General features: G+C 38.5%; 13 protein-coding genes and 1 long non-coding RNA gene across 34 annotated transcripts in view; 7 read left to right on the top strand and 7 right to left on the bottom strand.

The window, feature by feature from the left end:
• Nucleotides 1-866: 866 nt before the first annotated feature.
• On the top strand, nucleotides 867-4,350 carry LOC116248129 (uncharacterized). The gene is made up of 2 exons (XM_031620747.2): nucleotides 867-1,583; nucleotides 3,853-4,350. Exons 1-2 carry the CDS (start codon nucleotides 1,046-1,048, stop codon nucleotides 4,077-4,079), a joined length of 765 nt encoding a protein of 254 aa, XP_031476607.1. The 5' UTR covers nucleotides 867-1,045; the 3' UTR covers nucleotides 4,080-4,350.
• A 3,105-nt stretch (nucleotides 4,351-7,455) lies between these two features.
• LOC116245774 (transcription factor TGA2.3-like) lies at nucleotides 7,456-18,215 on the bottom strand. 3 transcript variants are annotated; one of them, XM_031617327.2, is made up of 12 exons: nucleotides 17,825-18,215; nucleotides 17,483-17,583; nucleotides 17,037-17,110; nucleotides 16,700-16,930; nucleotides 15,773-15,829; nucleotides 15,507-15,566; nucleotides 15,171-15,248; nucleotides 15,022-15,064; nucleotides 13,354-13,625; nucleotides 11,578-11,817; nucleotides 9,165-9,307; nucleotides 7,456-7,881 (listed from the first exon to the last, which is right to left on the bottom strand). In XM_031617327.2, exons 1-12 carry the CDS (start codon nucleotides 17,935-17,937, stop codon nucleotides 7,791-7,793), a joined length of 1,503 nt encoding a protein of 500 aa, XP_031473187.1. In that variant the 5' UTR covers nucleotides 17,938-18,215; the 3' UTR covers nucleotides 7,456-7,790. The 3 variants fall into 3 exon arrangements, with proteins under 3 accessions (XP_031473187.1, XP_031473188.1, XP_031473189.2); XM_031617328.2 differs by having other exon boundaries at nucleotides 15,773-15,826; XM_031617329.2 differs by lacking the exons at nucleotides 17,483-17,583; nucleotides 17,825-18,215 and adding an exon at nucleotides 17,198-17,373.
• A 9,599-nt stretch (nucleotides 18,216-27,814) lies between these two features.
• On the bottom strand, nucleotides 27,815-30,007 carry LOC116248159 (F-box/LRR-repeat protein At1g67190). The gene has a single exon (XM_031620798.2). The coding sequence runs from the start codon at nucleotides 29,534-29,536 to the stop codon at nucleotides 28,274-28,276; it is 1,263 nt and encodes a 420-aa protein (XP_031476658.1). The 5' UTR covers nucleotides 29,537-30,007; the 3' UTR covers nucleotides 27,815-28,273.
• A 1,263-nt stretch (nucleotides 30,008-31,270) lies between these two features.
• On the top strand, nucleotides 31,271-37,761 carry LOC116245742 (cell division protein FtsZ homolog 2-1, chloroplastic). Of its 2 annotated transcripts, none has more exons than XM_031617263.2 (8): nucleotides 31,271-31,566; nucleotides 31,887-32,693; nucleotides 33,633-33,932; nucleotides 34,134-34,224; nucleotides 36,483-36,607; nucleotides 37,091-37,183; nucleotides 37,337-37,414; nucleotides 37,486-37,761. In XM_031617263.2, exons 2-8 carry the CDS (start codon nucleotides 32,019-32,021, stop codon nucleotides 37,621-37,623), a joined length of 1,500 nt encoding a protein of 499 aa, XP_031473123.1. In that variant the 5' UTR covers nucleotides 31,271-31,566; nucleotides 31,887-32,018; the 3' UTR covers nucleotides 37,624-37,761. The 2 variants fall into 2 exon arrangements, with proteins under 2 accessions (XP_031473123.1, XP_031473124.1); XM_031617264.2 differs by having other exon boundaries at nucleotides 31,281-31,566; nucleotides 37,349-37,414.
• A 1,895-nt stretch (nucleotides 37,762-39,656) lies between these two features.
• LOC116265317 (uncharacterized) lies at nucleotides 39,657-40,415 on the bottom strand. Its single transcript, XR_004175022.2, has 2 exons — nucleotides 40,016-40,415; nucleotides 39,657-39,911 (listed from the first exon to the last, which is right to left on the bottom strand). It is a non-coding gene; the product is annotated as an uncharacterized LOC116265317 (long non-coding RNA).
• A 5,836-nt stretch (nucleotides 40,416-46,251) lies between these two features.
• LOC116246200 (syntaxin-132-like) lies at nucleotides 46,252-51,699 on the top strand. Its single transcript, XM_031617940.2, has 13 exons — nucleotides 46,252-46,481; nucleotides 47,744-47,854; nucleotides 47,966-48,022; nucleotides 48,238-48,286; nucleotides 48,431-48,519; nucleotides 48,645-48,718; nucleotides 48,824-48,866; nucleotides 48,998-49,058; nucleotides 49,151-49,176; nucleotides 49,259-49,336; nucleotides 50,441-50,521; nucleotides 50,602-50,667; nucleotides 51,389-51,699. Exons 1-13 carry the CDS (start codon nucleotides 46,464-46,466, stop codon nucleotides 51,557-51,559), a joined length of 924 nt encoding a protein of 307 aa, XP_031473800.1. The 5' UTR covers nucleotides 46,252-46,463; the 3' UTR covers nucleotides 51,560-51,699.
• A 1,899-nt stretch (nucleotides 51,700-53,598) lies between these two features.
• Nucleotides 53,599-60,321, top strand: LOC116262654 (uncharacterized). 4 transcript variants are annotated; one of them, XM_031642141.2, is made up of 5 exons: nucleotides 53,599-54,241; nucleotides 54,664-54,799; nucleotides 54,886-55,776; nucleotides 57,187-57,325; nucleotides 60,054-60,321. In XM_031642141.2, the coding sequence occupies exons 1-5, from the start codon at nucleotides 54,165-54,167 to the stop codon at nucleotides 60,077-60,079; spliced, it is 1,269 nt and encodes a 422-aa protein (XP_031498001.1). In that variant the 5' UTR covers nucleotides 53,599-54,164; the 3' UTR covers nucleotides 60,080-60,321. The 4 variants fall into 4 exon arrangements, with proteins under 4 accessions (XP_031498001.1, XP_049937074.1, XP_031498014.1 ...); XM_050081117.1 differs by lacking the exon at nucleotides 60,054-60,321 and adding an exon at nucleotides 56,526-56,610 and having other exon boundaries at nucleotides 53,600-54,241; nucleotides 54,886-55,686; nucleotides 57,187-57,324; XM_031642145.2 differs by having other exon boundaries at nucleotides 53,603-54,241; nucleotides 54,886-55,686; nucleotides 60,054-60,320.
• Nucleotides 60,322-62,530: 2,209 nt separating this feature from the next.
• Nucleotides 62,531-70,380, bottom strand: LOC116258544 (glucan endo-1,3-beta-glucosidase 14-like). Its single transcript, XM_050079432.1, has 4 exons — nucleotides 70,224-70,380; nucleotides 65,839-66,878; nucleotides 64,490-64,663; nucleotides 62,531-63,067 (listed from the first exon to the last, which is right to left on the bottom strand). Exons 1-3 carry the CDS (start codon nucleotides 70,273-70,275, stop codon nucleotides 64,613-64,615), a joined length of 1,143 nt encoding a protein of 380 aa, XP_049935389.1. The 5' UTR covers nucleotides 70,276-70,380; the 3' UTR covers nucleotides 62,531-63,067; nucleotides 64,490-64,612.
• Nucleotides 70,381-78,734: 8,354 nt separating this feature from the next.
• On the top strand, nucleotides 78,735-83,267 carry LOC116247746 (1-(5-phosphoribosyl)-5-[(5-phosphoribosylamino)methylideneamino] imidazole-4-carboxamide isomerase, chloroplastic). The gene is made up of 8 exons (XM_031620048.2): nucleotides 78,735-78,914; nucleotides 79,291-79,349; nucleotides 79,557-79,767; nucleotides 80,065-80,150; nucleotides 81,187-81,288; nucleotides 81,593-81,726; nucleotides 82,020-82,068; nucleotides 82,712-83,267. The coding sequence occupies exons 1-8, from the start codon at nucleotides 78,830-78,832 to the stop codon at nucleotides 82,886-82,888; spliced, it is 903 nt and encodes a 300-aa protein (XP_031475908.1). The 5' UTR covers nucleotides 78,735-78,829; the 3' UTR covers nucleotides 82,889-83,267.
• Nucleotides 83,268-84,111: 844 nt separating this feature from the next.
• Nucleotides 84,112-87,911, bottom strand: LOC116258224 (transcription factor bHLH95). Its single transcript, XM_031635368.1, has 4 exons — nucleotides 87,555-87,911; nucleotides 85,989-86,108; nucleotides 84,513-84,767; nucleotides 84,112-84,207 (listed from the first exon to the last, which is right to left on the bottom strand). Exons 1-4 carry the CDS (start codon nucleotides 87,909-87,911, stop codon nucleotides 84,112-84,114), a joined length of 828 nt encoding a protein of 275 aa, XP_031491228.1.
• A 4,160-nt stretch (nucleotides 87,912-92,071) lies between these two features.
• Nucleotides 92,072-94,581, bottom strand: LOC116246036 (uncharacterized). Of its 2 annotated transcripts, XM_050075585.1 has the most exons (8): nucleotides 94,460-94,581; nucleotides 94,135-94,379; nucleotides 93,964-94,035; nucleotides 93,765-93,835; nucleotides 93,522-93,624; nucleotides 92,674-92,754; nucleotides 92,449-92,538; nucleotides 92,072-92,364 (listed from the first exon to the last, which is right to left on the bottom strand). In XM_050075585.1, the coding sequence occupies exons 2-8, from the start codon at nucleotides 94,297-94,299 to the stop codon at nucleotides 92,251-92,253; spliced, it is 696 nt and encodes a 231-aa protein (XP_049931542.1). In that variant the 5' UTR covers nucleotides 94,300-94,379; nucleotides 94,460-94,581; the 3' UTR covers nucleotides 92,072-92,250. The 2 variants fall into 2 exon arrangements, with proteins under 2 accessions (XP_049931542.1, XP_031473579.1); XM_031617719.2 differs by having other exon boundaries at nucleotides 94,135-94,513.
• Nucleotides 94,582-97,545: 2,964 nt separating this feature from the next.
• Nucleotides 97,546-103,639, top strand: LOC116246363 (ubiquitin carboxyl-terminal hydrolase 27). 3 transcript variants are annotated; one of them, XM_031618219.2, is made up of 11 exons: nucleotides 97,546-97,988; nucleotides 98,227-98,350; nucleotides 99,534-99,634; nucleotides 99,729-99,962; nucleotides 100,295-100,363; nucleotides 100,468-100,599; nucleotides 100,751-100,888; nucleotides 100,987-101,049; nucleotides 101,139-101,316; nucleotides 101,396-101,517; nucleotides 102,581-102,749. In XM_031618219.2, the coding sequence occupies exons 1-11, from the start codon at nucleotides 97,707-97,709 to the stop codon at nucleotides 102,614-102,616; spliced, it is 1,479 nt and encodes a 492-aa protein (XP_031474079.1). In that variant the 5' UTR covers nucleotides 97,546-97,706; the 3' UTR covers nucleotides 102,617-102,749. The 3 variants fall into 3 exon arrangements, with proteins under 3 accessions (XP_031474079.1, XP_031474077.1, XP_031474078.1); XM_031618217.2 differs by having other exon boundaries at nucleotides 97,548-97,988; nucleotides 102,573-103,639; XM_031618218.2 differs by lacking the exons at nucleotides 100,295-100,363; nucleotides 100,468-100,599 and having other exon boundaries at nucleotides 97,548-97,988; nucleotides 102,573-103,639.
• A 1,473-nt stretch (nucleotides 103,640-105,112) lies between these two features.
• LOC116247776 (phytosulfokine receptor 2-like) lies at nucleotides 105,113-108,125 on the bottom strand. Its single transcript, XM_031620092.2, has 2 exons — nucleotides 107,627-108,125; nucleotides 105,113-106,154 (listed from the first exon to the last, which is right to left on the bottom strand). The coding sequence occupies exons 1-2, from the start codon at nucleotides 108,119-108,121 to the stop codon at nucleotides 105,408-105,410; spliced, it is 1,242 nt and encodes a 413-aa protein (XP_031475952.1). The 5' UTR covers nucleotides 108,122-108,125; the 3' UTR covers nucleotides 105,113-105,407.
• A 2,130-nt stretch (nucleotides 108,126-110,255) lies between these two features.
• The window catches only part of LOC116260526 (uncharacterized), a 58,095-nt gene continuing 39,259 nt past the window's right edge, over nucleotides 110,256-129,091 (top strand). For 2 of the 12 annotated variants that reach the window (XM_050079031.1, XM_050079023.1), the window contains exons 1-6: nucleotides 110,478-110,616; nucleotides 110,707-110,838; nucleotides 110,940-111,030; nucleotides 111,458-111,614; nucleotides 111,705-111,879; nucleotides 112,931-113,041. In XM_050079031.1, coding sequence (XP_049934988.1) covers nucleotides 111,780-111,879; nucleotides 112,931-113,041 — 211 coding nt within the window. In that variant the 5' untranslated portion in view covers nucleotides 110,478-110,616; nucleotides 110,707-110,838; nucleotides 110,940-111,030; nucleotides 111,458-111,614; nucleotides 111,705-111,779. The other 10 variants (XM_031639011.2, XM_050079009.1, XM_050079005.1 and 7 more) reach the window with 10 other exon arrangements.

Here is a 129,091-nt window from a genome sequence, read left to right as displayed (position 1 = left end):
AAAACTCTGCTTGCTTATGCGCACCTTCATTTCTTGAAGCATTGTGAGCCCTAAGGTTGACGCTGCATGAATGTATCCCAACTGAGTCGATCCACAATCTTCGTTGGATCCATGTTGAAAAGGTGGCCTGACTCCATTATTGCATGGTTGTGAGCCTTAAACTCGATCCTGCTCGAATGGATCTCAAGTGGGGTCGTCTACAATCCTCACTGGACCCATATTGAAAGTTGACCTGATTCCAGCGGCTTCTGGCCAAGCAAGCCCATTTGTCGACGCAGTAAGAGGCACAAAACCATTTCAATTTGATAGTAGTAAAAATAGGGATTGAGAGAGTGGGTGCCACGTTGTTTCTTAATTATAAACTGAACATGAGCTTCTGACGTCTAAGTAGGTTGTTGGATTTATTTAGAAGAAAGGGAGAATCGCATCTGGTGTAAAGGAAATGGTTCAATGCCTTGACCATAAGCCAAAAAAAAAAAAAAAAACTACGTTTGGACGAGGGAAGTTGGGCGGCGTTAATGTAAAACCCGAACAAATTCTCTTTCCACTTCGAGAACCTTCTCTGGAGCAAGTGCGAGGGAGCTTAGGTTAGCCCCTGGGGCTCAGAACAAGGCCTTCCGAATCGTGCAAAACCCTCTTATTCAATATAGCGCTGGGTCTTCGTGAACGGTTATAACTTGTAACCGCACTTTTCCTACGCGACGGAGTAGTAAACGGTCAACCTCTGTGCAACATATTCGCTCTGATAATCGACGGGCTACATTTATACGTCGTGGGAATCTAACGATCTACATCCATTCTCCAAGCATTGCCACACACCCGAGAGAGAGAAACGGAGTTCCTTGTCCACAATCTGTACATACAGAGAGAGAGGGAGAGGGGAGAGGAGAGAGTTGAAACGAGAGAGGGAGAGGGAGAGGGGAGAGGAGAGAGTTGAAACGAGAGAGGGAGAGGGAGAGGGTTGAAACTCGGAAGAGAACACTTGAAAAAAAGAAAGTTGGGTATCCAGAAGAGAAGGTAGGATGTGGAAATCCTGCGGAAATTGATGGGCATCTCTCTGTTGGTTGGAGCAAAGGCGACTGTCTTGCTGGTCGCCTTCCTTGGTCTGAGGAGCATCATTCCAACTACATTCTCAATGCCTTTCCTGCACGCCTCCTTGGCCTCATTCCTTATTTCCATCGCCTCCCATCCGTATTTGAACCTTCCATTGCTTCTGGGGAAGAACCCAGACGGCAGCTTCCCTTTATGGTCGTTTATCCTCTTCGGCCCCTACCTGATCTTGATTCGGATATACGTCTTCATCAGGAGGTTGAAGAGGAGGGAACCGCTCTATAATGAAATAATCGATGGTATCTATGTTGGGGGATGGCCTTCTCCCCTTGATTCTGCGCCTCCGGGAGATCCGGCCATTGTGGATTGCACTTGCGAGCTTCCTAGAAGCAGTTTGTTCTCTAAGAATGAGTATATATGCATACCGACTTGGGACACGAGGGCGCCGCAGCCGTCCGAGATCGAGCTGGCCGTTCGATGGGCGTGTAGGAAGAGGGCTCAAAGTAAGCCCGTCTATATCCACTGCGCATTCGGTGAGTTTGCTTCCCTTTACGGATTGCGTTTGGTTGGTTTTTCTTTTCCCTTAACGTGCTTGTTCCTTGTATAGCAGATCGTGTTAATCTTTCGTTAGGCGTAATTATGTGTTCAGTAAGACAGTTAAAGTTTATTAGTATTTTCTATTAGTCATAATTGCTTTATGATGTAATTGTTAGGGTGATATTTTATTTGTTGAAATTTCCCCTTGCCCGTATGCATCTCCATGTAGGACCCTTTCCCTGATCAAGGTCGAAATATGCTTATTAAGTTAACCTCTATCCTCTGGTGGTTTATAGTTCAAAATTGTCACCCTGTAATTGCTGATCTGTTTGGATTCTGTGCCTCGAATAGGGAGTTTAAAAGCATGTTGAACGTCAAATTACATATTAGCCTGTTACCTCTTTCTTGGTATGTCCCTGCTTCCGTGTAACACTCCATGTACCGTCGGTCCTGCAAAATTGTCCTGCAGTACCTTCTTCTGGAGCCTTGCCGCAATCTTTGGTTTCAAAATTCCCTGACTTACGCTCGTCATGTTTTCCTCGTCCTTCTTTACATTCTCCCCTCCAGAGAGAGAATTCAATCAGAATGAGAACATGAGCCTTCATTTAGTCTTTATCCAGATTAGACAAGTTTGTGCAGCGTTTCTTGATGAAAAATCAGATGTCTTTTAGTGTCAGTTAAAGGAATCGAAATACTGTTGTCTGTTGAAACTCGCTCTTGTATCCCTGATGTTTCATCACAAGTTTAAAGCGACGATCATGTTTGATGCTCTTACACCATAAGATGAGTATATCTAATCTTATGAAGCTAGATATTGCACATGTAAAATATTTGTCTTACATCACAGTCTCTCTAAGAGGCTACTTTGCACATGTAAAATATTTGTCTTACATCACAGTCTCTCTAAGAGGCTACTGCACCTGTTTGGGTTGGGTGCTGGTATAGTTCTGTCACATGGGTGAAAGAGTCACGTATTGATTAGCTTAGTCTCACAAAGCAATTATGCTTTTGCTATATAACAGTTTTGAATTTCATTTTGCTTTTGATATTGAAAAAATTGACATCCGTAACCACATCCATGCTTGCATCTATCTGACATAGATTTTACTCACTTTGGGAAGGATCTAAATTCTCAACTTCTATCCCAGTCTTTTTTGAGGAAAATGTCCAGCAAGGGAAACAGTGTCTCCTTTGTGCAGAGCATTTCTTGGTAATGCTTCTCTGTTTACGTTGTCTCCTAGTGCTCTGTTTTGTTTCTGCAAGATGTATGTAACAGTTGTAGCGGATTGCAGTAGCATGATAGATCACCTTTGAAACTCCTTGGTAGTGTCATTGGTTAGGATAACAATATATTGAGTTGATAGGTTGGACTAAGAGGCAAGGACACCATTTTGGGGCTTCCTGGACCTAGAGGTAACCATAAAAATCAGTGATGGAATATTTGAAATAGATGCACATGTTTGTGCGTAGGATGCAGCATTACATACTGCATGCTTGTCTTAGGTCATGATGGAGTGATTGGCTGCACACTTCAACACATTTGTAGTACGGGAGAATCTGCACTATATGTGAAGTCATGGAAAAAATTTTAGATGTTGTCTATGTGTGACAATAATTAGTGGAGACTGCCAGTTTGACTTGCGCATTTCTGGAATTTTGAAGTGCTTGTTGCAGGGTTTATATTTGTGCCCTTCTGCAGTAGATGGCTCTTAGTGCAGCAGTGGACAATTGCTTGAAATGTCCTTTAGCCTTTGTCCTTGCGGTGCAGATCGGTGGTGGGAATTCGTAGCCCTGATATCTAAGTTTCACATTCAAGCTGGTGAAACAAAGTTCGATCATGTTTAAAGTTGGTGGTCTTATATGGCGTTTGCTTTCCTGAGGCAGGTCATGTAGACGTTCTTAGACATGAAAATCAAATTCTTGCAGTTGGATTCCTAAGTCAGTCATAGACTATGTAGCTAAAGCCATGTGCCACTACGTTGGAAGCTTGATGTATGGGTCTAGCTGAATTCCTAATTCAGATATTTAGTTTCCCCGTTGCTTTTGGATAGGTGAATTTTTGACTTCCTATTGGGAACCCATGTGGTGAGGGTTTGGCATCTGAATCAGTACGTTTCGTTATTACAGTAGTCACCCTCAAGTTGGTAGGGCTGGTTCACGGGGTCTCTCTCTATTTACAGGATTGTGTGCGTGGAATGACTTGGCTAATAGAATCACTTGTTATTTGCATCGCCTGATCCCATGGTCTGCTGTAATCTTCTATAGGTCATGGAAGAAGTGTGTGTGTTCTTTCCGCTCTCTTAGTTGCCTTGGGTGTATCTGATCATTGGAAGGAAGCAGAGAAGATTGTGAAAAAGCAGAGGCCTTCAATAAGGATGAATGCTCTTCATCGCAAGAGTTTGGAGGAATGGTCGAAGTGTCGCAATTCTTCTGAAAGGAAGGATGACAAGTCAATTAGCTCCATGATCACTCCAGAGGCATCCAGAAATTGACTTCTCATGGATCCAGACCTGATTACAATTTCTTTCGCAACTTGACTCTCTCATCAGCTATATATTTCAATTTTTACTGTTCTTTGCTAGGCCTTGCTGCTTAGAAACTACATCCTGATTTTGTAACTTAATTGATTCTTTCTTCTTGTTAGTTGTGCTGACCTGGAAAGAACTTGGTTCAATTTTTCAGCATGGCAAAAGCCTGCAAGTTGTAAGACTCGGTTTACAGATACAAAATATATTACACTGGTATATCACAGTTTAGAAGTAACCCAACATGTGATCATGTGCATAGCTGGGTTTCCTAGGAGCATAAGCACATCAAGCACATCAAACTCAGGCTCTGTGTCATCATGCTGAGGTACTATATGAACTGCTTTATGTTTCTGGATTAAAGAAAGCTCTCTAACTCAATCTAGCCGTGTGATGGATTACTGGTTAATTACTGTTTCTTTAATATACCAGGATGAGACGAACTGTTTAAAGAGCATTTTTTTGTGTTTTATGTTTTCTTGTAAAGCTCGGCCGTGGTGCGTTGAAAATGTGTAATGCCTAGTGCCTATGTTTTTGGGTCTCTCTCTCTCTCTCTCTCATGTTTTTGGGTCTCTCTCTCTCAGTTCGATTCTTATGGGCGTTAGGTTATTTCTCTCTCTCTCTCTCTCTATTTAGTGTATTCTAAAGATCTTTGTGTAAGCATTCCGATATTCACTTTTCTGATGTTTTTAAATAATATTTTTGCTATGGTCAAAATTGATATAATGGACCTAATATATGCATACACGCCACATGCATGCATGCACAAACACACAGAATTTTTCTTGATTCATCAAAATACTTGAAAAATAGTAAATGTTTTGCGAAATCCAAAATTGTTGTGGTAAAGAACACATTAACTTTATAGTTTTTGTTGGATTAAAATCAACCAGTTTGAGCTCCGCTTATAATTGCAAATTCTCTAAGAAAGGATTTGCAAGAGACTAAAAGGTATGAAAGTTGAACAACGTGAAAGTAAAGAAACAAAATTGCACCTTTCAGAAACATCTTATTAGATCATCATTGTAAAAGTCTTTTGGGCCATTTCAAGCAGTTGAATGTTGTTAATCTGTTAGTATGTGTTCAGGGTTCTGACATCTTAAACTACATTTTGTTCTTCTGTTTCCATCTGCTCGATAGTTATGGCCATTAGCAAGTGATTGACATGTCAGAAAGGAAATCATTATCAATAGCGTTTGAATATAGCAAAGAATGGCTGGTTATGGTCATACATTGTGACTACTTTATTTGGTACCAATAATGGTGCTTCAAATTGATGCGTGATTTGGATGTTGGGCACCATAATTTACAAATTCTTGCGGATAAATGTGGAAAAGATTTCTGTTTTTATTTTCCTTTTTTTTTTTCTTTAATGAAAAAGTAGCTGCTGATCTCTGTTCTAGGAAGAAATTAGCATGCGTCTAATTGATCTGTAATTTGGGTGGTAAACTTCCATCAATCACTGCACAAAATTTTTAGTTAGTTTGTGTTTGAATGCAAGTCAGAAAAAATAGGGTAAAACTAGCAGAGAAAATTTCTTTACGTACACATTGGAATAAAAGTTTCGACCAAAAAGTGATGCTGAAAAGCACAACATAAATTGGAAAGCATTTAAGGTCCAAACGAGTGTTAGGGCGGAAAAATATGACCCGGAGTGGTTGAAAAATTTTCAACTTATTTTGAAGATAAAAAAGTGAACATTTACTTTGCATAAGTAAATAATGTTGGTCATGTTTGAGTGCATTTGGAAATGTTACTTGTATTTCAAGGACGGATGCACTTTGAAATGCGTTTTACTGTAAATACAAACACACCAGTTTTTTAAAAGTGGAAACTGGAGCGACAAAATGTACTTATAGTACTTTCTTTATTCTCCTCCCATGCCTCTTAGTCGAAGTTCCAGACAGAGAGAGAGAGAGAGAAAGAGAGAGAGAGATTTCTCCATATTATTTAATTATGTAGTACCAACCAAACTTGCATACTTGGTGTTGTTCCTTTAGATTTCACCAAATCCTTTTGATATGGTCACATTGACAGGAGACACTTCATCAGCGACCCATTCAGTAAAGAAAAGTGCACATAAAATGTGAAATATGTTCAACAATAATATACTTTTACTTGGTGGCATTTGGAATGACAAAGCGGGAAGAAAGAGACGATTAACCAAAAACGGAAAAAATTTCACCAAAAAAGTTTTGGTGGTGACACACTATAAGAATGGGCCCAGAATATTCACTGGGATTTGGATCATGAACTTCATTCATGGTTTAAAAGGCCGGGACGTACACTGCAGGATGTATATGTTAGGCAGTCTCACATTCTTGGGCTCAGGGAAAATGTTGAGATGGGAAAAGGAAAGAGAGACAAAATTTTCCAACCATTGAATCAAACAAACGTCAAAATCGATTAGTGAGAAAATTTTGAGCTAGAGTAATGCCAATTTGCGTTTCATTTTCACCTGAGGAATGGGCAGGCTGGGAAATCCAGTGCATGGAAACTGAGATCCCCAAACACGGCCTTCTTTTGACTAGAATGTACTTTACCCGTCACCGCACATGGTGTTTGAGTGCGATCTTTTCAAGGTCGTGAAGAAGGTCATATCTGAATGCGAATTGAGATAACGAGATTTTAGTACCAAGGATATCCTATACGTGAATTGCAAACCCTTGCAAGAGGAGATGATTGGCCCCATTTTGATGCAGTCTCTCCCTTTCTCATAGCACATAATAAATATCTATACTCCCAAAGGCAGGTATGGAGAAGAAGGGAAGCTGGTTCGAAAGCTTCCAAACAAACATTTAATGCACCAACTGCTCTCTCTCGTCGTTTTCACCAACTTGCATTGCATGTTTGTAGCTTCCTGCAACACACACACCCCTCCCCTTCCATGCACACAAGAAAAATGGCGCACTCCACTATCTATTCGAAGAAAAATGGCGCACTCCACTATCTATTCGAAGCTTCTGGTTATATACGCCGTCCTCGTGTATGAAATTTCATGCGCCATCTTAATAATAACAAAAAAGAATTTGCTCTGCTATCTATCACCCACTTTTGTCTTTTACCGACCATCTCCATTACTAAACTCTCTCTCTCCTAAATGATGAGTAGCAGTTAGGTGAAGAGATTGGTGCGTTGTGGATATGTTTCCTATTTGATTCCGATATGTTTCCTATTTGATTCCCAAGGGTACTATGTTCAGGAGTGGAGCTGAGATTTTTTCATGAGGGAGCCCCAAAGAAAGTTTTTAAATTTTGATAAAGGCCGAAATATTATTTTTCAAAATTTTAATGTAAAAAAAGTAAAAATTTCTAAAATTTAACTCTCTCTCTCTCTCTCTCTCTAGACAGCTTCAACAAGTTCTTTTGTATTTCTTTTCCACCATCCTTCAAGGAATGGAGACCTACAAAAGAGAAAAACTAGAAAGAAAAAATTACAACTCCTCCTTCCCTACAAAAGGAAAAAAGAAATACAAATTTTTCCTTTTCCCTTTCCATCCTACACGGGCAGCCACCAATTCTGCCTGTTTATTCTGTATTTCCCTTTCCTGTTTGTTTCTGATTCCATCAATTCTTCTTCTTTTCTTTTTCTTTTCCCGTTGCCGACCCTTGGCCTACCTGTTCCTCCCCAAAAAACGAGGATTCCGTGGTGCCACTCTGGGAATTCATCGTCTCAGTTTCAGAAACCGAAATGGTTCTCTGGGTGTTGGACCTGCACCATCTGAAGATCAGTTGCAGACGGCACTACGTGTGCCTCTGATATCATTGCCCTACATCACAAATCAAATCAACTCAATTAGCCTAACAAGATTGAGATCGAGCCTTCTTTACTCTCTCTTCTTTCTGCACTGCTATATCAAGAAAACTCCAATTCGCTCCCAAGTTCCTGACTTCTATGCATCAATCATGGACTCATTTATCAGTTTCAGTACCACCGCCCCTCGTTTGGTTGATGGCTTATATATATATATATATATATGGGCCTAATGATGATATTTATTGTGGACAGTACAGTGGAAGTCGGGGACCAGGACCTAACAATGATATTTATTGTCCAGTTGTGAAATCCGATGCCACAGTAGGTGCATCAAATAGGAACATACTCAATGTATCTGCCAACCGAAAAATGCCCATATTTTATGCATTCAAAAAGCTTCCACCCTGTGAGTTTGTTATTATAAGCAGATCACCAAGATCCAGCCCTTAACTGGATCTATTACACAGTGGGCTGGCTTCACATAAGACCTTATCCTGCGTTTGATCATAGTAAGGACCAGTTTCATGACAAACAATGCCTTCTCAGTAGATCTAGCTCGTACGACAGTTCTCCTGAGAGATTATACACAATGGGGAAGATGGTGTTGTTTCATAGAGATCGAGTACCAAGATCATGCCATAGTACTCTAGCTCGTTTTCCTAAGTCTATATTATACTTACAGCTCAATATCGGCAAGGGCAGATGGGTAATTCAATTCTTTTTTTTTTTTGAAAAAAAGACTGGTATATGGTGTCCTTGAGTTTCGCATATTACTGCCTGAAATGCAAATAGATGCTCTATGATATTGTCTAGCATGGGGACGTTCTGAGTTGAAAGCAAACATGAACATATCCAGAGCATCGACGTGAAAGCAATGATATGAAATATTTGAGATATAATATTATCTTGCCCCTCCTAACATTGGTTTTCCTGTAATCAACTATATATAAAAAAAAAAGACAAAATGTGAATTTCCTAATCTATCCCATGATCGGGTATGAATTGCACCTAGACAACTGTAGCTAGCAAGGGTATTCTTGACATTTAGTGTGTGAATAATTGGCCATATAGCAACCAAATAATTCCAAAATTGGTTTCGACATCCTATTTCTTTTGAAATCTTCAATTTGGTGTCTAGAAAGAAAGGGACAGTTTGTCATCTCATTATAAAGGTCGGGTATCGAAATTAATGAAGTTTCGTGGGTTTCTTTTAGCTCGGAGGGGTTTAGGAAATATGTGGCCATTTTGATGCTTCTGTGGGGGCAAAAGAGTAAAAAAAAAGGGTGAGTGGCTTACTCCCTTGGGCGAGAGGCCCATAGAGAGCTCAGAGCTCTTAGACGGCTGTAGTATTCACCGATCGCCAGAAAGCAGCGGGCGGCCTGCCGGATTGTCAGAATCCGGCGAAGCTGGTGCAAGGTCTGCTGCCGGAGATTGTCAGCCTGCGAGCCGGAAAAAAAAGAAAGAAAAAGGAAAAAGAAAAAAGATTAGACACTAAAGAAAAGAACTTGGGAAACAAAACATGCCACTGTTGTGTATCCTACTATGATCATCTTCAGAACAAATCATGTACATGGCATTCGAATTAGGTATGATAAACGTCCATAGAAAAATATTCCCAAGTTTGAATTTGATTCATTAAAGTGTTCTTTTTATGCAATTCAAGCGTTATTCAAAGTTTTCTCTCAAATCTTTTTCACTAAAGAATCTATTTTACTTGCTTTAGTTTATCTGACGTTTCTTTAACTCTTATTTTCAGTTTATTTTTGCTTTTTCTATTGCAATATTCATGAAAAATCAAAAGGCTTTAGAACATCTCTATAATCTCTAAAAATGAAAAACCCCTCTTAATATCATTATTTCCGAATTTTAATCACTAACTTTTACACCTGTGCGTCCATACATTCGTCACTAACTACACCGATTTGACACAATAAAAGCATCCATAGAAAGGCTATGGAGCTTTCTGAAGAAAAAAGAAAAGCCTATGAAGTCCTTTTTAGGTACAACATGCCATTTAAAGAAAAAGAAAAATAGTTGAGAAGCAGTGAAAGTTACTTTTTTTATTTTAAAATGACTACCGGCTTTTAGGCTCTAGAAAATTCTTCTCCAATTTTTTATCAAGTGGCGTTCCTTTTAAGTGTGCTTCTGTAATTTCAATCAACTGAACATTTAGAGAAGATAGCTTACAGTTTTTTTATAATGTGAAATGTACAGAAATCAAATACATATAATGAATGTACAAAAATAAAATGTAAGTAAAAAATGAAAAATATGTAATTGATTCATGCCCAAATACTGATCTAAAAGTATTTCAACAAAGTCTTAAAAGTAAGAGCAATATCATGTTATTTCAAGAAAATATGTGCTGATATGATGCCCTTGTTATAAATTGTTCAACACATTTAGGCACTAAAAACTACTTGTAACACCCAAATGCCTGGATGGTTCTGACTGTGGGATCAATATGAGCTGTAAGTTCCTGCTCTACATAGATTTGAAACTTTTTTTTTTGAAGTTTTTTTGGGCGCCAAGAAAAAAGTATCTTATAAAAAGATGGGAATATTGTCTCAAGCTGCTATTTTGAAAGAGAAAGAAGGGAAATACCATTAATTAGCTGTGAATTTTGAATGACTTATTTTTTAAAGCAATTCGTGCATATCCATTAAAAAAATTTCTCTTGGATGATTAGCTCTACAAATGGTTGAAGACAAAAGGGAAAGATTGTTAAAAATAACGAAGCCAATAGCAATGGGCTTTGCCCCATGTTTATGCCTAATAAGAAATTGATACAAAGACAAAGCCAGCACTCAGCATTGATAATAATAATATGGAGACGTCCTAAAGAAAACTTTAGAATTATTAAGTTATTCGCTTTATTATTCTCCTATCACTTTCATGCATACAGGGACTCCACTCCATGGTCTATTCAATCCAAAATTACTAAAATATTATTTTAATTTTATAGTTTTCATGTTTGTCATGTCCACAGGTGCTTGATACACCAGCTAGGAGAGTTAGCTTAAATCCTCTAAGTTAAGTAAAGTTTATAATTTAAGATTAAAAAAAAAAATCGGTGGTTTTTCGCAAAGTTGAAGAAAAAAAGGAAAGAAAAAGAAAGAAAAGAATCTTTTGAATGCACCGGTTTCATACGAAATCCTTTTCAAATAGTCAACCCGTTTTGATAATGTAGAGAAAGCCAAAGCACATCAGAGAAATCTAAAATGAACTGTTGAATATTGAGCGTGGCCGGTGTGGATATGGACTTCCCATGACAAACATCCCGCAACCACTCCCATTTTGACAAAGTTAATTTCTTTTACTGAATCCGTAAATATAAAATAAAAAAACAGAAATGAAGCAAAATAAAGTTAGTTTTTGTCTTAATGAATATGTAGATATAAAAATAAAACACAAAATTTAATTGAAAATGAAGATAATTTCTTGCATAGACAATCTAGATTTGTCTGTACACTACAAAATATAAAAATTAACGCCTACGACTTTTACGTAATAAAAAAACTAGATTAAAGAATTACATAGTTTTCTTTACTTTGTGTTTTGTTAGGGTTGGACAAAACAAACTTGTGGGGCCTTTAGAAAGAAACGAGTGAAGACAATATGAGGTTTTCAAGAAGGATCAAGCTCAACAGAATGAAATGACCAAAATACCCGTTTGAATAAGAGAGAGTGGCAGAAAGCCGGTCCGGACCTGTCGGACGAATCCTTCATAATTGGCAAGCTTGCCGAGGGCTATGGCCATCTGACCCATGTAGTTGCCGGCGTCCGGTCCGTGGCTGAGAGAGCCGGCGGCGATGGTCTCGGCGAGCGCCTGCTGCAACGAGTCGAGTCCCTGTGACAGCGCTTCCTCCGCCTGCTGGGACGACTGTTGGAGGCTGCAGATCCCCAAGAACTGCTGCTCCGTCAACGGCTCCAATTGTGGTACCAGGATCTGCACCGGACCAAGGGTGAAATAGTCATTTCAATGTCAATTAAATTAGCAACCAAAATAAATGAGCACCTAAAAAAAAGAATGCACTAATCTTGAGAAGCTCATTTTTTTAAGAAACTTGTTTGGTCTCAAACATGAACTTTTTCTGGTACCAGAAATACCCTTTATTTTCTGACTTTTTTTTTAAAAAAGAAAATTCTTTAACCTTATTTTTTAACTCTGGAGTTCACTTACTTTTGAAGTTTTTGAGAGGAAAAAAAAAAAGAAAAACAGTTGTTATCATGCAACATGCTGAGGGGCAACATGGTCATCGAAAAAAAGACATAATGAAAACGAAACTACGGGATAATAATTTAAAGGATGTCAACCCTGACGTCCGTGTCATGTTTGGTAAGATGTCAATTTCATGAAATCCATGACTTGAAGATCTTAACTGGCACCGTTATTTCCAAGCGGATCCCACGGAGCTTGACCGAGTTCATGAACTTGGTCACGCTTTACTTGGCACTGCCGCACCGGACATATAAGAGTTGCTTCTTCGTCTTCATCGATCAACTGGTTTTTCTTTTCTTTTCTTTTCATTTTACTAATGAGTTCAAGAAAACTATTTTTATATCTTTAAATTTTAAAAAAGGCAACTCTGTCTCAGCATATGTTTTATTTAATTTTTTTCAATTAAATGTGCCTATTTTATTTAAGAAAAAATAAATGCAATAATAAATTATGACCGAGTTCAATACATTAGTCATGAAAAACGTAATTTCTATCAAACGTCAGCGACACCGCGCGGTCGCCAGAATTCCGAATCTTGCGATAGTTTTAAGTGCAAGTTTTAGAAAGCATTTATTTGCATTAATTCATAGGTTTCAAATAACTTAAGACCATCAGTGACAGTACTCAATAAATATACCAACTTAATTGCAATTTCAATCCCGGACCTAACTTATAAAACTGCCGAATATTTGTGTACGTGTCACTAAAATTTCTTAATTTGTGGCGTAACAACATCATCTTTAATTGTTAAGTATCACCTTACAGACGTTTTGGCACAAACAGACGCTATATATATATATATATGTATATAATAAGAGCCGACAAAATGGAAAATATATTATTAGAATAGGTGACAAGATGTCATCAATTTACAAAAAAAAAAAAACACACAAAGAAAAAGAAAGTACATGCATATGAGAGAGAAAGATGGAGATGTGAACTAATTAAATATGAAGATTACGTGCACTTATTATGAGTTACTAATCAACATAAAGTCAATATACTAACTGTTATTCATGTTTTCAAAACTGAACATATAAAATATCGTGACATACCAATGAAGTTCATAAGACCATATAATAAGCATGCATAATCATTATATTCACATATTCTAAGCAATCTTGGAACCAGATACATATGATCATCAGGCCAAGTTGCCAACAATAGGTTAGGGACGGCTTAGCCATTTATGAAGAGCATAGAAGCACACTTCGATCTTTCGTGACGAGAAAAGTGGCATATGAGTGGATTGGCTTTTCTTACCTTGAGGAGATCAGATGGCCGGAATCCGCCCATCCAAAGGAAGCAGCGTTCTGCCGGAGTCTTCCACATGCCTGAGAACAGGTGGAAGACATCCGTTTTAGCGGCGATGCCTTTGAGGCGGAAAATCTCGTCATAGTGTGAGAGGCAGCTGTCGACGATCACCCGGAGCTCGCCGTCCGGCAAGTGAGCGTGGATTCCGGCCTGGAGCTCAGACATGTGCCGCTGGTCCTCCTCCAGCCATCTTGAGTGTTCCATGTCAAAGATTGCTGCACCTGAACAAGAACATTGCATGGGAAATAATTTCCTTCAGGTCCTTGCTTGTTTCTAGAAATAGCGCCACAGCACCCAAATAGATAACTTACATGGCCTACAAACCCCAGGTTGCTTTTCAATGCCATATAAATAAATAAATAAATAAATATTACATACACATATGTAATTCTTACAAAATGAAGAACAAGTGGGTCTTTGTTTATAATTACGCCTACCAACCTACTTTTCCTTGGACAATTTATTCCAACATTTATCGTTGACTGTAGAAGGCCACCCCAAATTCATGAGTATAATATTGAAGAATGGAGCAGGAACACCGTGTTTACTTCTAAGATAAGATATCCTAGCTTCTTTAGTTCTGTAAGGTTTATTATAATTGTTTTTTTCACATTTTTCTGACCAACCGAAGGGAATCATGTTTTCAACAGTTCTAGAAATGAAAGGGAAACGGAGATAAGCATGAACCCTTTGTAGAATAAGAAGTAAATCTCAAATCTGGATATTATTATGAAAAGATATAGGAGGATCGTCATCGGCATGGTAAAAAATTTCAGGAGAATGCCAACTAAACTCGTGACCATGATATTTTTCTCTTTTCGTTTTCCAGGATTTATAAGTACTAATTCAAGTATGAGACTTACCCTCAGTCCTATCATTTTGCTCGAGTGATAGATTTTTGTGAACTTTCTCAACTTAGATTTGTTTTTCAAGGGGGAGCCGTTTTCTACACCAATAGCAAATATATGCAATTTCCATCTTATAAAAGGTGTTTCTACATATTTTAAAACTATAAAGAATTAATAAGTTTTGAGGCTTATTTGACAGCGCTCTCTCTCTCGCTCTCTCTCTCTCTCTATATATATATATAGCTACCACTCATATATGTTTGTATATATGTACCTATTTGCTTTTTACCTTTTTCACTTTTTGGTGAATACTACTGACCAAAGAAAGATTCAATTATCTAGAAGGTACAGATATGAGCATGGAAGTTACATTCACTGTTTTTGTATAAGTGGATATTCAAAATTTCACTAAACAATATAAAAAGAATTAATAATAATAATAGTTACAGTTATGATAGTTGATGACGATAAGGATGATGGTATAACAACTATTTCGTGATTTTTATATGGAAGGATTGACCTATGTGAGGTGCACGGTCTCTTTCGCATAACCACAGCCATTATTTTCAAATGCCAATAGAAAAATAATATGGTTGAAATTTTTTGCACACGTTATAAGTTCGTCAAAGCAGAAGAAATCTTGGAAAATTTAACTTGAAAGGGAAGGTGGTATCTGAAAATGGAGTCCTTTATGAAAAACATATACTGATAATCAATCAAGCATGGAAAATTATCAAAAAGGGGAATGAATAAATAAATAAATTTGCACCTGAGCTAAGATTCCCACCACCAGCTCCTGCCAAGAGAAGACCCTAAAAGTTCAAATATTAGAGCGTATGAGAAAAACCAGGAACCTAGAACCAAAAATTATTTAGAAAATTTAAAAAAAAAAACATTGATGATGAATTTGAAGTGAACCTGTGATCTTGCCCTTTGGAGTTCTTGCTCTAGCTGGTTCAGTTTTATCCTACTGTTCTCTAACTGCTGCACATAAGCCTTCAGAAACAAATAATAACAATTAACAGCCTTTTCTCTAACTAAAATAGCAATTTTGGACTAGAGGAAAACAAAGTGGTTCACGAATCATGTGCAATATCATTTAAAATAACTCTAATTTCTGATATATATATATATATATATTCACAGTATCGCCGAAAGTTGGTAGTCGAAAAAGGTTTGTTATTCTCTTTTTGGTGTTTTCTGCAGTAAATGGATCGATGAACATCCCAGAAACAGAAAAGAATAAAAGCTCACCTTCTTTCTTAGCCGGCTTTTTCTTGCCGCCTCCCTATTCTGAGCTAACCGTCTCAAGGTCTGAAGACAAAAAAGCGTCAAAAGTTGCAGACTTGAAATCTTCATATTGGAAACAGGAATTCATAAGAGAGTTCAACGAATTTTGTTTAGAAAAAGAAAAACGAAGAAGAAAAAGTCCAGGAAGAAAACAACAACAGGAGAGGATAAAAGTAATGAATGAAGAAAAAGAAAGAAAACCATTGTGCACGTATTCTGCAATTCCTCACCTTGGCGTCCGATATCTTCGAACCATCCTTCTCCGAACTCGAGGAAGCTGCCTTCTTCTTTAAAAAAATGAAGTACCATGAACAAGTTAGGCTTCAACAAAGAAGACAGCATAAGCATAAATTAATGAAACAAATATTTCTGTTCAAAGAAAAGTTTAAGGCTTATTCCTGCTCTTGAGGTTAGATGATATTAGCAATAACAATAGCAATGATCGATGGGGTGGGGTTGTTGGAGAATGTTACCATCCTCTAGATCATGTAGAAGCCTCAGATGCAGTGGAGAAATTGGTGAAGCATCATACTCAAGTTTCACTGGTAATATACGTTTCTGGGACTTGGGTCATAAAGGTTCTTATATATGATGGTACTTCTCATGGTGATGATTCATCATCACCATACTATTAAAAAAATAACATGTAGACTCCCATTATTAACATTATTATTATTCCATTAAAGAAAATGTTTAAATGCATAACTAGCAGTTACCCCTTGAAATGCGCCTTGCTTTTCCTTTGAAAAGAAGAAAATTAAAAAGCTTGCAAATGCCATAATTTTTTTTTTTTTTTTTTTTGCGCTTGAGATCAGCCGAGTCATGAAAATAACCAGTGAGAAGAAATAATATATGCATATGATAGTGATAAAGGTAAACGACGTCGCTTTTTGGCTTGATATTTTATCTTCAAAGGTCGAAGTTTTCAAAACTCGGATGGGTTGCGGTGTCTTCTGGTTACTTAATAGAGAATAATACCGCCACCAACAATCTTTTTCGAACAGTGGTAATCATGATAATGATAACAGAGCAGTGCAAGTTTAAAGAAATTGTTGGCAGTTGACAGGAATCAGCAGAATTAAAAACAAAGGAGAAAGAAAGAAGAAGAAGAAGAAGAAGAGAGAGGAAGAAATTGGGAAAAGGGAAGAAGCAGGAACCTTGTCCGGAGGCTTCAATTGGTTGCCGGGAGCTGCTGTTGGGGTCCGGGAAGAAGGATCAAAGGCCATCTCCGCCGGTCTTGGGTTAGGTTGGTGCCCTGGCGGTAATTGGTCGGACGCTTTTCTACTACTCATGGGAGACTCTGATTCAAAATGAGCGTCTGCTGCTCTGCAGGAGGCCGTATTCTGAGCAGATCCCGAATCTGTACTCTCTGCTGACCGGGAATTCGTCTGCCAAAAATATTCCAACCTCTCCTTTGGTCACAGTATCCACACCTTCTTTCGAAATGGTGTACATCTCATGAGAGAAAAAGGGAGAAAGAGAGGGATTACTGACCCCCGGTGGTGGTTGAAACCTCATTGGCCATGAAGGAAAGATGTCCAGAGTTGGAGGTCTACCGCCTAAGAATGCTGCAGAAAAAAGGCGGTCCAAATTCTTTGATCAAACAATAATAAGAGAGGAAGGAAACCCGGGAATAAAAACAAAAGCGAAATTACTAGCTGTCTCCATTAATTTGTGATGGTTTTCACAGGAGAGGTGAGGGAAAGGGAGATGGGGGAGGGAGCAGGGCTGGTATTCTTTCCGTTTTTGCTGTGTCATGCTATTCAAACTCTCTGACTCGGAATGATTACCACGACCAAATAGGTATGCTGCCTCGTGTACCATTTCTCAAATCTTGTTACAGGTCTCTCTCTCTTATCTCTCTCGGAGCAGGCAGTTACAGGAAAACGTCATCAGAGTATGAAAAAAAGAGAAAGGGAGGTGAAGGATTGGACACCCACGCTTTCTGTCTCCATCGTCTCCTATGCCTACTCCATGATGAATCTTTGGCATGAAGGCCTCCTCCAGCTCCCCAAATCCATAAGCGGCTCCATGTTCATCTCTGCCACAACCACCATGTTAGCATGAAAGAAGAAAGCTTAGAAAAAACACGGTATAAGACAACCCAAGTGAAAAAAGGAACAAAATTTTTAGTTTTCTTAAACAAGGAAATTCCTCTAGGAGGAGTAATAGAAGCAGTTGGAAATTGCAGGAAGTGAGGAAAACAACAAAGGAAGAAATGATCTTTTCAGATGAAGAAAGGAAAAAAAAAAAGAAGACTTGGGTAATCGAGCAACCAGTACATGAAGCTGGGCTGTGAAGGATGGATTCCATGAAGAGTCCCGCCGTAGACCAGATGCTGATGAGAAGGCTCTGGTTCTGATAAACCAGGCTGTGCAATTCTGTTGCTCCCCATGCAAAACTATTGCAAACTCAGCATCATCTCATCAGGGACTCCCTTCTGCTCCCTTAAAATGATATCAGTTCACCACATGACCCCCTCTTTCCTTCCTCCTTTTGCGTGTGAAACTGTTCAAATTGCAGACAAAAAAACTACAACTCTTTATGGGTGAGAAGATGGTATTGCCTCCTTAACTTTTCCTCTTGAATTTTTGTACCCGATTCTCTCTAATAAGCCAGGATGGGAGACTCTCTCTTCTGCAAAAGAAACTGATTATTCTGTTGGGCTTTTAACCATAATGTCAGGCCAGCCATTCATCTTTTGACATCAGAAGCGGATCAAATCCGTAGGTTCCACAGGCAGGCTTTGTCTCCATCTCCAAGGAGGGATCGGGTGGGGCCAGGACCCCAAAAGCTAATTAAATAAACGGGGTGGCCCCCATCTCAGTCAGCCACTAACATCACTGACTCCTACTCCACTCCTTAACCGACTGCATTTTTTTCTCCCTCTGCTCATTTCTTTAGGCCCTCACAATGGCCCAAGTTTAACTCAAGGAAGCCCAGCATTTAATATGGATAGGCCCCAATTTAATACCAATAAATTAAGTTTGAGGGGCTCTTGTCATGTTGGTCCAATCCCATTTTATTCATTTGGATGGGTTTACCTGACATCCCCTTGTCTCTTTTTTTTTTTTTTTCTGAATTAACAAATGCACCACATCATTCAACCAAAACTTAGAAAAATATCCCCCACAAAACAAACCCACTTCCATTTTTAATCCTTTCCTTGAAATGGACATGTTTGGTGTTATCTCCTCGTCGATTAGTCCACATCGATGTGCTTGTCAATACCTAAAACAAGAGGGCAAACCCCTTCCCTTCCCTAAGATTCCCCTTCTATTATTAGAAAAACCATGCCCTTTGAGGGGGTTTGGTGCCCTTGGGTTTACCATTCGGTCTTGGGTTTCCCTGGGATTTCTTTTCCCAGGCTACTGCGTTTGGTATGTTTTCCCATGGATCGGTCAGTGAGATTCTTTGCACACAATCTTCCGCAGGAGTGTGCAAATCCATGATCTTATTCCAAGTGATGACGAGTTGGAAATCAGGTCATTGACGTATTAGCTCTCATGGGTGCTTGATTTGATCAATGAATTGCCTGGTTGGAAGTGGGTCAGATATGGATCAATTAATTAGGCGTTGCCAATCAAATTGTATTAGAATTTAGTAGAACCAAACTTGTCAAAACTGCCAAGTACCAGATTCAAGAGTTAGCTATCCTCATTTTAGGCTAGAAAACTCAAGACCCATGACAAAAAAACTAGATGCAAGGTGATAATTAGAGGTTAAGAGGCATAGTTACTAAAAAAATGCATGAGATGTTAGAATACATTTTCACCTGGCTCAATGTCTTCCAATCTTGGGTATCTTTTCCGTTTCTGCGTTGCAGTATTTTCAGTCATTGGAGATCAGGGTCTGGACAAATTAAGAAGAAAAGAGAAGGTCGAAGGGATGAACTGCCAGGAACATTCCCTTACCTAGTACAACAGAGAGGTTGGACCTTTCAGGCTTTCCATGCACCAACTTTCAGACACTGTTATACCATGTTTTAATTAGTTCATCCCCACAATGTAAATATTTTTATAATGTCAACCGAGCGACCTACTTAGATAGGTAGCACGACTCCGTGAACAATTATTCGCGTAGCACAATGATTGGCCTTGTTGTAGTTTGCTTGCAATAAACAACTAAGTTTTTAAAATGCAACATGTATGGTTCGATCTACCTAAGGCTCATTACAACGTTTTTTTTTTTAAGACGAAGAATATTAGGATTTCTCTTTTTTTTAAAAAAAAATGAAGAAAAGAAAGTTTGTTGGTGGTAGGAATTATTCAAGTCTTTTGCTCACGACCAACCATGTCACTCGTGGAAGGAAGGAGGGGGGGGTATCCATATCTTCTCAATCTACAGGAGTGAGTTCTGATTGGCCTGAACAAGATCTTGGCACATAGTTTTCGAACACCAATGTACTTTACTTCTCTTTTGCTATTAATTTTAGCATGTCCCAAAAGAATGGGGCATAGGCACATGCGATACCAACATGGATCTCTTAGTAAAATGAACTTTATGCGAGCCTCAATGAATCATAGCTTACCTCACTGTGTGCCAGCTTTTCTCTGAAATGTGGTTATGATTTTTAATTGAACATCATCGGAAACTTCATTGTCCTATAAATTTGATGTTAATGTTCTCGTGGGTCTTCTTGCTTTCAATACCCTCTACACCCTCCGCCTTCTTCTTCTTCTTCTTCTTCCTCCTCCTCCTCCTTTTTAGTGACATCTGAATGACGGTTTAGACTGGTCCCTACCAGATTATGCCATTTACTCTGACTGCGGATCGAAGCTTTGGCATTTTCTAATTAAGACTCCAAGCCTAATACATCATTGACCAAGAAAAGGGTTTCTATCTGAGCCTTGCCCAAGTGGGTGGAGGTTTAGGTTTAGCTGGGAGCACCCTTTCTTAAGTCCAATTGTACACAGACCTATCATTCAAGTGCTAATTCTGAATCAATCATGAAAAATTCCGAGTTCATTTAATTGCTTCGCGAGATGAACTTTTGCCAAAATTGGCTTTAATTACTGGTCGTTTTGGAAGCAAGATTACACGCTAAGAGACGACCGGGAAGATGCTTTAATGGATGAATGGCGTGAGTTCAAATTCCTGTCATCCGCTCGACGCTGAGAAAGGATCACTGAGATCGCATTGACATGGCTTGGCATTCAGTGAGTCCATTTCATCTGCCTAATTAAGATTTCTTGTAATGATTTAGATATATTGAGGATTCATGCACCTTGAGTAGGTAGGTTAGTTGGCTTGCTTTTGTTTGTCAAAAAGATTCGTAAACAACTTTAGGAACCTTTTTGTTGCAGAGTAGTGAGCATCAAACAGCATGGAGCTACTTTACAGGTAGAACTGTGGAACAAAGACACGATTGAGACAAGGTACATGGCAAAAGGAAAAGTATATATAACTGGAGGAATACCAAAATAGTTACATAAGGTGCCCCAATTTTTCAGAGAGAGACATTTTGCTGCAAATATAACCATGTGGATGTCATCCACAAATTCAAAAACTTATAAACCGATATATCACATTCATATTTATGTTTTTCGTCCATATACCTGTTGTCATAAACATTTTAGAATTTGACGGATCTACATCCAATCCATACATCAAAAGTTTCGTATAATACGCTGATCTTAGGTTTTTAAATCTGTTAATTCATTCGTGTGGCTATGTCATGTAAAAAAAATGAATACAAATGAATGTCAATGCTTCTGGTGTGATGGAGTGCATTTCTGTAGACGGTGGAAAATGAGGGTCTACTATAGAAAATTATACAACTTTCTTAATATGAATAAGGTGTTTTAAATATTATAGGCAAAAATTTTCGTACGATAAGGAAGCAAGCTTTTCATTTTTCAGAAGCGACTCTCTAAATGCTTCAACTATGTAGTTTCATCTTCGAATCACATTTTTTTGGGGACTGAGATCCTTTGCTTTTTAAGAATCTTACAGTGATATGCAATCATCATAACTAAGCATACCTAACAAGTATTGTTTCACATCTAGCGAATTAAATTGATAAATTTGATATCGTTTATTAGCATGTGAGTTAAAGCATGCCCCTCCCCTCTCTCTCACTCACATTATAAAGGTTGATCTTGTTAAATGAAGTCCACCCCAACTTCTTTCTTGCATCATCAGTTCTATTTAGACTTTGACATACTTGGCAAGACATGACAGAAAGCAACGGGCCAGGTTTCAACACAAGCATCAGCATGGATCTAAATTCATCAAACCCTGTTCACAGAAAGATTGGCACTTTTGTACTGCGTAGATGCTTCAAATAAAATATCACATAACATGGAAAATGATGAGGTTTCCTGGCAAGATAGAGGGAGCAAACTCTTTTCTGAGCCTCCAAAGGGAGCAGCCATGGCCTGTTATTTTCTTCTCTACAGCTTGGGATTTTTTTTTTCTCAAACTTTCGTTAAAAGATCATTCAAATTTTCTTGCTTTCATCATTTTTTTCATAGCCAATCTTTGAAATAAAATAAAGTATAAAGAATCATAACTTTTCAATGGCAGCTTTTGAAAGTGCACCTATAGATTGCCACTGAGAAACTACACCACATTAACATGTCATGACATCTACCATCAATTAAGATGGAACAATAAGCAAATTGAACCCATTATGTTGCAAAGGAACTCGACCCATTTGCGATGCATTTTGGTTTTTTCTTGCTATAAATGATGGGCAATTGACCAGATCTAACCCTTATCAGTCCTTATAAAATGCTGGGATAGATTAGAACCTCAAGCACAGTGTGGCTCCATATCCACCACATGTTGGCCACTGAAGGAATCAAAACTCATGATTTGCTGATCCGCACGCCTTGCACATTTCAACGCTTCCAGTAAATGGTAAACGTGAGAGAGTTTGCTTTTTCCATGTATAAAGAAACTTAAATAGAGTCCAAAACAGATTCTGGACAAACGCTGAAAGATTATTAAATGCAGCCTCCGATTGGTAAGATGGGCAACACATACTTCATGAGGTCATGGTGGCTTTGGTTTATGATGCGTCTCTAAATAAATAAATGGTACTTGAATACATTTTCTCAAGAAAAGGGTATACATTGAATGTAACTATTAATTTCAATTAAATTCACATTTTAAAATATTTCTGCACAAGATTGTTTATAATGAGTAGTGGATTACATTATTAGTTGCTTAAAAGAGTGTCACTGCTCATTATTGTTAATCTAGATTGAGAATCTGAATGAACTTATTGTCAATCTATATTCAGATTCTTAATGAACCAAATAGAAGCAGAGAACACGAAACCAAGGGATGCAAGTTGTATAGGTTCAGGCGTCATCGGCAAACTTGAATTGGGTCTATGAGTTAGACTAGATTATGACAAAATTTCACTCCTGGCTAACCAGACCGCTTCCCCTATTTGTCTCAATCTGATTAAGGTGAGATGTCGTCTCTATGTTTGAGAAAGCTTAGAGTTCAGCATGGAACTTATGCTGGTCAGATGGGTACCATTCTGTGGTCGAGCTAGACTGCTAGGTAGACCAAAGGGGGTCCGTGATAAAGCCAATAAAAAGGTGAAACATTTTCTTGTTTGATTTCAGGGTGATTGGTGATTGGTGGGTAAAACTTAAAGTCACCCAGTACACCAAGAAAAAAATCGGATACGCCTGAAATTTATACGCACAAGAACAAGACAGCTAAAAGTAGTTGGGCGTTAAAATTATCAAACCAAACAACTAATCCATTTTTAAAGTAAATTTAAGTTTTAGATGTGATGCAGCTAACGAGGGGAGATACCCAAAGAGGCCCAAGTTTTTCTGTACAAGATTGAACTGGGAATCGAAAGGAAAAAAATAGGAGGTGACACGAAAAATTGCAAAATAACATACATATATGGAATGGGGAAGGGAGAGATTCATAAAGCTGACCTCCACATAGCTAGGACAAGGCTCCCTGATGACGATGATGATGACGATGAAGATACTGGTGTTCTAGTTGGTCGAAGGTCGGAATTAGTTACACAAAATTTAAGGTAAAAACTGTGCACCTTTGCTTGCTCTGTGATCTAATAAAGGAATCCCATTAACAAAAGATGCTCATTTGAGTAGGAAGACTGACCAGAATAAAAGCCACCTCTCCCTCAAGGTCAAATAATAAAATACTTATGAAGTATTAGATTTTTCAACCTTACAAAACAAGAAACACCAAGAAGGCACTAGCTTATACTCTAGAATATGATAAAAATTGAAACTAACAAAACTACTAGAATTTTTCAACCTTCCAAAACAAGGAACACCAAGAAGTCACCATATTATACTCTAGAATATGATAAAAATTGCAAACCAACAAATCTATTAGATTTTTCAACCATTCAAAACAAGGAACAAGAACGCACTAGATTCTATTCAAGAATATCATAAAAATTGCAACTGATAAATCTCCCAAAGAAGTTCTCTTTTGTCCAAGTCTTTCCCTCTTGCTGACCTGATGCCTTCCCTTTTCTAAGTAGGTTAGGTAGATTTCTACAGTTAATTATGGATCCAAAAATAACTACATAGAAAGCTGATGGTCACTGCAGGAAGAATAACCAGGCGATCAATTCTGCAACAAGTCCAGTAATTGGATAGAGAATATCTAGCATAACACAATTTAGTTATGTACACTTTCCAGAAGTGGATGATATCTCAGAACAGAAAAATCTAAAGCTCTAAAGTCTAAAAAAATAAAATGTGGGGTGTTCTCTTTAAGGCAAATACCCATATCACAGCTTTACTTGCGACCATATACATGTTTCATAGGATGTCAATTGCCACGTAAAAGGGATTATATCAGTCAACTAGTCAAGAACAAGGCAGCTCGATTTAGCCCCTAGCCAGAATAATGCACGAGCAGTCAATGCAACCATGATGGAGCTGATCCCCCAGTCCAATTTAATGATCCTGCAGAAATAGGGTTCGTGTAGAGAGCATAAGCATAGCAAACTAGTCAGACTGAATGGGCGATCAGCTCTGGGAATTTATCAACGTCATAATCTCCCAATCTGAAGCTGAATGCTGTTTACACCTGAGGAATACCAAATTCTACAACCCAACTCCAAGTAGATCAATCTAATTTGGTATCATACATGATGTTGGAAATACGGGACTGAGATATTGGCAGCACAAATGGGAACTCTTGGGATCTTTGCAAAGACAGTCATTAGGATGGGAAAAGCACATTTCTTTCTGTTCTACACATTCTGTTGTGCTCCACAAGTAACAGAAACTTGAGATTTGGCAAGGTTTAGGCAAGAACTATTAGTTCTACTATGTTTCACATTTCACAAGTTGGTGGAACATGCAAATAAGTGTATAACTATGTAAAACAAAACAGAAACAAAAAACACGCAGCAGCAAGTCAAAGCATTGCTCTTCATATTCCATAAAATGGTTCAACATGCAGAAAGTTAATGATTAATCACCTTTCTGCCTGTATATGAAGGATTATGAAATTCTCTCCTCTGCACTGCCTCATCCTACCGCATATACACACACCCATTCATTATCCAGGAATCAGTTCTTGAAGTCTAACCACAATTTCTACAATATAGTTTCTGTGCAGACATAATCCATATTATCTCATAAATAAATCAAGAACATCATGCAGTCTAAATTGTTTATATACTCAAATCAAAAAAATGAAACAAAAAACTCAGGAGGAGACAGAGCATCAATTTGCATCATGAACAATGTTACAAAAAGCAGGAAGATGGTCTGCCTAAAATTTAGGAACTCAAGGTGCCTAAACAAACCATATACTCAGAAAACCACCCTGATATCTTATGGAAAAACTAAGGAGGAGACAGAGCATCAATTTGCATCATGAACAATGTTACAAAAAGCAGGAAGATGATCTGCCTAAAATTTAGGTACTCAAGGTGCCTAAACAAACCATACACTCAGAAAACCACCCTGATATCTTATGGATGTCAACGACGAACCTCAACAACATAGATTAAGTAAATCCTCTAGATCTTGTTCAATGTGCAAGGATGCAGAACTGCTGAGATAACGCATCACACAAAATCACATTTTGGTGAAATGCTGTTTATTACATGCATGCACACAAGCAAACAAACACACAACCTCACACATGTACACTTCTATTAGCAAGCATATCCCATATACCACACTGACATGACATGACAGATTCCACATGACACTGCATGAATGGAATTGCACCAATGTTGCACATGAAGACCATCTCATTAAGAATTTTCTATGTCCTTTTATTTTTTTAATTGGATATTTTAATCAATTCACATAACTTTCCCTTAGAATTTGTCTCCAATTACATAATAGTTCAATTTCAACTTGGTTTTACTATTTGAATTTTTAGTTTACAGTAATTTTCAATTTGTTTCCCAAGAACTTGCATCTTATATATAAAACACATGTTTGTGTGTATCATCTGAATATGACCTTTGTTGTGAGAACTGCCAAATTTTACTGCCTATGCCGTTATCGTGTTTCAGCCCCACATCCACATCCATGTGACACAAGCAAGCATGATAATTTAGACACACAAAGACCACACGGGCATATTGTACCATTTCCACATTATGCCTAGGAGCATATTAAGATAAGAGCTTCAGGAGTGCACAAGGCCAGTTTTTTAGTGAATGAAGCACATAACCTCCTGGTAGTCAAAGTTTAGGGTGAATCTATCAGCAAGCACAGCCTGATGTTTCATTTCCAAGTGCTTTAATCAAACAAAGAAGACCCTTTTACAACACAAATTGCAAAACAAAAAGGGAACAAATGGGTGAAAGGAAAGCCAATTTTTTCATAAAGAACTTTTCCTGTAACAAATGTGTCCAGTTGATAGATCAGTTTCCACATTAAAAGTAGAAAAGAATCTCATATGCAAATTCATGATAGCTTCAAGGGTTATGTGAAAGAATCAACCATAAAGTTGTGCCATGCCCAATGTCATGCACAAGTAACCAGCATCTCACTATGGAAAGATCCATCAACTAGGTCTTGAAAAGCATCTCAAGTACATTCTGTTATACACTAGATGATTTATCATTTAATCTGCAAATCTATCAGATACTACTATTGCAACCTGTTGCATTATCATAGAAACCTGGTAGCATAAAGGATAAGCCAGTAACGTACACTTGCTAGGCATGGCCAGACATCTACAGAATTACTGCTAACAATATTATATTACATAAACCATTTGCAGCCACTAAACACACTCCTAGTACTATTGATCTCTGGTGATTAGACAACCAATTCATCTCACAAAGGGGCAACAAGTGGATTTTTGTTGGCTCTTCACTAAAATTGTTCTTGAGGATTGATATTGACTGAGAAGGGCCAGAATAGATTCTACCAATTCTTGCCTTGAATTACCATATAACAATATGGAAGAAAAGTGTTAACGCACAAACGCACATGAACTCTGTCAGAACATCTTCAGGAAACTGATAGCAAGTTGAACTTTATGGTGTATTGGCAAACCTTGTACCGCTGCAATTTATCAGGCAAACATCAAATATGAAGTTACCTGGAGTTCTCATCCATCGTATTGAGCCATAAACTAAATTCTGTTTCCCATATTAGGACCAATTGCTTCTGATTAGCCCCCTGCAACTCCCATCCATCATCCTCAACTAGATTTAACAGCATGATGCAGACTTTAATAGTGGCCGCACAACCAACTAGCCCTTACAGCTATTGCATGGGGCCACAACTAGCTTATTCGACGTGTAAAAAAACAGAGGACATACTGGTCTTGTTTTAAGTCAAGCACACAAGCAGTTTGTGAAGCTTTTCGTTTTCCCTCTGTAATTAAATCAAAGCAAAATATCCCATCTTCAAATGCCTTATCCACTATCATCAGTCCCACCAATGTGCAAGCCAAACAACACAAGACTTAAAGTGCAGGAATTTGAAGGCACGGTACTAATCAAAATTTTTGACAAATTTGATAAAAAAATAGATGCTCCATTGATTTATATTAGCAGCTTCATAGTTAGCAGCACTGACACGTACGGCTGCATTGTGTTATAGTGCATGACCATGCACTGGCTAAAGAAACTATTCCCTACATCGTAAGTCATAACCACCAAGAACATGAATGGCGATGAACTGGAAAATTGTCTCCAAAGCTTATTTAAGGAATCCAGCGAAATGAGTTGCCATCCAAAAATCTGGGCCCCTAAAATAGAACCTCCACACCCTTATGAATTATCTGCAGGAAAAACAGTAGGAACCAAACTGCGAAAGGAAGGAAACGAAGAATGGCAGGATTTAAAACTATCCCCGACTTGTATACAAACTCAAGATATTGTGCTAGGAAACAGAGAAGGAAAACAGGCCTTCCTACATGATCAGAGCTCCACGTCGGATGCCTCCAAGTTCAAAAGAAAGACAAAGAGAGACAATATTGTCGAAATTAATAAACTAATATATCGAAGAAATGAATGTTCATATCTACAGAAAGAAATAACAAATATTTGATTTACATCTTCTACCAAGCTAATAAAACAAACAATGAGGCAATATCGAGCTGACCGTCATGCCAAGGCTCCCGATAGTACCTGATAGATAATACATCTCCAATGGGATCAAAATTTGCAGCTTCAATCAGATAAAAAATCTCAGAGAAGTCAATAGGACCGAATTTTGAACTTCAGAAATTTTGAACTTCAGAGACATCTGAATTTGAACAACTTCAGCAATTTCCGCTACTGTTCCAATTCATTGATACTCAAATTGCACATCAACATTAATGTACTTCCTCATAAGCCGAACAATCGAAGAGGTAAAACCAGCTAACGTCTGGCATTCTTCTCGGGTCTTCATCTCCGATATGGTTCCATGAATGACCAACTTCTTAAGATTCGGACATCGTTCGAGAAGCCCCGCCACCCACTCTGTGAATAGGTCATTGATCACCGTGGAACCCAACTCGAGGGCCACTACATTCTCCAGCATTGTCGAACCATGAAGACCATAGTGCACCAAGCTGTCCCTTGTCTCGTAGCTTAGTGAGAGGTGGCTCAATCTGGGGAAACAAACAGCAATCGTTTCCAAGTCCAGGACCTCATCCTCCACATCGAACACCACTCCCCATAGCCGAAGCCGCCTTAACTTCGCCGATCTCGTTATTGTCTGGTAGAACTTCGGCCAGACGATCGTGAAATCGTTCACGTCGACTACCTCCAGGTAATCCGCGGTGTCGCCGATGTCCAGATGGATCACGCTGACATCGTCGAACCTGAGATGCCGGAGCCCACCCTTCCCCACGAGCTCGAAGTACTCGAGCGTCGAGTTCTTGAGGTGCAGAGATTCAAGGGAATCGGCATCGAGGACGAACTTGTCAAGGCTGATTGCTTCGACGTAGATCCGCTTGAGGGTGGGGCTGCTGAGCTCCATGGTGGCCTGAGAGTCGGACATGGCAATGTCAGGGCTCACGAGGGAGAAGGACTCGATGAGTGGGCAGGCAGAGAGAAGGAGGCTGAGGTCAAGGGCGGAGACGCTAACACTGTGCAGGGCGAGAAAGCGGAGGCAGGGGAACCGCTGGTAGCTGGGCTCGACGCCGGAGATGGAAGTGAAGCCGAGGACGAGGGCCTCGAGCCGGGAGCGGCCGCACCTCTCCAGGACGTTCACTGGCGGAGCCGTGCGGACGAGGTGGAGGAGGGAGCGCAGGGAGTCCCGAGTGTACATGAGCCAGGCGATGACTGGAGCCGCGGAGAACTCGTCGGCCACGTCGGCCATAGATATCGACAGGCTTTGAAGACCCTTCGTCTGGAAGATGGTTTGCGTGATCAGGATCTCCAGCCGGCTCGCCGAGAGCTCGCGATAGACCGGCCAATCGGCGGAGTTGAAGGACAGAGTGCGCAGGTGGTTCCGGCCGGCCTCTCGCCACTTCCGACATGTCGCGGACGCCACCACTACATCCCTCGCTGCCCCAACGCGTGATAGGATGTTACCGATGACCTCCACCGGAAGGCACTCCATTCTCTCTCTCTCCACCGGATTCGAGTGTTTTGGCCAAAATGGAAGAGATAAAAAGAGCAACAGTAACCTCGGCCCTACCACCGCGAATTTCCGTCAACCCGTTGCCACAGAAGCGACGCAATGATCGGTGTGTAAGTTGTTTCGTCTTTCAGGACGTCGATTGTTGACGCAAGCCCCGATGAAAGCCAGAGACGACCGGATAGCGATCTGCCGGCTTTCCTCTATCCGATTTCTTCAATATTCGACGGCAAACGACGCGACGAATGACCTGAAACCGGATCGTTCGTCCTCTCACCCTCGATTTCTTCAATCCAGCGCCAAAGAAACGCGACGGATGGACAATAACCAGATCTCTCCGTCTTCCCCACCGATCCCTTGTCGGAGAACGCGAGAGATGATCGGGAACCGGTGGCGATCACCGAACGAAGGGACGAGGATGAGGGAGGGAGGGAGGGAGAGAACGGGGAAGAGATCACGGTCGTCGTGGTCGGAGTTGGTTCCGTCGCATTGGGCGACAACACTATCAATCACATGCGCGCCATCCTCATTTTCATTTAATGAGGGCACAGTCATCTCGCATCCAACGGTAGAAACGAGAAGAAGTTGTTGCGAGATCTACGGTTCCGATCTATTCTCATGTTTCTGTTCGTGAGGGTCAAACGTTTGGTAATCAGCCTTTCTGTTTATTTCTGCATCTCGATTTGGCCTAAACGCTTGAACGGGAAATCACTGGGGCGGGCACGGTGAAATCGGATCGGCAACAAGTCCATATCCACAACTCCGTACTAATTTGAAATGCACGAGGAGAAAACGAATCTAAGTCCAAATAGAAATGATCCACTCTTATTTGAATTCAAACGGAATCCCCATATATATTTGTTGCGTCATGTACAAGCAATCGAGCTTATATTTTTCACTCCAAATAACAAAAAGTTTTCCATGGCCTACCAAAGTTGATACATTTGCCACATTATCCTTTGGATCATTAGAAAAACTTCCAAACATAGAGTGAAGCTCATGTAAATCAAGAAATGAATCCAATCCATAGTTAGATAAGCAAGGAATTGGGTTAGGAACTAGAATCTCAGTGATTTACATGGTCCAGTTCCAGATTTGAACAGTCTAAGAATATACAAAACAAGTTCAGGTAGAATTTGGTGCAAAGATTTTTTCTCTAAATACCATAAAGTGCATTTAAGCGTGAAAATAATCTAACATAATGTATTTTTGACTGCCATTCAATTATAAAATGATGTTCATAGAGTTATACTGAAGCAAAAAAGCATATGATAACTAGATTATGATTGCATAAACATTTTGCAATTTTAAGGGCATGTTTTCATAATGGAACTACAACATTTACCAAACTTGGAGTCATGGATTTCCAAATTATATGATTGACCAAGCCAAATGTTTAAGCATGATTACAAAATCAATCAGGCAGTGTTCATAGGACCACTTTTGCCAACTAAATAAATATCATAAGAAGTATCAGTTGTTCTGGTTGCTTGTTCAAAAGTCACAATCTGGAGAGAAATATAGAGACTAGATAGTCGTAATCGGGAGAAAGATAGAGAGAGCTGTGGTTGTTGAGGTGGGCTGAGAGAGGGACGCCCGAGTCCAAGTGGTGGAGCTTCGAGTGCTGTGTCTGAGGGCGACTGATGAGCTGCGGGTGCGACGAAGGGGCTCCCCGACTGGGCCACGCCGATAATGACCCTCCTCCTTGGCTCCCTTTCCCCTTTGGTGGCCCTCCTTGAGGTGAGCTAACGGGAGCAGAGGAGGAGCCCACCTAGTCCTGTTGAGGTTGTAGCGGCATCTTCCTTTCCCGAGGTCTCTCGCTCAACCCCTAAAAAAGCTAAAACCCCTCCCCCATTCTTTCTTCCCAGTCCCAACAACCGAGCGACAGCGAAGAAGAGGCCCTGCTTCCAACTAACAAGGCAGGAAAACCCATCTCCATTATCCTATCTGCTCACTAAAACCCCCGGTCAAATGCCACCGAAACCGCCGAGCTTTCTTGTGTTCCTTCAAAGGTAGCATACCTTCTTTCGTTTTCTCCGTTGCCCATTTGCTATTTTTTCTCTATCTGTCATCGTTTCCGTGGTTGGTAGTCCTGAAAGAAGAACTTAAATTCTCTTTCTCTTCCTGCGGAAGGCAATGTCTTACGTTTCGGTTTTTTAGTGTGAACTCCTGCTTGAATTCTCTTGTGGAGATTGATTGTGTGTACTTATTTTGCACAGCGGCAGCAGTTCCTTTATTTTCTCTCTTTTGGGCTTACGTTATTATGTATCAGCTGAAATGCCTACTGATTTTAATTTGGTTGTCCTTTTTTGGTGTTGTTGGTTTTCTGTAGTCATCTGAGAGCATGATTGATGAGGGGCCTGAAGAGATTGGATACATGAGGGTATAAGCGAGAGATACCCAGGTTCTTTCATCGTTGGGGTAAACAAGAGTCCTTTCCTGGCGTTGCTGCTGTTTAGAAAAAATGGCGTCCCAGGTGTTCTGTTGTACTGTTTCATCTGCGTCTCAGCCTCATCTGTTGCTCGATTCTTCCTCACATTCAAAAGCTTTTTGCAAAGATCTGAAAGGTCTTGCCCTTCATGGCGGAATTCAACCTGCAGCGTTCTCCAAGGTTGAGGAAAGGAGTAGGATTAGACTTGTGCAGCAGAAGCTACTTTCGGGTTCGAATTCACGTAGAGCAGGGGTTGTCTCCGCTACACATACGCCTTATAACAGCAAGGACCCCTTCTTGAATCTGCATCCAGAAGTTTCAATGCTGAGAGGAGAAGGGAATAACACTGTTAGCAGTCCAAAGAAGGATAATTCGGGTATTGCTCTTGATACATACAGTGAGGATGCTCCTCCGAATCATTACAATGCGGCCAAGATTAAAGTGATTGGTGTTGGTGGTGGTGGTTCAAATGCCGTGAATAGAATGATAGAAAGTTCTATGAATGGCGTTGAGTTTTGGATTGTAAATACAGATGTGCAGGCCATGAGGTTGTCGCCTGTGTATCCAGAAAACCGACTTCAAATTGGCAAGGAGCTAACCAGAGGTCTTGGTGCCGGGGGTAATCCAGATATTGGCATGAATGCTGCCAAGGAAAGTAAAGAGTCGATTGAGGAGGCGGTGTACGGATCTGACATGGTTTTTGTAACAGTAAGCATTTTTTACTGTTGATATTTGATTAATCGTCCACCTACGTTTTTCTTGTTGAATTCCGTCAGTTCACGGAAGCTAAAAGGAACTGTACTATAATGCTTCTAATTCACCTGTTCTATGATTGTTGATATCTGAGGTGAAGGTATCTTTCTAAGATGTAGAGCAGCACTATTATTAATTTCCGTTGGACTATTGAATCGATTGACCATGTCACTTAAAAATATCATCACGTTCACACTTAAAAATATCATCACGTTCACACTATGTATTTTGTAATATTTTTTGACCTGTGAAGATTCCTGGAGCGCAAGGCTTGGGGTTCTTTAGTTTGTTTGTGTAGTGACTGCAGCAAGTTGACATAGCGTGAAATTCTATTTCAGCATGACATTATATTAAGATGCACCACGACACTTCAGACAGAGTCAATGTTGCGCATCAACTTTATCTATTCCCTTATTATCTCGATTACTGCTTTTACTGTCTTGCAGTTTCTACTTTCTTCCCTTGCGTTTTATCATCAGTTAGTCATTCTCTTAAGTTCAACTTAGTTTTGTTATTTGATGATTGCTGTGATAATGTTTTGGAACTGTTATTCAAGAGTTTGCATACAAGATGGGATCATATTTTCTTGCTTTAAATTTCAGAATTGTGGATTTATATGATTAATGACACATACACTCATAAATATGGATATTTTATGTGCAATTGCCACCCTATATCCTAACTTGCCTTGTGCCAGGTGTGCTTGGCATGATTTACCCGCTTCTCTTGCTTTATTTTCCATGCTTGTGCTCTATGGACCTTTTTGACAAAAACTGATTTGGCGTGGTTATTTCAAACTTTGAATATTAATAATAACAATGTCACACACATGCTAAGTTTTTTGCTTATGTGCATTAGCTTTTATTTGGTGCTTATGTATCTAAAATTGTGCAGGCTGGAATGGGGGGTGGGACAGGAACAGGTGGTGCACCTATAATTGCAGGGATTGCAAAATCAATGGGTATTCTGACTGTGGGTATTGTTACTACCCCATTTTCTTTTGAGGGTCGAAGACGGGCAGTTCAAGCACAAGAAGGAATTGCAGCTCTGAGAGATAATGTTGACACATTAATTGTCATACCAAATGATAAGTTGTTGACAGCTGTTTCACAATCTACACCTGTGACAGAAGCATTTAACTTGGCTGATGACATACTCCGGCAAGGAGTTCGTGGTATCTCTGATATAATCACGGTATGCACTTAGTTCTATTTGTAGTTTCTTGTGCAAAGTATCTCATGGATGTCTCCCATTCTTTAATAATTATCTCCTGGCTGATAATGGATAGATCTATCTACAATGTTTGTGCTTTTCCTTAAGTTGAAATTATGTCCTTTCTTTACTAATGACAAAAACTTTCTTGCGATTTTACTTCTGTTTTTATCGTCTTTGCAGATCCCTGGTCTAGTTAATGTTGATTTTGCTGATGTAAGGGCTATTATGGCAAATGCTGGCTCCTCTTTGATGGGGATAGGAACTGCAACAGGTGCATTTATGAATCTAATATGATTATACTATGTTTCCTGTTTTAGAAATTAGGCACAATTCTGTAGAATCTTTTTTCTGCTTCCTCTGAGCATACCTTGGATGTTCAAGCTTCTTCTCCAATGTTCTACCTGGAATGATTGAAGAAATTCCTCATGCTTCATGAGATTATTATATTCTGATCTCACCTGGTATTCCTGAAAAAATTTTTATGATTTGCTTTAAAATCATCTTGTCTGTGTCCAAATGAATGTCCTTTACAGAAGATGTCACCATTCAAGAAAATCCTAATAAAGAGGCAAACCAGCTTACTGATTTGTTCTTTGATAATTAGTGGTCCATGGTTGACTTATGTCACATGTATGTGTGAAAGCATGTGCATGTGGCACATCACAAGCACCGTGCGCCTCTGCACACACGTGTACGTGTGTGTGTGTGTGTGTGTGTGTGTGTGTGTGTGTGTGTGTGTGTGTGTGTGTGTGTGTGTGTGTGTGCAACTTTGCATTTGAGAAAGAAGTTAAAAATTTGTTTGTGCAAGTTTCTTGCTATACTGGAAAGGGGAAGGTTCAGTTGCTGGCATGTTTGTCCTATCATGTTATTATGAGTGAGATGGCACAACCTGAACATGGATGCATCTTCATATCCTTCAGAGGGGTGATCTACCATGGACCCATGATTTATTGGTTCTAAATTTCTAATCCTGCAATAAGTTCTCCATGTCTGTTTCTTGGGCTGGCTTGGTACTTAGTGGATTGGCAGGATAGCCTTTTCCATATATCCTTCATAATTAGCAGCCTATCTGACTTTGCTTTTAAATTTTGGCCTTACCCTATTTATTCCCAGGCCTGATCATCCACGTTCAGTTTAGTTGCTTCTTCACCACATGCTTTTCTAGTAAGCAAGGTTGCAGGCTCTCTGATGCGATGGAGTGATTTTCCATTAAATGAGGGCTTCCATTTATGGGGAAAGAATACAAATATTTAAGGAAATATGAACTGGAAGCTCAGGTAGCTACAGAAATTGAAAAAAAAAAGGAAGTTAAAAGTATCTGAACATTCTGAGAAAACATGACAATGGTGCATGAGGGCATGTGCATTTACATGAATCCATGCATAGAATGTGCAGTTGTGAACTTGTCTGCTTGTTTCTGTCTGCAGGATAAAAATTCTCCATGCATGTTTGTTTCTGTTTGCAAAATAGAATTCTCTGCATCTTCTGGTATCATGTTTCAAAAAAAAAAAGCATACCTGTCACTTATTTAGTTCTTTTAGACATTAGTGTGCAAATAGTATTGCTATGGCATCTGAGGCTCTGAACAAGAATCATGTCATTGTTTAACTAGGCTCCTATTGTTTTGAGAGTATGCATGCATCAAGCTGAACGTTGGTCTAGGCCATAATCTGTTCCGTGAGCTTGAAATTCTGGCCATGGTTCGACATCCCGATTGAGAATATGTTTTTTGCATGATCTGAATATCCTATTATATTTTTTAGTGTTGGAGAAATGGTCTGAGGCGCAATGTGTCTCATCCGTGCTCTTCCCATTCAAACACAATGAAGGGTGTTCTATGATACCCTTCATCAAAACCTTTTCTGTATGTTTTCATCAGGGGTGCAACAGAAAGCAAGGCATCATGTGATGTCCATCACCACCTTGCAGACATGCCCTTAGGTTATGGTGTCAGGGCCTCTCTTTTACTAGTTATTGCCCTACAGCTGATCCTCACCTTTTAACATAGGAATTATTTTTTCTCTATGATCCTATCACTCTGACATTGTTTCTGAGAATTTCAACTTACACTAAGATAATTAAGCTGTTTATCTTGTGAAGGTGGGTGTCCTACTACACAAACCATAGTAAGCTAGTTATGCAAAGGGTGACCATGATGAAGAAGTTGTGATGCTGTTGTATGCAGGAGAGCAACCTATATTTCAGAAGGCGATTTTAGTCTTGTATGTCTTTGTTGGGACAACTTTTGCTCAGCACAAAATATTGGAGGACAGAGTGTTCAACTTAATGATATATTAGTACATAGAACATACAGCAAAAAGAGAACAGGCACACATTGAACTAGGCATATTTAGAAAGTTATTGTCGTACAAATGTACCTGCATATATATGCAATATTATTTTGCATTGAGTTTGTCACGGGAATGTTGAGAAAAGAATTGCATGCTTCAAAGTCTAGTATGAATCTGCTGACTCGTTTGTTGTGTATATGTTGTTTTGATTCAATTACTAGCTTATTTATTTCCACAGGCAAGACTAGGGCAAGGGATGCTGCGTTGAATGCCATTCACTCACCTTTGCTCGATATTGGCATTGAAAGAGCCACTGGAATTGTCTGGAATATCACTGGTGGAAGTGATCTCACTTTGTATGAGGTGCCTTCTCTCTCTCTCTCTCACAAACTCGATCTGACTTCCATCAATCCTGACAAATTTGACTTTTATGTCATTCTCTCCTTCTTGGATACTGACTCTTGAGCATTCAACAAGGAGCGGTTAATAAAGACAGTTGTCATGGTACCATATTTGGTGGAAATCATGATAGTGTGTCTGCACGTGTTGGACTTGCAATCCATATTTAATGGATCTGTGTGCCTGATTAGAAGATTCCCTCTGTTGAAACTTGAGGCTTTCTAGTAAAGATGGCCGATATATATAGCATGTTCATATTAGAAGAAGAATAGAACATAAATGGCATGTGCTAAATAAGATAAAAGAGTATCACCATGTGTGGTGTGGAAATAAGCCATGCCTGTGGTGCCAATTGCCAAATAGGGCCAGCATTTGAATCCTACAAACACACAGGCCTGCTCAATTCGAGCACCTTGTTATAATGATGCTTTTACACAAAAAATGCAGGTGAATGCTGCTGCAGAAGTGATATATGACCTCGTAGATCCAAGTGCAAATTTGATCTTTGGTGCAGTTATAGACCAGTCACTCAGTGGACAGGTAAGTTAGTGAAGCTATTTGCTGTGTTGGTCCTGTCCCTCTCTACTTTCTGCTTTCTTTTCCTCAAAAAGTTTCAGAAGTATATGTTTAAAGTAAGTTCGCATGTTTTTTTTTTCAATTTTGTGCTACCTGTCAATTGATGTCATGTTGAAGTTGTTTTCTCAGGTGAGCATAACTCTCATTGCAACTGGATTCAAACGCCAAGATGAAACTGAAGGCCGGCCTGCACTGGTATCCCCTCTCTCTCTCTCTATCTCTCTCTCTCCCTCTAGCTCTCTTTTTCTTAATGGTGTGAAATGCAGGGAACCCATCAGCTTACCCATGGCGATGGCGGCCCTGGAATCAACCGCAGGCCTTCTTCGGCCTTTGTGGAAAGCGGGTCAGTCGAGATACCTGAGTTTCTGAAAAAGAAAGGACGATCACGCTATCCCAGAATTTGAACCTGCTAACTCTTGTGTAATATATCTTTGCTATTACTTGATTTCTGCCATTAACAAGAAGATGTGAGCTTGTTGGAACCTGTTCTTTCCTTGTAATAAAATCATGACAACGTATGTAAAGGATCCGTTGTTTCTGCATCTGATTTTTTCTTGAATTTGGAGTCCAAACCTGCTTTACACATTTTTACAATCTTTACGATAAATTCATATTTTCACTACTTTATGGTGTGGTCCATACTTCTTTTCACAATGTTAACGCGTAATGTGGATTCAAAACGTGCAACTTTTTCGGAGATTAGACTGAAGGAAAAGCGAATCTGGCGAAGTCGTATCCAATCTCCATTTCTATCTTTATCAGACAAGGCACCATCTTCGTTGAACCAGATTTTCTGTAGCGTCATTCGTCAGAACCAAGTTCAAAAGACTAAGCAATATTTCATCTCCATATCCAGCAAAAGTTTGAACCAGGGAAGATGGACGTGTCTTCGAGTCTCATGAGGACGTCTCCTTTTCTTTCCTTCCCATTTTCCTTTTAAGTTCAGACAGGATCCATATCCACGTTCAAGTCAGAATCTTATTAGGCAATAAAATCATAGAACCCACAAGGACTCTATTTTAGCATCCACAGATTCACAACCTCAAATAAGGATATGGATTTGGATCTAAACTACCAATTTATTTGCATGGAAGCAGTACTGGTTCAGCATAGTGCCAGACCCAGATGCTAGAACTCCACAACGGTCACATGTGAGAAGATAATCTTCAAGTGAGTTTCTCAAACAAAGGCACGTGTAGAATTCATCGGCATTTTGTTGCATGCGTCAGTGAAGTAAGACGAGAGTTTGATCATTGCGTGAAACCACACCTCATTGATGCGTATATTTGCCGGTGTTCAGGCCAAGTAGAGTTGCAAATGGGTCAGATCTAGTAAGAACATTTTAACATTTTTTTTTTTCTGTATCAGATCTGGTTTCCTCAAATGTATTTAGGTGACCAACTGGCTTGCAACTATAGTCCGGGCACCATAAAGGGCCTCCTTGTTTTATGATTAATGTTGAACGGAAAGTTTTTTTTGGCATTGGGAGCGATGCCTCAGAGAGCCGAAACTATCATCTTTCCCCTTGCCTTAAGGTTAGGAGAGTATCACCCAAGAGAATCAAACTAACGAAGGACCGTACCATACTTTTACTGGCTCATGACTTCCTACATATTAGAAATACAAAATCGATCTTACCCTTTTTTAAAGAGCAAGAGTGAAAATCGGCCCCAAATGAAAATTTCTGTTTGTTATTATGGTCATCACCATCAATATCATCTAAATAATATATAGACAGGATAAACTGGACTTTTGAATCTATCTAGTACACCTAGTCAAAGGTCTATGCTTTTGGGTGAGCAAGAGGTTCATCCCACCGCTCGAAATGAGGCACGAAGGCCCCCATTCCTCCTGTCTCCGAAGTCCTAAGCTGCGTTGGTGTCAGTGATGGCAACTGATGCACCCTTCAATTTGAATGTCGTGCCCTACTACCTTAAGACACATGAACTAATGCCTACGGGAATGAAACTAAAAACCTGCCTTTATACAAACTCCTAATCCGACCAGCCAACCAGCTGTGCTATGCCCCTTGAGACTGCAAAAAAGTGAAATGGCAAGATACTAAAAAAGTGAAATGCTATTTCTCAATATACCAATTTTATGCTAGTAAAAAAATTGGCAAGATACTAAAAAATCTTATTGCACATAGAGGTGGTCCATTGAAAATAATGGCGAACTCTCCCTCTCTCTCTCTCTCGCCTTATGATATATGGCAACGTTTTTTCACAGGATATGGGATAGAATACTGCATAAAAAAAATGAGCTTTGTCACATGAAAAGCGCTGCCTCTTCCACTTGACTGCATGCGACATTAAGATATTTTGAAGGAGGCAAGAGTTTGATATGTGGTAATTCATTTTATAAATCCGTTGCAATTCACTATAAATCCGTAGACTTGTGCCGAAACCCAACTTGTCAACCAAAGAACACACACACAAAAATTCAAGATTTTTGTTCTCTGCAGCGCAACTTGATAGAAGATCCTTATTAGATTTTTCTCTGGACTCAAACCAAGTTGGCTCCAAGAGCTGATCATGGATTACAGACTCAGTTACCGGATAAACAGTAGAGGAAAGTGAAACACTTATAGCGCAGAGAGAAGATCAGGCGATCGCATGGAAGATGACCCTGTTAACACAGAACACCATACAGGTGTGGTAGAACACTACCATACTTCTCCATGAAACGAACCCTGAACGGATTGAAGAAAAAGATAAGTAAATGGATGCATCTCTTAAGATACAACATATGAGAGTACAAACAAGGCATAGAATGAACAGAAGGCAGAGGATTAACCGTCAGATACTTCATGCTATTCTATCAGAACCTATTAAGATGATCCAAAACCTCATGTTCATTCCCTGATCTTGTGCTCCATTGCTGGCCACACCACAGCTGCAGGAGCTGTGGGCAGCCTTCCAAGGACGATGCAGAGACTTGTTTCTCTTTTGTAGCCGGCATGCTCTGGTTCCGGCGGGGAGGAGGGACCGACACGTATTCCTCCTTTCTTTCTACGATGGAAATATTCAGGAAGCTTGGCGCTCCTTCATTCTGCTTCTCCATTTGCATTCTTCTCTGCACTTTCTCAACCGATTTTTGAGTTACAAGTAGACATCGACACTGCGGGTTCCTCCTTTTTAAAGTCATCAGGGGATAAGGATGAGAGGACCTTAAGGGGAACCACTTGCGATTGTAGTTTATCATCTTCTGTTCCATTTTTTTCTTTCAAAAAGACGAAAGACTATTATCTCTACTGTATGGTGCCTGGACAGGTGGGTCCAAAAAGCGAAAAAAGGTACTTGATTCTTGTGACGGGTAGATAAAATTATTCATATAACTACAATCACATTAAATGGCAAATTGTCATGTTGTTATGAGCAGATATGCTTTATCATACCAGAGCTCATCAAATGGCAAAGGATTTTTATATTTGAAAAAAAAAAAGTTACATCCAAGCTGAGCGCTTCTGCCCTCCTCTCTCTCTCTCCTTTTTGTATTTAAGAGACCTCTTGTCTTTAAATTTTGTTATATATTCTCATTTTATCGGCTTTCTCTCTCTCTTCCTTTTTCAAAAGTAAAGCCCCATAACGAGAAATATAAATTGAAAAGATTTTTTAGAGCATTTTGACCCTTCTCATGTCTTTTAAAGACAAAAGTACCCCTCACATGGTCTCATGTGATGTGATTGTGGACCCTGAAAGTAAAAGGTTATCCATTGCCGGAATCCAAAATGTGGATGAACATTTTGAGCTTGATGTCGTGAAAGGGGTAAAATCTGGAAGAAACTTAATAGGAGTGAATTTATACTTTGGGTTATGTTTGATGCACAAGAAAAACACACGTTTTTAAATTTTACCATGCATTTTTCATTGATATCGAAAAAAATTCTCACGCAAAATAGTCTGATCTCTTTTCCATGAAAAGAATCTCTTTTTCGTACATTGATAATTTTACCATGCAAAAAATTTTATGATGATCAAAGCATCAAACAGAGAGGCCTCAAGAGACAGGCTTGAGTCACACGCCTCAAGTCACCTTAACTTAGTTGTCATCAGTTTTTCTTTTATATTATTCATCAGTGAGTCAGGCATCTTGGTGCATTAAGTGAAGAATGTGCACTAGGGCGCTTACATCCGATCTATGCACTACCAAGTACCACACAGTGGGGATCTGATTCAGATTAGGTTTCAAATTGAGCCAGACGGGTCAACAACTCCAGGTTTGATTATTTTAAACCAACGTTTACCAATAATCAACTTGAATAATACCCAACCCCGGATTAACTTGACTTGGTAATTATGGATCCATTCTCCATATCCAAAAGACTGAATTCTTTCTGTATCAGGGAGTTTTGGGCAGAATCAAGTCGATTTCACTTGCTTATGGCCAGTGAAAATATTTGATTTTCTTCTATCCCTTGAATAAAGATTTCGTTTAGAGCGTGTTTGGATGGTAGTCGAAAATCGGGTTTTTGGAGGTAAAATCTGGTTTTGCCTCCAACATGCAATTTTAAGCATGTTTGGATGCCACCCAAAATAGGGCGTTACCAAAACTTAGATTTGCCAAAAACCCTGGATTTCCTGAAATATCTGCCTTTCCCAAGGTTTTTCCAGAATTAGACTGATTTTTGCTTCTTTCCTCAAGATTTTATTTGGCCATGAAAACATCTAGATTTTTGACAATTTTTACAACACAAAGTTTTCTACCAACCACAGACCTGCTTATAGTTTTCTAACATTTGCTACCATTTTCATGCTGCGTTTCTAAATCCCAACAACTACGTTTTCCGATTGAAAACATATAAATGTTGGAATGGATATTTTTTCCATTAACAATATTCCCCTTCCTGTTTTTACATGCGCACCAGCTAGGGCAGTAGGATTTTCACCCATCTCGCTTAAAACAAATGCAAGCATGGCAGTCGTTATAGTTTTTCCTAAAAAGTAAAAAATAACAATGTATATTATCTAACAATAAAAACATGAAAAAGCATTCAATTCGATTAAAATGTTTTCCTACGTTCCTGCAGATGTTGGCCCTAAGTGCGATGGACTGCCTAGTGCAAGGTAGGCGCCATAGTATACAACTCCTGCGTATTAGACACTGAGCTTGAGGAAGTTCAGTGATTTATAATCCTCTTTGAATTCGGCCTTGAAAAATGAAATCAAATCTACACCTGACAGGAGCAATATTCAACTCTTAGTAATCATAGGACTGCAGATTCATTGGATTCCGGATTCAGACTAGGTTTGAATACATGAGCACATAAAGTTAGAAACTATAATCCAAATCTGCTTTGGCTTACGAGATTCAACTAAATGGGTTCAGTTTCAGCTTGACATTTGAATCCACTAATGGATTTGAGAGAGAGAGAGAGAGAAGTTGAGGGTACCACCATTTCCCCATAGGTTACGGGAAATTAGCCAAACATCATACAAAATAGAGGATGCCATGTGCTGAACTGAGACAACCTCCTTCCCATAAATTATATTGTTCCTAGAGTTTCAAATAGCCTATCAAAACGTAAAAAGCCAAATTCTCCAAATGGTACGCCATTTCTTTTTGTTTCTCATTCTAATTGGTTCATGGATCAGGTCCCGAATTGTAGATATATTTATACCTTCAATGGAAGACATAGACCAGGTAAGCACATAAAGATCCTGAGGCACTCGACAAAACCACACTAGGTGAGTGGTAGTTCTTCGGCATAACAATATAAAGGACACCTACTTGCAAGGTGAAAACCAAACCTTTTGAGGTTATTTTGATTTTGAATGTGGTCTAACAGAATAAGCCATGCAAGAGTCTTGAATCGTCGAGTAGGACCCCCAGCTCAAAGGAGATTATGAGTAAACCAGTTCACACTAGGAGGTTGAAGCAAGTTATATGCAAGATGTATAGAGAAACGCCCTTCGCCATCTCGTGCGCATGAAGAAAAATGCTCTATGAAAACTGTTTTCGAATTGCACTTAATGAAGGTTGATATCCACAATCTCATCGAATAAGATATTCTTCGTTTATTCATAAGAGAATAGAGACTATGCAAATTGTGTTTGTGTCGCAAGGCCATCACACAAATTGAATTGGAGTCGTGGATAAATGTCTACTACTTTAAAATGAAAGAAATATTTTTTTTCCTGATATCTAGGATTCTTAACCTTCAGGGCCAAAAAGCTGAGTAACATAATCCCAAGCAACAAAATATTTATTCTTCTCCAAGTTTGTCCTTTTCTACCTTGACAGGTAAAGAGAGTACCGATAAGAAATAAGAAGGCAGAGAGGAATACCTTGACAGGTAAAGAGAGTACCGATAAGAAATAAGAAGGCAGAGAGGAAAAGACATGTTTGATCATGATTACCCAGCCAGCTAAGGACAGATATCTCAATTTCCAAAAGTCAGTCTATTATTAATATTGTCTGATTGGTAACCAAGAGGGTGTCTTGATTGCTTGAAATTGAAGGGGAAGGCCCAGGTACTCAATAAAAAGATCGACAATTCAACATTGAAAAATATGAAAGGCAACAAACTTAGTGTATGTATCAACATTGAACAAGGCAATAAATGTTTTCAAGACCAGATGCAATAGAGAAGATACAAATAATGAGCAACATTACCATCATCTGTTGAGGAGTTGCTTCTTCAAGAAGGATCAAGTCATCTGCATACTGAATAATATTAGATAAAAAACCATCCATATTGATGGGGCTAAACCTTCCGCTACAATGTTGAACAAGGCAAAAGATAAGGGCAACGTTGCCGAACTCGTTGTTGGAGTATAGCTATAAAATGATCACTGTCTCTCAAAAAATAAACCAGACTTTTTCTTTTTCATGGCACATGAACGCATTAAAAACTGTTTTCAAATTTTATTTATAAAATAATCGAAACCAGACAAAGTAAAATCAAGACCAAAATCCCAAGCCAGGTGTAGAGTCGGGCTGGATCATCGCATTGCATGCCCACGAAGTATTAATTTTTTTGTGGACCATAATTAGGATTCAAATTGGTTCAAAGGCCCATATTTTATTGAGTATACCTGGCATGTTCACTGCCCAATTTTTAAAAAATATTTTTAACATTCTGGGAAGCCAGTGTGGGACCCATTCTGACCTGGATCTGTTAATGCTTTGGATCTCTATTATTCTGGATCCACTTCCAGACTGTACTTAACGGAGCGGTTTGAGTGGCCCCCTCGTCAGATCCACGTGACTGGACCTTCGGGATTGGATCTGGCATGGATCCCACATTACTTTCTGACTTTTCTCAGGCTCAGCGGAAAAAGATGATACACTTCGTACGTCGGCTGATCAGAGACCGATTCAGTCCTGTATCGGCTGATTCAACCCCGTGTCGGCCAATTTTTCAATAAAACAAAAAAAAAAATCCTTTTCTGGATCCTAAAACTACTGCTCAAAACAGATTTAGGAAGACAATAAAAAATAATAAACATCCATGTAAAAGCTACTTAAGGATCATACCCTTTTTTGGATCCTAACTAAAACTGGTTTAAAATACTGTTTAAAGCATATCCATGTGATTTTAAAAAATCCAAAATAGAAAACTTGAACCCTTTAAGAGATATTCAGATATTATCAGTGTGTATTTAATAATCAAACAGTTTAGGGGATGGAGTCAAATCTCTGACTTGTTCAATCCGTGTGGTCATCTACTCAAAATAAAGGAAATATAAATGAGGTAACGGCTCACCTGCCTTTCAAGATTCTTGTTTTACACCTTTTAATTTGTTGTACCAGATTTCAGATTTGATTTTGCTATTTACTTCATCTTTGCCAGTTCAAGACATTTTAGTAAAAAAAAAAATACTTGCACATGGGTGTTTTCTTTTTTTTGCAAATAGAGTTGATGTCCTGATAATTCAAAACAGAAACTAGTCGCCTACTTTTGTCTCATGCATTGTATCAACCTCTTGGATGAAAATGTGTATTCAAAACTAACATTCTCAAGAAGCTATTGCGATCGTAAACATAGGGCGGAGTCACATAGAAGATGGAAAAAACTAATCTATAGCTTTTAAAATTTGTAGAAAATATGATTGAACCGTCCCTAAAATTTGAAAAGAATGTAGTTAATGTCCTCCATGAATTCTTTTCTAGCTGTCTACACAGCCGGATTTCAACCGCCGGCAGAGAGAGAGAGAGGAGCTGAAATATTGGAAAAACAATTAAGAAGAAGAAAGTGACAACAGCAGCAACAAGAAGAAGAAGAGGAGGGAGAGAGAGAGGACTTTAGTAAAGAATTGGGATCGTATTGGTCAAATGTTGACTACAGTTCTAAATGGAATGGAGAAAAAAGAAAAGAGATCGACGGCAACTCTGTGGAGTGTTGAATGGGTAAACTTTCACCAGTTGGCGCACGTTCAAATCAAATGCGCGTAAATTTTATCCCGATGAAGACAAATCGAGGGAACAGAAATTTGTGTCACAATGTACATCACCCCCTAAGAAACATACTAGTGAAATTTTGTATCCGATCACATGTTCTTTCAATTATTCAAATAAATTTACATTTTATATCTGATTTTTAATCTTAGAGTGCATAAAATCACGCCCTTCATGCAAGTTCCTAACGAATAACCTCCTTCCTTTTCTCTCCCATTCTTTTTTTCAGAAAAAACTTGTTTGAATGTATCATTCAAACAACATAAATAGCGTTTCTAAAGCTGATTAAGGAACCGAGTTTTAATTTTCAAAGTGCCATCCAAATGCTTAATAAGAGGTTTTGCATGTAACCGATCAGGATTTTATGATTCCAAACAAGCAACAATCTTGGCTTTCCCAAAAAGAATTTTAGAATGCACAAAAATTATGAGTTAAACATACTCTAGATTTACTCTACCGAATAAGCTTGTCTCAAACCGAAGCCTTGCGCTGCAAATTTTAAGAAATCTAGGGCTTCTTCGGAATAATTTGTTAAAATTGACCATGATTTAATAATTTGTTATTCACTGAGGGCCCTACACCAATACTTTGACTAGGAGGGATTTCATGTGTAAATTCCTCCCTCTTTCCCAAAACGAAAGACTCTTTTTGTCTCCGTCTCCGTCTCCCCTCCCTCTCTCTCTCTCTCAATTCCTTCCCTGGTTTTCTCCTGTGAGCCAGGTGGGAGAGAGCATCAAAACCCTGACTTTTCCCTTTCTTCTGCAGGTTTTTGCCCAAATTTGCGTCTCTTTCTCTTCTGAAATCTCCCTCTTCTTTGTGTGGCGTTGGAATCTCTGAGCTCAAGATGAACGACCTTCTCTCGGTAATTTTTTTCCCTAATGTTTTTGCTTTAATCGGATATTGGTTCGTGAATTCCGAGATACGTGCCGTAAGTTAGAATGCTGGCTGGGAGATGGGCAGATCGAGCCTTAATTGCTTTAATTCCGTCTTCTTATGTACATTGTTGGATCATTTCGATCGATCGAACTTGTTTGTTTTGATTTTTTGGAGATTGGGTAGGATTCTACTCGATATTTTGGAAGCTTTTTTTAGCTTTGCTTCTGCTAATGGCAGACATTGTATAGTTGGGGCTTTTTTTGGATGCGTCTCTCTTTCTTCTGTACTTGTTTTTTTTTTTTATTAAGGAAGCTTTTAGTGCTCCTACTTGTTCGTCGTTATTTTTCGGATTATTAAGTTATTTTGGTATTGCATTATTGTTAAAATCACATGGTGCAAGGAATTTCTTCCTTCTAGTGTTTTAAAAATTATTGTAGATGGAATTACGGCCTTTATAGTTGGTGAGCAGTTGCGAAACTTCGTTGATGTAGTCTATCAAAGGGATAAGAGACCTATGCAAGTGTTGCCGTCAAGCCTCCTTGCCACATATGAAGTAAACCGAGATGCCACACAATTGGGTGTAAATATGTACTATTGGTTTGTGAATACCATACTGAGGTTTCCCTCAGATAATAACTCTTATAAGCAAGATAATTTCACCTCTTGGAGCTGAATAATCAGTAATAGTTGGAGTGTTGCTACCAAAAATTCGAATTTGTATGGTGGGGCACGATATGTTTTCATTGTGGGGACGTGGAAAATTTTCTAAAAATGGTGGTAACAAGATGATCATATCAGAACTTCTAAGTTATAACTATTTAATAGAAGTAGCTTCTTATTTGCGTTTAATGTCAATTCAAATCAATGCCAGAAGTCCTAGAATCTATAAAATTTCTGAGTTAATATTTTAGACTGATTTAGAATTGTTTATATTGCAATTGAAAATATAAATTCGTCATTTTGAGGGGAAATGCTGAGCTTCCAAAATCATCTCCAAATCACGATACTTGAAAAGACTGTAAGTATCTGTTAGATGCAAGGAAAGGATGACATGCGAATGGAGTCTGATTCGTTTAACAGTATGGAGGACAAAAGATTAAATAAAGCAAGTGCATCTCTATGCTAAATATTTACTTGCTCGTAAAGTTTGCACTTTGTAGGGCATATATAATCTAAAAATGCTATTAGAATTTTCTTCCTTTTGTTATGCAAATATTAATGTCATCTTCTTTTGGTGGATAATTTCAGGATTCATTTGGAACTTCCAGAGGTCAAGCCTCTCAGGAAGCAGATATAGAAATGGGAACCCAAGGCCCGACTAATACTGCAGACGTGGGAATGGAAAACTTCTTCAAAAAGGTTGCTAATATTTTTCCCCTTACATGCAGTCTCCTTTTCTCCCATTGTTACTGACACATCTAGATATTTTTCGTGGACTGTTACTGAAATAATGTGAATAATGGTCTTCAGGTTCGTGAGGTTGAGCAGCAGATTGATAAGATCTCGAAACAGCTGAAGAAGCTGCAAGTAAGCAATTATATACTGATTTCTTTTTGTATTCGGAAGTTTATGACCGGTACAAGACTTCTCTTTTTGGAGTTATTTTGTTGGTCTTATTCAACCATTTGATAGGATTTGAATCCAAGAATGAAAGTCAAGATTAGATGTTCATAAAATGTATTGGACAATGAAAATTCCCAAGTTTATCTCTGTCTAGTTACGTGGACCTATAATTCATGCAGGAAGCAAATGAGGAGTCCAAGTTAGTTACGAAAGCTGATGCTATGAAAGGTAATTCAGTTTTGCTACATCTTCTGCTCATGCTGCGTGGGCATACACACTCTTATTGCAAAGTAATATCATAGCCAGCAACACTTTCAGTTCCCTTTCTTTCTTTCCGTGATTGCTTAAGTTAATCGTCATTGTAACTTCCAGCAATCAGGAAGAGAATGGAGAAGGATGTGGATGAAGTGGGAAGGATTGCGCGTATTGTGAAGACAAAAATTGAAGAAATTGACAGAGATGTAATTATATATTCTTTGCTCATCATCATTTTGTTATCCAAAAACACATGATCTATTGAAGTTTTGTATATTCGCTTACAGTTACTGCTGCCTGCTAAAACTAGCTTTCTTTGTTGTCTTACCAGAATTTGGCAAATAGGCAGAAGCCTGGATGTGGAACGGGAAGTGGGGTTGAAAGATCACGAACATCAATGACTGTGTATGTAATATATGCGTAAAATTTACAAGTGTTGGTTTCTATATTATAAATTGTTATGTATGCAGTGTTGCAGAAGCTTCTCATTACTTTATTATTCAAATGCAGTGCACTGAAAAAAAAATTGAAGGAACGCATGTCTGAATTCCAGGTTTCATCTATGCTCCTGCTTTCTATGACCAAAATGTTCTAATTCGTGTTCTTCTCTTTGTAATTGTTTGTTTAAGAGTTCTTTTTGTTATGTTTTATTCATTCTTATTTAATCTTTTTGTGGCATTACAGACACTCAGACAAACAATCCAAGAGGAATACCGTGAAGTGGTTGAGAGAAGGGTCTTCACAGGTTTGAATACATTTGCAAGGATTGATTTACTTATTTTTGCCTTTTTACCTTTTCATGGTCTTTAAAGTTTCTTGTTTGTCGTGAATAATCAGTGACGGGTACAAGAGCTGATGAAGAGGTAAAATCACTGTTTATTACTCTCAAGGGCTTTCAGACTTCTCCTATGTGTCTGCCTTACTTGCTGATTGTTTACTGGGCAGACAATTGATAACTTGATAGAGACTGGGAATGGTGAACAAATCTTCCAAAAAGCAATTCAGGAGCATGGTCGAGGCCAGGTTTGTATATTTTGATATATTATCAATGCTATTGCCAGGGCAACTTATATCATTGGAGGATGAAAATATGAAAGTCGCCATTAAGAAACAAATAATATCATTTCCTTTTTCGGGTAGGTTGTACTGATAGTTGTTGTGTGGCAGATAACACAAAGTTATCTGCTATTCAGTTGCCTTTCTAAGAGTGAGTGGCTTGGCCTTTCTAGGGGTGTGTGAGTATGTTTCTCTTATTCAGTTATTTGTCTATATCACGGAAGTATGAGGATGAATTTGTTAAAAAAAGGCAGAAGTAATTCTGCCGTTGGGGGCATATTGGGGGTTGTTTCGAAGTTATTGAAAGGTTGGGAGAAGTATATGGCAAGGAATGACCATTTGTTGTGTAGGGGCTTCTAAATGGATAAGGAAAAAAATATCAGTGGAAACAATTTTGGCTCAAAAGGACTTGTCTCATGTGGTAATTTTTCTTTTGGTCATATCTATGTGGATTTCTTGGCTTTGGCTTAGGGCATCCAAATCTAGCTACCTGTGGAAAAAGTGTTATGCCTGGTCCATGTCAAGTGAAATCTGCATGGTCCCGTCCTATATTTACACCTAGTGCAGCTTCACTCTGATTTCATGTTCCCCTATGACTGAGGTTCTGTGGGTAGGGGAGAAAGGAAGCAATTGATCAAGTCTAATTGGTTATCCTTTGTGATGCTCGGATACTCACCCATAAGCTGGTGTTTCCTGGTCTGTCAGACTCTGATGTACTCTGTCTGTTGCCTTATCCCATTCCCAGTTAGAAGGTCAAGGTAATTAGCTGCAATAACATAGTCTGCTGTAATTTTCCATGTGGGAATGGAGGCCAGAGAAGGGCTTGGAGTTCATATTTGCTATTCATAATGTTGGACATGTTTCCAGCTGGTACTCTTCTGATCATTGATCTCCTAGGATAGAATCCCACTTAGATTATGATATGTTCTAAACGTCTGCTGCAAAGACTGATACCTGAACCATGGTTAGGTTCCATACTATGACTTCATATGCTTTTAATTTCTTAATTTTGTGTTGCTTAGTCAAAACTCTTAGAGCCTTTTAGGTCATAATATCAGTTGGGTGCTGCAGGTCATGGACACCCTTGCAGAAATTCAAGAACGACATGATGCTGTTAGGGATCTTGAGAAGAAGCTTCTGGACTTACAGCAGGTGATTTTATATCTTATTTTCTGTAGTTATGAAAAGCTTTTCTCAGTACTCTTCATGATTTTAGTCCTGCTTTCATGCAGATTTTCCTGGATATGGCTGTCCTAGTTGAGGCTCAAGGCGACATGCTTGATAATATTGAAACCCAGGTTTGTTTTGTGACAATAGATAACCAATTTCAAGCAAATTAGTTGAAATGGAACCATAAGTTTAGGAGAAGATGGCTGGAAATTTCGTCCTTGGCTAGCAGTCTAATAATCAAGTCTGCATGGTGTGAAATTCGTCTGGGCAATTTGCAGCATAACCAGAAGATGGGAAACTGGAGTTAGTTTGGTGCCTCAAGTGGTCTTTGAACTCAAGATTATGCAGCCCATTCTTTGCTGGTGTCCAGCATAAACAGCTTCACAGTGCATCCTTGAGCATTACTGTCTGGATATTGCTCAGCTTTATCGTTGATTTGGTTAGATTTCCTGAGTTCGAGATTAATCACAGATTCCTGAACATGTCGGAAACACCATGACATGCATACAACTATGAACTATGTATATCTTTTCCCAATACTGTAAGATAAACAAGCATAGGCATGTATAGACATTCACGACAGGCTGTCTGAAAGGATTCAGAGTTTATTAGTGACAAAAATGTTGGGAAGCTGTCAATGAGTCAAGTTAGCTATTTAATCAAGTAATTCGGGTCAAACCGCTGGAGTTTGTGTTTCTCATTAAAGTACACCGTCTGTTTCTTTCCATTAATCTGAACATTCTCCTGGTTTTTAGATTTATCGAGCCTGTACATATCTTGCCTAAGCCTAACTTAACCAGCTTGAACAGCTCGTGAATACTGAGACATACTTATTTTGGTTGTGTGTAGGTCTCGAATGCCGTTGACCATGTTCAGTCTGGAACAACTGCTCTTCGGAGAGCAAAGAGTCTGCAACGTAACTCACGCAAATGGATGTGCATTGCCATTATCATCCTTCTGCTGATTGTTGTGATTATAGTAGTTGCAGTGCTCAAACCTTGGAACACTAAGAGTGCATGAGACGGTTATTATATCTCATCTGCCTTCTACGTGTGTGTATTTTATGACTGAGCTTTTCCTTCGCCTGATAAATTTAAGCTTTATGGTGCCTATTGTGTATTTGTTCTCTCTGTTAATGTCATTCATCATCCAATCTACCATTTTTTATTTTCCTTTTCTGCAGTTCTTCGCGTCTTGTCACTATCTTCTCTTGAATGAACAAAAGGTTCCGAACATCCACGCAAGTATCATCTGTTGAATTAATTATGCAATAAATATCATCTTCCACCACAAGAAAATTAGCATTTTTTGTTAACGCGGGGAATGTAAAATACTGCCAAGCATCATATTGTTTTTTTTTTTTTTCAAATGGCAGACTTTTGACTTTAAATGACATACATGACAACTGTCAATAAAGTACAACCTGCATCAAGAAATTTGAAAAGTTGAGACCCCTTTTTCAAAACTCGTTTGAAGAAGTCGTTGATCCCTAATTAAGAATCTATTTCTAACCACAGCTTTTAATTGTTCCAGTGTTTCGGCTGGTTGTTTTGAGGCTGAGCGGAAGACAACAATACGATACGATCGCCCTTGCAAATTCGGGTGGAAGCCCATTGAGCCAGATAATGCAAATTTTTAATTAACCTAATTAATCAGACACACCATGGCGATCGTATCGTATCTTCCGTGAATTTGCCGGTCTTCATTAAAACGGGTATCTCACATCATTTGGTGTGAGATCTCCCGCGGGTTTGTAAATGAGTAATCCGGCTTTTGACATTTCGATCAGGAGACTCGAAGTGGGCTGAGAAGTTTGAATCTAAAATAAAAAGTTCCCATCACGAAATCCATGGTGTGCACGATGGGAAGACCTAGCACATTTCCCATCCAAAATATGTTCTCCAGCAATTACATTCAAAGCACTGAAACAAGCTTTTTTGATGGCAATTTGATTGCCTCAAATCTGATCTTGTCTCAGATCTTTCAGATTTTAGGATCCCTGTAAATGATATTACGTTCTTCTTCTGCATCTAAGACGGATCTTTAGGCAGTATTTGGATGACACTTTAAGACAACTTTTTGAAGGCAAATCTGCTTTTTACTTTCAAAACAACCTTTTTTAGAGTGTCGGTGATTTTTGAAAAACCTGGTTTTCAAAGTGATTGAATAATGTGAGAAATGAGACTTTGATTCAACGTGAAAGGCAAGTTCCAACTTATGTCTGAAAATAACAGATCTTAAAAAAAATGCAGAACAAAAAGGGCTTTTTAGTCTGCTGTGGTACCATTTAAAGTAGCAAATCATGATCGACTATAAAAATATCTCGAAGACTCGAAGTAGTTACATTGTTTTAAAATGCTTACTAACGCTGTAAGAAGTTCACGAAATCTCAAAAAACTCACTAATGTCAGTAAACAAATGCTTCTTTTCTTGAACTTTGTCTTCTAATTATGTATTTTAAGATTGAAAAGCTTCGAAAATCACGAATGGTATCGGAATCCGAGAAGGTGCTCCCCTTTGGTTTTCTATGGTTGCACAAAAATCTTGTCCTCTGAGTTTTCCCCATTATTCCTTTCCGCGGAACCAACAAAAGTTATCTGCATTCATGATGAACCTCTCCTTTTTATGTCATTGTATTCCAGTACCTGCATCCTTTAGGTGTATTTCATTTGAAAATTTTTCAAGATAGTGAAATGGCTCAATCAACCAATGACATGCGGTCAGGTGATTGGGTGGAAGGGCATAATAATCAATAAATAACCTACTTCTTGACAACATAATGGTTCACCAATGAACCAATTTCTTAAAATTTGTTGCAAGAGCACAGCACCCAAAATAATCTTCAAGGGGTTTGGTGCAATAATCAAAACAAGAACTGATAAGCTGCTAGTCTTCATTTGGAATTCCCAAAGTTGGGTGTGAGTTTTTACTTTCTACCAAGCGGTAAGAAACCCCCCATTCATGAAATGGAAAAGATCATAACACCCACAGTCCTGAATTGTTCGACGTCTATTCCACTATATTAAGAATCACAAAAATGGTAGCGCTGAGGTGAAATATCGAGGAAACAGCAGACGCGTCGGATATTTCCTTGCCTGTGTGTCTAATCCGTTTCTTTGTCCCCCTTGATTAATCTCGACGGCCATGATTGAGGTTCGATAAACCAGAGTAAAGAGAGCATTCTTTCTTTCATCCACCAATTCATACTATTCATTACTTCTTTCTTTCATCCACCAATTCATACTATTCATTACTTCGTTGCGCACCCGAAAATTCCACTAGTTGTACTTTTATTCGTCGCTTATTCGTAACAATCTTTCTGGAAAGGCGCCAATCATTCCATCCCTTCCCGCCAGGCCGTCGTGGTCATGCCGACAACGGCGTCTGTTCCCGAAAGTTGAAGCCTTCTCCTCTTACTCAATGACGCGGATTTCTTGATAGAAGGAAAGAAGGAAGGGGTTTCATGGGAGAATGATCTGTGAAATTTAATGGTAGACCCTGTTGATGGGGTTTGTAATGGAAGAATAGGTGTTTCTCCTTCTTAATCAGGTTGGGCATCGTGATTTTGAGTTTTTGGCATCGGGTTGGGCTTCCGTTGTCATTTCTACTATTGGTGTCGATAGATATGGCGGGTAATCTTCAGAGATGGGAGAGAGACCCTTTGTTCTCCGCCGCGGAAATCGTGCAAGACTCGGCAGACAGGTTTGCGCTTCGTCGCTCTCTTTTTCTATTTCCTTTGGTGAAGATGGGATATTTTGGTGTTTGATGGTTTCTAGGGATTGAGGCTTTTTCTTGGTTGATTTCTAGGGTTTCTCTTAGATGCATTATTTTTCCCCTTTAAAGATGCTTGTTGGGGGTGAATTTATTCTGTCATTGATCTTCTGCCCAGAAACGAAATTTAGATTGCCGGTTTGCTGGTCATAAATTCATATGAACAGTTATATCCGAGCCCCCGGGTTGGCAGTCGGTGTCTTCTAGGAAGCCCTATATATGTGTGCGCGTCTGTGTTTATGCTTTTTTTTCTTTTTTAATCTATAAAGGTATAATTGATCAGCTTCATTGGTATATGTAATTGAAAGAGCAACCAAAAGCAAAATTCTGAGGCCAGTCTTATGCATTCTCAGGATGGAGTCTGCTTTTAGAACTCTTCTACATGAGCAAAGCCTTCTTGGGGATGAACCTGCTGACCAAAAACTGCTCAATTCGATAGAATTTCACCGGAGAGATCTCCTTACTGCCCTTGGGACGACCAAATGGCAGGTGATCGTTGTGAATATAATCTCTTCTTGTTGCTTTTGCCTGCAAGAATGACGAACCTCGTTTTGACTTATATCCTTGTTGTCCAGTTGGAGGACTTTGAGAGGGCCGTTGGTTTATCATCTGTCTTCCATAACGTAAGCCTCAATACAGATTCTGTATCCAGACATAGCCAGTTTATCAAAGCAATTCGTGAGCAAATAACTCTTATGGAGCAAAACCTGCGGCAATCATCCATCCAAAATGGCAACGGTGACAATCAGTGGGTCAACTTGAATGAACAAGATAGGGACCAGCTGGCTCTATTCCTGTGCGGTGGTGATTCATCAGAATCTGTGAGTTATGATACAGATAGAAGTAACCTTAGAGCATCCCCATATGAGCCCACTGCCTCTGGTTTGGATGATGGAAGTGATGAAATAATTGAGCTGAAAGTCGATGAGACACATAACTATGAAGAGAACATCTGCCATGATACCAAGTTTCTTAGGCATTCAGACTACGGGATTCAGTCTAAGAGTGCCCCACATCTTAATTATTTGGACCAGAACCAGGTTGCAGCGTCTCAGGCTTCTTCAGAAATGAATTGTAATGGAGAGCAAAAGAGTAATGAGCAGGTGAATGGTTTCTTCCAGGGTACAAACCATGGTATTTATACAGATTCCAGGACATGGGACATGGAAGGAACTGGTAGTACTAAGAACAGGTTGAAATCATTCCGAAGCAGGGTGGATCTTCGGGGTCTCCTAAGCTACTTGAATCCAACAAATGGAGCTAAGATGTCTAGGAGTTTCATTAAACGAAGGAAAGATGGTGAGACGAGTCATGACTATGTATTGGATGTTGCACAAATTCCATCATCTTCAGCTACTGGCATTTTCAATGAGCAGGTCACTTTTACCGCACTCTGGTTGGTCCATACCATATTGTATTCTCATCAAATAATACACACCAACTGGCAATCCACCTGCTGCTACATTGTAGGCACATTGAAAACGTAGATAATTGTAACTATATATGCAGTACATGTTCTTTTTGTCTGTTTACATAATAATTGTTCCAGAATTTATAAAACCAATTGATGGTATTATTAGTTGAATTTGTGATTTGTAGTTGCTTACACAATTATTTGGATTAACATGGTAAACTTTTAGCAGCTTGAGAAAAAAGTTGTAAATGATGAAGGGAAAATTTCATGCATGTAAAGGAAAAATGACTGGATCTTGTCATATTCAATGGAAGTCGTGCATTATCTATTGACTATGCACATTTTCTGGATGACTATGTGGTTTCTTCTTCATTATTGGAAGATGATGTTTGTTTAAAGAGGAAAACCAATGTACATTGTGTTAGTTGGATGATGATGAAAGCAAGCTACTTTTGTTTCATTAAATGACGGCAAGTGTCTTTTTAGTTGGCAAGACATTTTTAGAAGTCATGACATGGCATTTGCTGTTAGATGGAATGAAAAAAAGTGTTGCACATGACCCAGCAAGAAGCACAAATAACACGTAACTGAAACATGCATGCTCAGGCAGATTTTCTGAAAATTGACTAATGAGTCATTATAGGAGCTTTATAGGTATCTACAAAGTAGAATACTAAATGATTGTGTGTATCCTTCGTTTCTTAAAAATGTTGATGTCCTGAATCCAGCAATGCTTTCTTAAAGGCTTAGAAATACTAGAGGTGTACTGAGAATGATTCAAGAAAAATGCTTGTGGCACAGGGCATGAGCTCAAGAAACATAATAGGGGATGCTTTTAACATCTGAGTTGGTCATTTGCCATTCAGGTTCCCACTCTTGATGCTAGGTAATTTGATACGTCTCACCTCTATGAAGCTCCTCAATTATACAATGTTAAAGGAAATGATTCACTCTAACTTGACAGAAATATCTACACGGAAGTACTCAGTCTGGAGCATTTTGATCTTCAACCTGGACAGTCTGTGGTAGCACTTTGTTTTTCAAAACAAACACCAATTTAGGTTGCTTGAGAAAGGCACTTTGACACTATTGAAGGACTTGCTGTTTTATAACACAATTCATTTCTTATTTAATCTTGTGAACTTTTTTCTTTCAAGTTGGGCTTAGAGGTTTTACTGTTCTAGTTGGTGGCATGGATATAATGTAAATGAGTCAGGTGGAGATATCAGTTCAAAACTAGATCGACCCATTCTTGAACAAACAATATTGGATGAAAATCCAGATTTGTTTGGATTTCTGAGAACTTTAACATACTTAGTTATCCTAGGTTTGTTCTCTGGGATTGGTGCTATATTTGCATTTGAACCATTGGTAGAACTTTCGTTGTTTGTCTTCCAATCCTAATGTGCATCACTGTGATTGGCGTCCTAATTTTGTTTTGGTCAAAATACATCATGTGCAGGGCCTGATAAGTGTCATGCTGCCACGAATATGGACTGGCTCTCTCCAAAGGAAATTTCAGAGGATTCATAACTTTCTTCGATACAAACAATTTCCTGTACGTGTAACACCAATGGTATTCATCACACTTGGAGTTATAGGTATGCATCATTCAGAATAATTAGTTGCTTATATTAGGAATTGCTGCTTAATACATTTTTTCTCTATTTATTTATTTATTCTTTTTATATAGTTCATTTTGTGTTTAGCAAGACATGGCTGACTGTTTGGTTAAACATAAAGACCAAAATATCTTGGGCCTATTCTATGAACAGGTCAGAAACAGATGACGGCAAACGATCTGGTTTAATCACCAATTTATCCAATGTTTAATAAATGAAACCATTTATTAGTGATGCCATTCCAAAAGGACTGGTAATATATCCAATGCCTTTTTTCTTGAATTGAGGTGAGCACCGATAAGCTACTGCAAAAAAATGATCATACATTTAGAGGTTATCCAATGCATTTAAAGGTGTTACACAAATTTTGTAGTTTCTCTGTCAAATAATTTTTAGGCCGGGACAGATTATCTTGTTAACAAAAAGGTTAACATCTGACTGCTCACAGGAATGAATTTCTTATCACTATATTACACTTGTTACTGTGAAATGTTTTCTGAAGGAAAAAGGCTAATAATTTTAGACCAAGGAGTTTGCTTGATGCTTAAGTTGAAACTTTTGGAGTCATGTTAATCCTGCAAGTTCATTGAACATGGCTCGTGTTGGAATAATAAAGCCTGTCAATGATTGGTTGGATGCTGTCTAATGAATATTATATTTTGTATTTCTCTTTGCACTTCTTACACAGGGATATATTAGTTTATATTTGGTCAAATATGATTTCAAGATTAAATGAATTGATTGCTTGTTTTATCCTTGCGGGAGTCTTCTGCTCACAGGAATGAATTTCTTATCACTATATTACACTTGTTACTGTGAAATGTTTTCTGAAGGAAAAAGCTAATAATTTTAGACCAACGAGTTTGCTTGATGCTTAAGTTGAAACGTTTGGAGTCATGTTAAACCTGCAAGTTCATTGAACATGGCTGGTGTTGGAATAATAAAGCCTGTCAATGATTGGTTGGATGCTGTCTAATGAATATTATATTTTGTATTTCTCTTTGCACTTCTTACACAGGGATATATTAGTTTATATTTGGTCAAATATGATTTCAAGATTAAATGAATTGATTGCTTGTTTTATCCTTGCGGGAGTCTTTTGCTGTTGACTTGTTTCTATAGGTTCTCCTGAAACCATTCTCATTCCAGAAAGCACTTTGTCCTTTGAAATGATGCTGGTAGCGAGGTGGCATTGTTAATTAACTGCTGCTTCTGACTTTGTGATAACTGTTAAGAAAAATCATAACCAGTAAAGAGCTTTGTATATGTTGAACGCTTATGGCTACTTCCATGGCCATAAAGCAAGCTTTACTGGTGCTGATCTTTAATTCTGACCTACATCATCATCATTCTTGAGAAAGATTACAGGAAACTCTACAGATGCCTGTTAAACCTTTGTGCACTCTTGCACAAAGCGACGAGTGTCTGATTGCTTTCGAACATGAAAATAATGTTGAACTTTTTAATTGTTAACAAGAAAAACTAGTTCGTCTTGTTTTAAGGTGTAAATGAAGCTACCGGATATGGATGTAGCAGTCGTCTTGGGAGTTGGCAGCCAAGTTCTGATGATCATATGCATAATCAGTAGGAAAAGCTTGTCTTATGAGTTATATAGTTTGTGGTATTGCCATGTTAATGTTTATTGAACTGGTATATTTGATTACCTCCAACTCATTTTAGATTTGCATCTGTAGCATTACCTTCATCATATGTTTCTGTTCTAGCTGTTTTCTTGTTATTTGAGCACTGCTTGCCAATAAATGCTTCAGGTCATATGCATCACTGGAAAAGTCACGTTGTAGTCGGTAAAGAGCTAACAAGTTCTCTAGTATGCTTTCTCTAGTATGGTTTGAATGTAGCTGTACATTTAGATGTACAGGAGACAAGACAAGACGTTGTCACCAGCTATGACTGGTTAGGGTCTGAGGTTATGAAGCGCCCAACAAACATGGTTGGTGGCGCAGGCTTGTTTAAAGTAAAATGTGTACAGGAATGCTAGTAACTCTGACTGATGAGCCAAAAGTAGCAATAATGGCTTCACATTAATTGACACTAGTTCTCTTAGTTGATGTCTGTGACACCGGCTGTCAATGGTAAGGCCTACAACGAGGATCTTCCAGAGTCGATTATCTGAGTGACATTTGTCTTCATCCATTGACTAGGGTTACTGACTTCCAACTTACAAGGGACCTCCGAATAAGATTTTTCATCAGCTTCTAATATTTTGATTGCTCTAGTAGTAAGGCTGTAGGAATCAAAAGAGGTGCAGGTTCTACCAATTGGAGGAAGTCTATAGTCAGTGTCTACCCTTAATGCCATTGTAAACCAGCCATCTTGTTAATAACGGTGATCAGATTTGACCGGCTTATTATGGTACCAACTTGAACAAAATCACCTTTTCTAAGACATCTAGCTGGTCTATCTTTGTGATTGGTGCTTGTTGAACACTTGAACGTTCAAGTATGATTAATCTGAAAATGTAAAAGGGAGTAGTTTGCTCCTGCAAGAATAATAGCTTTCATGTGATTAGCTGATCCTGTGTTAATGATTGAAGCTTATGAAATACGTTGCTCATAAATTGAAGAACGTTAACACACAGACTGCTTTGGACAGAAATCTTTACCGAATCAAAGGCTGAAATTATATATTGATCGTGGTGGGCTTATTCTTTCTCTATTTCCTAAAAAGTTCTCTGCAAAAACTGCAGGTCTCCTTGCATTTCGAGCTATTTAGACAATATTCCTTTTCATTCTTCTTCCAAGAAGCTCCTTTCTGCAGCAACAGTGGATGCCAGCTATAATACGTGACTTCTTCTGCGGGCATCATTTTATCTCAATTGGAAATGGTTGTTGCTTAATCGATTCAATTGTCATGATTTATTTGGGATATCTGGAATCCTGAGAATGTAACATATTATCTTTCTACGGAATGAAATGCCATCTGCAATTGGTCATTATTTTCGAAAATAACGCCTGCCTCACTTGGTTCTCTAGTACAAACTATTCCTTTTCCTAATCCGTCATTTATTTATTTTGGTGAGCGTTTAATTTATGGGTGAGTATTGACATAATATACCGACCCTTGAACAAGCTACGGTTAGCTTTTTTGTATCTTTTGGAGGTTGTTTGATTGATGGAAAAAATTTTACATAGCTCTAAAATTTGCCCAGTGCAGAACATTTCCCAGTAAAAATTCAAGGAAAATTTTTTCCTTTTTTTTAGAGGGAAAAATCTTTCGCCTCGTTTTTAAAACGAAAACAAGCATTCTGTTAAGTTTTGGTGTTGGCCTGTTGCTGTTTGTATCTGTGCTGAGTACCTACATGGTAATGCGATACTAACGGCCAAGTGCCAATATTTTCCCCATGTTCTAGGTTTTGATATGTAGCAGAACATATAATTAGCCAGCAGGAAGCCATACTCAATCCACGCCGATTCACAATAAAAACTAGCTCATCTGCATTTCAATCCCCAGTAATCTGTTCTAGCGATGCCTTGAAGTGAAAGATTTTCTGCATAAATCAATTTGCTGATTGCCGGCAACTGCCCTATCTTGGCTCAACATTCCCGGCCTGACCGGACAGTGGCCACATTCCCTGACTGAAACATATCACACTAACTTCGTGCAGTCATAAATGGTAAAGGGTAGCTGTTTCCACCCTGTCTGTAAACTGCGGCAGCTCTTGTTCAGACTTGAACAAACTAGGGTCTGCTTGTCACAGGTGGCGCCACCATTCAAGTGTTCACGTTCTCACGGGATGAAACAAACTGGATTTGCACTGTCATGGTTGGTATGGGGCTCCCCTTATGGCCCCATTCTTAAGTGTGGGCATCCTACACGGCTCATGATGAGTCAGGCTTGGCTTACGGTTTCACCTTCAAGCCTACGTAGTAAAAGAAACTCATCCGGCCGAGCTGGCTCAAGTTGGGTAATGGAGGTAAGACAAGCCCCGATATATATACTTGGACCTCACATCTCCACTTTTTTTTGTTCTCTCGCCTGTAACTTTTGGGGATTTCTATCCCCTTCTCATCCTCATCGTGTTAGCTTTCATCCGAGCTTTGAATCGTGGCAAACAGAGTTCTATTGAGGGAGAATCGGGCGGAAGAAGACAACGCAGGTCCTGTCAGGCTTTACCGCCGACCGGCTTCTGTTCCCGGTGACTTTTCCAGCAATTGGACCGTCGGATCTTGGCGATTCCGTATATATATATATATATATATATAATTTTTCTCACAATTATGCCCGCAGTTGACTCCCTTAGAAACTAATTGATGTGTTATCATTGGCTTCTTTGAAAAAGTATTGGCACTTTGTTAAGCGCTCCTTAGAAACGTTTGATGTATGCCAAAGGCTTTTAAGATATTAGAAAAGAAAATATTAAGAGTTTTAAATAAGGGATTAAGAGTTTTATATAAGGGTAGACATCAAACTGGATACCCAACAAGTATGAAAATGACAATCGAGCCCCAATGGATAACTAAGTAGCCGAGCTTGAGCAGCCAACAAGATCTTCAGGCTTGCCCAAACCCGGCTTTGTCTAGACTCTGGCCAGCCCGGCCCGGCATAATGCCCAGCCTTACCCATTTAAGCAGCTTGTATGTTAACCAATTCATTACAACTTCATTGAAGGGGTCATTTAGCAGGGACAATAATTTGTCACTGTTCCATAAACCTATCTCAATTTTGAAGAAAACCGCTAGTGTTGAAACCATAGCCACGTAAAAAATCTCTTTCGTGTATTATTCCAGCGACATCTTATCTTATCTGAGAAAAATGCCCAAAGCAGAAAGGCAAAAGAAATCGCTTTATGAGATACACGCATATCTCACCTCCTCTTAATGTTTTTTTTTTTTTTTTTTTTTTCTGATTGGCACATAAAAGGAAATCCTGTATGCTGGGCACATCATTCCCCATATCCAGAAAACGTCCACAGTGGAAGAGAAAAGGGAAGGCCAACCATCTATCTCTCTCTCATGTCGCTTTTTCATTAATGGGGAGGTCGTGGATCCAACTGCAGTGGGATTGAGCTGGTAACCGCTCAGCTTTAAAGTGGTGTACAGAAAAGAAAAAAAAACGCAAGCAGTTGGGTCAGGCGATGAGATCATCTTAGCCAGAGCTTCTGCGCCTAAAATATGCATTTCACGTGCAGCCGGAGACTGGAGTTATAGGACAGGTAAAGTGAGCTGAGAGCAAAATGATCAATGGAATTAAATAATGGAGGTGCATGTGAATGGCACAGCCGTTTCGTAAAGAATCAAACAACAATTAATACAAACTGTTCCTACAGACTATTGGCATCATGTGACTGCAAGAATTCCGGCCGACATCCAGGTCAGCTCAGCAAAGGAAAATCTAGTAATAGCCTATTTTTCTATCGGCAGGCCGGTGCACTGCCTGCCTCCGTAGAGGAAAGAGCCGAAAAGGTTGCGTTTTCCCATAGGGGTGCGGCCCCATAGAAGACCATTAAAGCAGGCGGTTGAGTGCCTACGTTTGTGTCAGAGATCGGAGTACTTTGCTTTTTTCTTCTTTTTTCTTTCCCTCGACTTGGGATGTGAATGGGTTTTGCAGGCAACCAGCGCCATGCCGTGTGGTTTTTCCCAAAGAGCAGCATCCTTTTAGAAAAACATAACCGGCCCCACCTAAACCGCCGTCCTCAGAGGTTCCCTCTGCCAGGCCTTCACGATCGAACCCATCTTTCCTCCCTTCTCGCCACTTTTCGACCTGCACGGAATATAGGCAGGAGATCAGTAACTTCTAGCAGCAAAACTAAAACTCAACTCGCGTTTGTGTGCAAGGATTTCAAAGAGATCTATACATAAGCCGCGCTCCACCTTATATAAATTCAAGTGGCATGCTATTCACATTTTGTCAACATGGAGATGGTCAAAAAGTGATCCCGGTAATCCATAAACATGAAAACCGGTGAATAATCCATGTGGTATTGATAAAACAATCTTTCATTCTGAGAGATCCATTACGTTACTAAACAATAATCTATACATTAAAAGCATAATATTTATACGAGCGGGCATCCAAGGCTCTATTCTATGCCCTTCCAGAATCATGGTAGTTTCTAATATTTTAAACGTAAAATACATAAGCCACCGAGGAGAGCTAAAAGCGAAGGTAAAGCCGGTAGTTAATAGTGGGATGAGACAGCAGCAGTTAGCACCTCCTTTTATGAATAGAATAGGTTGAGAAACAGGGGCAGGAGCCGCGGGGGAGACCATGAGTTTGTCTGGGATGATGTCGTCATGCACGTGAATAAAGCAGAACCAGTTTTAGGTTTTAACAAGAAAAGAATCTCAACAAACTAGCTTGGGGTCTATAATGATATTCAGGCCTAGGCCTAAGCCTGAGCTGCATGGGTTGCAAGACAAGCTCATACCTTCTCTTACCCTCTTTTTCCCTTCTCTTTTCTTCTGGGTAAGAACAAGGTAAATAAACCAAGTAAAAGATGACTTTTCGGTAGTTATAGATTAATCTATGCGTCTCAGCCGTCTATTACTTCAGATCTGCACCACATGACCACCATGATCAACATATCACTGAGAGGGAGAGACAGAGCCTAGTTCATTTTCGTTTTTTGTTACAGCTACCTTTCTGGTGAGACGTCGGTCATCATCTTCAAAATGGCGACATCCTTGGCGACGCCCCACCTTTTGTCTCGTGCTTGGAACGACGCTCCCGATTGAGCTAAGATCCCATTCGGACAAAGAGAGCAAATGGGGTCCAGATTCCAAATGTGCACCACATTTTTTTGCATGGGCCATAGGGTGCCTCTTGCTGTTGTCCACTAGTCATACCAGTTAAAAACACATGGACCAGATGGAACGTCACAGACCGCGCAGAGAAAAGTTAATAAATTTCCGCAGAATCTAATCTTGTTCAGCGGCTATTTTAATGGTGTGAGTTCATTTGGTTCTGACAGAAATTCCCTATGGCATCTAACATATCCCCAAGAACGCTTTCCTTTCTAGACCAGAGAAGGGAGGCTGAAATGGGGCCAACTTGCTGGGGTTCCACCAACTTCCATCTCACCGTCAACTTTAAGCCGAATATGTGGGCATGCAGGGGCAGAATGTGCCAAAGAATAGAACTTCTGAAAACCATGATTGACTGGAAAATAGGAGTTACACTCACCAGCAGAGATCTCTTGCACAGGGATGTGGGAGCAATGAATGGGAATTGTCCATAGAGCTTTCAGAAGCTTTGCAGTCTTGAGTTAATTCCTTATAAGCTACCGCTAGTAACTAGTACTTCTGCTCACATTATCAGCGTCAGCAAGAAGCTCAGAATGCCCAAAATCCAACTTGTCTGCAGAGAGTCCAAGTGAAAAAATGACTAATATCAGGCTAATTTCAAACTTGGAAGCCGATCCAACTTTAAATAAACCATATTAATGAAAAGCGTTTGAAATGAAAGAAAAGAAAAAAGTCAAAAGCCTACCAGCAGTCGATGGCATTACTTTATCAAAGACAGGGAAGTCTTGAAACCTATTTTTACGGCACACGGTTTTTCATGGCAATGTAGATTCTCTTATATTGATTTCAAAGGCGAGGCACAGTGGCAAAACATGAACTTTTTCAATAATCAAACAGGTAAAGTATTCGAGAAAGTTAAACTCGGCCTTGATTCAGAGCTGTGACCGCGAATTAACAGCAGCGAATAAACTACTTCCTTAAGTTTGAACCAGAAAAAAAAAAAGAGTGGGATGAAACCAGTCCAGTTGACCTAGTAAATCATCTAAGTCAAACACAAAACAAACGGCCATCTTTTGGTTACAAGTCATACCGGTAAAAAGGAATCAGAAATTTGCCAGCGCCGACGATAAACTTAAACTGAATCAACGACAAAAAGTAGAAGAGTACAGTACGATGAGAAAATGACATCACAGGCGGAGAAAATAAAAATCAGAAATTAACCAGCACCGATAATAAACTTAAAGTGAATCAACCGCAAAAAGTAAAAGAGCACAGTAAGTGAGAAAATGACATCTACACTCAAGACATCAATCTCGAACCGCCAATACTGAAAGCAACGTATAAATTAGAAAAAAGTACACCAGCTTTTTATATTTTATCGGGCAAGTGAAGGAACAAAAAGTAAAGAGCGTTTGCAACCTCACGGCAACAAATAAAACCTACGACGATCACCAGACGCGAAGGGATCGGCGATCCGTCGAACGTTGTATTGCGCATCAGATAGAGGGCAAAAAAAGGACCTTTGATAAAATGTATTAACTTGGCAAGCTTCGCCTAACATCCTATTTGTCCGCGAACGACAGAGAAAACTAGTGCATTTGGTTCCCAATTCCACTGAACTCCTTGATCCAAACACAAATTCCAATCGTTAAACCAATCTAAGCCCATTTTCAGGCCCAGAGGTGGAAAACAAGACCCGAAAAACCATTTTGGAATAAGAAAAAATGACGATCTCAAGATTCTCAATCAACGGAAAAACGGCAATCATAACTGAGTGATCATATTTACCTGGCATTTCCTCCCATATGAACTTATGTATCCAGGAAGAACACCGTTAAGTCCAATATTGTACACGGGCGTGCCATCAGGATGGAATAGGCCATAATTCCTCTCCGAGGTAGGTCCTGGTTTCAGGTCTTCATTGAATAGGGCGAAGACGTATGTGTCCAGCGGAATATTGGGCTTCAACGGCGTCCCCTGTTTCATCTCAATCCTCTTTAACAGGTTTCCGTTGTAGATCTCCGCGTTCTCCGGCGTCGCTCCAGCTTCATCTGGGTCTCCTTTAGATGGCCAGCCGGTCTCCGAAATCCTCACCAGCAAGTCCGGCCGCCCAATCGCTGCCAGCGCGGTGTAGACGGCGTCGATTTGGGCGTAAAGCATGTTATCGTAACGCAGGTTTGAGACGGGGTCGACAGTCCCCTGATTGGGCTGGAACAGGACGTAATCGAGGGACACCTGGTCTGGGCTTCCCTTGTAGGCAAAGTAAGGGTAAGCGTTGATGAGGAAAGGGGATTGTGTCTGGGCATGGAAGTTCAGCAGGGGTTGGATGTATCCGACGAGGTCCTGGCGGAAGGCGCCGGAGGAAGGCGGGTAGGAGTTGGAAAGGACAGTGAGTGAGTGGGCGGTGGTGACCATCACCTGGTCACTGAGGCCGAGGGTGGTTAGAGCGGAGTGGATGTTCTGCATGGCAGGGACGAGGTTGGCCATGAGGGTGGTGTCATTGCCGGAGAAAACCTCATTGCCAACGGTGATGCAAGAGATGAGGGTTGCCGGGAGGTAAGGGTGAACGTTGAGCTGCACCCAGTTGAGCGCGAGGGAAGGATTGGTCATCCTGGCGACATTCTCGTTGCCGATGCCCACGACGAACTCCACGTTGGTGCCGGCAAAGGCCCGCAGAACGTTGGGGTCCGCATCGTAAAGCTTCACCTTGCGGACATCAAGAGAGCGGAGGAGCACGGCGACGCGTGACGGAGACGGTAGGTTGTTGGCGATCTGCCCGTAGTTTATGCCCACACCGAGGCTCTCTGCCTGCTGCCGCAATAATGTACCTTCAGAAACAAGAAGCAAAACCATGAGGGCCTTAGGGACGTAGCATGAGCATGAGCATGTGCATGGCAGAAAGAGAGAGAGAGATTGATTTCTTGATCAAAAATTTGAGAGGGTAGAAGGTAGAGGAGAAAAAAATTCACGTGGATCGAGCCGTTTCCTTGGGAAATAGGGAGGCGGGATAAATTTGTTGAAAAGTAGACGGTAATTTCAAATCGTTGAGAAGTCCAGCGTTACGTTGGAATTAGTTTGAAAATTCCCTAGTCGAGTCGAATATCTTGATTTTAACATTGTAATACATAAAAGTAGTGAATGAGAGGTTGGACATAGACAATGAAAATAATAGTATGTTACATCTACAGTTATTAAGAAAACTACAGCTATTACGAAAATGAACAGGAAGCTTGAATTGGGCAGGGGACATGGAACTGGAACCCCAAAAGACTTTATGACGCTCAGCACCTACCATCTTCGATGGTGAGATCTTTAACCACAATATAAGCCAACTCGACCACTTTTTAAAGTTGATTGGTTGCATCGACCAGCGGATTTGGTTGAGATATAATATCACATACCGAACAAATTTAAAACCAACCTGCTCTCCTACACGTAGGTAATGTAGTGTCAACCTTAGGGTCGTTAAGTTGGGGAAACGAAATAATATATCAAATGGGTTCAAATTTTGCAAGTCTTGTCTTGCAACTGACTCTGTGGTGGCTCCTAATACTATATTCACTAATTAACGGCACCAGAAACAGAAGCTCAACCAGATCGTGTAGGGGATAAGCACATGACATCACTAATAAAGTCCCTCACAAAGAGCCCGGAATCAATAAGCAAAAAGTAACAACGGTCCACAAGACATTCTTACACAGGACCTTTAGACTTGCGGTGTCATATTTAATAGTACTATAAACCCATATAATACCATAACTAGACTAGCATTATCCATGTGATCACATAAAGCAACATTGTCATATGCACCATCATCTCGAAGTATCGTTTTCCATATCTATCCTAGTGTCGGCCATGTTGCTGTATAGCCATGGCTGCTCATGTCCCCGCCGTGGGCCCAAGTGCCATCACAATAGAATCCTTCAATTGAAAAAGGCATGCCAGATGACGATCTCGACACAAGATGCATGATTAGGAATCACAAAATAACGCCCCAGTGACGAACATCAAGATTAAGAATGACCAATTTAAAGGTTGGTATGATTGACGTTATTATAAGGAAAAGTTAAAGCAATATTCGATACCATTAGCTATGAGATCCTTGTTCTCAAGGCAAAGGTTTCTAAATGCATCAAGATGCCTTGTAGGTTACATCTACTTCAAACCCCAAAGTGTCACTAGTCCCCACAGCTAGGTGAAACTTTGCACAATAAGCGTCATGTGTCAATAGCAAATCAAAACCATAACGCTTAGCTGCTAGCCCCGATACTTATAGAAAAAGTGACGCCCTTGACCAGGAAAGGGAGAAAAAACAAAAAGCCAGTGAGAAAACAAGTTAGAAAGGTGGCCGCAGCTACGTGTAACTACGAACCTCTTCACCCTTATGTTTGTTTAGAGGGGCTACTTGTGTACATTGTGGCTATCTGTCACTATAAGTACACAATATTCAATGGCTCTTTATTCTCGCCATCAATCTTCTGAACCATACACATACTATTGAGTAAAGTAGAATAAATTCCAAAATTTCACAAAACAGCCTGTACAAAGATGTAAATGCCATATTTAGGTGCTGTTTAGACAAAAATATGATGTGTGACGTACACCAGGACATCTGTCAGAACTAGTGAGGACAGTTCCAAATCCGCGTTTGGACGTTCTAAAGTTGAATAATTTTTTAGACAAACGAATGACGTATATGACCGAAAGGCCTCGTTAATAATGAAAATTGTAAATGAATCTGGTAGTGCACACTAGCAATGAGAACGTGAATTTTTAGACGCAACTGGAATGAAGCTAGCTTCAAACCACGCAAATGAAATCATGAAAAATAACAAACAAATAAATAAATGTACCACCAAGCGAAGGCCATATAAAAAAAAACTATAATAGTACAGTCTCTTGATTTTTTGGATCTACTCGACAAACAAAAACCAAGGTCTTTTCGTGTACCACAATTTTCCTGTTATGAAGAACCTTCAGACAGGTGAAATTCCCGCAACTCTTTTTCGCACAAAGAAATTCATTTATTTTAAATTTAGTAACCTCTTCATTCTTCTAAAACTCGTCCTGATTTTCGAAATATAAGGCCGAGAAAATTAGTGGATTTCTGAGGAACCTTTCTCTGCAATTTCCTAGCCTTCCGGAAATTTGAAATTCCTCTTTCTGCTCATTTAAAATCAAGAAAAATAAGTATATTTTAGACAAAAGGTGTCGAGATTGTCACAAATGCTCAAAATTTTCTACAATCTAAATTCTCGCAATTGCCTTCCTCCCGTCATTTTTTGAGGACATGACATCCGGCCTGCTTAAATTCCCGGAATAAGCCTCAAGCTCTGGCTCCACAGACATAAAACTCCAGAAGACTAGCCTTTGCTCCGGAGAATTAATTAAAATTTCTTAGAAAAATATTATACTAAGAATCGAATAAAGAAAATCATTCTTCTCACGGATCAAAGTTTCCGTATTCAATTCACCAAAAAGGCATCGGAAAACGATTTGAAATAAACTAATCACCTCACTTCCACTCATTTATTGCTCTCTGATTCCCGGTTTCACAATTACTCAACTCTTACCCCCGTTCACTTCAGATCCCGAAAATGAGCCGTACAGAATTATCGCGAAGACGGAAATCTCTTCCCTTTGGACCAAAAATCGCACAGGGAAGGGAACACCATTCGGCCGGAAAAACATAACCTCTCTCCGACTTTCTACTGTTTTAGCCGCACATTAACTCCAAGATCGAAACAGGACATCATTTCAACTCGTATATCAAAACAGACGCCTCAATTTCATTCATGCGCTTCACGAAATCTTCATTTCTTCCATCTTCCGCACACAAAAATCATGAAAATGTTAATCTTTGCCATCTCTTTTCCAGAAATTCACGACTCCTTCACGTGTTCTGCCTATCCAGAGGCCAGACAAAGCCAAACGATGTAAAAAAAAAAAAAGAAGAAGAAGATAAAAAGATAAAATCAGGTACTTCGTTTCTTTTCCCTCTCTTCGGATTTCAAAACCGAAACAAACAGCAAAAGAACAAAACAAAAGAATATCAATGCGTTTAACTACTGCTCATTCAAAATTTTCTCCATTTCTCCTGCACAGATCGCAACTACTCACAAGTGAACCAATCTCAGAAAGAGAAAGTGAGAGAGGAAGAGGCGAGAGCGCACCGAGTAGCACGACGCAGATGCAGTAGTCGCGGAGGCGCGTTGCAAGTTCCATGGGAGAAAGTGGAAGCGGTGGGGGAGGAAGGACGAGCCCAAATCGACCGAAAGGTGGAGACGGGGGGGAGGAGGAGGGAAGGGAGGGGAATGGGGAAGGACGGATGGGCTCTAGTTTTATAGAAACGCACAGCGGGAGCGGCGCTTTCCGGACGTGTCACTTTCGGATAACGGTTCTTCATATCGCCGATTCATTTCCCCACCGCCCCCTCGCCTCCCATTTGCCTTGTAATCACCGGATAACGGCATAATGACCTTAATGTCCTCGCGCATCGAGGAACGAGTAACCCGTTCAGTGGACGCTCGATTTTCCCCACATCCGAGGGCAACATCGTCATTTTCATGTTAAATATAGTAGGGAACTTCACTGTCCTTGGTCCAAGCGTTCCAGAGCTGTTCCCGACACGTTGTGAGGCCGTTTCATTGTACCGGAACGTTGGGTCCCGGAAACGCGGCATTTCACTTCAGTCAAGAAATTAGACAAAATTTTCCGTTTTTTCTTGTGACATTCAAACGTATAGAACGCCAAAAAATAACTGTTTCAACTTTCACGTGGCTCGCAAGCAAAAGCCACGTTGTACCGCTCCGTCACTGAAATGACAAGAATTCACATTTTAAAGGGCTGTTACATTACTCCAACTTGAAATGGACGGATCTAATGACGTGATGTGATGAGATAAATTTTTACTGAGGTGGCGAAACATCTATGGTTTATCAAATTCACCATATTATGTCACACCTAACGTTCAAGGTTCTTATTTTACTTTTTTTGTGTGGAGGACCTGATCGTAAATTCACAGTCGTCAAATCTTGAGGATCTCAAATCCGAAGCTATCAAATCCGAAGCTATGGAACCCATCTCATACAAGGTGGTGTTTGATAGACTTAGGATTCAAAATGGGAAATCATTTCACATCTTGTATGTCATAAATCTAAATTCACGATCATTAAAGTCATAAGTTATGATAATTGAGTTCGGATGCTGCACATCAAAGCACTTTTTTTTTTTTTTGGCTTTATCATGTGTATGATGTATTAGTCTATTATTCATCCAATCATCAATCATAATATAAATGGCACTTTCAAAATATAGAAGTTCTTTCTTGGTATCCCATAAGCTGCAGTTTGGTAGACTTCTACCAGATCAGGTTGAATAGTTGGCCTCCTTTAACACAAAAGCCTAAACAACTCGAATTCAAAATTAATTTGTTCTTACTATATGCTGTAGCTTCCATCAATGCTTATTATTAAAAGTGGGAATCTCTTTATAGCATTCAATTGAACACCAAAAGAAGTAAATAGCATTTGGCATCTGATACCATTTTTCTTTTTCTTTTATTCATCAAATTCCGTCAAGATCCCATTTCCAATGTAGCTGGATTACTGGAATCCAAGTTATTTCCTAAGTATGGCATTGGTCCTTATGATGAGCATTTCAAAAGGGCATCTAAGTATATTGGAGTCGAGTCTGCCTACCTAACTAAGTAGCGGAGTTAGGCTTAAAAGCCTTTAAGTTGAAAGAAGTCAAGGATTCAATACTTGGGCACATTACTTACCTAATCTACTAAGTGTCTAATGGACATTAGCTTAACAGTTCATAAAAAGTGTATATTTCATTGATACAATGGGTTTGATATCATAGTATTTCATGGAATATTATAACATTGTGTTTCATGAATACTACCGAATCTATATGACAGATTTACAAAATACCCTTTTAAAATTCCTGTTACCAAACACCCCCCTTTTAAATACATAGTATGATACTATATGGCAACAATAGTTACAACACATAGCAAACTAAGTTATGTAGGTATATATGGTCAACTACCTACACTAGCCTGCCAGTGACTCTGCTAGTTAACTTCTATACAAGCATATAATTTTATGTGATTGAAGATTTACGTTTTATGGCACTAGGAAAACGACTGAATCTTACATTTTGATATTTCCTCATGAAAAAAAAGACTAATTAATCGCACAAATGATGTAATTAGACAATATATTGGCTATAGATTTTGGACATAAATTTTGATCCACAATAAATATGTGCAAGAACAACTGCACTTTTTTTGAAGCTAGTCGCGTTTGACGAGATGTGAACATATGCTTGACTTTATAAGGTAGTTTGTACGTAATTTTCATAAGCTTAGGCACAAGGCTTAATTTTCTTTACCTAATCCAACTAGTTGCAGAGCAGACCCGGTTGGGTTGTTGGACAAAAAAATCCAACCTGTTGACATTCCCATGCGGCTATCCTGCCAAGCGCGAACTTGGCGTTTGTTGGGATCCAGGTAAGGTAGATCGGACCACCGACCCGATCCATCGACAACCACAAAACGTGTTCTCCTGACTCTACCCCTATAAATTCCATGTAGAGAATCCGGGCATTTTCCAATTTGTTTAGGCACTCATCGGTATTTTCACTCCGACGTTGGCCCCCGGCTTCCGTGCCGTTATTTGTCTTCGGGGGATTTTTATTCCGCAGCCAAACGCGACCCATCCCGGGGCAAAAGCGTCCTTTTCCCTTAGAACGAGTTCCGTGCCGTAACGCACCGGACCGCCAACCGCCGGCGACTGACAGCGTCGGTTCCGAGGGCGTCAACTCCACTGACGGCAGCTGACGGGAATCCACGTAGATCCCACGTGCCTAACATGGGTGAAAAGCTGTACTGTGACGTGGCCGCCACGTCGTCGTGGGACCCACAACAGAAACCGGAGCAAAGGTAAAGGGTTCGGTCCATTCCGAGGTCGGAAAGCTGTCGGGTATGGACTTGGTTTTACCTGTCGCCCCGGAATGGACCTCAAATAAACGGCTCAGATTCGGGTCCAATGCAGTACTAATTATTTATCGCTATAATCTGGTCCAAACAATACGCAGGCTCGGATCCAGATACTATGCGGCGGTGAAGTTTCAATATCAAATCCAGCAAAATTGAGGTTGGATAAGATATCTAAGGTTGTGTTTGTTTCACCACAAATCTGAAATCCGCTGTTTGAAGGGTTTAAAGGCAAACCACCGATTCCTTTTTCCAACCACAATTCAACCTAAATTCATGGTTTTTAACCATTTTGCTGATCTCTCGAAACACGCTACAGATTTTGCTGATATCTCGAAACACACCTTTTTATGTAGTCTCATATCTTAGTTTTGATACTATCAAACACAACTTAAACTATATACTGGATTGATTGTGTATCTTTGATTTAAATTAAGTTAGGGTTACACTGGTTTCAACTAGATATGCTTAGAAAGTAGGCTTTAGATGTCGATTTCTTGACATTTTTTCAACTTGAAGGTTCTACATCTGGCTCTTAGTTAGCAAGGTGGGTAAACTGATTCGGTTGTTACTCAAGATGTTGGAGTAAAATTCAAGACAATAGCGGTACAAGTTTGATCTATGAAGACTTTACATTACTTTTCGTGGATTTTACCCTTTCCTCTTGTGATCTTTTGAAGGAAATAGAGATGCCAACGGGTTGGATATCAGTCAGATCAGACTATGCAGCATAGTAGTTGGATTTGGTGGGAAAGTTGGGACCCCAAACATAACCACTGCGAAACAAAAAGTATTTGGATATGAATTTTTTATGACAACGTACATTAGGTCGATAGTTGAATCTGGATCCGTTTCTAACTGACCCATATCCGACTCCGATTTCTTTTGTCGCCTTTTTCTTGAGGATCTTCTCGCGGATCTGATTTGATTTGAGACAATTCAATATTCGGAAAAGCTCTGAGCCATTGGTCAGCGGCCTCAGCCTGCGCCACATCAACTAGCCCCACGCCAGCTCGGATCCAAACTTGAAGCATGGAAATTTCAAATGTGATCTGCTTTGTATTCATAAAAAGGCACAACAACTTTTTCCTGGATTTTTTGGATGTGGTTTGAGGTTTCTGGAGTTTGGTGAGATTCATGTGGACAATACTTACATAAATTTCGATCTGGCTTCGGATCCTCTAATTCAATTCGGCTCTATCTAATAAATTTAATTTGGATAGGCCAATGTTCCATATAGCGGCACATATTAATATTTTTTGAATTTGTCTCAAAGATTGAGATAGATTCATGAAATACTTTTAGTATTTATGTTGCCAATCACCAGCATGGACGATCTGGACTTTTACGAATTAACAACTTTGACGACGGTGTCTCTCTCGCTTTTTATGAAATATTAATTTACTTTATTACTTAATAATGACAGAAATAGATGGAATGGTCCAGTAGTCAGGATTTAGGTGGCAGTTAGTAGGTACCTTATAGTCGAAGGAATATCATTAACGGGCAGATTCAATTCATAAAAAGTTATTAAGTTCATGGTACATCACAAGTTCGAGCCCCGTCAAGGTCCGTCGCTACCAATATATCTTGTGATGGTATTAATTGCGACATTTCTTGCGTAATTATCGTAACTAATTTCAGGATATGTGCATCGAATGGCACTATTGCTACTTATTTTTTCAAACGTATAGCTGTATGGCATCAGTGGATTTTCTCAAGTGCTCGTTTTCACGTAATTTCATGTGAAATCAAGATAAAAGATGGATCTAGATCTTACATTCTTGAGCTGTCTCTTTCCACGTTAATTATTGACATTATGGTCGCGTACCTACTACAATGTGCCCATGCAGTGTCACTCTCAAAACGATATGCTAGATATTTCGTTGACGAGGAAAATCAAAGTTATTTTCAACGTCTTAAACTTTGCAGACATAGAAGGTGCATGTTTCATAAACATATATACGATCTTGTGCTTATAAACATATATACGTTGTCTAAAAGCGCTAAAATTATATGATCTTGTGCTTATAAACATATATACGTTGTCTAAAAGCGCTAAAATTATATGATCTTGTGCATGCATGGAAACAGAACACAACCAACGATTTTATTATACAATTCATGCATTCAGATTGATTACATCGCTTATTGGTGAACAGTAAGTAAAGCTTATAAAGTGTAGTCAAGGTCCAAGTAAAGGATTCAGCACAGTTGCAGGTGGTGGTTAATTGCCTTTTGAATTCAGTCTTTTCTTTTTGTGACCTTTCCACGCATTTTTTTGTCCCATCCGCACTTATCTTTGTTAGCATAATTAATTCAAAAGAGAGAAAGAGAGAGATTAGAAGAATCCGCGTCTTCTTTCGGTGCCAAATGAGACCAAAAGAATGGGCAACCTCTGATTTGCAAGGGCACGGGAATCATCTGGACCCCCACCAGACAGTTTGGATCTGCTGGAAGCCATTCATTATGCTCCCATAAATTTGCAGTAGGTTCTTTGGAAAGGACCGGACCGGCTCATTCTTATACCGTTTCCATTTTCCTGCTCATTAAATGCATTTGGAATTGGACGTCTTGGATCAAATCCATTTGCATCCCAAATGCCTCGCTCTGAAATTGAAGATTTAATGGACATTTTACTCATCCAACTAAGACATTTAGGGGCTGTTTGGTAGCAGAGACACTTCGTCATGAATCTGTATGCTCCGCCAGATTCATAGAACGCTCACATAATATTTCTACAACAGTAACTGTTTGTTTGCAACTGGTTCATGAATGTACTAAATTGTTTCCTTTATCTAACGGCAAATCCAGTTGCATCCCAAGTGCCTCACTTTGAAATTGAAGATTTATGGACATCTTACTCATCCAATTATGACATTTAGGGGCTGTTTGGTAGCAGATATGTTTCATGAGTGTCCCATGAATCTGTTTGCTCTGCCTCGGCATATTCATTGAACGCTCACATAAGATTTCTACAATAGTAACTGTTTGTTTGCCACTGGTTCATGAATGTACTAAATTGTTTCCTTTATCTAACGGCAAATCCAGTTGCATCACAAGTGCCTCGCTTTGAACCTCAAGATTTAATGGACATTTTACTTATCCAATTGAGACATTTAAAGGTTGTTTGGTAGCAGAGATACTTTGTGAGTGTCCCATAAATCTGTCTACTTTGGTAGATTTATAGAGCACTCACATAATATTTCTACAGTACTAACTACACTAAATTGTTTCCTTTACCTGACGGCCCTTGGTTTAGCTTTGCATGAATTTCATTGGAATGACGTGTTTGCTTTTGTTCTTGGTGAATATTTGCAAAAAAAATGAAATTTGCATGACCTCACGAGATACATCATATTTGGAACTAGCTAGTGGGCTAAGTATGAGCTACAAGACATACCACTACTGAAAAGGTCAGGTAAATAAATGCCAATTGTTGTCCTTCAAAAATCCAAGTAGGTCCCAAGAATACAACAACAGTACAAGCGATACATCAGACAATCCATGACATGAACTTTTAGTGGTTTTTTTAATATAGTTTAATACTAAAAATACACATTTTCTTAATTATATAGAGCTTAAAAGATAATTCCCTAATGTCATTCTTACCACTCAAATGTCAGGTTGAGCCTACGGTTTGAGAAATGGATATTAACGTTAAACACGATATTAACATCAGCAAGAGCAGATGTATCAACCTACTATGAAAAAACTTGCACGCTTAGATCATCATTCGGATCCAAAGTTCAGATTTGAATTTGATTTGATAATCGGCCCCGAGACACCTTCCTTGTCTGAAGTCAAAAGTTGATCGGACTCCAGAAAAAACGAGATGGGTTCTGCAAATATCCCGTTTTTATCCCACCGTTTCAAAATATCCCAGGATAAAGATCGTCCCAATCGAAAACCCAGAACTGCTTTGCATGATTCTCTGCAGCACCATCTTCCTGTGGTTATCCTGCAGCAAAAAATCAGGAATCTCCTAAAAAGCGACGAATCTTTGATTCTCTGGGAGCATCCACCGTGAAAAGAACACAATATCATCTTCCCAGAACCTTGGATTCACTAGCAGAAGGAAACTTGAAAGCTAAGTAAATCCTGAAAATCTGTTGGGAATAGGCCACTTGTTGAAAATATCACGATAAGTTCATGAATTTAACGTTCAAGAAGTTGCATTTCCTATAAAAGTTCTTTTGTTCTTAAAGTTTTATAATCGATATGTATGTTTTCTGAATAAGATGGGAGAATCAGTGTTTGTATCTTGCCATGTGACCCACACCAAGATTCTGCAAGTGAGGAGTATGAGGCTGTGGCATTATAGACTTGGTCACAGGATCATGTGGGGGATGCACTTTAGGTTGAGCCCAATTCCCTTTACAGAAAGGTCCAGTAGCTACAGTCCAGGCCAAGCAGAGCTCAAGCATTGTCAGCCATTTCTGGGCCTCTGGTGGCCTTCAACATTCCTTTCTTATAATCCATCTTTTTATCTTATCTCATCACATGATGCTTTTCCTTTCTGAGGTCCCATGGGGGAGCTTTCTTGCTGCTCCCTCATCTCTTTTTTTCTTTCCTTTTGGCTTTGTGCTGCAGATTCATGTCATCTGGATGTGGTTGTTTACTGCACCCAGGATCTAGGGAGGGTAAGAAAGTCTTTTTCTTTTTAATGCAAATCGAGTCGCCTTCGCCGAGTCAAGGTGAATCAAAGTTGCACGCGCCCACTTAGGGCTGTTCGCAAGCAGAGTTCGAGTCAGCGCGAGCTTGGGCTCGAGTCCTAGCAGTTCTTGCTCCACCTCAATGTTGGCTTGTGCTTAAGAAAGCTTAATTGCGCGCACACACACACATAATACATGACTTAGAAACCAACAAAATCTGTTTCTGAAAAACCAAAGGGGCATTTCTATTTATGCACATTCAGTGAGCTTAGTCAAACTTAATTAAGTTTAAATGAAGGGGATCGAGCCTACCTAGGTCCAGCTCTACTCGTTTCACTAGATCAATTCACTTACAAGCTAAGTTTAAATGAGGGGATCGAGCCTACCTAGGTCCAGCTCTACTCGTTTCACTAGATCAATTCACTTACAAGCTAAGTTTAAATGAGGGGATCGAGCCTACCTAGGTCCAGCTCTACTCGTTTCACTAGATCAATTCACTTATAAGCTAAGTTTAAATGAGGAGATCGAGCCTACCTAGGTCCAGCTCTACTCATTTAACTAGATCAATTCACTTATAAGCTCGACTTCACCTCATTTAATACACAAATTGAGCTCCAACTGAGATTATATGAGCCGAATCTAGAGTTACTCAACCCATTTACAGCCCTAGGCCTACTCAGACAACTATGGACATTTTCTACTAAATATTATTAAAAAACTAATTTAAAACGTTCATAAAATATGAAAAAATTAACACATGGCACTTTTGAATCTGGCATCAAATTAATCCGATACGATTCGAACCATCCAATTCCATTGATTTGCTCACATATATGGCTCTTTTGTATTGGTCTGTAGTGCATTATTCTTTTTATTCTATACATAAAAAAAATTCTACATTTAAAAAAACAGAAAAGATCCAAATCTAAAATTTCAAAAAGAAAAATCTAGTCCAAAATCAATACTAATCAAGACCTACATCCGAGCGATCCACATAACCTTTATTGGACTGTTCTGGATCCACTCTGAATCTGGAACCGAGAAGAGAGAAACAGCTAGGGCTTTTGGCAAAGCCCCTGCCGTTTGACACTGAGCCCGCTGCTCGTCTCTCCCACTCGCCATGGCGGTAAGATGGGCTCCCGCCACCCGATTCCAGGTCGCCGCCGCCCCGACCAACAGGAGACAAGTGAGGAGGGCCGCCGCCGGTAATTAAAATGTCTTGTTTTCTTGAGATTTCGTGGGCTTTAATTTGTTACAATTCGAGGAAAACATTGTGGCCACAATTAAAAGCTATTTCCTTTTGTCATTGCAAAAAAATTAGAGAAATCGGGAATATCTGTGTTTTTCTTGGCAAGCTAAAATGTTTCAATGACATGTGGGGAAGAAGGCTTTTAAGTAAAAAATGGTTAGATATTGGTAGGCTAGATCATCTCAAAATCATGATATTTAAAATATGTTGCGAAGTTTTCTTTAGGGTTTATCCTTTCCTTTCAGTATTTGGTGATAAGATCACGATATTTGTTGCTAAACTAATGATCTATTGTTGATAAGCATGTTTTTTCCTAAAATGTGTTTGTCTAGGAGCATGCCCTTCGATTCGGTGTGCTGTTCGGTTTAGGCCCTGCATAGACATTCACAAGGTCAGATGCTCCAGACCCCTTTTATTTTGTTTTCTCTTTTCTTATGGCCTGTATCGTAAACTTGATAATGTATCCATATTCTTGTGGCATGAATAGAGTAGATAGCAACAATAACTAATCCAGAAAGTCATTGTTAATTTTATATCCCTTCAGTTTTATGGAATAGGCTTTTTCCTATACTTACTGAGTACACTTGGAATATTTCAGGGAAAAGTAAAACAGATAGTTGGTTCAACTCTACAAGATTTGAATAAAGAGACTACTTCTTCCCTTATAACTAATTTTGAATCAGACAAATCGCCTTCAGAATTTGCAGATTTGTACAGGCAGGATGGTCTTGTTGGTGGCCATGTGATAATGCTTGGTGCTGATGCCTCTAGCATGTCTGCAGCACTTGAAGCTTTACGTGCGTATCCTGGTACGTTGGTATTTTTCTGTTTTAACCAAGTGTAAAATGAATTTGATGAAATGGTACATTTTATTAACCGTTGACATGTTTTCCCCTTAGTGTCTGCCCTTGTTCCATTCGATTTCTTTTTATATCTCATTTATGTTTTCGTGTTTTCCGTTTAATAAGTTTTCCAACATAATTTACCAACTCCAAGAAAATTATTGGAGAAAACGTCAGTTTGTATATTGAGTTGCTGGAGGTTCCAGATCTTGTATTTTTATTTTTTTGTATCGATTGTTAGGCTAACTCATCAGCATTGTTTAGGTGGTTTACAGATTGGGGGTGGTATCAACTCTAGCAATGCTCAGAGTTATATCGATGAAGGTGCCAGCCATGTGATAGTCACTTCAGTATGTGCCAACGTACTTATGTTTTTTTCTGGCATTTTATGTGAATATAGGTCTATTTAAATCATGATTTGTTTCTGCATTTTCGTACACACTCCTTTGTGGTTAACTGAATTTGCTTGCTTATCATGAACATTTTGTTTGTGTTTTTTATTTCAAACACACGAGCTGAAAAGATGGACCTTGAGTTGACATATTGTGCACATGGACAAATATTTTTTGATTAATATGTTGGAGCTAGATCATTATGGCAAAAAGTAATTTTCATTAGATAGGAATATAGGGATCCTATTTGACCCCGATTTATCAAATATCTGAAAGACAATAAAATGTTCTTCATTGCTGGCGTTAGTTGGAGTCATTTAACCATTTTTTTGATGGTTAACCACTTCTTTGAAGGTTTAACTTTAGCCCAGTGTCACACATATCAATAGATTTTTGAAATCTCGCATATTTACAAAAAAAAAGTTAAATAGAATGAAAAAATGGGGCAAAAATTACAAGATTCTTAAAATCTTGATTTTATCGCAATTATTACCAAGATTTCCATTTTGTCTATTTTTAAAGGATTTTTATGATTTTTAAATTTTTAAAAAAACTATCAAGATTTTCCCAAAATTTATCTGAGAAGCACAACTTTGCCCAAAATACCCAAGAAAACCTCTCCAAGATTTTCCCAAGAACGATATTTGTGGCAATGGTTAGCCTCTGTTGTGTCTATTCACTGGCTTCACCATCCTAAGGTTTGGCAAAAACAGAATTTATGATTTCGTATGTCTGCAATTAAACTTAAGTAAATTATGTTTCCCTTATTACTGTATTTTTCCCATCTAGATAGCTGAAATTTCCCTTTTTGTTTGATGTAATGGATTTAACCATCACAAGTTCATGGCTATGCCAAGGATGGATAGTAGTGGGGATTCGGTTGGATGAATCACAGCAAAATTTACAAATGTATGTTTCCTGCTAAAAATAAAGGATATGTTCGAGCATTTAGCTTTTCCTGCCAAGTTCTGATTCTGAATTGTTTATATCTTAGTATGTTTTCAGTGATGGAAAAATGAATGTTGAACGGCTGAAAGATCTGGTTAAGCAAATTGGGAAAGAAAGGTTGGTCTTGGATCTTAGTTGTCGAAAGAAGGTAATGTCAACCTTCTTACTTGAACACTTTTTTGTTCCCTAGGTATTTTTCCAATGCTACTTATGAACAGCCTCAACTTATTTACAACCCCTTAAAAGCTTAAGGTTGCTTGATTGAATTTTTAGCAAAGACTACCTCACTAGAAGCCATTAATTAAGTATAGGATGGTTTACAACCAGCGGAACGTAAGAGTTTGGCTTCATCATTTATTTCAAATAAAGTAGGAACTTCTTTGAGTAGACCATTTGACTATTCCTTATAATTAGCCAATATTTTAGTCCTTTTTTTTGCTGCTGTTTTACAGGATGGGAATTATGTCATTGTAACTGATAGATGGCAGAAGTTTAGTGATGTAGTTCTTGATGAAAACACAATTGGCTTTCTTGCCACATATGCTGATGAATTCCTTGTTCATGGGGTGGATGTTGAGGGAAAAAGGTATGTTATTCTATGAAATTCCTAGTTGTTTCCAAAAATAATTTTAGTCGCATTAACATTGAAGCTCATCAAGTTTTTTGCCAAAACTGGCTTTTAGGGCCATTGCTGCTTATTTAACCTTCGTGGAGGCAAACATTATCTTTTCATAATTCGATCAAATAGCTATTTCTGTTTATTAATTGAAACACAGAAATATTTTCATTCTTGTTCGCAGAACTACCACCAAATAATTTTTTTTATTCCTCGTCACTTTCCTAAGATATATAAAATTTTGATTTATCTGTTCTCTGTAGGCTTGGAATTGATGAGGAGCTAGTGGCTTTGCTAGGCCAATTTTGTCCTGTGAGTAGATTTTCTTCTTTGCTTCTTGAAAATAATGACGATGATGATCATATTGTTCTTACTGTCATCAGCAGTCATATTAATCACTATGGTACTTGCATTTTGCCTGCTCAGATAAACTTAAGTATGCATTATGACAATGGTTCTTTCTATTCATAATCTTTTTGTCTCATATGTACAGCTAACCAACTAAATAATTGTCATAGACAAGTTAATAGGCTCTTGTTTATTTCTGCTCTCCTTTAATAGTTGGTTGACTTGACATGGAAACCATAGTAAGAATCAAATTGTCAGACATAACCGAAGCATTCTGCATGCAAAAACCGACGAGTTTTGCTTTCTAATAAAAGATTAGGCACTAGCCAAGCCAAGTTTGTCCAAATTTCCATAGAACTTTACGGAGGCAAGCTTAGACAAGGTTATTCCAGCTCTTATCAAGCTAAAGACGAGCTTGGGCACTCGATTCTTCTCAGGCATGCTCAAACAGCCTGGGCTCAGCTCATTTGCAAAGCCATCGGCATCAGTGAAATCAACACTTACCACCTTATAGACTCATTCAATCTCCATCTGATGCCAAAATTAGAGTCATTTTTAGCTTGGATAGTTACACAGATTATTAATCATTGGCTTGTATTTACTACAGATTCCAGTGACATATGCCGGTGGAGTCACAACGATGTCTGATTTGGAGAGGATAAAGGCGGCAGGCTCGGGGCGTGTAGATGTCACAGTTGGTAGTGCACTTGATATATTTGGCGGTAATTTACCATACAAGAATGTGGTCGAGTGGCATAAGAATCAATCTGTGGCGGTTCCTTAAGATAAAAGAAGCATGCATTGGATTATGACTGGGTTACTGGCTCGACCTGGTGATTTATGCTAGAGAGGGTGTGGTGTGTAGTATTCATTGCTTTACTCGGAGATAGAAACAGAATCCCCAAACTAATTTGTAAGCGTGTTGAAAGAAAAGCGGTCTGACCTTGGGATGGAAGGAGTCGTCTTTCCTTTTTCTTTGTTGTAATTTGAAAAGGCTAATGGCGCAGGGCTGCTGATTGACAAATGACATGATCCATTGGCATCAGGGTTGTCAAAATCGTTGTGGATAAACCTGAATTAGCCAATTCAAGTTGAATCAGAATGTTTATATTCGATTCGACATTTAATTGAAGGGGCAAGTGGCATATCTTTTTTATTTTTCATTCATCAGTGCTTTTTTTTTCCCTTTATTTTCCAGTTTGAAAAGATAAATTTTAATCGAATCGGATCCACGGATGATTTAAGTTCAATTCAACCAATTATAAATCAATTCAAACCTCAAAAGCTGATTTTGACAGAATTGGTTGGCAGTTACCTGACCTCTGGAGGAATGAATCGATCCGCCGGTACAAACCCTTTTTTTTCTTTTTGCCTATATGAACAAATCAAGCATGCACAATGGCTATATCTCTTGGGCTGACTCACATACAATACTACATTTTTTACATACGTTAATTGATGCATACATATAGTAATTTATATATAATATAAATAGAACACACAACGTACATATATTATATTTTTGAGGACAAGTAATCCTTCGAAGGCCATAACACTTAAGAGGATATTTGATGAGGAGTATTGTATTGCATCATGCTCTTAAAATGCAAGACTGAAAAAAAACTATATTTTTTGTGTTAAAAAAATGATGTGATTATAAATATTCTTTCAAGATTCAAAATATGTATCTCAAGAACACATTGTTGTCAAAAGCCAACCATAAAAATAAAACTTAGTTAACGATTTTAAGTATTAATAACATGGAATGCATAATCAGTGGGACTTCTAATCTTCAACCTCAGCCTTTGTCTTCTTTCTTGAAAGAATAATCTGTTAGTGGGACTTCTAATCGTAATTAAGGACCCATGCCAATCGGTAGTTGATCTCTATTTTGCTAAGGAAAATGCTGTTCGTGCTTTGCCAGATGTATACGCATTTCTATACATTCATAAAAGCAGTGCCATATGAACATCTTTTTCTTTTCCAAAATAACCGCAAAAATAGCTTTCACGATGACAAACACAGGATCATCTCCCCCACTGCTACTTTGAATTTCTCCTCTACTGTAGTTGCATCTTGAATTTGGTTTGAAGCATCCGTTGCCTGCACAGAATACCATTTTTAATCAGCACCAGCAAGTGGTGGTGTACTACAAGTAATAGGCATGTAGTGAAGCTAAGTGTCATGTATCTCTGGCACGTCTCTTGTTCAATTCCTATGGGCGCTATCTTAAAAGGAGTAGGTGTAGAAGGAAACAAGATTCATTTTCCATACATGCAAGTGTGCATGCGCGTGCACACACACACACATATATATATTCTTCAACCTACTGATTTTAAGCCCAATGCCCTAGCCATGCACTTGATTCCTATGTTGGCATGGCACGTAAAAAGAAGAGATTTACTCACGTGTGTGTGGAACATGTACATGCATTTGCAGTTCTCTGAGGAGACGTGAGCGGACACAACCTCTAGTTTGTGCTTCTCAAAGATGTACAAGATGGATGGTAATAGGCCTGGTTTCCAGGTCGAGCAGATTCCAATTTGAGCATCTTCTCCACATATGTTCAACACCACGTTTGGCGACGTCCATGTTTGGAAAGAGCAAGGAAATTGAGAGAAGTTCACTGCTCCTCTGCCATTTTGATACGTCGAACACGAACCCTGGTGTGGTAAAAGAAAAAAGTTAATTAGAAAGCCGCACATACAACATCAGCTTAACTAATGAGCCTAGTTTATGACTAAGTCGCATGAGTTCTTGTGATCTGCCCAAGTACCTAAGGGTGGGTGTTGGGATAGTGGCCGTCGGGCTTTAGGGCCAGGCCGGGGCCATTGGCCACAGGCCAGCCAGGGCCTGTGAACAAATTGGGTCAGGCTCGAGTTCGGGTTTAACGGAGTTGGGCTTGATAACTTTTAAAAATTTTCTGTATATATATTTAATTTTTCTTTATATATTAACATATACATATTTAATTTTTCTTTTTTAAGTAAACAAGGCCCGGGCCAGGCAACCAAAATGGGTCCCCGAGCCCAAACATGAATTGGGCCGGCCCAGCCGCTTGCCCACCCCTACAAGTTCCTGTGTCGATATGTGGGTCTGTATTTTGAAACTTAAAATTTATATTTTAAAATTTAATTTCAATTTTTCCCCTTTTTATTTCCCCTCCACATAGATTTCTTATTTTTCTTTAATTTTGAAAATTTTTATGGATTATAATATATATATATATATATATTTATTTATTTATTTATTTATTTATTTTTTTGTTACCCACCTTACTTTATCCATACTCATACTCATACCCATACCCATACCTATTTTACAATTAATGAATCCATCGGAAGCCGGACTTGCTCGAATTTGGTGCAAGCAAAAAAAAAAGTAAAAAAAGAAATCAACTATTTATGTCCTTATATGAATACGAAATTTAGTTTCTGTTTAAGATTAACCGGTGCTTGAAAACTCACAGCAGGTATAGAGTATCACTATGGAGATGGTTCATCCTCCATTGAAAAGCAGGAAATGACACTGTATCCATATCTCTCACCATTGAACTCATAACTTTATGGAATTTGCTTGATTGGGAAGTCTCCAACCCCAAAGATTGATCTGAGAATGGCGTTTTCCATGTCTAAAGTTTCGTAGTAAAGCAAAGAAGGAGACTTTTAGTGATCCTAACTCCTAAGGTCTTGCCATGGAAGAGAACAAATTGTCGAACCTCTGTCAACCTTTCCTTGTTATGTGATGATAGCCAAATCATCACTCGAGAGGTAGGTGATGGAGAGAGGCTGCACTGTTGGATCGTAGTTTTACCTTCCTTCCAATTACAACGCAGTGTATTTGAGAGAAAGAAACAAGAAGCAATGAAATTAATGATTTAGCACCTGATCGGCAAGGAACACCTCTCTCCCCATCTCTTGCTTTTTCTTCTCCAGTTCTTGTAAAGTTTTCTGCAACTGCTTTATGTACGCCACGGCCTCGTCTACAATTGTGGACTTATCAACCTGGAACCTTTGAAGTTAATCAAAAGCATGGCCGTAGACCAGAACAGATATCATCATTCTCATCATCTCATCGGCAATGGAAACAACAATGCCAGTGGGTTTCCATTGCTTTATATATGTGGAATTGTGGATGATGCATAAAAAGTTGAGTCACCATATCATATATACAAGGTTAAATCGTTCCATTTTGGGATAGAGCAGTCGATATCTCCCGAACTAGATAAAATCGAAGAATACCGAAGAACTAAAAAGGAAACACGTAATATCTTTGCTCTCCTTGTGAACACGACGAGAAAACGGGTATATATACATATATATATATATATACATACATATATATATATATATATATATATAACGGCAGACAGGTCAGGAGGATGGGCGTTTAGATAGAAAAGACAAGTCTTGTTGAGGATGATAACGCAAAAATGGAAACAGATATCCTCAGTACTGCAAAAGAGAGAGAGAGAGAGAGAGAGAGAGATTGCCTGCCTGGTTGTGCGTTGAGCCCACCAGAGAGAGAGAGAGAGAGCTATACATGACATTGACATCAAAGAGAATTTGCTCAACACCAAGTTGTGAAGCATCAACAACACAGAAGAGGAAAATATAACGGCTTACTTGATAAAAGATGGGTTCTCTTGGAGAAGATGCGGCTAATGCTACAAGGAACAAAAATGGGTTCTCAATTTTTGAAACATGAAACCTAAGGCATAGCAATAATTATAATATTGATACCAATCACTGGACATACTGTAACCATATTATGCTCATAAATGATGGGATAACCAGCAAAACGTCTCAAGCCAAAGCATGTTTAGGCCTTGAAATAGCGAGCCAGAGTTTTGCAACCCTTATCATTTGCGGTTTTCCAGTGCACACATATATATATTCCCAACTTTTGCAACCCTTCTCATATATATCAATGTTTGTGGACTTATTAGTATAAACCCTAAGTTTCCTTTGCTGTGTAGAAGTAGACCAAACTTTGGCTTCTGCCCTACGAATGTTCCCAAATCTGTGACGTCCTAGCAATTTGATGGCATAGACAAATGACTCCTACCAAATAAAAGGAACCATTATAGGCAAGATATAATAGTGACTTTCACTACCAACATCCCCATCTTGAAGGATCATTGATCTTGATCAATGATGGATGGTTCAGTTTGTTTTTCATGCCTTAGAAGTTATATTTCCAGCGCCCCAGGCCTAGAGAAACAACAACAATCCATCCCGAACTTGTGGTGAAACTCTATTGTGGTGACGATACTGTATGGGAGGCCTTGTGGAAAAATATCCCGGCACGAAGGTGACAAAAAGCTTTACAGATCTTTTTCTTATTAAATGAAAAGGTCGTCAAAAGCTAAACAACAACTGCTACTGTTTCAATTTTTGGCTCCTGAAACTTAAATTCATTTGTGTAAACCAAGAAGAAGTGTTTGTTACCTTTGGTGGCAAGTGAGGAAGAAGGGCATGAAGATTGGAGAACATGCTCCTCATCTTCTTCCTCCTCTCCCTCTCTGTGAAGATGTGGACCTCATGCTCGGACCCGCTTACCGGTGGCTTGGAGCATTTGATCCTCTTCACTGCTGATTCCTTTGGCCGGACCTCACTGCCGGTCCGCTTTAGGAACAGCTTCTCCGGTGCCGGGGAGCCATGAAACTCTGGGGTCGCCGTGCTGTTGGAGTTGGAGAGGGGAGGCATGGGCTTGGCTATCTCTCCGCATGGAGAATCAAGGGTGCAGTCCCCCCACTGTTGCAGATCCCAGAGGAGCAGGTCCGAGTTGAGGTCTGGATCCGACATGTAGCAGGTGCCGGGCTTCCTTCTTCTCACCTTCACTGTGAAAGAGAAGGATGTTTAAATAGGCCCAAGCATTCCTTCTCTCAAAATGACACAGGGCTCCTCTTGCCTCTTCCTTCAAATATATGGCCAATTAAGAGTTGTCTTACTGCTGCTTTCCAGAATCTTGAAATGACATTTATGTCCCCATAACAAGGCTGTAGCTTAAAACTAATTATGAGTGCGCTTAAGCATGTAGATTAGACTTTAGAAGCATGGATTTGGATCAATTTAGAGATCACCAAAAGTCTAAGCTATCTTCGGATGCACGAGAGGTTAAAGGTCTTTCATGTCTTTATTTTTTGGGTCTTGAGTTGTGTCCGGACTTAGACGGTTCACTCTTTAACTTGAGTCATGCGATATTAATGTTTAGTCCAAGAAACTTAACACTCATAGGAATTAACTCCCTATTAGGAATATCACGTTAGAATGAAAATATCGGGTGAAATAAACGGTGGCATGACAATATGATCATGAGGTTGAGGACAACCCATCATGCAACCATGGCATGCATGACGGCATAAATAGCATCATGTTGTGCTATTAACTCCACGAATTCATGTTCGTACATGAAAATAATAGCTACTAGTTAACCTTATTTATTTATTTTGATATTTACGAAAACATAGAGGGGTTAAAATGGGAAAGGCATTACGAGAAATTAAATGGTAATCATTCCCCTGCAACAAAACCCCAAAAAAAGACCAATGACATACAAAAAGAGAATACACTCCTCAAATAAATTGTATACAAACAAAAACGAATAAAAGGAGAAAGGAAAAGGGATCAAAGTAAAGGGTGCGCGTGCCTTTGAAGTTTAATGCAATTACACCAACAGTTGGTGAAATTTACATGTACACCGCTCCCTCTCTCCCTCCTTTTTAGTGAAAAAAACGTTAGATTATATGTTAATCAAATTCAAATTCAGATTTTATTCTTAAATTTAAATTTTATTAACAATCTCACCAAAAAGCTTGTAAAATAAATTTAATCCTCAGCCACACACGGAAGGGGCGCCTATGACGAGGAATGGCAAAGAAGTAACTTTCTGGTTTCCTTGGGGGTAAATTGTAGTCGTTGCGTTTCAGATCTTAGCCACTCGGACTCAGTCGTCTCGTTGAGTGCGAATGGTTTGGCCGTTATTTTCGGGGGTTGCGCAGGGCACGTAGGAGTTTGGGCCCGAACTTGCACCCCATTTTGGCCATCTGACCAAGTCACTGGACTCTTCTACCCTTTGACCGATAACGTCCACCTTAGTGTTACTCTTCTGCCACTCGAGAAAGATTTTCTTCGTATTTCCGGTTGGTATTCAAGATGGCATTTGACAAAAAAATAATTTGCTTTTGAAATAAACTCTGTGTTCTTGTTGTAAAAGAATGATTTCACTCAGCATTTAGTAGTTGATCATTTATTTTATGTACATTTTCAAACATGATGTCATCGAAACATATGTTTCCTTTTTTAACAAAAATTAAAAATAAAGGGAACTTGTCTATGAAGTTCCTCATTTTAGAGTGAGGTCATGAACCAAACATATTTTTCGCATTAGCTACCAAATACTCAACATGATGCACATAGACAATGCCATTTTTCATCCTCTTTCAACTATAAATTTGCACACCATACTTTTTAAATTTCTTACTAGAGGAAATAATACACGCATCCGCTTACTCCATGCCATAAAACCAAATAACAAGTGTCCTCAGGGATGATATTCATACCACTCGAATCGGGAACTCGCCACCTACGGCCGAGCTCGTCTGAGAAGCCTTTCTGAAGCTTTGCATACTCTAATTTTTGTTTTTCCATTATGAATATGTCCAATCGAGAGTTCCTGCTTTTGTCCCTTTTAGTTATTAAGTGAAAGGAAGAATGTTCGCATCTTCCTTTATAAGTAGCCGTTTCGTTTCTCACTACCTTTTGTTCCTTTGCATTTTTGTCTTCAGTATTAGCTCCTTTATCGCATAGGTTTCTGTTGCTTGTTTAGCTCAAATTTTGGCACGAACAGAACGTATTCAAACACTTGTCAACAGAGAGCGTGCCAAAAAGTTGGTGTTCTTATCGGTTTCTGAAGAGAAGATTGAAACGGTTCTAATGATTGTTTAAAGTAAAAGATCAGGGAGAGAATATGACGGACAGATGTGAATGTTTCTCGTTTCTTTCTGACTCGGAAATTTTGTTGCGTTCTTTACTCCCTCTTTTCTCTTTCTTCTTGAGTTTCTCCGAGAGTAAAATCCGCTCCTTCTCACAGATATTCCATTGTCTTGCTCATTCTGAACAAGCGCCTGATCTTCTCTCCAATCTTGTCTTTATCAATATGAGGAAACCAAAGTTGCAAGTTCATTTTATATACCAACCTAGCTGGTATCCTGTGCATTTGGCTTGGTTGGCTAGCTTACAGCCTAGAGTTGAAGGAGGTCTAAAGTTCAATACCGAGTGAGTGTGTTGTCTAAATTTAGAAAATGCTATAAGCATGATATTGATCTATCTCTCTCTCTCTCTCTTTTCATTAAATTTGTTTTATAGTACTCTGGTCATAGACCCAATCTAATAATGTAAGTGTACTTATAAGTGTGTCATGAATTTAGGGTGAAAGAAGTTAACAACCCACCACCTAAAAAAGAGGGCTCACGGCAGTGACGGAGCCAAAAAATTTTGACCCAAGATCTCTCGCTTAAGAGAATGAGTAATTATAAGGCACTAACTCAGGCTTGGTATGAAAACCACATGCGGCTAGACCTAACCCATGGCCAATAGCCCACGCCAATCACACAATAGCTCAGATACTGGCCCAAGATGCCTCCCCCTTCACACCTCCACCACCCTTGTTTTAGGGGTCTTAAGCTGCATCATGGTCGCGGAATGATAGTGGTGCACCCTTCAACTTAACTATTGTATTCTTATCACTTGAGACTATATATGTAGTACTCATATGAATCAAACTTCTTATAAACCTTTAGTTTGACCAACTATGCTACCATACTCTTTCTTTTTGTTTTTTAAATATGTTCTTCTAAATTTAAAAGAAAAAATTGATGCGGTTCTGCCTTTATTAATTCTGAATTTTCAATAAAACCAAAAAATTGATGCGGTTCTGCCTTTATTAATTCTGAATTTTCAATAAAACCATGATAAACATGTGCGTCTGGTCATCTAGAAGCCGATTGATCTCCAGCACGTGTAAGGTCGCATATGTGCATGCCATTGTGAGTTTCTGTGTGGATGCCTTTTCAGTTGGTGAATAAGTAATATTATTATGCCGATGTAAGCATTACACACTAGATTGAAAAATGACGGAATAACTTTAATGATTCTATTTTCCATGTTGAAAAGATTAGTCACCTTCAACTTGTCATATAAGTTATTCGAATTAACAGATAAGGAAAATGGTTCACAATTTATAAACCTAAAAATTGTTCGGAAATGATATGAAAGTCATGCCAATCCTTTTACATACGATTTAAAATTTCTTTTTGTTTTTGAAACTTAAATTTGTATGGATCAGGATCAGGATCGGTTTACTAACCACACTATATCAAGGTGGTATATGGTTATGATACACTGGCATGCATATTAAACAAATCAAGACAACTGATCTGATCGATTGACATTCTTACAGGTAGAGAAAGAAACTGGTTGCATGCTCTTCAAGAGTAGTGCATGGTTGTGCTTTCGTGTGTGGCATATGCCAAGTCCTAACCCTACCGCCGGCGTGTGTTTGTAGACCTGAAAAAGAAGTCGTAAAGGATGTTGACTGCTGAGATGCAGAGCAACCTGAATCAAGTCCCAACCCCGCCATGGTTACTTCTCAGAGGGTGCATGGTGAGCCAAGTTCATTCGTTTTGTTACTTTGGCAATATTCTTGTGATGTTGCTTTACGCATGTACCATTTAAAAATACTTGTGCGCATAACATTATAAAACTTCATTTTCATTTCAAAGAGCAAATGCCATTTCATTTAAAGAAAAGAAAAGTGTTCTCCTTAACAAATTTAAATCTTAAGGTCTAATGTGAAGCATTTGAGTGAAGTGCACCGATGAATTTGTCAGTAGGAATGAAGCAGGGATCCGTTGGTACCTGTAAATCAGGGATGAAATGGAAGAAGCACAAAAGTGATCAAATTTAGTTGCTGGAAGTCTTGGACACAAGAAACTTCTGACTGCCATCTACAATTCTATACTTAGGCTGCGAAACACCGAAAACGAAACGAATGGGACAGTATGTGCCATATCATTTTGCAAACAACAGAAACTTGTATTCATTCACTTGGATCATGGAATGGCTTGACCGGTATCATGCACCGTCAAGGTTCTAGCTGTAACAATAGATTGTGTGCAGAAGGTTCATTGCGAGCCACACGAGCATGGCCTGCCCTCATGGCCATGGACAATGCTGCTGCCATCACTCCTTCCTCGTTCTTTTACAGCCACATGAAATAGCCAAAGTTATGCGAGTTTAACTACTTAGCAAAGCGCATCATGGAGATTCAAGCATCACTCACCCTCTGTCGTCGCCTATACTGCAAGATGTTGATCGCTCTGGCCATTAAGTAGCAAGGAAGCAGAAAGCCAGCGGCCCTAACTAGAACAAGCTGCACAAGAAAAAGGTTTGAAACAATCAAAAGCAGCAAATCTGTTACCATACTGAGTTCATTTGCAACTAAATCCGGATCAAGACTAATGAATCTAAAGTAGCCCCATTAATGAAGGAGGTACGCATTGCTTACTATGCAGAAGAGTGCAGAGTCACCTCGTGAATGTTCTGCCGCTACAGTTAAAGCATGACGGAGAAGCAGCACAGCCATCAACTGCGAAAAAGCACAGCAAATTAAGCATAAGATTAGCCATTATCTATATTGACAACAAGAGAGAGAGAGAGAGAGCATAGGATGCTGTCTGTTCTCATTTCTTCCTATTTTCTCATGCCAATCCCCCAAGTAGAGTAGCCTTTTAGTTTGCACTTTGCAGCTGTATTAAATGTAATCCTTCAGAAGATCAAGAAACATAGGTAAATGGACTTAGGATACTCAAAAATTTGACTCAAAGCTCAGTTGGCTCTGACTTTCACTTTATATAGTAAGCCCCCCAACAGAAAGTACCTTTATTCTGCTGCATTATTAATTGGGGTTAGGTGAAAAAGCTTTTTGCAGTGATACAGCAGACTGGGTCCTCCAAATTTGTTTGTTATGATATTAAGTTTCTTTCCAACTCTTCCACCCTGCCTTCCAACTTCCATACAATTCAAAATAGCATGCATAAAAAGCTGCTGCTAAACAGTTTGCCAGTGCCTGGTTGTGTAGTGGGTTAATGTGGCAATCCACTAGAGTCTGACACATGGACCCTTCTTCTTCCCCTCCTCCAATGGTTATCTTCCCTTTATTATTTATTCCCTGCCCTTTCTTTTCTCATGATTTCGATTGGTACTTTTTCATTTGGGTTTGAAAGCTAGGATCTCTCTCTCTGTCTCTCTCTTTCTCTCTCTCTCTCTCTCTCTCTGTCTCTCTCTCTCTCTCTCTCTCTCTCTCTCTCCCCCTTGGAGAAAGAAGGAGAATGGTTATACTGAGAAGTAACATACCATGATAGCAGCTGAGCGACAACCAGTAGCAGCTTTACGATAGTCTCTCTCAAAGTGTTCCTCGTCATCCTCGTTCGATAGCATTTCACCGCCATACTCATCACTGTCAACGTAATGATCAGAGCAAATGAACAATCATATCCAAGATGATGATGGTGTGACATGAACAAGATGTTGAAGATGAAAATTGAGTAGAACTCTCAATGGTGGCAGAAAAGGAACCAGGGCATTAAGAAAGCAGACCTGATGTCGAGTGAAATGTGTCTTCCTTCCTGACCAAGATGAAGATTTGCAGTGTATCCACTCCGATATGGCTATCAGTACAAAACAGAGGAAATAAAATTAAAGCACTACGTATATGAACGTGAACAAAATGCACAGGAATGTGTGGAATGAACATATATGCTGCAAAGTACTCTGCCTTCAGTTTTGAGAACATTACCTGACAACAAACTTCACAGACGGTGTTACCTTTCGCGTTGCACCATGTTTGGACACACTTCCTGTGTGCGTACTGTTACATAGAGATCAAAACCCGATATACAGAAAAAGGAGACGATCAGAAAAAGAGAAAAGGAAGAAGAACAGAAGATGAATGGGTAGTACTGGGAACCTTCACGCTTCCAGAACAGCCACAAGGGACTTCAAGGTTCAGTCTGTCTTCCTCCTCTTGACAGATTCTGCACTCAACCAAAGTGCTTTCTTCCTCTTCTGCATCTTCTTCTTCCTCTGCTGCATACGACTCACTGTGGTTGGAGCAATGATCACCAGAACCCATTGTCCTGGTGATCTTTGACTCTTCTTCCGGACTTTATATGAATCTTTTTGCACCCCTGACCCGTTCCAAGGAACTTTTAGCTACCAACCAGCAAAAACAGTAAAAATAAGGCCCAAAAATTGCTTAATAAAAGAAAAATTAAGGTGGGTTTCACTTTCACCAATTGCTTTCTGGGCAGCAAACCATCGTGCAATATATGGCGACAGCGACAAAATGTTTCCCTTCTTCCCCAAAAAGGTGCCCAGAAAGAAGTGAAATGGGTTTCTTCATTCTTAGCCAGGAACAAAACTAAAAGTTTTCTGAGAAAAATGAGAGAACTTTTCCAATTCTTATGAGATTTCAGGTGAAAATATATATATAATTGTAACTATTTTGTCATTCTTACTCGATGCACAGAGTTAGTATCTACTTTTCCTGTTTCAGAAAGTAACTTTGACGCCAGGCTTCAATAGGTATGATGAAACTCTAGGATTTGCTTCATTAACGCAAGATAACCTTTTAGAAAGTAATTTTTTTTCTTTTAATGATGTAGTTACTCTCTTACGAAAGACACATCTAAGGATTATATATATGTCCTCATTAATGAAATCTTGAAGAACTACTTGGATGATGCTCGCAATCAAAATCATTGAAATTTTATGTTTTGAAATACATTTATTTCGATCGCACCTTTCGCTCATCTCTATCTCTCGCAGATACCTGCTGCAAATTGGCAAGCGAGAACTACAAAATTCATTGAAGTTCTCCAGAAGCGAGAGAGATAACCGCAATGATGCCAGGTTGGGTTGCTATCCTTTTCATCCTTTCTATCCTTGAATGTGGATTTCCTTTTTCTAATTGATTTTCCCTTTTTGCTTCTCTTTTCCCTCCAACTTGTTGGTCAAACATCAAAGCCTGCAAATTTGGCAGGCCCACTCAATTAAAATACTTAAATTGTTTCTTCTTCTTTTTCTTATATTATTATTGTTATTATTATTACTAAATGTATTATTAAATATGAAGACCTTTATAATAGCTAAGCCTCTTTATAATTGCATCTTTCAACATACCTAAGTTGCAAGTTTCAGTATATCAACGAGAAACCACTCGATAAAAAAAAAAAAACATTAAAGTCAATATATACTCAACATTTACAACTATCCAATAGTTAACAAACTAAATAATCATGTCTACATATTGCCTAAAATGAGAAGTCCAAAGGATAAAGAGCCCAGTAACCACACATGAAGTTAAGTTTAATTATCTTTAATTTTTCCTTTTACATATGGAAATCCAATAAATTATTTACATTAATAATACAGGATTTTATGTTCCAATAAGTTAGGAGATTCATGTCAAGATTTAAAACACTGCTTTGAACAATTTCAAGCAAGGTAACATAGTGTTTAACTGGATTGATGGAGTGTCTGAAGATAATAGCAATAATTGTTATTGTCTTTATTATTAGGCTTCATAGAGCCATCAATCATTTAATTGTTGATTAGTATATTAATCACCATTTGGTGCCTTATCTCGTCCGTCCATGGGAAACTCTTTACTCCCAAACATTTGGTGCCACATTTTAGCTGTGGCGTGTTTGAATGGCTCGACTGAGTATCCTACACCTGCACATCTTGTTTCAATTATAGCATTACTGAAACAACACTCAAGGAAGGGTCGGTGATTGAATGTCATGTTTTCAAGGCATTCTCTTATGTATTTATTATACCTTTTAAGACATGTTTGACATTAGAAACAATCTGCGAGTGTTCTATCCTAAATGCCTAGTAATAAACAAAGCATTTTTTGTCCGGTATCCTATGAATCAATGCATTTTCCAATGATCTTTGATGGTTTTAGATTAATAAAACTACAAATGAAAATACCAATTTTTAAATAGCACATCACTACTCAATTTTTAAAGGTTAACATAATACACACTCAACTTCTGAAATAAATTTTCAAACATTCATGTGATAAAACATATTAATATTTTATACCAAATAGTAAAATATTTTTCTTTATATTTTGTCGGCTAAGGGGAGAGTGATTCTTTAAGAGGTGTAGTTTGGCATTTTATGTGAAAAATGAATTTTATTTTAATCATTAGATGGTTTTTTAAAAATTTGTTTGAAAATTTTATGTTGTCGACTAAGCGGAAATTTGGTATTTGCTCAAATGTCAGATATCGTTTGGTAGTTTTTCCTAAAAGAAGAAAAGAAAAGTCTATCGAACGCTTTTCACCAAGAAGTGGTCCTTGATTGCTCTTTTCACATCTGAAAGTAAGGTGAATGATATCCCAAAAATCATGCTCACCTTGTCATGATCTTTTAGTAACATTTCAGTTCTTTCTCCATGTATACTCCTCTTTGAAAATGGTTCATTTGCCTAAACGGAGAAGAAAAAAAAAACTTGGAGTGGATTTAATCCATTTTTCCCTTGTTCTCTCTCTTGTTTTATCTTTTTCTTCAACCATCATCTTTACATTGATAAATTTTAAAGAGGAAAAGAGACTTGCTTCAAGGAGCGTAGCATAGCTGATCAGACAAGCAGGCTCATAGAAAGCACATCGCTTGTTCGATTGAAAGGTATGTTGAACCCCACCTAGGTCTCGATGTTCGATTTTTATGGAGTGATTTTCTTGGACCACTAAAGGTATGATTTCAATATTTAGGTTGAAAGATGTAGTAGGTCTTCATGCAGTTGAGAACCCGAAAGATAGAAAAAATGTCGGCGCCCTTCCGGTTTTATTGAAACAAAAGATCATAAGCCTTGCTTATCACCCTAAAAAAAGAGAAGAAATAATAAAAGAGACTTGAAAATATATTTTTGCATTTAGTATACCCATGCAGATCAGCCACATTTTTTGTGGTTTCAGCGTGCATGAATATAAGTATAGATCTGCCTGGTGCATGATAATTGCTGAATTATTATAATTATCATAAAACGTTGCTAAGAACACCATCATATATTCATATTGTTATGCTGACTTTTTTTTAAAGGTAAATTTTTTATTTTGAATCATCTAACAACATACAACGTCCAACATATTTAAATTCATTTATCATTTCGTTTATTAATTATTTACCTCATTCATGTGTAAAATATTAATCGACATGATTTGTGGACTATTTTGCAGCACCATATATTCACGATTATGGAACTCGCTAATTTTACGTCATACTTAAAACCTTACGATACATTTACCACTATAGTGCAAGTAATCGTGGCATAGATTTTGCATTTTACAAAAAGGGAGGGAAAGCGGGAGGATTTTAGCGGCAATCGGGGCATTGAAAAGCCGTTCTGATGGATTGCATCTTTCGGAGGCGGAGGGGTTTCTTGGGTGTAGCTCACGTCTTATAATATATGTTTTCTGGGTTCCACCGAGGACTCCGACGTGGAAGGGTTTCTCGTTTCCGGCGGCTATGGGGATCCATCCAGTGACTCTGAACCATCTATTGCACGATTTCAGGCATGGGCGCCTCTTACCTCGCCCTCTCAGAGGGTTCTCGGTCGCTCAATTGTCTGGGATTCTTGGCGTGGGGATTGCTAGTGTTTTATTGATGTTAAAGGATGGAAATCTCATAAGCTTTCCCCGGATTTCGGCGTTCATCTCGGCCGAGAAGTCAGATTCTAGCGGGGGTTCGAAATTGGTGCCGGGATTGCAGAATCTCGGGAACAATTGCTTCCTCAATGTGGTTTTGCAGGTGAAACGTTTCTGCTGATTTCTTCCTTGGGGATTCTTTTTCCGGCACATTTTGGGTTTCCGAATGAATGTTTTGAGGTTGCTTCTTGGGGTTCACTTGGGCATGACGATTCTTGGCCAAGAGTTTTGGGTGAAGTAAACTTACTGATGTGGGGGAGTGGACATTGGTTTGAACGCTTTGATAAAATTGTTTAATCCATTTGCTTGGTTGAGGATTGAGCTATTGAATTTTGATGCAGTCTTTCGCTAGTTGTGATCCCTTCTACAATTTCCTTCAAAATCTTGTCGACGGAGATGATCCATCGATGGAAGAACGGCTTAATAGCATGCCCCTTACTTCTGCCTTGCTTGCACTACTGAATGGTAATTGGACTGCCATGGCATCTCATTATGCAGCTCTTTTTCCTTGCATTAACCGCCAAAATTGGAAGTTACGAACATTTTATTGTTTGTATTTTTCTTTTTTCGAGTTTTAGAAGGTAGCAATAAAAGGACAAAAAAATCCATTTGTTGTATAAGATTATAGATAAACCCCCTTTAACCAGAACCCGAAACTTCAGGTTTGATACTTAACTACAACTGGGAATAAAGCGACGTATTTGCAGTAATGGTTGTCTAGTTAGTCAAGGAGCTAGGATGAAATCGTTTTAAATCAAAATACTATTTGTTTGCTTGTTTCTTTTTGAGCGCTCAAAAACAAGTTGGTTTATCCTACATTTTCTATTTATTTTGGACCGTGTAGCTAAATGTGAAATGGCAGTTATTTTGGGTACTTTCAGACTAGCACCTACATTTTGAGTACAAGTCAAAAGTGTACCTCATGCCGAGAAGTTTTCACAAACGCCCCAAGCTTTATTGTCTTTTCAACCTGCCGAAGAGTTGGGTTATCATCTTGCCTTTTACACCAACATGGTGTTAACTTGTTCTTGAGTTTGGTAGGTCTTTTGTTGATTATTCTCTCTCGTTCCTTTTATCTTTTACTATTTCTGATTTGTCTTAACGTGTATTTCAGATACTATTTAAGATTTTTCACGTAGTCACAGATACAGCTATCGGGTTCTTATGGGGGAGTTTTTTCTTGGATGTTAGAGTAGAAATTTTCTTGTTCAAAAAATTTAAAATATTAAAAGGCAATGGAAAAAACATGTAATTATCAGATTTCTACGAAATAGAAAAGTTTAAAATAATGTTACGAATAATTCTTTAAAAAGGTTGTGTGAAATTGAAATTGGCAATTTTTTTGCACAAGATTGCGATGAATTTTTATTCTTTTTTTTTAATTTTTCCGGTAATATAATTCATGATCTTTTGAAAATCTTGCCGATATTTGTGACAATGTCAGATCATGATTTTTCCATAGGCTTGAGTCTCTTCCTGGTTTTTCTTGGTATATCCATGATTTTGCACCATTTTGACATTCCTGATACTTCACCGCAGTTTTGAAGTATGCCGAGAAACTGAGGCCACAATAGCAGTTATGCTAACTCCTTTATCTGCAATTCTCATGAGATTTTTGTGCAAATATTGTTGTCCTCTTCTACTGTAGATTTGTCAGCCCTTCGAGATGAAAGGGTAGTTGCTAGTCCACGAAGGGTTATGCATGCCCTGGAGCTCTACGTTACAAGCTTTGACTTAACAAGGCAGCAGGTGATTCTGCTTACAGTATTTTTTGTTTTGGAGTTGTTTATGACTTTTTTGGCTGCTTGTCTCTTCATCAGTGAAGTTATGACCTCATCTACAGGATGCAGCTGAAGCACTTCTTCATCTTCTGAGTTCATTGAAGGAAGAAATTATCAGCAACTATGTTTCACACTTTAATTCTTTGGCAGATGTATATGCACTTCGCCTCTCTAAAATATTTAATTCAAAGGAGAGCGAAGGTTACAGGGAGTGGCAAATATGGAAACAGCACATGTTTGGACCCTTTAATGGGACTCTCGGAAGCATTTTGACCTGCAAAAATTGCTCCTTTCAGGTTAATCGTCTTTCTTGGCAGATTTTTATCTACATTACCTGTTAACATTGCCTTAAAGCTGTTTGACTGCCATGAAAGCAATTGTATGTTGAGGGATTGTGACCCCTCCTTTGTTATATATGTTCTACCCACTGACTTGATAAGCTGTATAATATTTAGATCTTGCTCTATCCAATATTCCTTGAAAGTTCTATTCCTTGCCCTGTTTTCTTTTCTATAGATGACATTGACCAGTTGTAGGCATACTTATATTTGAATTTGTCAAATTCATCTTCTTACGTGTCTTCATATGGAAATCATATTTATGTTGTCCACATTTCATGCTTTTGCAGCTCTCGATGAAGTTTGAGTTTTTCTTCAGCTTGCCACTCTTACCTTTGACAAATGGGGAATTAACTATTGTATGTTCCTATTGAATAGAATTTATTTTCAGTCTTCTTATCTCTCACCTTTTCCTTTCCAGAATTTCTGAATCTGATCTGTTGACTCTTTTATAACAACTTAGTCAGATGGATGCACTATCGAGGATTGCTTGCAGTGCTTTGTTACTGCAGAACAATTAGAAAACTACCAGTGTGGGCGTTGTTGTCATATGGATGCTGTAAAACTTTTATCTTACCAAGTAGAGAAATATGAGGTGCCTTTCATTGTTCAGTTAACATAATTATAAAACTATGTTTTGGATTTCAGTTTGATTTCTTGAATTCCAATTAATGAGAAAAAAATTTTGCTGCATGTGTATAGACCTGTATGCTCTCTGACTTCTTTCTAGCTACTATTTCTTTCAGGCAATTATTCAGACTCTTAGGGATTGCACAAAGTATGATGACTGTAATTGCAAGAATCTCCTTTTGCGGGAGGGCATCCTTTGGCCAAGAGGCATTTGTTCTGCTCTTAAGCAATTGACCATTGGTCGGTGCCCAGAGGTCTGGATGCAAAACTGTTAATTTTTATTTTTGTTCATATACATGGTTGGGAAGGTGAAAGTCTGAATATATCTTTCAGTCTATGTGTCATGGTGCAGATTCTTTGCATTCATCTGCAGCGAGCCACAATCAGTGCATATAATGAGTCAACCAAACTGCAGGTGACTATATCGTGGCGTTATTCTACTTTTTCGTTCTCTTGCACCCAGCCTTCTCTGTTACTAATCATATTTTGTCAATGTGATTTTAGGGCCATGTCGCATTTCCATTAATTTTAGATCTTTATCCGTACACGGCTCCTGGAATGGGAATAGGCCTCAATATGTGCAAAAAGGATATAGAGATGGGAGTAAAAGAAACAGTATGCTTACCACGGATGAATTATTTTCACCTTCCACTGACAAGGAAGGTAGTTTCATATGTTCAAGGTATACCAATAAAAATGACATCATGCTTCCTTGGGTTATCTGTGGGATCTGGTTCCCAATCTGGTTTAATATGTGGCAGGTAATATAGTAGTCCCGTCCCCAGGAAGGAGAGCAGACAATGTCTGTCAGCTTGACATCCCAGAATTAGGAAGTTGCTGCACTTCGTCCAAAGTGTTACCCTCTCGCATTTATGGTGAGGAGGTCAGTTGAGTACTCCTTTGTTAGATTAATCATGTACTGAGTTTTGCTTTATAAATCTCATTTTTTGCGTGCGTTCAGCCATCATACACTAAATCATTAGATGCCTTGCAGAGATAATGCTGTGGGGAGTTCTGTATGTTCCCTTGCCAAAGTTCCAACTTTATCTTATGAAATCTTGAATCTTTTCCTTCTTTTTGTAAGCGAAGTGCGGCTATTTGGACAGAGACAAATTTTTGATACTTGATTTCTCAAAACAAAAGTTGGGACGTGATGAGATTTTCAATAAATTGGAAATTAATGTTACCAAGCATTTGAAATTATAGCAATTAAAGTTATATAATGACATTTGTAAGCAAATTCTTGGCTCTTCAAAAAACAAAAATAGCTGAGTTAATTTTTTTTTTCAAGTCTATTGTAGTCCCAAGTTTCAATAAGAATTCAAATATTCAATGAGGATATCTGAAATCTAAATTTAGTCTTTCATGAAATGGGTTCACAAAAAATGCAGAATGCATTTTATTTTTCACCAAAAGCAATCGAAGACTTCATATCCAGTACTTTGTGTCTTCCTCAGGTGAATACCTGTGATATTAAATGATCATATATTGGAAACTAAAGGATTCATGTTACAGGTAAAAGGTCTTGAGAGTTTTTTCTCACAATGCTTACTATTTTATTGTTCTATGCAGAAACCTAGTGTATATCGAGTTTTCTCTTCAGGATATTGTCTATGAGACCTAGGACAGGCGATTTTTTTAGTTGCATGGATTTTTCTCATTTTTTAGTTAATACGAATAGTATTCTGATATTTTGATATTAAAATGGCAATTTGTAGTGAAGTTTAGTAAAATAAAATACATTAAAATGATGTTTGTACATCAATATCCTTATCTGCATGTCCTCGACACTAAGTGCATTTGACAAACAATGGCATTTATCACTTTAGAGATTGCTAAAAAGCATGCAAATCCAGTTCCTTAGGCAAGCCTATAATTCATGCTGAGGGATTTGTCTCATATATATGCTTTTTAATTTGTCTCCTGCTTCTGATGCAGGGTACTAGTGGCTCATCTCTGGGAAAGAAAGGCTGCATATATAGCCTTGTTTCTGTTGTGCAACACCATGGAATATCTGGTAGTGGCCATTTTACAGTATACAGGAGAGTAAAAGCAGAACCAGTATGTGATTCTTTACTTGATGCTTCGAGGATTGGTGATTGTGTCAAGACAATTTGGTTCAAGATTTCAGATTCTTGTGTTTCAAGTGTGCCAGAAGAAACAGTTCTTGCATCAGAAGCAAGCCTCCTTTTCTATGAGAGGATGAATAGGACGTCTGAAACTGCTGCAATATCTTAAACCTCTCTTTCTCTCTCTCCCCCTACAGTTCCATAAAATTTTCAGGTAATCATCTGCTTCTAGGCAAAAGAAGTTGACTGCTGCTAACTTCATGGCTCAAGTACCCCAATCTTAGGCAGCAACATGTGTTTGAGAAAAGATGGATGTAATGGTCTAGCCTCTCACTAATCAAAACCATCTACTTCTCCTAGGTTATTACTACTTTTCCTAGGTTGTTAACCAACAGGCCAAAAAAAAAAAGCGAGTAATTGCAGCTTACGTATTTTAGCTTCAGAGATTCTGGCAGCTTAACTGTGGTTTCAGATGCCTGGAGCTCAATGACAGAAAGCCATTGATTGACCCACGTTTTGTGTGCCATGTTTGAAAATTTTCAGTTTCATTTGCTCATCATTTCTGGTCATAGATTTCTGTATACAGTAACAAAGATGTGAAGTGGTGGTTTTGCCGTTGACAGGCTAGGATCTTTTGAATCTGTTTTGGCTGTCTAGAGGTCAGGAGACATCTTCTCTAGATTGGATTGTTAGACAACATTCTTGTGAGTGTACTGTATCCGTTCATTGTTTTTAAAGTCAGAGGTACATGTAACGGGGTAACGGCTTGAATATAAATTTGTCCAAGAGTGGAAATTTTGTAGTCTTACAGGTTTTGTTTCCCTTGGATATGTTTGTTAAGATTGAGAAGTTGCACCTTTCTGATCCAGTGATCCTGTGTCTGTATATAGCTGTTCTCAACAGAATATGAAAATGTCAACAGTGCTCTTCTCCTTATTTGGCGTTGTGGTGTTGTTGGCATTTTTTGTGTTACTCAAATATCTTTTGATATTTTTAAAATTTTTGGGTACTTTTGTTGCTACATAGTAGTCGTTAATTATTATTCCTATTTGATTTCTTATGGTTTTTGTTATTTTATTTGTTTGGATTTATTTTAAGTCAATATTATAATTTTTAGGATTTAATTCCATTCAATTGATTGTCCGAATCTTGGTGAAAAATAATACGATTCAAAAAACATATTTGAGCGATGTTGCTACAGAGACTCTGTTGTTGTTTCTTTTGGAATCTGGTGATCTTGAGGGGGCTTGTGATCTTTACTGTTGCCCATCTCCTTAGAACCACAGCCGCCGGCCCGCCAATAACGGCAAAGTCGGTGATATTTTTATCTCCTTAACGCTTTTCTGAAGTATCGTAGGAAACTTTGATGACGGGCGCCTTTTTTGTATGTAAAACGATCCTTTAAAATAAGTATCTTTGTTGGAAAAGGTACAATTTATTCGGCATCGTATTGGCATATGAAATTCTTCACAGAAGATGTCAATGCATGTGACAATTGTCCAAACCAATGGTCACAATTGACCAGAATTGGCGCATTCAAATTGAATCAGACCCTCTTTTCTTCGGTGTCGTATTCAATTCAAGACGGACTCGTAGCATATTTTCATGCTTATAATTTATTTTTCTGTGTCAATCTTCTTTTTATCTCTAATTTTTTACTTTATACGGAATTTTATTTCCAGCTGATTGACAAATGATCCCAATCCTGGTTTGTTTTACTCAATTTTCTGAATTCTTTGCTGGCCAACGCCCTTCACATGCCCATTTTAAGTACGCCTATTCGAATGTTCTTAAATCAATGTGAGCATGTGGCCTGTTGTTTGCTCTATAGCCTGTTAGAATCTTGACAGCCAGTGATGTTGGTAGCCTGCAGGATTGACTACATAAACATTCATTTGATGATATATATACATATATATGCCTGATTTGACAAGTAGCATCAGACAGCTAATTTCACTTCTTTTAAATGCTGACTGACAGTTAGAAGCAAGCCAAAAAAAACAAAAGAGGTCCAACCTTATCTACACGCCAGTCAATTTTTTCCTTGACAGATGTAGATTCTGACTACGTGTTCATACTGATGGCGGAGTTGGGTGGACAAAGATTTCTTACCAGTTCACCAAGGACAAACGTGATCGCCGATCTTGTTTCCCAGGAAAATCTGGTGTCAGGGAAATTTTCTCATGTTTGGCTGAAAATTTCTCTAAATGGTACCACACACATGACCAAGAATCAAAAGAAAAAAGGCTCATAGATTTCACACGGTATCCTCGAGAACACTAGTCAGAATTTTTTTTTTCTTTTTGAGATTTACGACCTTTTCCTTTTAATGCGTGAGAGATCAGGCGGAAAGTGTACAGATTTAAAAATATAAAAATTTAGACATATGGAGAGGGAGAGAAAGAGAGAGAGAGAGAGAGAGATGGATTTCTTTTTATTTTTGGTAACAGAAAAACCGTCAATATTTCTCACCCCCTACAAGAGCACACCCAACTTAAACCATGAAGCAAAAGCATCGGTTTAATTTTATATTTCTATCGTCTTCAACCTTGCATGAGATTTAAAGCTTCTGTGTAGTTATTGAATAGCTTTCTTGTGATGTAACTGGATACTGGGATTGATATCTATCTTATTGTTCAACAGAAGCCCCCCACCCTTGATGAAGGGGAACCATCTTGTATAGCATATTGTCTATACATAATCTCTAGAGACTCTGTAGCATAGAAACAACTTCCGCCATTAGAGGTCTCTCCTTGTGGTCATCATTTGTACACATGGAAGCAATCCTAAAGTACTCTTTAACACTGGCTTCTGGTGCATCCTCCCTGAGCACCTGCTCAAGGGCATCCATTTCCCTCCCCTCCTGCACCAGCTGCTTGGCCCAGTTGACCAGAAACACCAACTTCACCTTCCCGTCCACCACCACCTCCTCCACCGCAAGGTTCGGCCTCCTCCCGGTGGCCACCTCGATCATCAGGACGCCGAAGCTGTACACGTCGCCCTTCACGGTGGCGCGCCACCCGTCCTTGTACTCCGGCGGGATGTAGCCCATCGTCCCGGCGACCTGAGTCGATACGTGGGAGTAGCTCGGGTTGATCCGCCGGGCCAGCCCGAAGTCGGCGATGTGGGCTTGGAACTGTTCGTCGAGGAGCACGTTGCTGGCCTTGATGTCGCGGTGGATGATCCTCGGCTGAACCTTGTCGTGGAGGAACTCGAGGCCGGCGGCGACGCCCTTGATGATGTTGACCCTGATGGGCCAAGTGAGTCGGGCGGAGGAGGTGAACGAATCGGACGGTTCGGTATGCAGCCATTGGTCCAGGCTGCCGTTCTCTGCGTACTCGTAGATGAGGACTCGGTCCGGCCCAGTCATGCAATAGCCTAGGATTTTGACTATGTTCTCATGTCTGACTCGGCCCAGTGTTTCCATCTCGGCCTCAAATTCACGCAGACCCTACCAAGTTAAATAAATGCTTTCAAAGTCAAGTCAATATGAGAGAGAGAGAGAGAGAAACAAAGAGACTTCTTCGAAACTGAAATTATTTCTCCTTCATATGCCAAAGAGGTTTACATGTGAATATGAATCACTTATAAGCAATTTTTGACGAACCGGTAAAATGGGGATGATGGTTTAATGATTCCGCTTAAAAGGCCGTTTGCTCGGTCCCTCTCTAGGCCCTCATCATCCTTACACAAGGTTGACATCAATTGACTAGATGGTTCTCACCTACTTTCTTTTAGCAGCTTCTCTCCGATCATCTGCCCACATTTTTGCGTTGGTGGCAGTTAGAAAACGTTAGCATTTTAAAAACCAAATTTAACGGTCGTTTGGAAAGAGTAACAATTTGATATAGTTTTATAAATCTGTTTTAAAAATTGAAGCAGGTTGATTCATATAACACTCCAATTTTTTAAGTAGATTCTTGAGATAGTAACAAACTGATTCTATTGTCTAACAACGCTAAAAACAATAGGACTTTATGAGTATTTCCTTCTATTGTCTAACGTCCAGATCGATTCCCAAGTTTGATATTCCGATACATGTAAGTTTTTCCATAATATTCTTCTTATAAAACTCGGTGGCCCCCCTTTCAACAGAACTCCAAACTATTGAACTTTTGCTCTTGTGTTGACAGAAGAAGCTTCCAGGAAATTATGGATCGTCCGCTTTTCTAGACGTTAGCTTTCTCAATTGCTTCCCATGGACGTCAAAACTTGTAAAATTCACTCTCCCCACTGGAAGAGTCAAGGGCTTTTTGTAAACTCCTATTCTAAGCTTGGATTCTTGATCTGGCGGATCTCAAAAGTTAACTTTCAAAAGACTAAGAATTAAGACAGGCAATCGATTAACAACTCCTCTTATAAGTTACTTTTAACAATTTACAAGTATTTGAAGTTTTTACCGATAAAATTTGAAAGAGGACAGGAATTCGGTGTCAAGGATAAGGCAAACACGACCAATCAAATCCTGGTTAGTCGGAATAGAATTTAAAAATCTTCAAAAACAGATCCTGACTAAGTCCAAGCTTAAGCCGAACTGGAAGAATCAACAGATTAAACTATTCGTGAAAAGCGAAGAATGATCTAATAAGATAAACTATTCTTGAAGGGTTAAGTACATTACCCACTTTTTATTTTCTTTTCTTCAAAAGAAAAGAAAAGATCATGGGGGAGACTGCTTGAAGGCATGATTGACTCAAATAACGCGTAAGGGCCACAGGTTGGCCGTTATAAAAAAAAAATATAATAATAATAATGAATTCTTTTAGTTAACAAAGAAAACGCGTTCTGAGCAGCTACCCGAGAGTGATTATACATAACGGGTAAATAACCGGTTACATTTGGCCCAAGGTTATTGAGGACCTCACTGGTGCGAGAAGGCGATGATAATACTCGGTTAATTCGATTCAAGGGGCCGGCCCGTACCTGGAAGCAATCAATGCCCAGCTTCTTGACGGCGACGAGCCGCCCGTCGGGGAGATGCCCTTTGTAGACGAGGCCGAAGCCGCCGTCGCCGACGACGCCGGAGCTGTGGAAGTTGTTGGTGGCGGTGATCAGGTCCGGCATCGAGATATGGTGGAGCGACTCGTCGAAGTAGGTGGTGGTGCTGCCGAATTCCGTGACAGGATGCCGCACTAAACCCGGAGAACTTGCAGGCCTTTTCGCATACCTACAGGCAGAGCAGAAGAGGAAAAGCAAGGCCAAGACGGCGGCCACGCCGGCAAACCCGCCGGCTGCGGCCACGAATGCTTGCTGCGGTGCGCTCAACTGGCTTAGCGTCACCATCACCCCGCTACTCTCCTCCTCCTTCCCGTTCCTCCTACTAGGTACTACAGAAGAGATGAAGAGAGAGAGGGGGGAGAGAGAGAGAGAGAGAAATCGAGACAAAATATCCACGCGTTTACTTCCCTCGTAGCACATACGCTCGATCTGGTTTCCAACTTAATGGTAGTGGGCCCCACTATGCCGACTCATTCCAACTTCCGACCTGTATTTTTTTCCCCTCCAAAATGGTCCCTCGTTTATGAAAAATATTAAAAACTAAAGCCTACCTTATAAAATATTCGGAAAACGCTCACTATTTTGTTAACACTTGCAAAATACACCCATGAAAAAAGTGGATATGATGGTTGAAATTGACGCCAAATAAAACAGCCAACAATAACTACAACTGAGTTTCCTTTTTTTTTTTTTCCTATCGCTCTTCAACATACTTATTTTTCATTTTCTTCATTTCTGGAGTTACCTTTTCCACCTTATGATCTTACGAAGAGAATACTTTAAAATTCTAATTCTAAGAATCTTAGAGACAAAGGGAAAGCTTAAAACTATGCACAAGATAAATCCGGCCTTTTTTCTTTACACAAACACATATACCGGAAAAAAAAAACATATTGACTTTTATATTTTCAAGTTAATTTTCCTCGAATCTGATCATTTTATTATTGAACAGGCAATTCCATTAATTCCGTTATACGAGGGTTGGTTCGTAGATGGTCCTCGTATAATTAGTTGGACTAACTTTACGGGAAAAAGTGTGTGTGGGGATTGTCTTTATGAATGTGGTGCAAGTAACAATGATCATTATTAACTAGTTGGAGTTATTTCTTTGTATTGCATAAGTAAATTTCCTTAACAAGGTTGGCGAAATAGACGGGGCAAGAGCTGGTAAGCAGCTAATCTCTATTTCATGTTCCTCTGGTTCTAACTCCAAATGCTGCAAATGGGGGTCGGCTTTAAGCATACGGTAGGCTGAAATATTCTTCCTACTCGCCGAGTAATTCATTCTCCAGCGAGTGACAACATTCACTCAGATTTATGTTGAATTTTAGACTTTTGCTTACTCAGTTTGTTAGAGGTTCAAAGTTGACGCGTTTACTTCTCTCGTATCAAATACGCTCTCTCTGGTTTTCAAGTCAATAACCAGTAGTGAGGGTCTTGGTACAAATTTGAACTCGGATTTTACTTTGACAAGTAAAGTCTGAAATCGAATGGATTTTCAGATGCACATTCTTCTACACCTGAACAGGTTCCATCAGAGGTCTGAACTGAATCCTAACGTGTAGAGTGGAGAAAGATCCAACAGGCTATTCTCACATGATTGGATTTTTAATTCCGACCATGTCTGTATTTGGTCTGTTTGGATCTATGTACAAAATCCGGTCTCCTGATTCCATTTAAAAGACCCAACATCAATGTCAATAAGAGTTCATCTGCCTGGCTAATGGATCTGGTTCAGGGACATTCTAGTTGAAGGATCTCAACTAATGGGTACCTGGAGTTTTTGTCTCCCCTGGTGTCATCTTGATTCTGATATTGGATCCGGTTATGAGACCCAGCACGCCGTTCTGCTGAGCCCAGTGGCTGGTCCTTACATGAGCCCACTTTAACCAGACCTTGTCTAGGTACTTAAGAGGCCAATGAGTTACCTGTTCATCTCGGTTCAATTTGGAAAACATCTTGTTCTTGTGGAATAACAACTGGGCGCTCCAATATAGACCCAGATATGGACCCAAATCCAATAAATTATCACCATCTTTTCAATGGGTTGTTGCTTTGCTGCAGATCCTTCAAATTAACAGTAAACACAAACAAGTTTATGTGAGGAATGTAAATTCTAAGAGCAGATTTTTGAAGGGATGAAATTGGGAAACTCACATATAATCGCATCGGCAAAACGATGACACACACAGCCGCGTCGAACCTTATCGACAAGCAAGTAGTTGGAAAATTAAGACATTCAAGTCGAAGAAAGCCAAGAGTCCGGACCTTGGTCAACACACTTTGGTGGGGTTCGTTCCTAGATCGTGTATCACCAAGACAAATACACCTTTGATCGTGTGTCCTATAAGGAAAAGGGAAACCAACTTGCTTGGCCATTAAATGTGCATCACCATCAACAACTTATGACAAAAGGAGCACATATGTGTGAAACTTTGAAATAAGAAGAAGAACAAAAGGTTCATTTTCATATGTATATGTAAAGTTTTTCGAAAACTCGGAGCCCATAATTTATACTCAGCTGTGCCACTGACCTGATATCGATGGAATATCTGTTCTTCTTATTGCTGCTTAATCTTTAAGAAAGGATGTATCGGTTTCAAGAACCGAGTTGCGCATGGGTGGTGTACAACCAACGAAAGCTCGCATAACCGTTTACGTTTTCCACTTGATTAATTTTGGAAGGTATAATTAAGTCGACCAAACCCATTTCATCAAGACAAACAAAATAAAGACGGACGAATCATGCAGCGGAGGGCGCCTTCAATCGGTACGTTCTCTCTTCTCTCTCACTTTCTTGCAGAGATTAAGGCCCAGGGTTTGTCTCTGCTGTGTCTCTCACGATAAAGCCTTTATCGACTATGCCAGGTTGGTTGCTACAGCCTATGGAGATGACTTGTGGAACTCAGTCGACGGTAAAAGCCGGTGGCAGATCCTACGAATGTTGTACTAAAACCTACATTTAGCACTTGGTTTTTAATCTAGGCTCGCTTGTCTGATTGCAGGAACAATGGAGGCGAAGGTTTCGCTCGTATGATCAAATCTGCAATGGAGGTGAGGGTCGAGTCATCTGATCGAGGCAGCAATGAAGGTGAGGGTCGACTGACTCGGCTCATCGGTGGCCAAGAATCGGTTAGGTGTTATGATCTTCTCCCGCTTTTTGTTCCTTCTCCAGCCATTTTGGGCTAGCTATCATGCCTTTTATTGGAAGATCGCTAACTTGCCAATGCACCTCCAGTATTTTTTACCACTGCCGACAACGAGTTGGTGAGGAAAATCGATGTGGGGTTTCCAAAAGGGGCAGGATCAATGCTATCGATTTGAAGAAGGTTTTAATATTTCCCCTAATTTTTCTATGCCTTGTTTTGTTTGGCTAGTTCTTTCTTTCTTTCTACATTAATTTTTCCTATCCAAATTGGCTATCCGGATCTTAGAATTCTTTTCGCCTCCTCCACAATTCACGATCCTCACTGAACGCTTTACTACTCTCTCTCTCTCTCTTACTTTACTACTGCTTCCTATTGCTCTCTCTCTCTCTTCTCCTGCTGATTGCTTTGATTTGCCTTTTGTCAAATTTTTTACTGCTGCTGGTCTGTCCTTTTAACATAGTCTACAGATCAAACCGTTGCTGTTTCCTCAGAATCCTACGGAATATTGTCTTGGCACCATGTCTAAATATCGTATCTTCATAATGTTGGCAACGATAATGATCCAGAACTGATAACCATGACTAAGTATCGTATCTTCTATTTGCAGGTTCCTATATGTTAATACAGACATCTTAGAAAGTGCAAAAGATTTTAAGGAGCCAGTAGTTAGAGGGAGAAGTTTGGCTTGTTCGTCAGTGGAAACTTGTGTTGGCTGCCTTATTTTGTATGGAGAAACTGACTTAGGAAATCAATTACTTTTCTTGGTATATGTTCTTGGACTTTCTTATTGTTTCATTGGATTGTCAGCAATTACTTTGTGTTTCTTTTATTCAATGGAAAATATTGTTATGCAGACAAAGTGAGTGGTTGTTGTAGCCCCTTATTCAAAAGCTGAGTTGATTAACAAGGCAAAGATATGGAACCACACAATGGCTGATATTACTCTCCTGGCTTTTGGGACAAGCTTTCCTCAGATTCCTTCGCCTATAATAGGTGCTTTCCAGAACCTTGGTTGCAAATATGCCAGAGGTGGTATCCCTTTCTTGTTCCCTGAACCAGTTTATTGTTAATGTAAATGTTTGTGTATGATTTTGACGTTTCTTTTGAAGGGTATCAAATCTGATCCAAATCCTATTTCCTGGGTTTAGCAATCTACATCTGAATTGTTATATTTTTCACTTGTTTCACATCTCTCTTTCCCATTTCATTCTCAGATCGGAATGTCTTTTCTTTTCAGTATTCTAAGGACATTAGCAAATAAATTTGTTCTTGTGTGTAATTGAGGCTTTTGCATCCCTTTTTGGTCCATTATACACATTTTTCAGTTGAAACTTAGAAGGGCTGACTCATACATTGAGATAATTTTATTGTTCTTTAGTTAATTGAGAGGCTCTTTTCCATCTATTTGTTGAAATATTTGTTTTTCCTTTTTTTTTTGATATTGCATATTGCCATCATTGTTCAACTTTTAATGTCAAAGGTTTTTTTTTTTGGTTATTTACAGTAACAATTCCCTTTGTTCAAGCAAAACAAATAAAGAATGGAACTCTATCTGTACACTCAACTATATTTTGGAATACTTGCTTCTCAATTCCGCAACTTAATCATCAACATGATGATGAACAAAATGAAGCTTTGATTGTCAGCTAGTAGATGTAGGACCATTATATATCTTTCTCCCTTGCCTGTACATGTTGTAATAATGAAGAACTAACACTGGGTTCTGTTGATCTATATATGATGGTGTTACTTCTTAGAAATGGTGTTCCTCATCTTGTCCTTGCTTTTTTCGTGTTGAAATTATCGATGCCCTTGTTTTTTTGCTGTTAAACTTTTAAAGGACTTTTTTCTTTCTTTTTTGAAAATGAACATGGACTTGATTCCTGAAGCAGACAGTGTGCCTTTAGGTGCTTTGCATCTTTACTAGGCCTGACTAGATTCCTTCTGCTACCTCATTCATGGTGCTGCTACTGTCATATCATTCAACTTACAAAAATTTGTAGATTTTGTTTGTTTGTTTTTTTTTGTTTTTTGCAAGAGTGCATGTTTTATACACAATTGTTTACTTTGAAAATTTCAGGTTTAGGTCCTAGAACACTTGTTGGTTCTGCAGCATTTGATCTCTTCCCCATTAATACAGTCTATCTTGTGGTTCCGAAAGCAGAAACAGTGAAGACTGGGTGCATGGCAGGTACAACTGTTTTGGTCACTTTGGGCATATGTCTGGTTCTATATAATTTTGGAGGTATTTTAGGCATATTGGCCATTTAAGGTGCTATTTTTATGCCATTAGACAGACCATCCAATAAAATATGTTCCTACAGGTTTCTTTAATTTATAATGTTTCTCCTTATGTGCATATGTATCTGCTGATCTTATTAGTTTGTATTTTCCACCAACTCTTGCCCATCAGCTCGTAGAGATGTGTGACAATCTTATAATACATATCTTTGAATTGTCAGTTCAGTTAGGCACATACAAAATTTCCCTCTATCTCCCTCTCTCTCTCTCCCCATGTGTCATCCATTGAAGAATTTAACAGCGAATGTCACATGCCTCATCCCCCGAACAAGTTTTGCATGAAGGTGTAAGTGCTTATTTTTTATAATTATTTTGTACATCATGTTTCGTTTATATATACACATACGGTTCATGATCAAACTGGCAAATTTAGATTCCAGGCAGTTGAGACTATATCATCATGTAATTGTGTTGGTTGAGTACTTTTAACTTACTTTTATCACAACTTAGAGCATAGCCATCATGTCACGTGAAATGAAGCATTTCTTCACTGCCTACATGAGCATCTTTTGTGAAAATAATATTTCATTAGAATGTTTTTGTATATGTATGTGATAAGCATGTTGGTATGTTTTGTCTTTGTGTCTGAATGTTGAACTTCAGATTTATCCACTGTTAAATATTAGATCCTGCAAGAATTCATTGCTCAACTTTTTTACTGCTTAGCTTGAAGAAGGCCCTTAGCATCCTCCCATGGGTTTTAGAATCTCTCTTCTTGGCACTACTTAGAAGCTGTTAGAGGGGAGGAAGATGATAGTCTTCCAATTTTCATCCTTTGCTTCTATTTTCCTTGTATAGTCATATGAACATCATAAACTATGTTGATATATATATATATATATATATATATATATATATATATATATATGTATACACATATATATATTTGTATATATATAAATATAAATAATAATAATAATAATAATAATAATAAGAATAATAAATTCTGCAAGCAAAAATGAATCATACTAATTTGAAACATATAAAGTGCATATATGATTCTTAATGACTTACAAATTTTTAAGTGTTGCGGAGGCCCATGGGCCACCAGCTTGGATGCGGGTAGCAGACAAGAAACATTGTTGCTGCAATGTTCAACAATAGTATAATAATTAATAGAAAAGCAATACAGATAAAAAAAAACCCCATCTTAAAGTTCAACAATAATCAATTAAAAGATTCATCCAAATAACTATCTGACTATCTTTGATGTTTGTCAAATCTTGGATTATGGCTGTGATCTTGTTTTTTCATCATATAAATGTTAGGTCTAGGATCACAGGCCCATGAAGTTGATCATGGCTGGTTTGGGAAAAGGAGCTCTCTATTATATGAACAATTTATGTTATCCAACGACATGTTGTATTGTGTTGTCAAAATGATTGATGTAAGCATTTGTACCAAAGGTTAGGAGATCCCGAGTTAAGAAAATTATCTTCAATGCCTCAATTAAAAGATTTTGTGATGAAGGTTTCATATTTTGGAAATGCATAATGACAAGTTGAAATCTTTATCTTTTTGACAAACATCCATTTTCACTTCAATGTCCTTTGAACGTTTTCATTGGGATGATTATAAGCCACCGTACATCCTGAAAAAATGTCGATTATGTATCTAGACTCGGCATGAATTCCAAATCCAACATCTAAACAAGATCAGGTTAGACCTCTGATCTAGTCCGTGGATCCAAAGTCTAAATCTCACACCTTGTACCGATCAGATGAGACCTCTGATCCAAACCATAGAGATCTAAAATCTAAATCTAACCTTCAAATTAGATCAGATTAGACCTCTGATCTTGACATGAGATTTAAAATTTAAATACAACATTTAAGTTGGGTCAGATTAGACTTCTGAACATAAGCCGGTTTCAAAGTTGAAATCTAACATCTAATCCATATCCCACTAGATCAAACCTTTGACCCTATGTACTTTATCTACAATTACATCTAGATCTAATTATTCAAAATCACCTATCTGGTTAACTTTGATGTTTGCTGAATATTTTGTCGTATTTGTTATATTGATTTCTCATCAAACAAGTGTTGGGCGTAGGCTCACTGGTCTAAGAAGTTGATTAGGGATGGTTTTAGAAAAGGAGATGTTTGTTATATCAAAATTTTATCTTATCAAAAACCTTGAGTTGAAGATTTCATATATAATAAATGCATTCATGGAAAATTGAAATCGTTATATTTTTGATAGATATCCATTTTCTGTATAACGTCCTTTGAACTTGTTTACTGAGATGACTAGAAGTTACCCCACTCCAATGTCAAAACCGAATCAGATTAGACCTCTGATCTAGTCCATTGATCCAACATCCAAATCCAACACCTAAAACTGATCAGATTAGACCTCTGATCCAAACCGTACTTCCAAAATCTAAATCCAACATCTAAATCAGATCAGATTAGACCTCTGATCTTGACTTGAGACTTAGAACTCAAATCCAACATCTAAACTGTGTCAGATTGGACTTCTGATCCAGATGCCAAGCTCAAAATCCAAATCCAATATCTAAACCGAATCAGGTTTGGCCTCTGATCCATATCCCACTTGATGAAACCTTTGATCCAATCCACCTGATCTAAGATCCGATCTAATTCTGGTCATTCATCCAAATACATATCTGATTAACTTTGATATCTGACAAATCACGTATTGTGACTACGATATTGTTTTCTTTCAAAATAAATGTTAGGTCTGGGATCACGAACTAGGAGGTTGATTAGGGATGGTTTGGGAAATGGAGATGCCCATTACATGAACAATTTATGTTATCCAACTCTATTTTATATAGTGTTGTCAAAATTATTGATAGAATCATTTGCATCAAAGACACGTATTGTGACTACGATATTGTTTTCTTTCAAAATAAATGTTAGGTCTGGGATCACGAACTAGGAGGTTGATTAGGGATGGTTTGGGAAATGGAGATGCCCATTACATGAACAATTTATGTTATCCAACTCTATTTTATATAGTGTTGTCAAAATTATTGATAGAATCATTTGCATCAAAGATTATGACATCTCAATGTAAGAAAATTACCTTCAAAGTCTCTACTAGAAGATCTAGTGTTAGAAGGTTTCATACTTAATCAATGCATACATTTAAAGTTGAAATCTTTATCTTTTTGACAAACGTCTGCTTCCACTACATTGTCCTTTGAAGGTGATCATTGGGATGATTAGAAGCCACCCTACATCATGAGAAAATGTGGATTATGTGTCCAGACTCAGCCCCAATGCCAAATCCAACATTTAAACCAGATCAGATTAGACCTCTGTTCCATATCTTACTCGATGAAACCTCTGATCCTATCCACTTGTGCTACGATCACATCTAATTCTCTTCATTCATCCAAATAACTATATGACTATCTTTGATGTTTGTCAAATCTTGGATTATGTCTTTGATTTTGTTTTCTCATCATATAAATGTTAGGTCTAGGAGCATAGGTCCATGAAGTTGATGAGGGATGGTTTGGGAAAAGGAGATCTCTATTATATGGACAATTTATGTTATCCAACGGCATGTTGTATTGTGTTGTCAAAATGATTGATATAAGCATTTGTACCAAAGGTTTGGAGATCCCGAGTTAAGAAAATTGTCTTCAATGCCTCAATTAAAAGATTATGTGTTGAAGGTTTCATATTTTGGAAATGCATAATGACAAGTTTAAATCTTTATCCTTTTGACAAACATCCATTTTCACTTCAATGTCCTTTGAACGTTTTTATTGGGATGATTATATGCCAGCCTACATCCCAAAAAAATGTGGATTACGTATCTAGACTCAACTTGAATTCCAAATCCAACATCTAAACCAGATCAGGTTAGACCTCTGATCTAGTCCATGGATCCAAAGTCTAAATCCCACACCTTGTACCGATCAGATGAGACCTATGATCCAAACCATAGATCTAAATTTTAAATCTAACATACAACTTAGATCAGATTAGACCTCTGATCTTGACATGAGATTTAAAATTCAAATGCAACATTTACGTTGGGTCAGATTAGACTTCTGAGCCATAAGCCGGTTTCAAAGTTGAAATCTCACATCTGATCCATATCCCACTAGATCAAACCTCTGACCCTATGTACTTTATCTACGGCTACATCTAAATCTAATTATTCAAAATCACCTATCTGGTTAACTTTGATGTTTGCTGAATATTTGATCATATTTGTTATATTGATTTCTCATCAAACAAGTGTTGGGCATAAGGTCACAGTGGGTCGGAGAAGTTGATTAGGAATGGTTTTAGAAAAGGAGATGTTTGTTATATCAAAAGTTTATCTTATCCAACGATATCTTATATAGTGTTGATAGGATGATTGAAATAAACAATTGCGTCAAAGAGTAGGACATCTCAATGTTGGAAAATTAGATTTAATGTTGCCACTGAAAGACCTTGTGTTGAAGATTTCATATATAATAAATGCATACATGGAAAATTGAAATCATTATATTTATTATAGATATCCATTTTCTGTATAATGTCCTTTGAACTTGTTTATTGGGATGATTAGAAGTTACCCACAACAACGTCAAAATCGGAACAAATTAGACCTTTGATCTAGTCCATTGATCCAACATCTAAATCCAACACCTTAAACTGATCAGATTAGACCTCTGGTCCAAACTGTACTTCCAAAATCTAAATCCAACATCTAAATCAGATCAGATTAGACCTCTGATCTTGACCTGAGACTTAGAACTCAAATCCAACATCTAAACCGGGTCATATTAGACTTCTGATCTAGATGCCAAGCTCAAGGTCCAACTCCAACATCTAAACCGGATCAGGTTTGACTTCTGATCCATGTGCCCCTTGATGAAACCTTTGATCCAATCCACCTGATCTACGATCCGATCTAATTCTAGTCATTCATCCAAATACATGTCTGATTGACTTTGACATCTGACAAATCATGTATTGTGGCTAAGATGTTATTTTGTTTCAAAATAAATCTTAGGTCTGGGATCACGAACTAGGAGGTTGTTTAGGGATGGTTTGGGAAATGGAGATGCAGATTATATGGACAATTTATGTTATTTTAGTGTTGTCAAAATGAGTGATATAATCATTTGCATCGAAGATTAGGACATCTCAATGTAAGAAAATTACCTTCAAAGTCTGTACTGGAAGATCTAGTGTTGGAAGGTTTCATACTTAATCAATCCATACATTTAAAGTTGAAACCTTTATCTTTTTGACAAACGTCTGCTTCCACTACATTGTCCTTTGAAGGTGATCATTGGGATGATTAGAAGCCTCCCTACATCATGAGAAAATGTGGATTATGTATTTAGACTCTACCCAAGTCCAAATCCAACATTGAAACCGGATCAGATTAGACCTCTGATCCATATGTCGCTCGATGGAACCTCTTATCCTATCCACTTGAGCTACGATCACTTCTAATTCTGGCGATTCTTCCAACTAACTATCTGACTATCTTTGATGTTTGTCAAATCTTGGATTATGTCTTTGATTTTGTTTTCTCATCATATAAATGTTAGGTCTAGGAGCATAGGTCCATGAAGTTGATGAGGGATGGTTTGGGAAAAGGAGATCTCTATTATATGGACAATTTATGTTATCCAACGGCATGTTGTATTGTGTTGTCAAAATGATTGATATAAGCATTTGTACCAAAGGTTTGGAGATCCCGAGTTAAGAAAATTGTCTTCAATGCCTCAATTAAAAGATTATGTGTTGAAGGTTTCATATTTTGGAAATGCATAATGACAAGTTTAAATCTTTATCCTTTTGACAAACATCCATTTTCACTTCAATGTCCTTTGAACGTTTTTATTGGGATGATTATATGCCAGCCTACATCCCAAAAAAATGTGGATTACGTATCTAGACTCAACTTGAATTCCAAATCCAACATCTAAACCAGATCAGGTTAGACCTCTGATCTAGTCCATGGATCCAAAGTCTAAATCCCACACCTTGTACCGATCAGATGAGACCTATGATCCAAACCATAGATCTAAATTTTAAATCTAACCTACAACTTAGATCAGATTAGACCTCTGATCTTGACATGAGATTTAAAATTCAAATGCAACATTTACGTTGGGTCAGATTAGACTTCTGAGCCATAAGCCGGTTTCAAAGTTGAAATCTCACATCTGATCCATATCCCACTAGATCAAACCTCTGACCCTATGTGCTTTATCTATGGTTACATCTAAATCTAATTATTCAAAATCACCTATCTGGTTAACTTTGATGTTTGCTGAATATTTGATCATATTTATTATATTGATTTCTCATCAAACAAGTGTTGGGCGTAAGGTCACTGGTCTGAGAAGTTGATTAGGAATGGTTTTAGAAAAGGAGATGTTTGTTATATCAAAAGTTTATCTTATCCAACGATATCTTATATAGTGTTGATAGGATGATTGACATAAACAATTGCGTCAAAGAGTAGGACATCTCAATGTTGGAAAATTAGATTTAATGTTGCCACTGAAAGACCTTGTGTTGAAGATTTCATATATAATAAATGCATACATGGAAAATTGAAATCGTTATATTTATTATAGATATCCATTTTCTGTATAATGTCCTTTGAACTTGTTTATTGGGATGATTAGAAGTTACCCACAACAACGTCAAAATCGGAACAACAGATTAGACCTTTGATCTAGTCCATTGATCCAACATCTAAATCCAACACCTTAAACTGATCAGATTAGACCTCTGGTCCAAACTGTACTTCCAAAATCTAAATCCAACATCTAAATCAGATCAGATTAGACCTCTCATCTTGACCTGAGACTTAGAACTCAAATCCAACATCTAAACCGGGTCATATTAGACTTCTGATCTAGATGCCAAGCTCAAGGTCCAACTCCAACATCTAAACCGGATCAGGTTTGACCTCTGATCCATGTGCCCCTTGATGAAACCTTTGATCCAATCCACCTGATCTACGATCCGATCTAATTCTAGTCATTCATCCAAATACATGTCTGATTGACTTTGACATCTGACAAATCATGTATTGTGGCTAAGATGTTATTTTGTTTCAAAATAAATCTTAGGTCTGGGATCACGAACTAGGAGGTTGTTTAGGGATGGTTTGGGAAATGGAGATGCAGATTATATGGACAATTTATGTTATTTTAGTGTTGTCAAAATGAGTGATATAATCATTTGCATCGAAGATTAGGACATCTCAATGTAAGAAAATTACCTTCAAAGTCTGTACTAGAAGATCTAGTGTTGGAAGGTTTCATACTTAATCAATCCATACATTTAAAGTTGAAACCTTTATCTTTTTGACAAACGTCTGCTTCCACTACATTGTCCTTTGAAGGTGATCATTGGGATGATTAGAAGCCTCCCTACATCATGAGAAAATGTGGATTATGTATTTAGACTCTGCCCAAGTCCAAATCCAACATTGAAACCGGATCAGATTAGACCTCTGATCCATATGTCGCTCGATGGAACCTCTTATCCTATCCACTTGAGCTACGATCACTTCTAATTCTGGTGATTCTTCCAACTAACTATCTGACTATCTTTGATGTTTGTCAAATCTTGGATTATGGCTTTGATTTTGTTTTCTCATCATATAAATGTTAGGTCTAGGATCATAGGTCCAGGAAGTTGATGAGGGATGGTTTGGGAAAAGGAGATCTCTATTATATGGACAATTTATGTTATCCAACGGCATGTTGTATTGTGTTGTCAAAATGATTGATATAAGCATTTGTACCAAAGGTTAGGAGATCCCGAGTTAAGAAAATTGTCTTCAATGCCTCAATTAAAAGATTTTGTGTTGAAGGTTTCATATTTTGGAAATGCATAATGACAAGTTGAAATCTTTATCTTTTTGACAAACATCCATTTTCACTTCAATGTCCTTTGAACGTTTTTATTGGGATGATTATAAGCCACCGTACATCCTGAAAAAATGTCGATTATGTATCTAGACTCGGCATGAATTCCAAATCCAACATCTAAACAAGATCAGGTTAGACCTCTGATCTAGTCCATGGATCCAAAGTCTAAATCCCACACCTTGTACCGATCAGGTGAGACCTATGATCCAAACCATAGATCTAAATTTTAAATCTAACCTACAACTTAGATCAGATTAGACCTCTGATCTTGACATGAGATTTAAAATTCAAATGCAACATTTACGTTGGGTCAGATTAGACTTCTGAGCCATAAGCCGGTTTCAAAGTTGAAATCTCACATCTGATCCATATCCCACTAGATCAAACCTCTGACCCTATGTGCTTTATCTATGGTTACATCTAAATCTAATTATTCAAAATCACCTATCTGGTTAACTTTGATGTTTGCTGAATATTTGATCATATTTATTATATTGATTTCTCATCAAACAAGTGTTGGGCGTAAGGTCACTGGTCTGAGAAGTTGATTAGGAATGGTTTTAGAAAAGGAGATGTTTGTTATATCAAAAGTTTATCTTATCCAACGATATCTTATATAGTGTTGATAGGATGATTGACATAAACAATTGCGTCAAAGAGTAGGACATCTCAATGTTGGAAAATTAGATTTAATGTTGCCACTGAAAGACCTTGTGTTGAAGATTTCATATATAATAAATGCATACATGGAAAATTGAAATCATTATATTTATTATAGATATCCATTTTCTGTATAATGTCCTTTGAACTTGTTTATTGGGATGATTAGAAGTTACCCACAACAACGTCAAAATCGGAACAGATTAGACCTTTGATCTAGTCCATTGATCCAACATCTAAATCCAACACCTTAAACTGATCAGATTAGACCTCTGGTCCAAACTGTACTTCCAAAATCTAAATCCAACATCTAAATCAGATCAGATTAGACCTCTGATCTTGACCTGAGACTTAGAACTCAAATCCAACATCTAAACCGGGTCATATTAGACTTCTGATCTAGATGCCAAGCTCAAGGTCCAACTCCAACATCTAAACCGGATCAGGTTTGACCTCTGATCCATGTGCCCCTTGATGAAACCTTTGATCCAATCCACCTGATCTACGATCCGATCTAATTCTAGTCATTCATCCAAATACATGTCTGATTGACTTTGACATCTGACAAATCATGTATTGTGGCTAAGATGTTATTTTGTTTCAAAATAAATCTTAGGTCTGGGATCACGAACTAGGAGGTTGTTTAGGGATGGTTTGGGAAATGGAGATGCAGATTATATGGACAATTTATGTTATTTTAGTGTTGTCAAAATGAGTGATATAATCATTTGCATCGAAGATTAGGACATCTCAATGTAAGAAAATTACCTTCAAAGTCTGTACTAGAAGATCTAGTGTTGGAAGGTTTCATACTTAATCAATCCATACATTTAAAGTTGAAACCTTTATCTTTTTGACAAACGTCTGCTTCCACTACATTGTCCTTTGAAGGTGATCATTGGGATGATTAGAAGCCTCCCTACATCATGAGAAAATGTGGATTATGTATTTAGACTCTGCCCAAGTCCAAATCCAACATTGAAACCGGATCAGATTAGACCTCTGATCCATATGTCGCTCGATGGAACCTCTTATCCTATCCACTTGAGCTACGATCACTTCTAATTCTGGCGATTCTTCCAACTAACTATCTGACTATCTTTGATGTTTGTCAAATCTTGGATTATGTCTTTGATTTTGTTTTCTCATCATATAAATGTTAGGTCTAGGAGCATAGGTCCATGAAGTTGATGAGGGATGGTTTGGGAAAAGGAGATCTCTATTATATGGACAATTTATGTTATCCAACGGCATGTTGTATTGTGTTGTCAAAATGATTGATATAAGCATTTGTACCAAAGGTTTGGAGATCCCGAGTTAAGAAAATTGTCTTCAATGCCTCAATTAAAAGATTATGTGTTGAAGGTTTCATATTTGGAAATGCATAATGACAAGTTGAAATCTTTATCTTTTTGACAAACATCCATTTTCACTTCAATGTCCTTTGAACGTTTTTATTGGGATGATTATAAGCCACCGTACATCCTGAAAAAATGTCGATTATGTATCTAGACTCGACATGAATTCCAAATCCAACATCTAAACAAGATCAGGTTAGACCTCTGATCTAGTCCATGGATCCAAAGTCTAAATCCCACACCTTGTACCGATCAGGTGAGACCTCTGATCCAAACCATAGATCTAAATTCTAAATCTAACCTACAACTTAGATCAGATTAGACCTCTGATCTTGACATGAGATTTAAAATTCAAATGCAACATTTACGTTGGGTCAGATTAGACTTCTGAGCCATAAGCCGGTTTCAAAGTTGAAATCTCACATCTGATCCATATCCCACTAGATCAAACCTCTGACCCTATGTACTTTATCTACGGTTACATCTAAAACTAATTATTCAAAATCACCTATCTGGTTAACTTTGATGTTTCTGAATATTTGATCATATTTGTTATATTGATTTCTCATCGAACAAGTGTTGGGCGTAAGGTCACTGGTATGAGAAGTTGATTAGGAATGGTTTTAGAAAAGGAGATGTTTGTTATATCAAAATTTTATCTTATCCAACGATATCTTATATAGTGTTGATAGGATGATTGACATAAACAATTGCGTCAAAGAGTAGGACATCTCAATGTTGGAAAATTAGATTTAATGTTGCCACTGAAAGACCTTGTGTTGAAGATTTCATATATAATAAATGCATACATGGAAAATTGAAATCATTATATTTATTATAGATATCCATTTTCTGTATAATGTCCTTTGAACTCGTTTATTGGGATGATTAGAAGTTACCCACTCCAACGTCAAAACGGATCAGATTAGACCTTTGATCTAGTCCATTGATCGAACATCGAAATCCAACACCTAAAACTGATCAGATTAGACCTCTGATCCAAACCGTACTTCCAAATCTAAATCCAACATCTAAATCAGATCAGATTAGACCTCTGATCTTGACCTGAGACGTAGAACTCAAACCCGACATCTAAACCGGGTCATATTAGACTTCTGATCTAGATGTCAAGCTCAAGGTCCAAATCCCACATCTAAACCGGATCAGGTTTGACCTTTGATCCATATGCCACTTGATGAGGCCTTTGATCCAATCCACCTGATCTACGATCCGATCTAATTCTAGTCATTCATCCACATACATGTCTGATTGACTTTGACATCTAACAAATCATGTATTGTGGCTAGATGTTGTTTTGTTTCAAAATAAATCTTAGGTCTGGGATCACGAACTAGGAGGTTGATTAGCGATGGTTTGGGAAATGGAGATGCAGATTATGAACATTTATGTTATTATAGTGTTGTCAAATGAGTGATATAATCATTGTCATCGAAGATTAGGACATCTCAATGTAAGAAAATTACCTTCAAAGTCTGTACTAGAGATCTAGTGTTGGAAGGTTTCATACTTAATCAATCATACATTTAAACTTGAAGCTTTATCTTTTTGACAAACGTCTGCTTCCACTACATTGTCCTTTGAAGTGATCATTGGGATGATTAGAAGCCTCCCTACATCATGAGAAATGTGGATTATGTATTTAGACTCAGCCCAAGTCCAAATCCACATTGAAACCGAATCAGATTAGACCTCTAATCCATATGTCGCTCGATGGAACCTCTTATCCTATCCACTTGAGCTACGATCACTTCTAATTCTGGTGATTCTTCCAACTAACTATGTGACTATCTTTGATGTTTGTCAAATCTTGGATTATGGCTTTGATTTTGTTTTCTCATCATATAAATGTTAGGTCTAGGATCATAGGTCCAGGAAGTTGATGAGGGATGGTTTGGGAAAGGAGATCTCTATTATATGGACAATTTATGTTATCCAACGGCATGTTGTATTGTGTTGTCAAAATGATTGATATAAGCATTTGTACCAAAGGTTAGGAGATCCCCGAGTTAAGAAAATTTGTCTTCAATGCCTCAATTAAAAGATTTGTGTTGAAGGTTTCATATTTGGAAATGCATAATGACAAGTTGAAATCTTTATCTTTTGACAACATCCATTTTCACTTCAATGTCCTCTGAACGTTTTTATTGGGATGATTATAAGCCACCGTACATCCTGAAAAAATGTCGATTATGTATCTAGACTCGGCATGAATTCCAAATCCACATCTAAACAGATCAGGTTAGACCTCTGATCTAGTCCATGGATCCAAAGTCTAAATCCCACACCTTGTACCGATCAGGTGAGACCTCTGATCCAAACCATAGATCTAAATTCTAAATCTAACCTACAACTTAGATCAGTTAGACCTCTGATCTTGACATGAGATTTAAAATTCAAATGCAACATTTACGTTGGTTAGACTAACTTCTGAGCCATAAGCCGGTTTCAAATTGAAATCTCACATCTGATCCATATCCCACTAGATCAAACCTCTGACCCTATGTACTTTATCTACGGTTACATCTAAAACTAATTATTCAAAATCACCTATCTGGTTAACTTTGATGTTTGCTGAATATTTGATCATATTTGTTATATTGATTTCTCATCGAACAAGTGTTGGGCGTAAGGTCACTGGTATGAGAAGTTGAATAGGAATGGTTTTAGAAAAGGAGATGTTTGTTATATCAAAATTTATCCATCCAACGATATCTTATATAGTGTTGATAGGATGATTGACATAAACATTTGCATCAAAGAGTAGGACTAGAAGTACCCCACTCCAATGTCAAAACCGAATCAGATTAGACCTCTGATCTAGTCCATTGATCCAACATCCAAATCCAACGTCTAAAACTGATCAGATTAGACCTTTGTCCAAACCGTACTTCCAAAATCTAAATCCAACATCTAAATCAGATCAGATTAGACCTCTGATCTTGGACCTGAGACTTAGAACTCAACCAAACATCTAAACCGGGTCCATATTAGACTTCTGATTTAGATGCCAAGCTCAAGGTCAAAATCCAACATCAAACCGGATCAGGTTTGACCTCTGATCCATTGCCCCTGATGAAACCTTTGATCCAATCCACCTGATTACGATCCGACTGATTCTAGTCATTCATCCAAAAACATGTCTGATTGACTTGACATCTGACAATCATGTATTGTGGCTAAGATGTTGTTTGTTTCAAAATAAATCTTAGGTCTGGGATCACGAACTAGGAGGTGTTTAGGGACGATTGGGAAATGGCAGATTATATGAACAATTTATGTTATTATAGTGTTGTCAAAATGATGATATAATCATTGTCATCGAAGATTAGGACATCTCAATGTAAGAAATTACCTTCAAAGTCTGTACTAGAAGATCTAGTGTTGGAAGGTTTCATACTTAATCAATCCATACATTTAAAGTTGAAGCCTTATCTTTTTGACAAACGTCTGCTTCCATACATTGTCCTTTGAAGGTGTCATTGGGATGATTAGAAGCCTCCCTACATCATGAGAAAATGTGGATTATGTATTTAGACTCAGCCAAGTCCAAATCCCACATTGAAACCGATCAGATTAGACCTCTAATCCATATGTCGCTCGATGGAACCTCTTATCCTATCCACTTGAGCTACGATCACTTCTAATTCTGGTGATTCTTCCAACTAACTATGTGACTATCTTTGATGTTTGTCAAATCTTGGATTATGGCTTTGATTTGTTTTCTCATCATATAATGTTAGGTCTAGGATCATAGGTCCAGGAAGTTGATGAGGGATGGTTTGGGAAAAGGAGATCTCTATTATATGGACAATTTATGTTTCCAACGGCATGTTGTATTGTGTTGTCAAAATGATTGATATAAGCATTTGTACCAAAGGTTAGGAGATCCGAGTTAAGAAAATTGTCTTCAATGCCTCAATTAAAAGATTTTGTGTTGAAGGTTTCATATTTTGGAAATGCATAATGACAAGTGAAATCTTTATCTTTTTGACAAACATCCATTTTCACTTCAATGTCCTTTGAACGTTTTTATTGGGATGATTATAAGCCACCGTACATCCTGAAAAAATGTCGATTATGTATCTAGACTCGGCATGAATTCCAAATCCAACATCTAAACAAGATCAGGTTAGACCTCTGATCTAGTCCATGGATCCAAAGTCTAAATCTCACACCTTGTACCGATCAGATGAGACCTTGATCCAAACCATAGATCTAAATTCTAAATCTAACCTACAACTTAGATCAGATTAGACCTCTGATCTTGACATGAGATTTAAAATTCAAATGCAACATTTACGTTGGGTTAGATTAACTTCTGAGCCATAAGCCGGTTTCAAAGTTGAAATCTCACATCTGATCCATATCCCACTAGATCAAACCTCTGACCCTATGTACTTTATCTACGGTTACATCTAAAACTAATTATTCAAAATCACCTATCTGGTTAACTTTGATGTTTGCTGAATATTGATCATATTTGTTATATTGATTTCTCATCGAACAAGTGTTGGGCGTAAGGTCACTGGTATGAGAAGTTGATTAGGAATGGTTTTAGAAAAGGAGATGTTTGTTATATCAAATTTTATCTCATCCAACGATATCTTATATAGTGTTGATAGGATGATTGACATAAACATTTGCATCAAAGAGTAGGACTAGAAGTTACCCCACTCCAAATGTCAAAACCGAATCAGATTAGACCTCTGATCTAGTCCATTGATCCAACATCCAAATCCAACGTCTAAAACTGATCAGATTAGACCTTTTGTCCAAACCGTACTTCCAAAATCTAAATCCAACATCTAAATCAGATCAGATTAGACCTCTGATCTTGACCTGAGACTTAGAACTCAAACCAAACATCTAAACCGGGTCATATTAGACTTCTGATCTAGATGCCAAGCTCAAGGTCAAAATCCAACATCTAAACCGGATCAGGTTTGACCTCTGATCCATGTGCCCCTTGATGAAACCTTTGATCCAATCCACCTGATCTACGATCCGATCTGATTCTAGTCATTCATCCAAATACATGTCTGATTGACTTTGACATCTGACAAATCATGTATTGTGGCTAAGATGTTGTTTTGTTTCAAAATAAATCTTAGGTCTGGGATCACGAACTAGGAGGTTGTTTAGGGACGGTTTGGGAAATGGCAGATTATATGAACAATTTATGTTATTATAGTGTTGTCAAAATGAGTGATATAATCATTTGCATCGAAGATTAGGACATCTCAATGTAAGAAAATTACCTTCAAAGTCTGTACTAGAAGATCTAGTGTTGGAAGGTTTCATACTTAATCAATCCATACATTTAAAGTTGAAACCTTTATCTTTTTGACAAACGTCTGCTTCCACTACATTGTCCTTTGAAGGTGATCATTGGGATGATTAGAAGCCTCCCTACATCATGAGAAAATGTGGATTATGTATTTAGACTCTGCCCAAGTCCAAATCCAACATTGAAACCGGATCAGATTAGACCTCTGATCCATATGTCGCTCGATGGAACCTCTTATCCTATCCACTTGAGCTACGATCACTTCTAATTCTGGCGATTCTTCCAACTAACTATCTGACTATCTTTGATGTTTGTCAATCTTGGATTATGTCTTTGATTTTGTTTTCTCATCATATAAATGTTAGGTCTAGGAGCATAGGTCCATGAAGTTGATGAGGGATGGTTTGGGAAAAGGAGATCTCTATTATATGGACAATTTATGTTATCCAACGGCATGTTGTATTGTGTTGTCAAATGATTGATATAAGCATTTGTACCAAAGGTTAGGAGATCCCGAGTTAAGAAAATTGTCTTCAATGCCTCAATTAAAAGATTTTGTGTTGAAGGTTTCATATTTTGGAAATGCATAATGACAAGTTGAAATCTTTATCTTTTTGACAAACATCCATTTTCACTTCAATGTCCTTTGAACGTTTTTATTGGGATGATTATAAGCCACCGTACATCCTGAAAAATGTCGATTATGTATCTAGACTCGGCATGAATTCCAAA

This window comes from Nymphaea colorata, chromosome 1, assembly GCF_008831285.2.
Source record: "Nymphaea colorata isolate Beijing-Zhang1983 chromosome 1, ASM883128v2, whole genome shotgun sequence".
NCBI lineage: Eukaryota > Viridiplantae > Streptophyta > Magnoliopsida > Nymphaeales > Nymphaeaceae > Nymphaea > Nymphaea colorata.
This window is presented reverse-complemented; position numbering and strand designations above follow the sequence as displayed.

Excerpts from the sequence above, each read along its gene's own strand:
- LOC116246036 (XM_050075585.1), bottom strand. The coding sequence starts at position 94,299 with ATGGGTTCTGGTGATCATTGCTCCAACCACAGTGAGTCGTATGCAGCA. Across the intron at positions 92,755-93,521 it reads GTCGCTCAGCTGCTATCATG|TTGATGGCTGTGCTGCTTCT; the intron begins GTATGTTACTTC and ends GCTTTTTCGCAG. Across the intron at positions 92,539-92,673 it reads ACTCTGCACTCTTCTGCATA|CTTGTTCTAGTTAGGGCCGC; the intron begins GTAAGCAATGCG and ends TTTCTTGTGCAG.
- LOC116247746 (XM_031620048.2), top strand. The coding sequence starts at position 78,830 with ATGGCGGTAAGATGGGCTCCCGCCACCCGATTCCAGGTCGCCGCCGCC. Across the intron at positions 80,151-81,186 it reads GCCATGTGATAGTCACTTCA|TATGTTTTCAGTGATGGAAA; the intron begins GTATGTGCCAAC and ends TTTATATCTTAG. Across the intron at positions 81,727-82,019 it reads GTGGATGTTGAGGGAAAAAG|GCTTGGAATTGATGAGGAGC; the intron begins GTATGTTATTCT and ends TGTTCTCTGTAG.
- LOC116245742 (XM_031617263.2), top strand. The coding sequence starts at position 32,019 with ATGGCGTCCCAGGTGTTCTGTTGTACTGTTTCATCTGCGTCTCAGCCT. Across the intron at positions 32,694-33,632 it reads CTGACATGGTTTTTGTAACA|GCTGGAATGGGGGGTGGGAC; the intron begins GTAAGCATTTTT and ends AAAATTGTGCAG. Across the intron at positions 36,608-37,090 it reads GTGATCTCACTTTGTATGAG|GTGAATGCTGCTGCAGAAGT; the intron begins GTGCCTTCTCTC and ends CAAAAAATGCAG.
- LOC116245774 (XM_031617327.2), bottom strand. The coding sequence starts at position 17,937 with ATGGGGAGCAACAGAATTGCACAGCCTGGTTTATCAGAACCAGAGCCT. Across the intron at positions 17,111-17,482 it reads AGACGATGGAGACAGAAAGC|CATTCTTAGGCGGTAGACCT; the intron begins GTGGGTGTCCAA and ends TTTTTTCTGCAG. Across the intron at positions 7,882-9,164 it reads TGGGCCTCTCGCCCAAGGGA|GGCAATGATATCAGAGGCAC; the intron begins GTAAGCCACTCA and ends TTTGTGATGTAG.
- LOC116248129 (XM_031620747.2), top strand. The coding sequence starts at position 1,046 with ATGGGCATCTCTCTGTTGGTTGGAGCAAAGGCGACTGTCTTGCTGGTC. Across the intron at positions 1,584-3,852 it reads CTATATCCACTGCGCATTCG|GTCATGGAAGAAGTGTGTGT; the intron begins GTGAGTTTGCTT and ends AATCTTCTATAG.
- LOC116247776 (XM_031620092.2), bottom strand. The coding sequence starts at position 108,121 with ATGTGCTACGAGGGAAGTAAACGCGTGGATATTTTGTCTCGATTTCTC. Across the intron at positions 106,155-107,626 it reads TGGGCATTGATTGCTTCCAG|GGTCTGCGTGAATTTGAGGC; the intron begins GTACGGGCCGGC and ends TTAACTTGGTAG.
- LOC116246363 (XM_031618217.2), top strand. The coding sequence starts at position 97,707 with ATGGGGATCCATCCAGTGACTCTGAACCATCTATTGCACGATTTCAGG. Across the intron at positions 100,889-100,986 it reads CCATTGGTCGGTGCCCAGAG|ATTCTTTGCATTCATCTGCA; the intron begins GTCTGGATGCAA and ends GTCATGGTGCAG. Across the intron at positions 101,518-102,572 it reads CTCGCATTTATGGTGAGGAG|GGTACTAGTGGCTCATCTCT; the intron begins GTCAGTTGAGTA and ends CTTCTGATGCAG.
- LOC116258224 (XM_031635368.1), bottom strand. The coding sequence starts at position 87,911 with ATGTCGGATCCAGACCTCAACTCGGACCTGCTCCTCTGGGATCTGCAA. Across the intron at positions 84,768-85,988 it reads AGGTGTTCCTTGCCGATCAG|GGTTCGTGTTCGACGTATCA; the intron begins GTGCTAAATCAT and ends TTACCACACCAG. Across the intron at positions 84,208-84,512 it reads TGTACATGTTCCACACACAC|GCAACGGATGCTTCAAACCA; the intron begins GTGAGTAAATCT and ends TATTCTGTGCAG.
- LOC116248159 (XM_031620798.2), bottom strand. The coding sequence starts at position 29,536 with ATGGAGTGCCTTCCGGTGGAGGTCATCGGTAACATCCTATCACGCGTT.
- LOC116262654 (XM_031642141.2), top strand. The coding sequence starts at position 54,165 with ATGGCGGGTAATCTTCAGAGATGGGAGAGAGACCCTTTGTTCTCCGCC. Across the intron at positions 54,800-54,885 it reads TTGGGACGACCAAATGGCAG|TTGGAGGACTTTGAGAGGGC; the intron begins GTGATCGTTGTG and ends CTTGTTGTCCAG. Across the intron at positions 57,326-60,053 it reads CATCACACTTGGAGTTATAG|GTCTCCTTGCATTTCGAGCT; the intron begins GTATGCATCATT and ends CAAAAACTGCAG.
- LOC116258544 (XM_050079432.1), bottom strand. The coding sequence starts at position 70,275 with ATGGAACTTGCAACGCGCCTCCGCGACTACTGCATCTGCGTCGTGCTA. Across the intron at positions 66,879-70,223 it reads CATCTGCGTCGTGCTACTCG|GTACATTATTGCGGCAGCAG; the intron begins GTGCGCTCTCGC and ends TTGTTTCTGAAG. Across the intron at positions 64,664-65,838 it reads CATATGGGAGGAAATGCCAG|ACAAGTTGGATTTTGGGCAT; the intron begins GTAAATATGATC and ends GACTCTCTGCAG.
- LOC116246200 (XM_031617940.2), top strand. Across the intron at positions 48,719-48,823 it reads TCACGAACATCAATGACTGT|TGCACTGAAAAAAAAATTGA; the intron begins GTATGTAATATA and ends ATTCAAATGCAG. Across the intron at positions 49,177-49,258 it reads GTACAAGAGCTGATGAAGAG|ACAATTGATAACTTGATAGA; the intron begins GTAAAATCACTG and ends TTTACTGGGCAG.